A 121,896-nucleotide genomic window follows, 5' to 3' on the forward strand; every position below is an offset into this window, starting at 1 on the left:
TATCAAAAGGATGGCATTTCTCTAAGAGCAGGCTGCAAAACTCAAATGAAATGATAAGCACAATGAGTGGACAGTCATAATTCTTTCTCTGATGATATTTGGAAATGAGAAATTATAACATCCTATTTCAGTGGAACAGGGGGTTGGGACTTATTTAAAAATGGAAAGAAAAAAAAGTTCCCCTTTCCAGGAAGAGCACTTAACAATATGCAAGCAAAGTGGATAAAAGCAGCTCAGTAACAACCCCAATTGCACAGAGATTGTCTCCTGCATTCCTGCACATCTTTGCCTTTTTGACATTTAACTTTAATTTATAGCAATTTAGCTTGCTCTTAGAGGCTGCACTGAACATTTGGGAAAGCAAAGTGATCTGTTAAATGTTTGTCTGAAATTCAAATCAGGCACAAAGTACCTTTGTCTTTTCCTTAAAAAGGAAGAAAGAGAGTCCCCCCACCCCCCATCTGAATATACTTATTTTGACATAGAGAGACAAATTATTCTCCTATTATAAATTCATTCATAGATAAGAGGACAACTACAAATTAGTTTGGCCTATTGGTCAAGAGTTACAAAATTAGTTAGATTCCTAAATTCGCAGTCAGGTGGGCAGTTAAGGTCCCCAATCAAGGAAAAAACACTTAGGCATATGGTGCAACTCATGTCCTGACCCCACGGCACGTGCCAGTCCCCGAGCTAGTGCCTCACCACAACTCACGTTGCAAATTGGGTCCAAAGGGGAGTGATTCTGAGCTCAGTCAAATTCCTGAGATTCTTGGGAGTGGTTAAGAGCTCTTCTGAACAGACCAGCCATGCTCATGATCATTGGCCGTGCTGGGACCCCACTGCCCCAAAGGTGTCATTTCTCTTTGTGTGTCTTCTCCAGCTCCACGTGCCTGGAATAACACAAGGACCATGATGCCACATACTTGGCTTCATTGCACACCCTGATAGCACCCTGATAGCACGCCTCAGGGAGGCAAAGCTTTCAGGGATGGTGCTGGAGGACTGTGTAGGTTGGAAGAAGCCATCCTATACGAGGTGCTTGATGGAGTGAACCCTACACTGAACTCTATCCAGGCATCTCCCCACTGGCCAAAACTAAACCTGGACAGCAACAGTGATGGGACACGGTGTTTGCTCCATAGCATCCTTTTATTTAACAATGGAAATGTAATGTCTGAAAGCCAATTAAGTTCACTAATCCTGCCTGAGATCAAAAAAGGGCTAATTTTCTGCTATGCTGCGAAGCCAAATCAGATCACAGAAGAGTCCATGAGCACCACAGTCAGAGCAGAAGGACCACGTGGCCATGAACAAGTGCGGGGAGAAGAAATAAGACAACACTTCTTTGGCAGCAGCAAAACACTTAGTCGGTATGATTGCTCACAGAGCCACAGCTTTCTACAGGTGTCCGGTATTCAAAATTGTTGGCTACTGAGATTTTTCTCTGCTGTCCATGAACGTTAATTCATTGTTTGAAAATATAATTCCCTTGTGTTCATTTGACAAAAGCAGTGATAGATGTCTGAGAAAGAAATAATTCTGACTTTTTTTTTTTTTTGCCTCTTCCTGCTCACGAATTCTCTGCAAGCGACCTGTGATTTTTCCCAGGGTTGCCAATTATTCAAAATTATTCACTGATGACCTTGTGAATATTCTTGGCCTTTCTGTTACTTGTAAGGAGTCTGTGAGCAGGATGATGTCTGAAAGCAGGGACAGCTCTGAGGTTCAGGAATTGGTCTGGCCTCCAGGAGAGTTACGTGGGACAATGCATCTCCAGCTGACCTTAGTCACATCACTTAATGCCTCTGGGCTACCAACTCCACATCTGAGCTGAACCTTCCTTTCCATGGCAAGGACTGCTTTGATGATAATGGTGAAATTATTCATGCCTGCAAGGTACTTCTGTGCTGATGTCAGTGTAGGGCCAAGGTGGAAATATCCTGAGCCATTAACTCAGAGAGGTGACGTAATAAAGGTTGTGCTTCTGGTCGGATGAGAAACTTAAAATCAGGTTTCTGGGGCAATTTCAAAATTTGAACGCAAGTTCCTAGAAATTGTGCGCTAACTAAATATGAGCAATTGCTCTCAGTGTGGGAGCAAGTGAGTGAAATCCAATAGCCATTTACATACAGGGCCTCTTTTAGCCTCATAAATCAATTCAAAATTCCATCCCCGTGACCATTCTTTGATGCCGGCTGGGGGTAGCCATTTCTGTAGCTGTTGCCTCAACAATCTCAGTGCCAGGACTATTTGCAGAAAATGCACACTCGAAAAAGAGTCACTGACACATTTGAAGAGGTTTGTTTAAAATTGCCAGCAAACACTGATGGAAAAGCCCTTCTCAGCTCTTACTGCAGCACTTGTTAGAAGTGGTGCAAAAATCCATCCTCAGGAGATCAACCCCCCTTGAATTCCTTCTTTCGTGGTAATCTGACAACAGGATGAAAATCTTTCTTGCAGTCCCCTGCTTTTACATCGCTGGCCTCCTGCGCTGTGTTTTCCAGTGGACACCTACAAAGTTTCTATACAAAGCCTCTGCTGCCGTTGGATGGAGGGGAGAGCAAAGAAAGTGCGACAACTTCAGCAGTGACATTTAAGGGAGATAAAAGCCCACGGTAGATTTGAACGCTGATTTTGCCCGCTTGCTCACATCTCTCCTTGGATCTCCTGACAGCCGGCCACGCTGGGTGTAGCCAGCTGTGCGCTGGGACCGTGCCCATTGCGATGTGCGAGTCCCAGCTTCCCAGAGGCTAAAGGTAACTGGAAGATGTGGGTCTTGGCCAGGACAATCATCATTAACACATGGCTTCACATCATGTGCGCATCACTGTTTGCTTATTGCCATGGTATGTACTTTGTTGCCTCAAAGGAGATAATGTGGATATTAAGGACATCTGAGAGTCTCCTCTTCTGCATAATATCCCTCTTCCCTCGTAACTCCTGCTGGGAGAATTATTCTTCCATAGCACAGACATGACAGCATTGAGCCCATAAAGTCGGAGCTGAACTGCAGCACATCTTTTAGAAAAAAGTCCTATCTCACTTTAAAACCTGGAGTGATAAGGTATTTACCACTGGTTTTGCAAAGCTCTTGCAGTCATTGCTTCTCTGCGCAGTTAAAAAAAAAAAAAATCACCTTTCATTTCCCATGTGAAGTTTTCCAAGTTCAGTGTCCAAACATGTTAGATCAGCATGTAGGGAAAAAATATCTAATGTGAGCTACAGGTCCCCTAACACCAGAGGTAAATGAAATCTTGCCGACTCAGGCATTTATTCCACGTTCATCATCGCTGTCTGAGCACGTGTGAACTATGCAGGAAACTGGAGCTGTTATCATTATTTTGATAGACCCAGCTTGCCTCCAAATGGCCTTGATTTTCCTCTGCCCCATCCCTTTTGCCACATGGGGCATACTGGTAAACTTCCTTTTTTTTTTTCTTAAATGTTTTTTTTTTTTTCATAAACTGCCTGTTTTTCTGACATGTTCTGGTTTGACATCACTTCAGAGCATAAACCCGTTGCTGTTCAGTTGAGTTTCCTTTCCCCTTTACTCCTTAAATGTTGCTGTTATAAATAATCAGAAAAACGATGGAGAGGGCTTCTGAGCAGAAGCATGACAGTGCCTTTGATCGATGGGTCAGGTGTCCTCTGAACTCCCACCCTTCCTTCCAAAAAACGTAGTTTCCATCGCTGCAGCAAAGAGTCGCTGGCTGGTCGCATTAGCAGGTTCAGCTGCCGAGGACAGGCAGCGAGCATCCTTGGTCCATATAGCGAGATGGGGAGAGATGAGAACGCGTGGCCCTTCCACCAGGTTGCTTGCACCCTGTGGTGATGCCTTGCAGACCCCTTTGTGCCTTGGACAGCTGTGAAGACATGGATTTCCCCAATCAGGTCTCACAACAAAGAGGCAGAAATATTTTAACTCTACAAGGCCCAAGAATCTGGCCACCCACGCACACCAAAGAGGTAAGAAATAGTAAAATCCATTTAATTTTAAAGCCTCCCCTAGATTGTTAGATTGTCCCAGTGTGGATATGAGTTACTGGTGCCTGAGGAAAACTACATGACACCTCATCTAACAAATTAAATGTTTCCATGCAATTAAAATGAAGCACTCAGCCTTAGTGTAATAAACTTGAGGCTATTAGTATTCCTAGCACTGTTGCCTTCATTGTGCTTTACAGTGCCATAAATATAGGCTCAGCATGATGGCTCAGCAGGCACTAGGCATGGAGAAAAATATCTTGTAATATTTGTTATTAAAACATTAAAAAGTCCTTTACTTGAGCACACACATTTTAAAAACCTCTCTGACTTGGAGCCTCTGCTTTTAATCTCTCCATGTGCCTCGTGGCACTCCATCACGGCTTCTTGCTGGAGTGACAGGGAGAGCTGCTGTGAAGTCCTGCATCCCCCCAGCTGCTCTGGGGCAGGGAAAAGCTCCTAAAGAAACCCAACACTGGTTTGAGGTGAAGACCAGGTCCAAAGGTGGTAGAAACCCTTATGAGTTTTTCCAGGGACTTGGATGCTGGGTATGGAGAAGACCATCCAGAGAAGGAAATGCTCACATCTGGAGTGTCGTAGCACCTGAGTATAGTCTGGTACCTCCAGATCAAAACTCCTGTAAGGGGAGGATCCATCTTCCCCAGCATTAGCTGTGGGATTCAGCTTGTAGATGGTGACACTGAAGTTCTGGTGCCTACATATGAGGTGTCCAGGTCCCTATTCTATCTTGAAGGAGAGCGAGGCATCTAGAGAGAAATTAGCAGACTTTGGGTTCAGTTGCCCATGTAAAGGTGTCTGGTGCTGTCTGAGAAGCCCTGGGGTATTTGAGACGTGTGTGCAGTTCTGGCCGACAGGACACAGGACTCATGGGAGACCCAGGCTCTTTTGATGGCCAAGTGGCATTACCTGGAGGATCCAACCCAGCCCATAGGGTAAGACATCACAAAATAAAACAGCAAAAGATGTAGGTGTCTCCATGTTCTCTAGGTGTGCAAACTCTCCATGGAAATGTTTTCCTGAAGTCAGTGCAGATCATGGTGCGATCCATCTGGCTGAATGAAGGCATCTTCTTTAGCATGGGATAAGTCATATCCTAGAGTCCACCAGCTACACCAGCAAGCTCTCCCCAGGCTGATGTGCTCAGACAGAAATGTCTTCCCTGAAGACAACCAGGTGTAAGCAGACAAAGCTCATCTAAAGGCACTTGAGCACATTTTGGAGGAGACACGTAAAAGTTCATAACATCCCACTCTGTAGCCTTGTGGTCTGACTGGGAAGTAGCGCGGAGGGCAGAGCTAGAGGATTCCTGCTCCAAAGCAATGGAGAGCTTGGTCATGGATTTGCTTGAGTTAAATCACAAAAATGTGACTCTGCACTGAGAAAGGTAAAGCTGAAAACGTGATTAGGAGTGGAGAGCTGTGCTGAAGGAAAGCAAGACTTGACTTGAAGGTTCGAGAAGAAACAGTAGTGTCTCAGGTACTCTAACAGGAGTTACCCAAAAGAACTGGAGCAGCTCTCAGTTCCTAATTACGTTTTCAGCTTTACCTTTCTCAGTGCAGAGTCACATTTTCATGATTTAACTCAAGGAAATCCTAGCAGCCTGGAAGATCTTCCTGTGAGGACCTACTCTTTTTCTGAAATCCAGCTGAGTTATCTTTGCCATATTTCCACCCATGCTCTCCTATTTACACCCTCTTTAGTATCCCAGAGCAGAATTCTGCCTCTGCGAGTCTCCATAGATGGTTAATACATTTCACACCCCAGTTTCCCTCCATTGCAGCCTGGCTAAGCAACGTGTATTTGAATTCATTCGGAGAGCAGGGTTGCAAGAGTTTTAATAAAATCCAAACAGAAACTCTTTATCCACTAATAGTTTCAGCTAAAAATAGGCAACAAATTTCTCTGCTGAGATATACTCTATATACTCGGGCATATGCTTGTGGGTTTGAGCTTTTTTCCCTTTCCTTATCCGCTGTGGAGGTACTGATTTCGCTCAGTACTTGTTCTATCAGTTACAGTTACAATTGCCAGAATCACTCTTCTTTTTCAGTGACTGCATTTTTTTTTGACATTTGCTTTTGCATTTTTATTTTTGCTTTAGAATTTCTTTTCCTCCCTTCATTTTCATCAGCCTGTAAGGGGGTGCTACTCATGCGATCATACTAAATTCCAAAGCTCAGCTGGGGCTGTTCCCGTAGACGCCTGGATCCATGATACCATATCTCTTCCCACGGCTGCTGAAAAAGCATGAAGCATCTTTCTAAATCACCTGAGCTGGCCAAAGCAAAAGCAGTGAGAAGTGAACCACTTTCCTCAGTCTTAGATCCTTCCTAGCACTGTCCCTTTCTTTTTAGAAAGGGACACATTATTGACCCCACATTATTTCATAAATTCTGCAATTTCCTGTTTAAAAATCTGTTAATGAATTTTCTTAGCATCCTCTGTAGCACAAAACTGGGGGGTTGATTTGTGCTGTGTCTCTTCACTGTTTCTGAGAATCCCCTTATTGCCTTTTTATCAATAGCCATCCTGCTTTTCCAGGCAGCTTCACAATTTGTCTTTGCTGTTACAGATGGATTTAAAACAAGGAGATTTATCTCTCGGCTGTTTCTGGCTCAGTATCCCTATCACCTCTGCCATCATTCCCCCTCCTACTGAGATTCAACCACCAGAGAACAAAATGCATTTCGGAAATGTCTTGTTTATGTCACATAAAGGATGAACTACCTAGCTTGGGTGCTGCCCCTTTAGCATCCTCATGCAGACATCCTCAGCGAATCTTGAGCTTATTTCTTAAACAAAATATTAGAAAGTTTGAAATCCAATGTATGAAAGCATCACCCATGTGAAACCTGGCAATCGGGGGTGCATGAAGGTTACCTACTGGGAGAGTTTTGAACACAACAACTTGAAAGTTCTTATTAGCTCCCTGAATGCCCTTAAACTTTACAGACCGTCACAACATGGCCATCTGGATCCTGGGCACATGATCGAAAGAACAAAGCACTTACCATTTACAGTACATAAATCTGGGGAGATTTCAATGTAGGTGATCATAAAAATGTAGAAACACTAGAGGTCAGAACACTTGTCTAATGGCAATAAAAATACCAACAACGCACAAAGCAAGTCCTTTTCACTCAAATTTCTAATATCCTTCACCATTAGAAGTGAAATGACACTCACATATAAGACAGCAGGAGAAGACAAACCAGGGCTATCATAAATGCTGGAGGGGAGAAATCTAGTCATATGAGATTGTGGGACCGATAAAAACACATGTTATTTAATCTAAGAGATTCTCACTTATGTTCGGCACTCCAAAGGTTTTCTTGTTGCTCCATGGGAAATGCAAGTGCGAGGCATCAATCCAGACCTCTGTCTCCTCTGACCATGGGTACTTCGCTCAGCGTCTCATCAGGGGAATTTGGTATTTACCGTTTGAATAAAGGCTCCATCCTGAGAAAACGTCCTGCTGGAACTCAGATGGAAATACATTCATCATATAGCTTTCTGCATTTTCAAGCAAAAGAAGAAAGAAACCTACTAAGCCTTACAGTCCCTCTCCTTCCTCCCCCACTATGTGCACTCACCCTAGCACCGTCCAATTAGCGCTAATTGATGCTTTCAGCAGTGGGAGCTGAGGATGTCCAATTCCATCTGTGTTTCTGGAGAAGGTCACTCCTGGTCCCAGGCTGAGAGGGAGGTGTGGAGGGATGTGCTTGCACGGGCATGGGGGAGTGTGCCGGAGAGAGGGACTGGGAGAGCACCAGGTCTTTCAGCAGAGATGCGGCTCCATCCTTCTCATTACCTGTCACGGGGCGTTTTAATTACCATTTCTCTCCCTCTCTGACAATCAGAATTGCAGCTCCTCCAGGACTCATTTGCTGGAGGTGGGCAATGGCATTATTAAAGTCTGCCATGTACCAAATGTCAGGGACCGGAGCTATCACATCCCCAGCATTTGTGTGCCCGGCATCAAATCCTCGCCGCCCACTGCTCCCAGTATGGATCCTTCTGGGGAAAACTTTCCATCTGGGCCAGTGTGTGACACATATCATTCAGTGCTGGCTGGGAGAAGGTGGGAAAAGAAAACAAGAGGCCAAGGACTTCATCAGAAATATGCAGACGTAGTAAATTACCCATGTGGGCACATCCTCTGCCTGCCAGCACTCACCGGCGCTTCCCGAGCTCCCCAGCATCGCGCCGGCATCGTGCAGCAACACGACCTTGCAGGAACTATAATTCTGCATTAGTGTCTGATCGCTTCAGCATCCTCTTTCCTCTCCACGGCTTTTTACACCTGGATCAATAAGATTACACTGGTAAAGACAGAGAGGGGAAAGCTGTGTATCTGATACACGTGCTGTATCTCACGAGCACACTTCCCATCCAGTGCAGGATCAGACCTCGAATCCCTCCAGAGTCCCTCTCTCCTGATGAAGAAAATACAGGCTGCTGTGTCTGCGGGGTTTTTTTTTTTTAGTCAAGGATAAATGAAAATATTCAGAAGTTTCTTTGCTCTCCCAAAGACAGACTTTAGGTGTTTTTCAAGAGCTTTATTTCGTAGTTATCTGAGTAGCCACCATTTTTTGACAAAAGTGTTATGAGGAAAAATGAGATGTGAAACAGGAAGATGAGGGGAAAATTGAAGGGGAGAAGAGAGAAAACACCACAAGGGTGAGAAAGAAAAAGAAGGAAGACAGGAGTAGAGGGAGAGGATGAGAAGAGGTGTGAAGCAGAGATCAAACACAGGATCACATGGCATTTGAGGACTGTGGGGATCATCCTGGAGGGGTGAGGTGGTCAGGTAGGAAGCAATGGACACTCCCTCAACGGGAATAATGGGGATTTGGGGCTTTTTCTTGGTTTTTCAGCTCTGTACTGTGCTCCCAGGCAGCAGCCCCTGCATGCTGTGCTGAGGGGGTCGTGAGGGGCCATGTCGTGCTACTGTGCACCATGGCTCACATTGGTTTGGGTGCTCTATGCTTCGGGTGCGCATTTGCTGTGTCATCCCAGCTGCGAAACACTTTTACTCAACCCAGAGTTGTCAAGGATGGGCACAGTAAAGGTTGGTAGAAAGGCACTGAACAGCAATGCGGCGAAGACGACTCCTCTACTAGAGTGTCCATATCACACCATACAGCATGACGGAGAGGCCATAAGCTAGAAGAGGATGTTCCCCAGTGTCCCCTGAGGAGCCATCCCATGGGAAGGGCACACTCCTGGGCTTTACATGCAGCTTCTGCACTTGCATGGTCAGTCAGTACCAGAGTCAGTGGGTACCACTCAATGGCATCTCCAGTGTAGGGGCACAACAAGGATGTGGGGACAAGTCCTCCTGGGATGAATCAACAAGGAAAGAAATGGTTGGTGAAGATTTAATCCCTGAATCTGGAATAAAAACTTGTCAGCAAAGCAAGCTGTGAAGTGACTAATCTGAGCTATTCTAAAATAACAGCCTGTGAGCATGCTTTAACTCTCCAGTACATGTAACTTATCCAAATACTGGTCTACATGCCCCGAAACTACTTCTCTTTCCAGCCTTGAAGCAATACTGATGTGTCTGGAGGAAAAGTGCGACAGTGCCTACTCTGATAATGATATGAGGGAGTCTGGGGGAGCTTTTAATAAAACTCAGTCACAGGCACAAATTGCACCTTTCATCCTGGCTTTGGAGGCAGAATCATTTTCACCGGGGGACAGGTGCTTTTGGGGCTGTCTTTATTTAAACAAATCTGTCTGTTTTCCTGAGATGGCAGATTGCAATTACGGCACAGCATGCTGGTCAGAGCAGGCAGGGCTGGGTGTCCAAATTTCCATCCTCCAGCCCAGCCGGGAAGGGAGGTGTCTCCCCGGACAGAAGCAGCTGTTGGAAAGTGCAAAGCCACGGCAGGAATAAGAGGCAACACACAGCAGTGAGACTAATGAGTCTGCTGCTCGACTCTTGGCTTATTTAAAATCATTTTGGACTTAGGGAACTTTTCCTGCATTTTTTTTAATGTTCCTGTGTGGTTGAAGGACATTTGTGCTGAAGGTAATTGGGTGGATTTAAAGCCCAATGCTTGCCTGTTTGAGATGCTCAGGAAGGAATTTTTCCTTTCCAAACAAAGCAAATTGTCTCTGGGTCAGATCCTCAGCTGCTGCAAAGTGACAGACATCCTGTGACCTCTGCTGAGGATTGGACACAGTGTGCTTTAAAATGCCACGTTTGTCTCCCCGTTGTTATTAATTTGTTAAAGGCCCCGATCTTACCGAAATGCAGCCAGCTTATATGAATTTCTCCAGGGTACCTAATTCCCACAGCGCTCTTGGAACAATCCTGGCCTTCGGGCTGGTGATACGATCAGCACTGTAACACACAAACAACATGGTGCCTTCTGCACCATGCTCCTCACCAAGGTGGTGGCTGCGCCCAAGGAGATCAACAGATTAAAATAAAGAGGTCCAAACAGGTCCTCTTCAAAGGTTTAGAAATGCCCTATCCTCATCCCAACCTGGTGGGACTCATGACTAGGATGGGGGCTTCATGGGATCCATCATGGCCTGGCAGAGGTTTCATTCTTGCCTCAGTGTAGGGTTGTCCCAGCCTTCCCCTCCAAGGCAAAAGAGAGAGTAAATCAGCCCTGGCCAGATTGCCTGTGGGCTGCTTCAACTGAGAGGGACACACATGTGGGAGCCACCGATGGTTTTCTGACTTGGGATATCTAGAAGGCTAGGCTGGCCATCCATGTATGATCCCTTCTGGCTTACATATCTGTGAGCCTACCCTGGACGTCTAGAGGCCTCCAAAGCATTGGAGCAAGGGTGCCTACTGGCAGTTTGTTTAAGAAGTGTAATTGCAGGCAGGAGGGAGGCCCAGGGGATTCCCACCCCAAGTAGGAAGGTGTTTTTAGGTTTGATGAGTGAAACACATTGTGAGTTCTCATGGGTATGCCCATGCCCTAGCACAGAAGGTGAAAGATCTTCCTCTTTGTTAGGTCAACCTCTCTCCCAGGTAAACCATTCATAGCAAGACAGCGGTAGAGCCATCTTTAAGCCCCATTGGACCCAGGCCATCTAATAAGGGCTCTTTAAATGGATGGAGACAGCCACCTCCTCAAGGGAAGGCATTTCTGAAGATAAGGACCAACAGCCTTGTTGCACAGTGCATCCCATTCTTGCCCCACAGAGCTACCCAAGGATCCCCATTGCTAGGTATGTCAGCCTTCCACTTCAGGCATGCTTCAGGGCCACGTGAAGACCAGGGATGGTTTCCATCAGGCAGTGGAGACAAGGCTGGTCTAGTCTGAGGGGAGGGGGCAATCTTATGCATATGGATGGAAGCTGGGCTGAGGGAGACAGGGCTTAAGGGATGCTTGAGGTTTGCAAGGCCAAGATACCCTAAGTCTCTGAGCTGGTACCTCTCCCCTCTTCAGATGGGGAGCGTGAAGTCCTTGCTCACCTGACTTTGGTTGCTGTGCTTCAGGATCCCTCTAGTTGGGAGTAAAGTTGTAAAGAGCAGCTGCTAGCAGGTTGGGTTTGATTTGCTTGAGGTACGATGAAGGTCAGCAGTCATCAAATGCATCGTCCTGGGATGGGGATGTAACCCTGGGATTTCCTGGCCCAGAACTGAAGGGAAGGCATAAGCTGCTGGAACTCAAGCAGGACTCCTTGAGAGCATGGTGGAACCCCTGTGATGAGGAATGGCCGGACTGAGACCTTTCCAAGAGCAAACAAAGAGCTGGGATGAGGTCCCAAGTGACGTGCATGGGGTCACACAGTGTCTGAGCAGCAGAGACTGCTGCCTTCCAGAACAGGCTGGCATTCAATGTGCAACCTGCTGTCTTCCTTGTTAAGTGATTGCCCTGTTTTAAAAAGCAAAGAGGATTGATTTGCTGAAGTGTCCCTCTGCATGTGCAGCTTTCAGCTCGCAGCTGCTGCTCTAACTGTGATACAGAAATTTCTCCTGAGACAGGAAAGAATGTCAGCTTAAGCTAAAAAAAAATTTAAAAAAGAAAATGATCCTCCAAACTTAAGCAAAGAAATTAGTGTGATTCCGGAGCTTAGCAACAAGAATCACTCCTGAAACATTTCGGTAATAATTGTTTTAGTCTAGTTTCAAGGAACAAGCTGTGTCCTGATGTTGGATTCATGCTACCCTGGGATTAAAGAACTGAACTAGATTTGCAATATGTCATTTCCTTCACATACAAGAGGTGTAAGGTGGAAATTTATGTTCACATTGGGCTGTGACCTCATCAGCTCTTCCCAGCAAAGCAAGGGGGTGACTAGAACAGCTTTGGGGAGGAAGCCAGAATGGAAAGTTAATTAACAAGGATTTAAAAATGGGAAGTTTCACCTTCTGAAAAATTTCCCTGGTTTTCACATTTGTTCTTCTCTTGAACTGAACCAAGAAAAGCAATACATTGAAAAATATTCGGGTAGAACAAGAGACAAAATTGTCTCCAAGATGGTAAGATTTAGCTCAGGAAAAGGAAGGGAATGACAGATACCCTGTGAGCTACTGTCCAGGCAAAGAGAGGAGATCATAAAGCAAACCTGGGGCTAACAGCACTGAGAACTAATACTTCTGTGAGGAACTGGCAAACCCAGAGATGAGTGCCAGTGCAAAATGAGAAGGCTTGTTTGTATTATTCTCCATCAAAATGCTGTTAAAATCAATTTTGTCATCAATTTTTTCTTAATTCTGAATCATTGTGATTCCCAATGAGATGTAAAAGCTGCTTTTGGCCATTTGGGGTCACCGAACATATAAGATCTGTGCAGATTTAAAGCGTTACAATTTGAAAATGCACACAGTCAATTTTTTTCGCATTGTAATTTCACTAAAGTGGTCCAATATCATGAACAACCCTTACAGAATAAATATAAAAATGTTTGCAATACCACACAAGAAACATGGAAAATCTGACCAGGTTTGCACTGCTCCAAGCCCGTTTCCACTTGGATAAATCAGAGGAGAGAAGCCTTTGCTCTTTTGACTTTGCACTTGTTTTTTGTGAAAATCTCTCTCACAAGGGAGTAAAGGTACAAAATTCCCTCTCCAAAAAAATCTGCAATTATATTCACCCACAAAGTAAATCTACAATTTTGGGATCCTCATTCCAACTTCTTTGCATGCTTCCAGCTATACTGATTTTGCTAGTGAAAAAAAAAAGCAACCCCAATCAGCTTTTCCCACCAAACTACTGTTCTGCAAAATTCATCCTCAGCTCCCTTAGCCCGGAAGCCGATGGACCTGCGAAGACTTCATGTTTTGGCTCAATATACCTTCAACAGAGCAAATAAAGCAGGCAAAGGCTCCTCCACCTTCTAATTATAGTTGTGGTTTGGGTCAGAGATGCAAAAGGAGCCACATGGGAAAGCATTAAGCCCCTGCAGATTGGTTTGACTTCCCTTTGGTCCTGGTAACACTGCTGCGGACAGTCACCCTGTCTTTCAGAGATCCACACCACTGAGAAGGTTGGGTTGGTGGATCAGCCATGTCCGTGAGGCTGTAAGACGCAACGGAGATGTTCTTGTTCATGTGTTTAGCCCAAAGGGTCACAGGTTCATTTGGACTGGAAGGGACCTCAGGACTTTTCCAGTCCAACATTCTGCCCAAAGCAGGGTCAGGTACAAGATCAGATCAGGTTAGTCAGGGCTTTGTCCAGTCTGGTCTTGAAAACCTCCAAGGATGGAGACTGTGGACTGTCTTAGCCCTTTCCAGTCCTGGAAGATTATTTCCTTGCTACTAGCTTCACATGTATATTGGGTGTGAAGGAATTTCAAGGAATCTGTCCTAGGGAATAGTCGACTGTTATCTGCCACCTATGAAAAAATGCAGAAATCCTCAAATTATCAGTCTGGGGCTATGATTACAGGTCCATAGAATAACATAATGCTGCATTTCTCCCCTCATGTGTTTGGCTGTAAAAGTCTCCGCTGTTACAAAAAAATGTCGGCTTCACCTAAGTCCACAGTGAAAAAAAGACCTCAAAACCTTGGATCACAGGCAAGGAAGAACTGTCCTACAGCTTAGCCCATTATCCTGCTTCTAAGAGCAGCCAGACCAGAAGCTGTGAGCGGAATACGAACAGGAGGACATACACGACACTACCACGTAATATTCCCCCAACCCGCAGTAATTCATGGCTCTGTGTAATTAATAGTCCTGACTGGCTTTCCCACCGTGAATTCATCCAATTGACTTTCCAACCGCTGTAAGTTTTCAGTGCGCACCGTATACTGCAGCAAGGACCACCACCGCTAACGCTGCGTGTGAAGAAGCACCTCCTTTTCTTCCTTTCGATCCTGCCTCCTGCTGCTTTCCTTTGATGTCCTGGCACCCCTGAGCAGGGAGAAGCAGTGCCAAGCTGGCTAGGCACCCAAGGCTGGATCCTGGCTCATGCTGGGAATAGTGCCTGGAGGCAGAGAGGTGCTGCTCTTCCCTGCTCCAAAGCAAGCGTGGACAGTGGAGGGTGTATCGCTAATGACCTGTGTTGTTGGCCAACTACCAACCGCGTTTGCACTCCAGAGCCAGGGGCAAGTATATTTGGGTGCTGGTGAGTCCCTCCAAGGCTGCCATTCTTATCATCTAGAGAATTACCCCAGGGATGAGAGCGAGGGCTTGGATTCCACAAAAACGATTTACCCACCTGTGTCTCAGCTTCTTTGTTTATAAGTTGGGCCTAGCTTTGCTTCAAAGAAGCCTGGGGATGCAATTTGGCTTCTATAACACCTTTATCCTCAGGTGTATAACCCATGTTTTATAGAAATTATGTAACTGGGTGAAACTCACCACCAGGAAAAAACATTTCTGCTAGCAAATGAAACACTTCTCCAAGTCCTTTCTAGGTGTAAAGAGACATCAGAGCTGTGGTTTAATGCTCAGAGAGTAAGAAGCTCCTTCTGCCATCTGATGGTGAATGGAGGGAAGGAGTCACAGCACTACATCTGCTCAATGCTTAGCCAGAATTACCGAGGACCAGACCGTCCAGACAGGGGATTGCTTTTTGCCCTTCAACTATTGGCAAGGACTGAGAAACATGGCCACAGGGAGAGCTTCAGTTTCAGATGTCCACCCTGAACCTCCTCCAGTGACACTTGCAGTAGTCACTAGAACAGAAGGCAAACTGAGAGTACTTCATGGGGTGCAAGCTGAAAACACTCAGGAGGAAAAGACGTGAGGGTGTGTTTGGACATGTGGGAGGGAGGTGTGGGAGTGACCTTTTGAAGGTCCTCTACATGACTGGAAGTTTCTCAGGGAATATTCTTCTTTCACTGAGAGGACTATGAGAAGCTACTTGTAGGCATGTTCCCATCTAACCAGCCCATAAACTAAAGTGACCCATAGCAAGGGGAAACAGCTTGGATTTCACGGAAAGGAAGACTTGGAATTGACTCAGGAACAGCATTACTGGTGCAACCTTCCTTCTGGCTCTTGGAGACTCTGTTCCTTCCCACAACAACTGCCCCACAACCTGACCAAATTCATCATCATTGCTGTGCCAACCCTGCTCTTCCACCTGTCCCAAACATGGAGCTAATGGTCCCTCTCCTCTGTCTTTCAGACTCCCTACCTGCACCCAATCTCTTCAGTCCCTGCAAAAACCAGTCTTCCCAAGCACGGTGGTGCATGCTTTCCCTGGCGTGCTGTGACCCTGTTTTTTGAAAGTCCAAATTCCTGCAGCCCTGCAAGGTCCCAAGGGTCCTGACAAGGCAGCAAGGTCTCTGTCACTGTAGTTAGAGGGTGACTAGTGACTGCGTAAGTCCCAAGTCTGCAGAGTGAAAGGTAAATCATGCCTCATGTCAGTGGTGTTGACTTGATGGAGGTCTGAGAGGGAAACAAACCCCAGCCTGCGCAAGAATGGTAGTCTTTCAAACTGATAACAAGGGCTTGATTTTACAGAGGGTGACATTCCTCACATTTTTCCTTGTGATTAATGCTTTCCTTGTATGTCCTTGCCACACCACAAACTCCTTGGTTGCACAGTAACCCTTTGTGTGCTGCAGGACACATCCAGCAAACAGCAATAAGGTCTCAGAACTAGACCCATCAGAGTGAAGAGTTGGGGGACAGTCTGGGCTCCCATGATCAAGAGTGTGAGCTGTATTGGGTAGAGTAACAGTCCTTAAGCCCTAGCAAACAAGGTGCTAGTGGGATCTGGTAAAATCACTCTGATGGTGGAAAGATGCCTCACCTATAGTACTGCTCACTTTGAGGCTCTTTGCATGATTGTTGTGATGTAAATCACGCTTTTGAAATGGGTGAGCTGGCAACAGTGATGCATACCAGAGCTTTGAACTTTCTCAGGGCTGTTATTGGGAGCTTCTGCAGGGCTGTGATTGGGAAACAGGTCTTGTAGAAGGTAGTGTTTTCCTGCAGGATCCTCTGTTGCTCCAGTAGTGGGACTGTGTCTGGGCAAGGGCCACCTAGGAGCGGCCCAAGTCAAAGGCAGAGAAGATTTGGACAGAGCCCAGAAAGCCTGGGAAGACATTCAGCATGGAAACAGAGAAAAATAACCAAGGACCATCCTCCTTTGCAGTCTGCTGTGGTTTGGGGTCATGCTGCAGAGTCCTAGCCCCTGTGGATACCTTGGGAAGAGCACACAACTACATTATCATTGCTTGGCTGCCCAGTGCAAACTCAGGTTGATTTCCAAAGCTGAGTCATGAAGTAGAATGGTATGAAAAGGGCAGCATCTCTTACTCATGCATGAGATATAAGTGTGTGGGAGGAACAGCAGACCTTTTGGGTTCCCAAGGCCTTTTGTAGGTCTGAAACAAAAGCAGTAAACTTCAAATCAAGGTCAGGATGGAGAGGATTATTCCATGTTTTACTTGCTGATCAGTGAAACAACTGGAGTTGGTACCACTGGAGCAGAGATGTTAGCGAAGTGAGAGGTGGTATGGTTATTAGTTCTCCTTATGTGTCTTGTTTGTGTTCACAGAGTGTGGTGGCAGCAGCAACGTTACTCATCTGAGACCTGAGTCCTTCATGGATGTCAGACTTTCACAAGTAATGAGGTACGAGCTGCTCTTTCCAGGTGAGGGAACAAATCCTGAGAGTGTATTGTCACAGAATAGACCTGTGAAAGCAATGGACAGCACTTTCCACCATGGGTCCAGTGCATTTTATTCAGGTCCCTGTGTCCAGATGCATTCAAAAGTGAGTAGCTGCGTTCAAAAGACAATATATCTCTTTCCAATTACTTTTGGTCACCCTATCTGGGTGCTGAACAGGACCCTCAGCATTTCTAACAGGTTCATTTTCATTGGTTCTCAGCTCAGCTCATTTCTTTCCCTTGCCTTTCCATCATCTTGGGCTTTAAAGCCGCATCCCTTCCTCCACAGTGAGCTTACAGCAGTGGCTTCGGTGCTTCTGTTCCCTGCAAAGCTGCATGAAAAGGAAGCCAAGAAACCAATGCTAATTGCAACAGTAATTAAAAGCCAAGCGTGAATACTCCATCAAGGGTCAGCTTGGGTGAAGTCCCAGGCACAGTAGCAGAGTGGCTGTTTCAGGAGTGGGAACGTGCCTCATGCCTGAGCTCTCAGCACTGCAGCGCTAATTGCCCCTGGAGCAGTGCTGAGCTGGGAGGGCTGCCCAGCTTTCAAGACCTGAGCCAGACTCTTTACCTGGAGCCATGTGGTAGCAACAGCTTGTCCACATCTTGAACCCAGAGGCTGCATGGCACCATGGCAGGAGCTCAGGGACCAAGAAGCAGCCAAAGCTTCCTTCCTGAGATGTTTCTGTCCTTGGGAAGGCGAGTTGGGAACTGTGACAAGAGGGTGGATGATCCAGGATGAGGTCAGCCTGCAGAAGATGTACCTTCCTTCTGTTGGGACATATGTGATGGGCACAGTTACACAGCACAGCTTTGTAGAATCTGGGCCCGATCTTTCTGCTGCAGGCTGCAAATCAGGAGTAGCTTCACAGATGTCATGGAGGTATCCCATAGGCTTTTTGGAAGCTCCCGAGGGGTTCCTTGATTATATCTATTTTATTAGTCTGATTAGTATATATTTTATCAGGGTTGTCACCTGGAGGTCATTTCCAGGGGCCCAGCTATTCTGGAGTTTGGTGCTTAAGACACCCTGAATACTGGGCTCAGCTCCCCCTTTCTTTCCTTCACCCCCTTCATTTTATTACCAGACCTTTTCAAAATGTCTGAATCCACCCGTGTGAAACCGGTGTGAAATCAGAACAGGGTGCAGTGACATTTAACTGCCTTTTTAGCTATCCTCCATCCTGATGTTATACACCAGACGTATCTTCTCTTTGAACCCTCCCAGAGGTGCTCTCCCACTGGCTTCCCCTGGAGCAGTGTTTACTCCACTCTCCCTAGAGAACAGATCCATGCTGTCCAGTCACCAGTTAATCAAAAGCTCTTCTGAGTAGCTTGACTGTTTGGCAGCAATACATTTGAATGGATGGTTTGAAAAATACTCCTGCAGGAAACCTTCCTTTCCTCCATCCCACTGTGGTGGCATGGTCCATGTGCCTTTATAGCCCATTGTATGGCAACAAAAATGTCTCTCCTTTCCTTTATTTAGATGAACAAGGATTTACCAAAAATGCTCATTTTCTAAGAGGCAACAGGAGAAGTGTTTCAATAAGATGGAATTACTATAACTTGGCAAGAAAACTTTACATTGCTTGAGGCTACCGATGAGATCAGTCTCAACTGAAGCAGACATTTGGAGGAATATTTTCTTCAATTGCTACTACTGGGTCATGGGGATGAACTGTGGTCCTAATTTCTTGAGGTAATTGTAGCTCTTGGGGCTCTTTTGGAAGAGGTAGAGGATTCGTCTGCATTTTTTGGCCAGTTTTGAATGAGGTGATCACATTTTACCTCCCAGGAAGGACAGCCCTTCCAATAACTTCAGAGCACCTGTCCCCAAGTCAACATCTGTGCATTTACGTTATGATACAACATAAAAAATGCACATTGCCAAGTTTTCATATAATTTCCACAGAAGAGAGGAAGATGTAGTTTCTCTCTATTAAAGAGAGTGCAAAAATATGTGGTTTAGTAATAAAGTCTCTGGGTCCAGCTCTAGTGGATAGCTACACACAAAGCAGTTGGGAAAGTGCCTGCCCAGAAATGCAGCCAACAGGTGTCAAAGATTTCAGTATCCTGCAAGGGAAACAAGATGATTTTGTGAACCAAGATGAGATGGATTCAACTAGCAAAGTCAAAGTAGCCACCACTGGAAAGTCAGGTTTTCCCTGCATGTAACCAAGTCATTTCCTGCTGGTCAAGCAAGAAAGATCAGTATCTCAGATACCACCTTGATGGTTAATACAATGTTATCCGCGTAATTTTGGGGCATCAGATGCTGGATATAGACAATGCCACAGGCTATTGTAAATCTGCATAATTGGTACTTAACAAGTAATAGTGGAGTCAGTTACAGCCTTAATTAAGAGTGTGAAATTTCAGTGTTTATTACATCGGTGCCATGAGGACTGATCCTCTCTCAGTTTCAAATGGAGTAACTCTGCCATCAGCAACCACCAGAAGGTCTCCAATCTGCACAAAGTGGCAGAGCTTCTTGGATGATGATAGCATTTCTGCGGCGGTGAGACGCTGACTTGCCACCAGCTGAGGATCAGACCTTCCGCTCTGTGCTCCAACTCAGGCAGAGCAGAGCTCAGAAAAGCCATGTAGGAGCAAAGAAAACATCTTTTCTCCTGTTCTCACACTCCGGAGCCTCTTCCAGGAAAAGACCAGGCAGTAGACGATAACAGCTCTTTGGGCTGACCTGGGGAGGGCGGGCCTATGATTGAGATATAGGTCTCAGGGGACGGTAACAGTTGAAGTCTTTCCAATTAGCACGTTGGATTGGAGTCAAGAGCTGTCAGGGCTTTAATTTACTAACCTGTGTCCCTCTCCCTATATATCCATGTGACAGCTCATTCGTTTAAGGTTGATAGAGTGCATGGCTGGCCTCTAACTGTTCTCCCATCCATCTCCCTCCCCAATCTGCTTCCTCAAGAACGTTTTCCAAAGGGGAATTTCCATGGCTTGTGGACACCCAGGTCAATTTATGCCAAATAGTTATTCCTGCTGAAAAACAAAAGCTCAAGTCTCTCTGAGTCCTTTTTATGCCCTGGAGCAAGCTTTTATTGAGCTGGTTGGACACCAGCAGAACATGGGAGCTCTGTTGATGCTGTTTGTCCAAGGTCAAAATAAGGGTTAACAAAATTGCATCCTGGTGAAAGTGTTCCCTGAGAGGGCCTGACACTTTGGCCCAGAGGATAGACTTCCTTGGAAGACAGGTGTATTGCATGTTCACCATCCACATGTTTTGTTTAGGGTAGGGTCTCACCTGCCTCCCATTAGCCAGCATCTCCCAGCCCAGCGTCAACACTGCATCACTGTTGGGATGAATGTGGACACCTTTCCTTTTTTTTTTTTCCAGCATGTATTAAATGTCACCAACTTCTGAGCCTGGCATGAGCAGTAAATATGGCCCAGGGTTCAAGAATACACCCAAGTACGAGTCCCTCCAGTAACTTCCTGAGATTCTTTGGCAACTGCAGGTGAACAGCCAAAACCAGCGAACCATTAGCAGATATGCCATAGAAACCCTTCTCTTTGCCCTGACATATCCTTCCATGTACAACCCACCCTACATCCTCATTAAATACCTCATGGTTTCCTACCCAGAGCTGTCTCTGTGCCTTTCTCTTTAGAGGGCAGCAAATTTCCCAATGACATTAGGCAAGAATATAGCTGTAAGGGTCTTATATCCAGAAAGGATCACTATCACTGTTGTTAAAGCACCCATAATCCAGACTAGCAGGCCTTATCTGACCTAGTGTCCATCCCAGAAACTCTGGTTCCACTTGAATCTTCCCTAATATTAAACATCCTCAGTCTACATGCCCACTCTTGAACCAGATGTCTACAGTTGGGTTCCTCTGGCCAAGTAGGCAGGTCTGCAATGTAGATGTCTCTGCTGGAGCTCGTGCTCTGGGCTCCCTTTGTAGCCAATGGGATGAAATAGGATACAAGCCATCTGGTCTATTTTCGAAATTTACTTAGGAGGCGATGAGTCATTCCTAGAAGTACCCATTTTGCTCCCTTGATTAGAAATGGAGGGTGGGCAGCTAATTCGGATGGAGATGTGTACGCTAATTTAAAGTCTTAGAGATTTAAAGTTTAAAAACTTCAAATGATGTGAATCCAAATGACCATAATTACAGAGTAAATAGGAAGGAAAGACACTCCAGCATCATTATGATGTTCGTGAAATAAGAAACAAGAATAAAAAAACAGAGCCGAGACCACATGTTCTGCTATTAAATAGGCATCATAGGTCGGCTTCCCAGCTGGTGGGAACCTGCTACCTCTTTTAACTTCCATACTACTTGACCAATGAACCTGAGTACCAAAAGGAAGCTGGGAGGAGGTAGAACAAGAGGAATGTGAGGATTAATTTGAAGATCAGTGTAAGATCCTACAGTTTCTCAGTGTTGGTGAGATTTCAAGGGCACAAAGACACCTGTGCTTCCACGGAGACTGATGGGAGGCAAATCCCTCATGGTCCTTTGTGCCTTTGAATCTTTCCTATTCAGCTGTATTACAATAAAAACTACTGTAAACTGAGAGCTGGGAGGGGGAGCAGGGATCAGAAAGCAGTGAGCAAGATCAGTCTTGTTAGTTGTTAGACTGACAAGAATAATGGAAAGGAGGAGGAGAGGGCATGAGAGAATGCAAAAGCATTAGGCAGAAATTCTGTGAAGCTTATGCAACCTAAAATAAAATGTGATTTGCACGCAGTGCCGTTTAACCTCACGCCCCTGTGACTAATGAATTTTCAATGCTGGGGGATAGAGAAAAAACAAAACACAACAACAACAACAACAACAAAAGCCGCAGCAACCCACAATTAGCTGGCAAGCAGCAAAAGGACAGTGTTTTCCCCAGTTTACTTTGCAAAGCTTTTTCAACAGTGTATCTTAGGGGGCATCAGTGGGAGACGGACAGGCTCAGCACAGGACTTTAATTCTCAGGCATTGTCTGACTGATAAAGATTTTAATTGGAGTGTTTATGTTTCCAGTCCTCCAGCAACACAGATCTGCTCTGATTATGTGTTTTAAGGGACCAGAGGTAACATTTGGAAGATAAATGTGGTGTCAGCTGCCCACTGGGTTACACAGACATTATGGCCCACTGAGGATTCATTATCCATTGTATTTTGAGGGCTTTTAATGAGTTTTCCAGGCATCCACCTCTGGTTTTATGGAACTTTGACTCTTCCTTCTGCTTTTAGACACCAGACTGGATTATCACCTGATATAAATGAAGCCACTTTCCTTGACTGGCTTAGATGAGCTATGAGGTAGGATCCAGAACAGCAGAGTCAGTTACACTGAAGACAGGACACTAGAGCTGCTGTCTTATTACAGCCTGAGTCCAGCAGCTTTCATAGACAGGGGTGCCAAGAGGGTAAGGGTCTAGGAAGAGAAGCAGCCTTTCATTCTCAGCTACAGGAGACAGACCATATCTACAAAGAGAAGGGAGTCACTCTTTGCCTGATCTAATAGCCCATGTGGATATCAATATCTCTGAAATCATGGATCAGAGGAGGGCAGATGGAAGGAATTCATGGTTGTACTTCCAACACCCAATGGTGAGATCAAGTTTCAGTCCCTAACCAGCACCGGTTCTTGTTTGAGGATAGGATTGCCTGGGCAGTGACCTGCGGTTGTTTTAAACACAGTCCTGGAGTACCCAGCAGTATTAATGCAGGGAAGGCTGCAGGCACTGTGCTATGGATCTGGTCTTGGCAAGGAGCAGGAGTGTCATTCCCTCCCTGGTAAGCACGGGCAGTGTCCCACACCATTTGTCATCACTGTCTCCAGTGACTTGATTAGCATGAGAAAGTTGGTCCGACACAGATTTATTTCTTTTAAGTCAATGTGGGACACGTTCCAAAGTGCCACATTGACAGCCTGGGAAAGCATGGTCCTGCATTTACCCTCAAAGGAGGGACAGGAGAGAAAACAGCCATACAGGCTCAATATTCTCTGCCCACCATCTTTAATGAGGAGCTACCAGTTAGGAAGATGCACCTCCAGGTAGAAGAATATTATCCCCCACCTCTTAAAGCCAATTTGCAGCTGCTTCAGAGCAGCTTGCTGGGATATCTCCTCTCCAGACTGAAATCATTTCAGATGAGTGAGAAGCTCCTTTGGGTCTTTACAGCTGGATTTCAACACCAACCTAACAACAAACAGCGCTGGAGCGCTCCAGTTTGTCCCCTTGCAAGTCCACATTCATCTAAAAAAGGAAGAAAATGAAAAGGAATATTTTCCCTTCAGAGGTGAAGGGAGGTGAATATTTTTTCCAAGATTTCTGGTCTGTTCTGGTTGTTTCCTTACAGCTTACCAAAGCCGTCAGACTCATTTGAGCTTGGAACATGGAGACATGAAATATTTAGAATTGGCACTGGTTTTATTTTCAGACTTCCAAAGGCAGTCCAAAAGGAAAAATCAGACTCTGAAGATTTATATGCTCTTTGAATAAGCAGTGAGCAGAGCTTTTAATTGATCACAGTTCATTTAAACTGAGAGCTGAGCAAAGCTGGGGCTGTTGCAGGGTCAGGACTAATGAAGATACACTTCCACATGCCCTTGAAAATATCAGTATTATTGGCAAGATCCTCTGCTCCTGGAAAATTCTTCCTCCTAGCAATATACCTTAACCTAAAATCCCTTGGAGAGGACTGTGCTGGGGCATGGCACACGTGGGCGTGCTCATGGGGCAGATGCCGTGTATCACAAGACAATGTCTTCTTGATCTCTTTGTGGCTGTTTCTAATGAATGCGCTGCCCTCTCTCTTCAATGCAATTATGGAGAGACGTGTGGAAGGAGCAGGAAAACCAGCAGAATAATGTCCGGTTTGCAACAAGAGGAAGATTTACTTTAACCCAGATGATTATCCAATTTAAACGGCAGTCTGTGAAAGGGCTGGCTGAAGAGGGATGCTAAAAAGAGGATTTTCACAAAGAAACAAAGAGGCTCTCCCTTACAACCTACTCCTGAGACAGCCCTTGGGAAAATTCACTGTCCTCTTCTTTCTCACAGTCGGTCTAATAGCTGGAGTGGCCAGTGATGGTTCTCCGCCTGCATCTGGGTGCTGGTCTGCTCCCACACCCGGCTGCTCTGGTGTGCCTGGTCCTGATGGGTCAAACGTACCTCTGAGGATGGGTTGAGCTCTGCAGTCCTTCTGGGGTCACTGCCTAGGGGTTTTGCTGAGGAAAGGCTTTTATGTCATTTCTCCCCTCTTTTCCCCCCTTTTCCCACACAGAAAGGGAGTGATCTTGTCTCTTCTCCCTCTCATTTAGGGCTGTAATCACCAATCATGACTGTCCTCATCGTTGCTGGATGATCAACAAACTCCAAAGGAAGAGAGCAGAAATTTAAAGTTGTTGACTGGCTTGGACCAAATGTTGTGTAGAGTCCAGTGAGTCATTTTTCAGAAAGAATTAATTCAATTAAAAGTGGAGGGTTGGGGGCAGTGTGTTATTTGTGAATATGGGTTGAGTGTAGCCGATGGCTTCAGCTGAAAAGAAAAGTATGGGGATGATGGAAGGGAAATGTCAAAATGCTTCTTTTCAACCTGTCTTATGTTTCACATCAGAAACACCAGAGCAATTTCAAAGCAAAACCTTTCAGCTTCTATTTGTCATTTCAAAGTGGAATTTCTCTCATAGTGGACCTGTTTATTTTTAATAACTTAGAAATGAAGCAAAAAATGTAATTAGGTGGTCAAGGGAAATATTTTGAGTTGACCCTAAATGATCTTTTTTTTCAGGTTTTTTTCATTTCTCTGAAAATGAGAAGGGAAATAGTTGGGCTTGACTTACATCAGTTGTTTTTTATTGATTTTCCAGTAAAACCAGGGACCTGAAAAAGAATGATTCCAAAGCTCTGAACCTTGCTCTGAACTATGCTGTATCTCCTGGTAGTGTGGGTGGAGTACCTTCTCCTTATTATAAATAGTCTGTGCTTATAGACAGTAATTGAAAATATAAAGATTTGAGAAAAAAACAGAGAAGAAGAAAAGCTTCCTGAACTTCTCACCAGCTTCCTGCATGTTGGCAGTCCTCGACTCTGCTGAGGTTTCAGCTGGAAGCACATCAGTCCTTAGAAGATGGGCAGAGCTGGAGACAGCGCTGGGACAAGGTGCTGGACATGGAAAGAGTAAGGCAACGAGCAGGGAGCCTTGGGGTCACTTTAATGAGTGTGACACCATGTCACTGCCAGCTTACTCTCTTCCTGCAGCAGGAGAGAAAAGAGTTCAGCTCACATTAGCTCCCTGAGGAGAGCACCTCTGCCCATAGTGCTTCATCTGATCCCATTCTCCTGTTTTTCTCTCCTGGGAATGGGGCAGTGAACACAGAAAAGGAACAGAATTTGCTCCCTTGAGATCTCTTGTGCTAACACAGTGCCCAGTGCCTCCCAGGGCTTGCAGTCTCTATTTAAATAGGTTTATAAGAGCATGCTGATTTTATCTATGCTTCCTACTGAGACCTGCAAGATGACCTGCATGGTCTGGCCCAGAATCTGATGGGCAGATGACATCCAAAAATTGCTACCCATGTCAACTGTGAATGTAGGTCATCTTCCTTACAGATTTCCTGCTGCAGTGACTCCACGTTGTCCACTCCAGACTGCAGCAGCCAGATATACCCCCAGCCTTTTTCTTAAAGAACTGGGATTATTTCTGTCTGTTTCCAGGTCTTTCATTCCCTCTTCCTCTCTGTCCTCCTCCCAACAACTGAATCTATCTATCAGTTTCAACCAATTTCAAAGCAGACGGAGAGTTCTCAGAGCTAACGAAGTTTGGGAAAAGAAGCAGCAAGATGGGAGAGAGAGACCCATAAGCTCAGAAGAGACGGGTGAAACACTAACTCCTGTATTAGACACCAGAGAATCCACAGCAGGCAAGAGACTTTAAATATATTCCAAAGGTAGAAAAAAAAATCAATCAGCCGTGAGAAAGAGGCTGGGCAATGCCCATGGACAAAAGTGCTGGTCTTCATAGTTGTAAACAAAGACAGAAAGTGGGTTTTGTTCTCAAGCACAGGGATTTGTTTGTGGAGGGATGTGGTTGACCGAGGAAAGGTGTTCACATCTCATGACCTTGAGCCTCCGTACTTTTCTGCTTCTACAGTTCAAGAACATAACCCAGTCTAGTTTTCAGGCACTTAGGACATGTTTTAGGTTCATCACCAAAGAACAAGACTGTATTGGCTTTTCTGGCCCTGGACTTTGCCTCATCCTTGCTCAGTATATTGCAGCACAGGACATACTTCAGTGCTGAGCTCTACAGGACCTCACTTAGTCTATTGTCAGGACTCAAGGAGCTTGAGGACGTCTGACATGTCCTGCTGACATCAGATGTGATTTTTTGTGATCGTTTTCTAGAGGTGGGCCAGGTCCAAAGCAGGATCTGGCATGCTGCCGTTGAGAGACGATGGTGTAAATGCTTCCCCCATCACACGAATGGGGAGCTGGTGGCTCTCAGCAGTGATAATGGGAAGGTGGAAAGAGAAGACTTCCGGCCACCCCAATGCAAACCTCCTCTGTAAACCTCCCTTGAGGACTTAGACATATGTTGGGGCTGTTAGCACTGAAATTCAAACAGTCTGGGATTTCCTTTCCCGACACATCTATATTCTCCTGAGAGAGGGCTCTGTTCTGTGTCCTGTCAACTCAGCATTGAATCTATACTCAAGACCTCTCGCTCTCTACATACACCATTTTTATATATATAAAAAGAAAGACAGAAAAGGAAAAAAAAAAAAGAAAACCAAAAAACCAAACCAAGAAATACCATTAAGAAAACAGTTGCTTCTCAATCCCAAGAGGGAAAACACAGAAAAAGATCTTTGGAGGCAAAAGACCAGCTAAGCAGGCAGAAATTCTTTGCTCTGAGGCTGTGAGCTGCAGTTTCCCACCCTTGCTCTCAGCCTGATTTCTGGGCAGCTGCACCACAAAAAAAAAAGCTTGCAAACTAATCAAGCCATACTATATGCTGCTTCTAGAGAACACTTTGGGGAAATTGCTCCTCTGTAATGTCTGTTGGGGAAGAAGAGCAAAAGAAAGACATCTTTTTACATGTGCATTTTATTTTACAGCATTACAGAGAGGACGAAAAATGGACCAAGGGAAAGGGGGTTGTTGCTTACCCTGAGTGCATATTGACTCCAGTGGAGCTGGTGGATATACATTTATTTACGCCAGCTAAGAAACAGGGCCTGGGTTTCTCATTATACAGACAACACTGAATCCTGATTTATGGTTCCCCAGGAATGGAGGGAGATGGAGGGTCAGACAGCATAAAATCCAGATAAATAGGAGAAGGGAGTCATTTGAAGTCAACTCGTGCTGCTAAAGCTTCAGGACAAGCAACTTGTTTACTGTAGCACATCCTCTTCCTTCAGCACCATCACGGAGTAAAGGAGTCCACCCTTTTCGGGATCATGTAACGGGACGATGGAGCCTGTGGTGGGGGTAAAGCCAGGTTTGCAGAGTTGATGGAGACTGCCTCCACCCCATCCCCACGGAGCAAGATGAGGAGATCAGTATGGCTGATGGGACTGTGAGAAGGCCCTCCAAGCTCTGGAAATTGGATGAGGGTGATGGTGGGGAAAGATCACACTAAAACCCACACAGACATGAGTGGGACATGTATTTGCAAGAGGGCCTGGCTTAGAGATTCACAGGGCCCCCGCTATTATGTCTGCACCTCTTCGAAGAAACAGAAAGGGTGGCTTTGAGATGAAATGCACCCAGAGCTTCTCTGGACTCTCCTCTTGAATCACAGGAACTCTTGAACATGGCCTAGCTGTCTCTTGGCACAGCTGTGGACTGTGCTCAACGCTGGCCTCTGGGGTGGAAAAGGACTGGCAAAACTGTGTGTGCCAATAGAACTATGAAACCTGCAAGCTCTGGCTTCCTAGGAAAATTTAGGCGAGTTTGCCATTTTCTAGATAAAAGAGAGTATAAGACAAAGAGGTCCTGCTGTATTCCAGGATAGTAAAAAAATGCAACAAACCCCAGAAATTTTAGTGCAACTATCTTCTTAGACAGCAATATCAGTTGACCATGAAATACCACCCCATGGGGAACCAGACACTTCGGTCATGCAGCAAAGCTTGGAAAATGCACGTTGACACACAACTCCAGGTGGGATCCTTAGGAAATGCTGTCCTGGAACATGTGGGAATCGTAAACCATCTCACAGAAGGGAGTTGTCCTCACCGTTGACTCAGGAATTTCCCATTTCAGAAAGAAAACCAAAGCCTGTAGACCACATGGTTTAGTCTGGCCAGGCATTATGGGTTGTGTCTGGGAAACGCTGGATTGAACAGCTGGGTTATACAGGGCATGGGGGTATCCCATAGATATAAAGCTATCTCCTGGCTTTTCCATCTGAGCACACATCTTGACAAGGCTGGAAAACCAATGGCAGAATTAAGCCAAAGGAAGACCCTTATCATGGGATCTTGAAGAAAACCACAATTAGTCCAGAGTACAGTGCTGGAGAATCAGTCTCTCTGATAATGCGTGCCATGCGTCGATCAGGGAGAGGATCGAGCACCTTTCCCTTTGAACCACAGAAGGATCTTTAGGAGTACAAGGGAGGAAAAATAACTCTGCAGATCTCCTGCTGACATCCTTCCCTGCTTCTGTTCGTCTTCCTGGAGTAGGCAGAAAATTATCATGGCTGATGAAACTCTGGGGTAAGAAGCTGTGCTTCTGCGCTCCTATCCTCCAGCCCAGGGGGGAGATGAACTACAAGGGGATATATTATAATTGTGATTGGAAGCAAAGAATATCCTAAAATGCTTCCCTGGAGAAAAGTCATAATAGCACCTAATTTTAAAAGCTGTGAGAGAAGATGTGGGAGAATACAGGCCTTTAAAATAATGCTTTCCCTCACTATTGGAGTGGTTATTGGAAACACTAATTGGAGAGCACAGGGTAAGATCTAGGATGCTATGATGCTTAAAAAAACCAAACACAACAAACTTCCTGGTTAATGAAATGGAAGATTCCCATCTCATAAACTGGGAAGCACTCTCTGAAGTAGTAATTCAATGAGTCATCCTCCGGGAGGAGTTACAGGGCAGAAGTATTTGGCCCAGCAGTCAGATGGGAAGCCAGCAAAGCAGTGTGCTCAGGTGGCCAAGAAGGCCAACGGCATCCTGGCCTGTATTAGGAATAGTGTGGCCAGCAGGAGCAGGGAGGTGATCGTGCCCCTGTACTCGGCACTGGTGAGGCCGCACCTCGAATACTGTGTTCAGTTTTGGGCCCCTCACGACAAGAAGGACATGGAGGTGCTGGAGCGTGTCCAGAGGAGGGCAACGAAGCTGGTGAAGGGCCTGGAGCACAAGTCTGATGGGGAGCGGCTGAGGGAACTGGGGTTGTTTAGCCTGGAGAAGAGGAGGCTGAGGGGAGACCTCATCGCGCTCTACAACTACCTGAAAGGAGGTTGTAGCGAGGTGGGGGTTGGTCTCTTCTCCCAAGTAACAGCGACAGGACGAGAGGAAATGGCCTCAAGTTGCGCCAAGGGAGGTTTAGATTGGACATTAGGAGAAATTTCTTTACTGAAAGAGTGGTCAGGCCTTGGAACAGGCTGCCCAGGGAAGTGGTGGAGTCCCCATCCCTGGAGGTATTTAAAAGACGTGTAGATGAGGCCCTTAGGGACATGGTTTAGTGGACATGGTGTGTTGGGTTGACGGTTGATCTTAGAGGTCTTTTCCAACCTTAATGATTCTATGATTCTATGATTCTATGAATTATCGGGGCATTGGCTTTGCAGAAAGTATGAAGTGCCAAAGGGAGCGATCATGGTGTGTGATGCTGTGAGCTACCTAAGTGTGAACGGAAGCAGCTATGACATCCATCAATCACTTGGTTCAGGATGAAAAAGTCTGGACAGTAAGGATTTAAGAAAAGCAGAGTTTGGCAGGATTCCTCCTAGAAGGTGATTCAATACGTTAAAAAGTGGCATTGCATCCAGGGGGCAGCTATTAAAATGTTTACAATTACACCATTTTTAAGAGTGATTTGAGGGGAATGAAACAATTTCATTTTATTTGTTTTTTGTGTGTGGAAAGTGTCTGCTTCCTTTGAAAATGCTCACATTTCTCATCGAAATCTGAACTCGGGGAAGTTTTTGCCAAAACCTCACAAAACACTGGGTTCAGTGAAAGGTTGATTTTTTTTATCCTTGAAAGAACAGAAGCTTTTCTGCTTTGATTTTATCTCTGTTTTCAGGAAAGAACAAAACATTTGCCAGCCACATTCACCTTAAAGGCTGGTAAGGTCAAAGTGTTGGAATATCTTAGAAAACTTGGAAGGGGGTCTCAAAAGTTTCAGTTCAAATCTGCCTCTGGGCTGTACTTACATCATTTGAGATAATGAATCAATGGATGATACTAACATCAAGGCCTGAAAAAGTCATGAGAAAAAGCTTTGAAATCAGTGCCAATTTCTGGCTCTGAGTTCTCCAAATTGTGGAGACAGCTGCCAAGGGCAGATTCAAATTCCTTCTAATCCAAGACAAGATCTGAGCACTTTGAAATGTAACTCGATTCGAAGCCTGGATCTGAATTCTGCTGGAAACACGTCCCTCCTATCCAGCAATGCCTTCAAAAAGCATCAGAGGCACCAGAACATCCAATCAGGACAAATCCAACTTGGGCAGCAGAATACTTTTGAAAAAATTTTATTTTTCATTGCTGGCTAGCAAAAGGGAGGACAAGATGCGTGAGAAGGGTACGTACACAAGAAGGTTGTCTGCTCTGTGATGGTCTTGTTGATTTGCTTTAGCATCTCCCTGCCACAGTCACTAGGACAATCAAACTGCAATGACTGGAGGCCAGATTGAGGCCAGGCAGGGACCTCACCCTAGCAAGCCCTCAGGTGATGGAGATGATGCCTCCCAAATCCAAATGAGAATGGAGGTTGGTTCCCTGCTGTTTTGTATCATCCCAAGACTTTGTCAAAGAGTAGATTAATCTCTCCCAAGCACAGAGATGTGGTTTCAATGTTCCTCACCTCGATGTTGGAGAAATGTGACCGTGGGCAATGGTGCAAACAGGAGGACAGCCAAGTTTCAAACTTCCATTGCATGGAGCTCTCTGTGACATGTTCTCATGTCAGCATGACATGTTTCAGGCCTAATGGGTTACAATTGTCCCCTGTAAAGGACCCATTTGGGGCTGATGTCCTCCAGGGTTTTAGGGATCTTGGGTTCCAGCTTGAGAACCTGCTCATCCAGCTACCCATCTCAAGGACTGGACGTGGAAGGGTGAATTTGTTCTTGCACAATACCTGTAAGAGATCACCAGGGAAAAACCCAAGACCTCCTTGGGCAGGGGCATTGGTGAAGAAACCCATGAGAAATATTGTCTTCTTGGGGTCCCTGGAGGTATTTAAAAGATGTGTAGACGTGGCACTTAGGGACATGGTTTAGTGGTGGACTTGGCAGTGTTAGGTTTATGATTAGACTCGATGATCTTAAGGGTCTTTTCCAACCTAAATGATTCTATGATTCTTGGAGTCAGGACTTTTCTGACAGACTGGTGACCCTCCCACATCTTTCCCCCACCCCAGATAAGTATATAGCCACCTTTTCAGCTTTGAATAAGAATACCCAAGGAAGTGGTCACTCCAGCTCACCCCTCCCAGCTCTTTTCTAACCCAAGGATAATGGTCATCTTAGATCCCGTGGCATGTTTCTCCATGGTCAGGCACAAGAGATGAAGGGTGTCACCAAACAATGGTTAGTGCCTGGTGCCTGGAGCAGACGAATACAATGGACTGTCTCCTTGCACAAAAAAAAAACCCACTTGCCTGGAGATTTGCTTGCCCGGCGAGGATGCTCCTGAACACAGGGAAGGGATGGGATTGTCATTGGATCAAACTTATACCGGGCTCCAAAATAGCCCCAGCCAGACACATCCAAATGCAGCAACTTGGCCTCATCCCTGCACAACCCAACTGATGCTTTCCAGAGGACGAATACTCACCTCCTGTAGCTGTGTGCACCATCAGCCGAGCCTGTTCACGGATTTATATGTGGCATTTCTGCTCGATGTGAACCCAGCTACAGTCCCACAGGCAGATTGCTGTCTGTGAGGTGAAGCTGGCCGGCTCCTTCCCCACGCTTGCACAGCGCTGCATGCCCAACTCCTCCGTCAGCAATAAGGCCAGCTCTTTGCTGGCCACTGAGTGCATTTCTAGCAATTGCCTGGCCCCAGGATTAGATGAAAGGAAAGCGGTCGCGGGAGAGCTCTGGAGATTTGCACTTCCTTTGCCAGCATCCTGAAAGACTGGTGCATTCGCAGACACAACACTCCATTATTCATGCCTGAAAGATGGAAAATAGGGCACATTATGATATCAAAACCCAGCACCTAAAATCACTCACTTTGTAGTCTGCAATTGAAAGCATATATCTAGTCGTATTAGGATGGAGAAGTTTCTTTTCCCAGGGAAATCTCTCCTTCCCCGCTGCCTCGTGGGGCACAGCTTACTGGCTGCGGCTGCTAACTCTGCAGGCAGAACATCTGCCCGTGTGCTCGGGGCGGCAAACTCCATCACAAGCCAAGCCAGTCTTGATTTACATTGTGGCAACTGAGACAGCAATCTGGTCTGCTGTTTTTTGGAAGGGGGGTGTCTGTATATATGTAAATGCATGCTAAAAATCAGCACCCGTGGAGCTGTGGCTTTGCAAATTCCTGTTCCTGTTGAAGCTACTATTTTTTCCTAGTCCTGCATGGACAGGACACACCACGGCCTCGATCACTTTTGCAGTGTCCTGGTGTTTTGAGGCTGAGACCAGACCAAGTGTCACACCTCAGAAACAACTTTTGCAGTGGGACTTGCCTGGCAGGATGGGACGAACAGTCCTGAACATCAAATATACGTGCTGCTGCTGTCTTGTTATGTGTCCTCTAGAAGTGGCCTTCATTTGTTATGGAGATTAGCTGCCATTATAGACCCAGAGGATGAGATTCATCCCATCAACCTTCAGATGTTTGCAGTGCAGGTACCTATTCACCCCATTTGCTCTTCAGAGTCAGTGGAGTTAAGAAGACATGGTTCATGTGAGCAGATGTAGACATGTACCTTGGGACAAGAAGAGTTGCACCCTAAAAACACCAGTTTCTCCCCTCTGACTCTAAAGAAAATCTCGGTGACTGTCTCCAGCAATCAGCCTGCCACATATTTCGAGTTCCAGCCTTGTCTTCCATGTTTACCAGGTAAGACATACCACCATTCTGAGACAAGTCAGGGCAAGACCGAGGTATGTCAGGAAGGAAGAGGCACTTTGCTGCTCATTGTCTGCAGAGACTGCCAACATCTGCCTCTTTCGCAAACATCTGTATGTGCTGACAGCAATGACATGTGAAAGGAAGATCTCCGATGAATCCTGGGAAGAAAAAGGGTTCAAAACCAACAGGACAGTTATACAGGGTATGTGTTTGTCTTCCTGCAAAAGCACGTTTTCATCTAATGGCTTCTTACCCTCAAATAAATCTTAAGTCCCTGGCACCTGTCCTAAACACTACTGATTTTTTATAATTGGGGAAACTGAGGCAGGTTGTGGTAGCAGAGTAGTGGTTCCAAGGATGTTAAGCACTGGATGGCACAGCAAAGGCATGAGCCCGTATATCTGAATGCTTAGGCCAGTGCTTTGAGCATTAGAAAATGTATTTCCTGGATGTGATATTGCTCCCCCTCCAACTTGGGAGGGAGAATATTGGCTCCAGGTGACCTGCCAGCAGCAGTTGTAAGAGGAAAGGGAAAAGGAGGAAGATTAAAGGACAGAACCAAAAGTTTGTCCCTCGTGGCATCTTTTACACAAGCATTTCCTTTTACAAGGTCCCAAACATCCATTAAGGAAGCTTTTAGGATCAGCCCTTTTTTGTCTTACAAATGAAACCAGATGCCAAAACCCCAGAAGTGGCAGCAGCAGTAAAACAAACTAAACCAGCAGATTCACCTCCTGAACCTGGCAGCAGCGTGAGGCCACCTTAGCAAAGTCATCACAGGACCATCCATCATCTCACAAAATTGCTGCTGCTCTAATTAAAGGGTGACATAAAGATTTGGATTTTTTTATCAAATATTGGAAAGCAAAGGCAATCACTGCCAAAGTGATTAAGGTCTTTGTTGCTATTCATAAGAAGGAGTTTCACTCAATAAGCACCTATGATGGATGATGGAGGGTTGCTTCTGCTCAGGAGCAAAGGGGCCTGATTCTGCAGGAGCATGGAAAGGGTTTTATTTTGGTATTTTTGTGGGAGGGGATGCTCACTTTTCATCTAACTGTGATGTGAAACAGAGCCTAAATGTGTCCTTTCGCATGAAAAAAGGGATCAGGGGTGTATTTATTTGCTACATTTTCCTTTAAACATCTCCATTTGCTCAATCCCCATTCCTGCTGCAGCAACTTTGGGAGTGTGTTTCTCAAAACCAAAAACCTGAATGAGGTCTCAGGCAATCCCATTGCGAAGTCAGGCATGTCAGGGTTTGGGGTGAGCAATCATCTCCTTTCCAATGCCTCCTCTCTCCTGAAAAAGCACCTATTTAGGTTCTGTTTTATGGAGGTTTTGGATCATGGAGGAAATCATAGAATTAGGAATGAGAAATGTGGGTTATTTTTTTCTTTTTACTGAGCAGGTTTTCACCAGGAAAAAATGACTGTAGGAAAAGTGTTCACGTTTCATCATCAAAACTGAAAACATCCTTCACTCTCCAGCGGCAACCTTTGTCGGCTTTCAACAAATCTTTTGAGGTGTGGAGGGGGTTTGATACTTCCAACGATGTCAAGAAAAGATAGTCCTTTCCCCTTTTATTCCACCTTCTAATCACATCCTCCCCTGCCTGCCCCTCATCTCCCCAGAGCTGCCTGCACCCTCCTGCTTTCTCCATGCCAGCTCCCGTTTTCCTGCCCTGCTGGCATTTTTGCAGTTTGCTTTTTTTTTTTTCCCCCCCTGTCTTTTAGGAGTTTTGGTAACTCCTTTCCAGAGAATTTTTCATTTTGGCAAATGTGCAAAGCTGGCTCCTTGGGGAGAAGTCAGCGGAGCATTTCCATTTCACTGCTAGGGACCAAAAGTTACCGAGTGCCGATGCCCTTGAAGTCGTGTGCCTTCCTCTGATTTAATGTAGAGCCTTTATGTGAGGTTAAGGACAAATACCTTCCCTTACAGAACCACTCCCTGTGACAGCCTCGCTAATTAGTTGTTATTAACAGTGATAAGAGAGCTATCAGATTTAATAGGCAGCAGATTATGGCAATTACAGTGAATTCACGGGAAGCCGGAGGTTTGGCTCCGGGGAGAAACGGGGCAGATTTTGTCAGGCAGCACATGCAGGGCAGAGCTGCTGGGCGGAATGGTGCTCCCAGGGCACGGGATCTGGCTGGGAAGATGTAGCAGCCCGTGGGACTGGGGGGCGAGGGAGGGTAGGTATCATCAATGTACGGGCAAGTTGGAAAGGGTAGATTTAGAAATGCCTTTCTTTTGTTTCTTTTTCTCTTGCACTTTTGCTCTGTCTCTCGCTTTGCCTTTGCTCCTCTCTCTACTCCCCTCCTCCAGGAGAAAACAGTGGGAAAAAGAAAGATGAGAAAATCACAGAAAACACCAACATGTTATGGCTTCTCACTGTCCCTGGCCGAGTGTCTCTGATGTGGGTGAGCTGTTTTCACTCGCTGCCCTGCGTGGTGATGGAGAGCAAGGCCACCGCTTTCTGCAAGGTGCTGAGGGCTAACCTGAGGCCAAATTTTTCTATAAAAAGTAGTGAAAAGGGGTCTGCGGTCCAAAGGCCACCTGGCTGGAGGGGTGGTGGTGCGGAAGGAACCTCAGAGGTCCCCACAGCTCAGCTCATCACTGATTTTATCCACCTGGACCTGTCCAATTAAGCAGAAATGTGGAAACACTTCTGAGGACCACCCCGTCCTCCCTCCCTGCCGTGCTCGCAGCCCCGCCAGCGGCAGAGGCATTTCCCTCCGTGTGTGCAATTCCTTTTTCCCTGCTGAATTTTTCTTCATTAAATTAGCCTTTGGGAACAAAACCAAATACAACATACTGACACGGCAGCCCATCACTCCTTGGGAACACATTTACCAGAGGCAGCCCCGGCCACTCTGTTTTCCCCATTATCATCGATGCTGACAAAAACATCCTCCTCCGATTTCTGTAACACGCAGATCCCCGGCCCCCACCGCCCCCTCCGCTTCACTCACACCTCAAGCAAACAGCTTGGCTGGAAAGACGATCCACCACGCGGAGACCCTGGAGTTGTGGTTGCAGTGATAGCCCCCGAGGGACTTCTCCTCTGCTCCTGGAGCTGGACCCCCGTGCCCCGCGCAGCACCCTGGGGAAGGCACCCCGCACAAGAGATGGAGGAAAGGCAAGAGGTGAGGGGATGCAGATGTGAATCACCCCACGCTTCCACTTTGCACTTGCTTTCTTAATCGAATTCCAGGAGTGTCTAGAGACCACCACTGAGATCAAAGCCTTTTTAGGCACATCATTGAAATAATAGGTAGAGCCTACCCCAAAGAACTGCTGATCGGAGCTGGGAAAAGAGTAAGGGAAGGGGGGCTTCAGAGACAAATTGTCTTGCCCTGGGTCCAAAGGCGGGGGTACAGTCAGGATTACATCTCCCATCCTTTCTTCTGAATTATCTCCCGTGGTTTCTACTGAGGCATGAGTGAATTTTACTGGCAAACGTAGGAGATGTCAGAAAGAGTTTTACAAGATATGGTATGGGGAAACCATATCTATTGCTCTGTATCTGCTGCACGCCTTTTGATGAGACGTCGCTGGATGGCTTGCAGGACTTGGGCTTGAATACATGGACTGCTGCGGCTGGAGCTGCGAAAGTTGATGTGTCAGGCAGTGCTATAAAGAATGCATCAGCTGCTGGCACAGTCACCGTGAAGGGTGATGGAGCTCTGTTGAAAAGGTGACCTCCCCAGACCTGAAGCAGGCTAGAAGGCAGGTCTCATGGAAGCACAGACCTCCCAAAGACTATTTGGTACAGCATCCTGTGTTGTAACAGGATTCTGCTAAGATTTTATGTCTCCCCCATAGATTTACAGAGTCCATTTTCTAGTCCTCTTTCTCCCACGTAGAAGTTACCTTCTCCACACAACCCAACTGAGAACCCAGAGGGAAACAGCTCCACTAATTTGCCATGGGTTGGCTAACTCTGAGGCGAAAAAAAAGCCTTTTTGGTATATCCAGAGCTGATATCCATGAGGGATTTTGGTTCAACGTGGTTAGAATAAAAGAGGTGCAAATACTGATAAATGATCCTCTTCATTTTTTTTTATCTCTCACAAAGCAGAAAAAAATGGCACAGACTCAATTTCTGTAATGTTCTGTTTTCATCTGTAAGAAGAAAATTTTCAAGCTTAGGTGCCAAAAGCAGGAAAATTAAATCTGTATTTAGACAGTTAAATAAAAGGCTCAATTTTCAAAGGCACCAATACCCTGTATTCCTAATTGCTACCAGAACAGACTGAAATCTTACTTTACTTTTAAAAGGGTATTTTCCAACTCCATAAAGAAAATTTTTTTATTTGCAAAACATTTCCACAGAAAATGTCCATCAGGGAATGAGGGACAGAAGTCCACTGAAAAACAACACACGTGTCTTTTTCTTTTAGAGTTCAACTCCTGGCAATAGGCAACTTAGATGGATTCAGTAGCAATGGAGTTACAGTGATCAAAGGTCCCATGCTCGGCTGTTCTTCCATTCCCCTGTACTGAAGGGTTGAACCCAAGCTACTGTCAGCGGAAATTAGGGAATTATGGGAATTATGGGACTCTCCATGCTTATGTTTGCTCTCAAACCTATTTCTTCACTTTGCTTTATGGTGTGAGATCCTGGCTCTGGGCAGCTGTCCTTACTCCCAGTCTTAACCCACCCTCTGACAATAATTCAACCCTACACATACTGGTCCAATTCCATTTATCACTCCATCCAAAACAGGAGGCACTGTGTGCAAGACTGGACACCATGGGGAAAATGCGGTGTCTGCGAGGGGATAAAGTTATGCCCCACGCTGGGCCAGCAAGAACATTGTGTCCCAAGGAGAAGCTTTCATGGCAGATGCTCCCAAATCCCAGTGAAAGGATAAGAAAACCTTAGCTTAAACTTGCTTTCAAATTCATTCTTCCCTGCATACAACCTATCTTCTGCTGGCATCTAGTCCTCTTCCTGAGCTTAGTTAATCCTTACCTGCCCCATGTGTTGGAAGTATAAATCCATTATTATATAGCCCTTATTATAATGGTGATCTCTTTAGTCCTCAGCACAGATCAGGAGCTTTCTAAGCAGATGGGAGTTTCATTGGAGTGTGAGCTTCAGGATTTGACCTTGACTGGACCAAATCATGAGAGATGTTGCATTAAGTCTAGTGTGAAGAACTTCCCATCATTTCCCCTCAAATGCCAAGATTGACATTGATGGAAGATCAGATGCTCTTAGATAACTTAATGCATGGTGGAATGGCTATCAGTGTCAGAAAACAAACGAAAATACAACCCAAAACTCTGAGGGAAAAAGGAGCTTTGTCATGAGCCACTGAAAACCAGCCTGGTGCTGGAATGAAGAATAACACTGTTTAGAGAAGAGCTGTCATCTAAAGATGGGTGAACTTCGTCCTCTTGTCCTTCTGAGAAAGCTCTGAGACATGCTAGCAAAACCGTGTGGGAAATATTTCCAGTGTCAACCCTCCACGCCAGTCGATAACAGAGGACTTTGGTCCCCAAGGGCTGTCCATCAGCTTTGAGGCCATCCCACCAGCCCTATGATTTACTAAAAGAAAAACAAGTTTGGAAAGCAAATGCACAGACTTTCCAAGAGGGCCCCCAACCACAGGGATGATGATTCTTTGCCCCAGGTTATATTTTGTGCTGTGTTTATTCTCATGCCGACTCCTAGAGTGCCTCAATATGCGCGATATTGTGCAAACACTGAACAAGAGAAATTTCTTTCTCAGAAAAGGTGGACAGCTGGATCAGGGGCACCAAACCCACTTTGCAGGATGAAAGTTATTCAGGCAGCTGCTGTTTCTGGAAATGCAAACGAATTGGCACTGGCATATAGCTGTTTCTATAGCATCGTGGTTGTGCTCTAGTATTTGGTACCTCTAATAACTTCATGGGATGAACCATGGGTCATTCGGCGTGTTGAACATTAAAGGGACTAAGGTGGCATTCAGGACATCTGAATGAGGTTGTTTGCCCTCGAAGATCCTCTTGCATTACACAAGTCAATGATAGCGTAGCTCAGTTATAAAACATGGTCACCTTGATTACGCAGCAGGACACAGGCTGCTCTCCTTGTTGTTAGAAAAAGTTTAGAAATGAACACAATATCACCATGTTATTAAGAAAAGGAGGAGGGAAGGAAAGCGTTTCAGCAATAAAAATGTCAATCTCTGGTTTATTTAAAAAATACTAAAACAATGAGCTGAAAATGGGAAATCTAGAAAACTCCTTTGATAAATGTCAGGACTTTGAAATTAGGACAAAGGAATTAGAAAAATGGAGGCTTATGTTTAATTCACTTGAAAGCAAATTAAAGGGTTCGGCTTATGGATGAAAGAGAAAATTAGGTTATTTTTTTCCCTGAGAGTTACCAAGGCTACTGCAGCCCAGAGAAAGCCACAGTTCAGCACACAGCTTGGCGAGCTGCTATTGACAGGGCTGTTTGCACATCTTAAGTGGATTTAGAAGTGGCTCCATCTCAGGAGTCGGAAGCTGGACCAGACATTGTGTCACATCCTGGCAGGGACAGCACTCGGTTAGGTCTATCTAATCCAGGGATTTTTCCCAAAATAATCCTTCCTCCCCCACCCCTTGCAAGGGAGGTATGATGAGTATGAGGCCCCCAGCAGCAGGTTGTTTGATTTTTGAGGTACTCATGCGCTAGTTAAAGTCACCTTCTGCACCTTGGCGTGGTACCTCCAGCATTTTCACCTGGGCTAAATGCCTGGTTTTAGTCAGGCACCCAGAAATGTTGCCCCTCAGTCTATGTGTGTATGTCCATTACCAGTTTATACCAGTTTATGGCTCAAGCTGGGAATGATTTCCAACAGCGACATGACTTATCAAGTGCCCTGCTTAAGGAAACCTTTACTTTCAGGTTCATGACTTTACATTTTGTGCTATTTCATCCTGATTCTGCTCCTTCTCGAGGTCTTCTCTGTGATATGCAGCTCCTCCTACATTTCACGGAGGTTTCTCAGCTTTGTTCCATCAACAGACTTCATTAGGACTTCATTTCCACCTTAGGGGCCAAAATTGTTATTGCAAACCTCAAACAAATCAATTGCAAGACAGACCCAAGAGAAACTCCACTAATTGATGGGCTCCCCCATCCAGCACTGTTCAATATCGTTTCCCCGTTAGCCGCTTCCTTACTTTTGACATGGTTCCCTCATCAAACTCCGTCTTCTCCTGCTGGAGTAACAAGGTTACCCTAGGGCATGGCATCAATTTCTCATTTAAAATCCAAAGAAAGGAGATTTTTAACATGCCCATTTTTTTCCCTACAAAAATTTATTTTATCCAAGAAAATACCAGGTTTGCATGCTACGATCTCTTAGCCATTCCCTCGGTCTTTAATGCCCCCTTCCCTCCATATTATAAAGCCCAGCAAAATTCTGAGCAACAACAAGCATCTCTGATGTCTCTTGTATTACTTCTCTCTTTCAGACGTAAGCCCTGTCTTTGCTGGTCCCCAGCCCAGAGGCTGCACCTTGACTGGATAGTTTTCTTTCGCATCCTTGCCTCCAGATCCAAAGTTGTGCATGCCGATCCTTGGAGATCTGGTGATGGAGAGTAGCCGGTCCTTCTCATATGGTGCATTTTGGGATAGAGCTTCCCTGTAGTTCTCATTTCTCAGTGCATTTCCATGACCGACTTTGCTTTTGCCACCCTCTTCAATGGTTCATCTTAACTGAAAGCTTAACTGAAAGGTGATTTTTTTTTTTTTTCCAAGGGATCTTAGCCACATTATGGCAAAACATATAGCTGGATATCAGCCGCAATCTCTTCCCTCATTTCACTGTATAATGTCTGCCCATCTTCTGTGTTTTCTTTTCAATGTATCCCGTGAATGGCCATATGAAGAGTACAGAGGGATTGGGGTCATTACATCACTCAGATTCCTTTTTCCCTTTGTTCACCTCAAAATAATTGTAAACTGGGGACATTAATCCTGCTGTGTCCCATCCAAGGGTTGGCTGCAGTCCAGCGAGGCGAGAAGTGTGATTTGCTGTGTTTATTGATGGTGTAACTCCGCAAGGTAGTGTGGTCCCTCAGTTGACCTGGCTGGGAGCTCAGGCTTCCCAGGATCTCACCAAAAGAGCAGAGTTTGCAAAACACACAAAGGTTCCCAATTCCTTGCATTCTCCTGGAAAGTGAAACCTGCTTGGCAATGAGTTTAAACACCCTACAGGTGCTGAGACACTCTGGAGTCCTTGGAAGAATGAAGACCTTCCTAGAAAGGTTTGACAGCAGCCACAGTTATTGGTTTTTTGTTTTGGTTTGGTTTTGGTTTTTATTTACTCCTAAATGGTAGCGAGTAACTCCTCTACTCTCCTGCCAGCCCAATTTAATAGGTTTGTGTGACATTATCCCAGGAGTTCAGCAACCAGAGAGTCCCATTAACAACACATCTGCAAGCAGTGGAGAGGAGCAAGGGGAACACTTCCCAAACTTGCAAAACCCACCCAGATTTCCAATTCACAGCTCTCACACTCTCACAAACAGCTGATTAGGCAGAGCCAAGCCCCTCCTCCTGCCCTCTCCTTCTTAAAACCAGCTGAGACAACACTTGGTTGGAGAGGTGATGCAGGTATGCAAGCTGGTGCCCAAGCGCAGCAGACAAGGATGAACATCACAGCAGCTTTTCTAGGTCGGGAAAAGGTTCATGTGTTTCTGACAGTGGCCAGTAATGGATATCTAAGGAAGAGGAGAAGAATGGGGACAGCATGGAGCAAAACCTTTTCAAAATAATCCCCTAATCTCCAACCTTGCAGCTCTGGGAGTTCCTGAGTCACAGATGGGGTCTCTGTACTTAACTTACCCTTGCTGGAGTGCTCTTCTATGAAATTTTCCAGTTTATTTTTTTGGAACAATGTTATCTTTTAACAGTGGTATGGGATGAGGCAAAAGACAGGTGATCTCCATCCACCTTGCCCAAATAGACCTTGGTCCTCTCTGCCTGCTCCTGCGTCTTGTCCAGGCTGAAGAGACAATGTAGTCAGGCTAAAGTCACCCCATCTACAGAAGCTGATGCACATCTGGGATCATATGGTATAGATGAAGTGAGTGAGAACAACCTCTCACCTGACTCTGCAGGTGGAAATGGTTTTTGAAGGAAGTTGTTCAGAAAAGGTCTAGCAGCATCAAAATCCTAGTGGCAAGTATGCTACCGACTTTCATTGGAAACTGCTACTCCTGCTCCATGTTGTGGCCCCGAAGAGCATCAAAAGAGGGTCCTACAGGTGTATGTGCATAGGGAGGGGTGTCATCTGAGAACCTGTCCAGTAACCATCCTACTGCAGAGCATCCCATGCCAGCTGACGCAGAAACATCCTCCTGTGCCTGCAGGCAAGGTGCCAGCCATCCCTTGGGCTCTGAGTTTATCCTCCTCACTCCCTGAGCTTTAACACCCCCAGCAAAACCCTCCTGGCCCTGTTCTACCTCCTTAGGGTGACCTCCTCATTTTCGCTCGTATAGAATGTAGTTTCCTCCCTCCCTAAGGCTGACCAACTGGATTTGCCTCCACTGGATTTTCTTCCTGGGATAGACTGCCAAATATTTCTGTTGAAGGAGAGACAGTTCATCCTTTTTCCTCCTGTTCCTGAACATCCTCGGCACAGCAGGTAGTGTATTCCTGCTTGTTCTGCAGGTTGCTTTGGTAAATATTTCTCTTTGCACACAAACTTTTGCTTAGGGCCCATATGTTTTGACCCCAAGAGGCAAACCAGAATCCAGTTTGGAAATTCAGCTCATTGCTAAAGTGAAGAAGGACTGGGTTTCTGGGTTTCTGCAGTCATTGGGTTTATACAGAGCCGATATGAGGCTGGATGGGTTTCAAGAAGCTTTGAGCAATTGTAATACAAGCCTATCAATCATATCAACAAGGTCAGCTCATCAGCAGGTTTTTTTGAAGCCACATCGAGGACGTTTGCAGAGCTGACCTAAAAGTGTGTTGTCTTTTTTGGGGGGCCTATCTTAGTCCAAATTTTGAGATTTTCCAAACGGTACCAAACAGTGAGATCTAGAAACATTTGAGGCAGGAATTACTCTGGTCTTCCCAGTTTTGGAGATCAAGATAGTCAGTGCATGGAGCTTCTACGCTGCCTCATACTGCTTGGTGCATCCTCCCCACGTCTGCCTGGCTTTTTCTGCCACCCCAGCTGGTTTCACAGATTCTCACATTTCCCACCACGCTTTTCTAGACAGTTTTTTTCTTAGTCTAAACCTCCCCATGTCTCCTGGCCAGCAGTGGTTTTTCTTGTCCCCTGTGTGTCATGAGCCAAGGGGCTGCCACGGTTTCCCAGAGAGTCATTTTGAAGCAAGAAACATTTGTGCATGGATGCTGTCCTGGGATGGATGGGTGGGTGGGTGGATGGATGGATGGATGAATGGATGTTCTGGAATGGTTCCGGCTGTTTTCTAACTTTCCTGAGTTGCATGAATCCCTTAATCTCTCAGTTATCCCTTCACCATTCATAAAAAGAGCAGCTAAAGTTTTCTTGCCTTGTTTCTATGGCTATTTTTGGATTAGGGACCATCTATTGTCATGCGAATGTGCATGGTAGCGTCCTCCACAGCAATCTTACTTGGGTAAGACAGACAAAAGTTCTCTTCCAGTTTCCATTGTAACCGGTTTCACTCCCACAAGTGCATTTCTTTTAATCAGCATATGTGCCTTCCCTGCCCGGTGATTTCTTCACGGACCTACCCAAACAATTCTTTCTTTGCTAAATCTGTTGTCCGGAGCTCTGGGGAGCAGCTTTTCAGGATAGGTCTAAAATGAGTAACAATGGGGTTTTTTTACACTTGATGGATCAATACCTTGATTCATTTGTAAGGAAAGGTAGCAGGTAATCTTAGGAGGGGTGTGTGTATGTGCGTAGAAAGAGTGTTTTTTACTTAACTCTATTCATCTCAGCATTCACCCAGCAATTAGGAGAAAGCCCAGATCTGACAAATAAGGCAGCAAGGAACAATGATCCCTCTCTCTTCACAGTATTTGCAGCATGTCTCTTCTGGGTGGCTTTTCCCAGCGCATGGGGTCCCCCCCGCAAGTAATTACAGAAAAGGCAGGAAATGCCTCCCTGTTGGGACGAACTGTAGGGGTGGTCTATGCCTGGATTTTTCCCGTCCCTGAAACCCCCTGCTACTTTTTTTTTCTTCAAACTTAGGAAGAAATGTTGCTTTCATCACACTGATTCCTGGACAGCTTCCCCTTGTCTAGAGGGGGAGGTTGTATCCTGCCCTTACCCCAAGAGGGGACAGCAAGGCTGCCTGCGCGTTGCCTCCTCCAGCTCCAGCTGTGCAGATGGAGAAGGTTGATGCAGCTTCACTGATTTGACCGAAAAGAAGATTTTCCTGCAGCTCAGACCTCAACAAGGGGACATGACACAGTGCCAGGGAAAGCAAGTCCCCACGTCCCTGCTCTCACTTTGTGTGAGGTGGGACACTGAGCCAAACCCATATTTTCTTTAATGCATGGGGTGATGAGGCTCAGGTCACCTCTTTTGGTCCAAGGGCATCAGAATATCTCATTCCTGAGGGGAGGGCAGACGTTTTCCAAGGAAAACCTTTTTTCATTTGTTAAAAAAGCCAGAAGAACTCACATATGTTCCAGTGATATTATTTTTCCTGGGCAAATACCTACTTCAAGAATAGAACACTAAAAAAGAATCTGCAAAATAATTAAAAATAATAATAAGCAGAAAAATCCAATCATTTCCCCAGTTTCCCAGCTAGATGTTTCAATTGCATCTCATTGCAATTTCATTTTGAAATTTGCTTAAACGTAATCATACTCTTCTTTAAGAAGTCAAAAAAAAACCAGCTCAAGAGTAATGCTTTTTTACTCCGAATGAGGTTTTATTAACACTTTCTTTTTCCCCACTGAGTAGCTCAGGAAATGCTCATTTTGGATGTGAAATACAGTTATTAAAGACATTCATTTATTTACAATGTTTCAATTCTGACAGAGGACTAGAAAACTCGCTAAATGAACAGCTCCAGACTGGAACACGGTAGGAACTTTCAAAAGGAGGGGAAGGCCAGGGATCACACTTTCCTTTTGATTTGCCAAGAGGGGAAAAAAAAAAAAAAAGAAAAAGAAGTATTTTCTCGACTTCTTTATGCTTTATATATAACATCTAATGCCTGTATGAATTATTTCCCTTCGCTGTTTTGCTCATGAAAAATAAAAATGTGCAATTCCTCTGGTTTTCTAGGAGAACTTGCTGGAGGATTAATGAGGTGATGCCACGAGGAAATGCAAGTTAAGAACCCTGAACAGCTCCAGCGAAAAAAACCTTCCCAGAGCGTTTAAATACCTGTTTAGCTAAAATACCTGACCCAGCAGTCGAGAAAAGCTCTTGCTGCAAATGTTCAAAAGCACTGCTTGAGCTTTCAGTGTGGAAAAAGTGCCCCGGTGCTTCTCTGAATCATCAGAGGAGCCTCTGTGTTAAGAAGAGAGACAGGGAAGGAGAGGAGAGGAGAGGAGAGGAGAGGAGAGGAGAGGAGAGGAGAGGAGAGGAGAGGAGAGGAGAGGAGAGGAGAGGAGAGGAGAGGGAAAAAAGGAAGGAAAAAGAGAAGAAAGAAAAAGAAGGGATATAAATGGAAAAGAAAGGAAAAGCAAGAAAAAGGACAAAGAAGAGAAGAGAGAAAAGGGAAAGGAAAGACAAGACAAGAAAAGACAAGAAAAGAAGAGAAAAGAGAAGAGAAGAAAAAAAAGAAAAGAAAAAGAAGAGAAAAGAAAAAGAAGAGAAAAGAAAAAGAAGAGAAAAGAAAAAGAAGAGAAAAGAAAAGGAGAAGAGAAGAGAAATGAGACCGGACCTTCGGAGGGGCAAGCCTGCAGGAGGAGGAACAGAGGTGGCCATGTTTACAGGTTACTGACTGGGGAATGAGGCTTCTTACTCTGTTGGTCCGTTAATTACTGGGTGCACCTGAAGATGTCACGTCACATTTTGTCCCAGCTACTCCATGCATGAAATGGAGATGGTGGAAAACGATGCTCACTCATCATCCTAAAGATTAAGGAGCCAGGCTCTGCTGCTTGGCTTCCTAAAAGAGGGTCACTGGCTGGGACACGGGGATTAAAGGTGGGGGAGGCTGGGGGGGTGGTGAGGGACCTCTTGCAGGGGCTGAATGGGTTCAGTGCACCATGGGGAAGGAAGCGTGGGGACCTGGATGGAGCGTTATGGAAGCACATAACCTGAATTTACAGAGGTGTTTTTTGGAGGAGATTCAGAAGGTGATCATGTTGCAGGAGATTAATGGAAGGTATCATGGCTGGGAGGGGTGGTAGGATGTGGCCCAAGACTTCAGGGTTGTGTCTCTGCTAGCAAACAGTCAGGACCAGGACACAGGTCCCAAGGGGATGGTCATCCTGAGCGAGTGCCCTGTCTGAGGCTGCAAAGAGGGTTTGGGGGTGTGGGGGATGCCGGGACCCTCCAGGAGGGCAGCGGGGGAGAAAGAAGACATCCTGGGGCTGGAAGGGGTGAAAGGGGCCATGCCCGGGGTTGCTTCGGACTCGCCCAAGACACAAATCCACAAGCTGCTCCGCGTTGGGGGGGAGCCCCCCTCCCGGGGACAGGGATCCGGGGCCGGGGAGGCGGGGAGGAGCGGGGCCGGGCCGCCAAGCCCCTCCCCGCGGGGCCGCGGCCGCGGAGGGGCGGGGGCGACGACGGAGGCAGCCCGGGGAAGGCGGCGAGGGCTGCCCCGCCGCTCGGGTACGGCGGAACCTGCGCCCCGCGGACAGAAGTTTGCTGCTGAAAGAAAAGGGAAAAAAAAAGAGGGGGGGAAAAAAAAAGGAGGGAAAAAAAAGAAAGGAAAAAAAAAGGGGGAAAAAAAAAGGGGGAAAAAAAAAGGAATAAAATAATAATAACAGCAGGAAGCGCCCCTCCGCAGCTGCCCCGGAGGGATGAGGCGAAGAGCGGCCGGCGGGAGCCCGCGCTGCCCGGCCCGGCTGCGGGCATGACCCGGGGCCGGAGCGGGGCTGAGCCCGCAGCCGTGTGAGCGCTCGCCCCGGGAGGGCCGGGCCGGGGCGGCGGGGACGCCTCCCGCCCTGCCCAGCCTCCGCGCATCCTCCGGCACCGCCTGCGCGGGCCGTACCGAACCGTGCCGAGCCGTGCCGGGCCGGTCGGGCCGAGCCGTGCCGAGTCGGTGTGATCCGAGCCGTGCCGAGCGGTAGGATGAGGGGCATCCTCTACTTCTGCACGCTGATCCTCCTGGGTGAGTAGCGCGGCGGCACGGGGAAGGGGACACACACACACACATAACTTTCTGCTGGGGTTTGCTTGCGGGGGCATTTCGGCCACTCCCGGGCACGGGAGGTCTCCCCCTCCCCAGCACCACAGGAGCAAGGGCAAGCCGTGGGGTAGCATCCCCCAGCTTTCTGTTGTCTCCTTTGCTCTGGACCCGAGCGCTGCTTTCCTACTGTCACTCCGGCTAGTCCTATTTGCCGCGGAAATGGATAAATTTACCCAGGGAATTAAGGCACTTCTTGCTGGGGAAGAGGAGCTTGGAGGGCTGTGTTGGGGGGGGTAGGGGGTGGGAGGCAGATTTTGCACAGCACCAGGAGCCCCACAGTGATGGTGAAGCTGGAAAATGTCGGGATTTTGGGGCCGGTGGGAGTGGGCTGGTAGCCCCAGCACCGTGCACCGTGTCCTGCGCGCCGACCTGACCCGAGCATGTGTGTGTGTGCACACGCAGGGGTTCCCACTGCAGATTTCTACACACCCCCCAAAAACTGAGCTGTCCTCAGGGCTTTTTTTTTTTTTGCACCAGGAGCAGGGAGCTAAGGACCCCAGGTATCTCCCCCATCCCTATGTGATGGGTGCTCTAAAGGGACTGTCGTGGTTGGGAGGTGCTGTCCCCCGTGGGATGCCGCCGTATCCGTGGGGATGTGATCTGCAGCACCCGCGCTTTGAGCAACCCGCTCGCATCCTGCTTCTCCCCAGCTTGGAGCGGACGGTTCTCCTGCGCGCAATTCCTGGGGCTCCTCACGTCCCTGGGAAGAACCATGCGTGAAGGGGCTGCAGCCCGGGGGCTGGCAGCACCCGGCAGCAGGCAGCCACGTCTGGGAGCCGCTTCGCTGCCTGGTTTTGCCTGGCTGCAACTCTGCCAGCTCCCCTTAGGATATTTTTTTTTCCTCCCTATACTTCTTTGAGATAGCAAACCCAAGAATGAGTCTGTGTTTAACTAAACCAAGAAAGGCTGTGGGGAGGCAAGGGGTAGGATTCGCTGGTCCTCTTTGGGTAGCCACTGGGGGAGAAAAAGGTCTTGGGATGTATCGAAGTGGCTGGGACATCCTGGCCCGCCTGGCACTCCGCACCCCGAGCATCCCTGCTGTGAGCCCACCTCCTGGCGAAGACCCCGAGTAGTTTTTTCCCCTTGGTGGGGAAGGCTTTGTAAGAGCTCCAGGTATCTCCTCTTGCCGGCTCTCCCTGTCACTAGATGTCAGCAGCAGCAACTTTTGCAAGTCCCAAAGGCGGGGGCGGGGGGGGATTTCGACCCCCCAAGAGGGGCCACCTCCAGCCAGGGAGTGCTTTGCTCCAGGGGTTTGGAGGAGCACCGGGACCTAGACATGCGCCAGGTTGGGACAGCTCCTGTCTTGCAGGGGCTGGAGCTGTGCCCTGGGCTGGGGAAGGTCTCAGCCTCCTTCAGAGCTGGAGATTTTTCCTGCAAGGCTCACAGGGCCTCCGGGTGAGAGTCTGGGTCTCTGCAGGATCCATTTTCCAAGTGGTTCAGATTGACTGACTCGCTGATTGACTGCCTGATTGACTGACTGGTGGACTGATTGATTTTCTCTAGAGAAAGTGGACTTAAAGAAAAGAGTAAATGGCCAGCTCTCCATTGTCAGCAATGCAACTGGGAATAGTGGGCAGGTTTTAAGGGTACACTCATCACCTCCGGTCCAAGCCAGAGCAAAGCCATCAGCTAGTATTCACCTTTTGGCCTTTTGATCTTCGGGTCTCCAGAAGGGCCTTTTCATCTCTGAACTGGTATTTGACCCCTGCAGGCTCAGCACCATCCCAGCAGATGCCATTCAATGCCTACAGCCTGCTCTCTAAATATTTTCTAGATGTTTGTGTTATGGATGGATGGGGGCTGCTCATTTAGATGTGCCTGGGGAGTTGTCCTGCAGGGATTGGGAGTGCCAAGGTACCGGGCTGGAGGCTGCGACCTCTGCAACTGCAAGCATGGCAGCTTCATTCCCGCTTCATCCATGCTGGCTGCAAACCACATGGGATGCAGTGTGAGCACCTTGCTTTTTGTGTTTGTGTCCCCCTGCCATTTTTGGGATGACCCTGGGTGGAGGAGGCAGGGCTTGGAGAAGTTGTGGCTCTCTGAGGTGGGACTAGGCAGCGTCACCATCATCCAGCCTGGATGGAGAGCTCCTGCTGTCACTTCAAACCCAGCTCCCTGGTGGCACAGGCAGACAGGGTGACCCATACCAGGCAACTCATATAGTTGAACACAATTTTTCCCCCCCCTCAACCACTTTTCAGCCAGATCAGCTCCCTGATCTGTCTCACCAGCAGCCACATGAATGCCAGCGGCAAGGACAGAACAGGAGCACAGAGCTGGGGACAGGGACATGGCTTTGGAGAAGTTCATTGCTGTCTCGGTGTCCCCTGATATTTACTTGCACCTGTGGTATTGGCTAGAAATCCCATCCACAAGGCAGTGGTGAGGCATTCAGGAAGACTTTATGGTAAATCAATGCTCTAGAAAGCATTGATATAATTAAATATAAAGGATATAATTAGTTTTAGAAGGACACTGGATTACACCTGTAACCAGCCCCCAAAGCATTGCCTATCCCTTGTGTACCTTTCAGAGGTCACATCAGTCCCTGCGCTAACAAAATAATAATTAAAGAATGAGAATGAAAATTTGGGCTAGAGTTGAAAGCAGTAGTTTGTTGTGAAGTCCCCATGGGACAAAGAGTAATTTCTGGACCATTGCGATGGAGGGCAGGATCTTGAAATGGCATCTGGGCTGTCTTCTGCTGACAACTGCCGTGTTTACCTGGCGAGTTTTACTGTGCTTAGTCGTTAGCATAATTTCTTGCATATGTTTCCCACAGGCTTTTCACAGATGCAATCAAACACGAGATCATCTGGTGGATTTTCACCTGGTTTGGGAACTCAGATCCCAGGGGGAGAGCAAAAATCTCTTTAAAAATGTGTTTCTGTGTATGAGAGAAGGAAACGTTCCTTAAATTAGTGCCTTTGTCAGTTCTGACAGGAGCAATCCGTTATTTGCATCAATAAGAATGTGATATTTATGTCTCTCGGTATTGGTGCGGAGGAGAAATAAAACTTCTCCCTCAACAGGCTCTCCTCAAACATTGTGCAAATTCCTCTGCAAGGATCTCACCACACCCAGAAAGTATTTTTTCCAGAGCTCTGCAGCCTTAAATAGTAATTACTGCTGGGTAAAAATTAGTACTACTTAAGTCTAATAATTAGTATTAATTGCTGTGAATAGTGCTTTATTTTGCTTTTGGAGACAGACGATCTTCTCTGCTCTCCTGGCAATTTTCACAGAAGACTTATATTGTGCCTGAAATTCCCTTCATTTTCACACAAGACTTGTTCATTTTTATAACTTTCCACTTGGTCATTTTTAAGCAGACTTTTAATGTTGCTGAAGTTTGCTACCTTTCAATAAAAATACCCTGCTACCAAGATATCCATGATTTTTTTTTTCCCTCCAGTGGACTTTATATTCCTTTTGCTTCCTTAAAAAAAAAAAAAAAAGACCTCTTTCTTCTCAACCGAAAAGTGGAAGAGTACAAATTCAAAGGAAGTTCTCCTTTAGAGATTTTTTAGAAGGACACATTTCACTGAAAAAAATGAAAAGGAACAAAACTATGAGAAGCTTGTTCCTGTCAATCTTCAGTCCAGTGCAGTTCCCTTGTTTCAAATGCATCTGTCAAAATTCCCTCCGGTAACACCTCCTGGCAGTGGACTTCAAGCCTGAATGGACTGATGGTGGCAGCTGTGTGATAGTGGGTGGGAGAAAAGGGCTGGGAAGGCATTTCCACCACCCCATGTGGACTGCCTTCATCTTTTTTGGCCATCACAGCTTTAAAGATTCAAATATGGGTGTATTAGGCTGGTGAAATCAGAGTGGAAAATCAGGGTTGAGTGGATGAGTTTGAAGGGGTGGATGGGAAGTAGAGCCATGGATGGGCATTAGGTCTTGGAGATGGACAAGGAGGAAAACCAAGTTTGGTGTGACTCGGCAGGAGTGTGTCCAGGTGTGTACAGGAGGGAGTTGTGGTGATCACGGTGATGGAGGACAAGGACTCAGGGGTGTTGTATGGAGAGCAGGAAGGATTTCCAGAAGGGGAAGCCACTATTTTTCCTGGGTAAGGAGATCGTGGGACTGCCACAGGGAAGAAAAATGAGTGTGCAGGAAGGATAGGTACTTTCTAAGGTCACATCACATTTAAATCACCTGTGACTCCTCCTAGATTTTGGTCTAATGACAAGTGATGCCACAGCTGGCTGCTGCTGAGCTGTAGTGAGCTTGATAGGTGTTAAGAAAGGTTGTTATCCTCATGAATATTTCCAAGCATCTCCCTGCATCTTACAGGAACTGAGCCGGTAAGAAGCCCTACCCCAGCTGCAGATCTGCCTTGGGGGGTCCTTCAGTCGCCCAGCAAGTGACACATCTCTCCCTGCCGCTGGGAATGGCAACCATGCAAGGTGCAGGGCATGGCCAGACCTCCAGTGTGTTCTCAGAGCCTGATCATCTCCTGCACTCTCTGGTCCATCTAACTGGACCTGTTGGGGGGACTGGGATTTAGCTGCCGGCAGCAGGTGGCTTGAAGGAATGAATGACCCCAGAGATGAAGACTGAATAAACCTCTCTGGGCCCCTGGTCCACTGCTTGACTGTCCTCATGGGGAAAAAGTGTTTCCCTGTATCCCATCACGCTAGATATATATTCCCCAGTTCAAAACTGCCTTGGCCATATCCTGTCACTCTTGAGTCTCATCTCTTTTCACCTCCCTTCATGCAAATCCCTTTTCTTCCTCCACAAGCAGCTCCTCAGTGCACATGTTCCTCTTTCTGTCCAAAACCATCTGGGAAGCAGTTTGCATGAAAGATGCAGTAAAAATAGTTGTGCTATGGTTTTGATTTATTGAATCCAACCGGAAAATCCTGTCTGTGATACCTGCTCTCGCCGAGTGCTTTGACAGAGTTATTAGCAGCACTCCCCACGCTACTGCTGACGTATGGGTTAGGGGGTCGTTTTGACACACAAGTGCAGGCAGTTGGTTTCAAGTTCATGGGTCCAGTTTATTGAGGAGAAAGGAATGGGGCAGGTTTTCTGGTGCTTCTTCCAAAAGCAGGATCAAATCGCTCATCTTTCATACATCGCCAGGCTAAGCCATCTATTCTTTGCCCCCAAGGGGATGGCAGTCCACTTCGGGATGGGATTTTAAACAGGTCCAGATGCTAAAGGATTGCGAGTTAAGACCTGAGAAACTGGTGGGTTTTGCTTTCCTCCTCTCTTCTTGTTACTTGTACACATAATTCGAGTCAAGACTCAACGTTAATGCAGGTCTTTAACTGTAAGCGGTCCGTGCTGCAGACTGCCTTGCAGGACACATCGCACACGTGTTTCAGATCTCTTCTGCCTCGAGGGAGTTTAGCTGCTAAAACGGCTGCAAAACCCAGGGGGAGCGGAGGTGCCTGTGGGAAGTGGGCTTTCTTCAGATAGGCAGTGACGGGAGCGCCTTTGGGAGTCCCTGACTGCGTGATTTGAGGTCTCTGGAGGCTCAGAGTTGAACTGGACCCAGCAAATGCTCAGGACAGGTCTTGGGAGAGCTGCAGGGTGCCTTCAGAGAGGGTGAATTGAACACAATCTCTGCAAAATAATCAGGCTTTGCTTCAAGCTTTGCATCAAACGAGGCTGGCTGATGCCTCTGCAGCAGCCACCTGGGAAATCCCATCATCCTTGATTAATCAGAGCAAAGGAAACACAGGGCAGCTACAGCCTCATGGGAAGGGAACCTTCACTTGGATGATGGCAGTGAATTTTTTGGAGCAAACCTGGTGTCTGGGCCACCACTCGTGCAGGGTTCATGTGGTCTTGTCCGTGAGCGTTTTATGTAAACTGTCAAATCAATCGTAAAGGGTTTAGAATTTCTCAATTCATCTTCTTTTACTGTAGCAGCCTTTATCGAATGCTTCACTTTTTTTTTTTTCCTCCTGCTGCCCATACTGGACCCTCCAAAAGTATCAGCTCCACCATGATTATAACTTGCCTTTTCTTTCTGTCCATTGCTCATCTGCATCACCCTGGACATTTGCAGGTCCAGGACCTGCAAACTGTGTCCCCAAGTGTTGGCTGTAGATGCAATGATTTGGTTTGCAGCCAACCTGGCCCCTTCTTCAGACTTGCCCCAGAGAGAAAAGCCGGGAGGAAAGTCATAGCTTCTCAGAGCTACCTGTCTCTGTGACATTGGATAAGAAAGTCTTAATAACAGGCTAGGTATTTCTTCTGAGATTTTAACTTCCGTGCACGCGAAGAAAAATGCATCTCCCCCTGACAGCCTTCACGGCAATATCTCTCAGATATTATACAGCTGACTCGCTTACCTGCAAGCTGGAAATAGGTAGCAGATGTCTCCTGTAGCACCGCGCATTTTTTCCTTTGTTGCTCTGTGTTTTCCTTTGATGTTCGGTATGTACAGCAGAAGGCACCTTAAAAAGGCACGAGGCGACATAAATCCATGCACACTGAATCTTCTGTAATAAAGGCTGCAGGTTAGGACGATGTGTTTGCCATCTACTAATGGAAAGGAGAGCAAACCAGCATGCTGAATTATTAGACAGGGCTCGGAATGAATCAAAGCCGTTTGACCTGTTTGTGTAAAGCCCCCGACAAGGCTGAGTTTGCCTAAGTGTTTCCTCTGCACGGTGAGGAATTACACTCCTCCTTGCAAGGGTTAGTTGATTTATGCCCCAGATTTGACACATGAGTTATAGCAATTTCACGGTAGGTCTTTTTTTTTGTTTTTCCCCCCAATCTGTTTGTTTTGTTTCTTCCTCTTGGTAAGAGAACATAACCCAGCGAGGCTGCTTGAGAGACAAACCGCACACCTCGGTCTGCCTGTCACAACCACATCACCTTTTGGAGAGGGGGCACGGGCAGAGTCATCTTAGCTGAGCTTTCCTTCCAGTGTGGGAAAAAGTGCTCAGGGGTCATGGTGCTCACAGCCTATAAACACCTTCAAGGTGATGTGAAGGAGTTGTTCTCCACCTCACAAGGAACTGGCGTGAGGAGGAACTCAAGCTGCACATTAGGAATAAAAGCTTTGCTTTCAACCAGGACAACATCTGATTAGTTAAAGGAAGGGAGAAAAGCAGGGTTCCCTTTGGGAAGACGACGGGATCACCTGGGGGTTGTCAGGCTTTGTAGGCATTAGCAAACCTAATTAGCAAAGCTGTAAGTTGTGCTGGCCCAAGGAACTCCTGAAAGGTGGTCGGGTGCCCCGCTCCCAGAGAATTTCCTGCTTTTCCCTATTTGATTGGAAAGCTCGTCTCCTTTTTGTGATGATTTAGGATGTTAATTGCAGAGAAAAACTAAAGGAAATGTCCTGAGACCCAGATGAGAAACCTCCTCTAGGATCCAGCCTGATGGGGCTCTGCTGCTGTTTCGGGAAAAAGATAGGAATTGCGATAAAATTGCAACAAAAGACTTTTCCGTCAGGGCCAGAAGATGTGGGAAGGGAACAGCAGAGAAGGTTCCGAGCTGATTCTGGTCTGGAGGTGGGAAGCAGAAGAGAAAGGGCTCCTGAGAGGTTGGACAGAAGATGCAGATGAACCTTAGTAGGGAATCCAGGAGCTGGGAGGAGGAAAGTGTAGGACCATAAAGGTCTGGGAGCCATTCCGGAGCTGGGGAAGCCGTAGGGGTTGGATTCCCCTGTCTGCAAAAGGTGACGTGAGATGCCGCAGGCGAAGTGCATGTGAAGTGACAGCTCAGGGACCCATCCGTCAGCATGGAGTGTGGAGGCATACGTGCTGGGTAAAGCAGCTTCAGAGTTACCACCCTCCTGGGACTAATGCAAGGAAATTTATCTCCCTCTCCTGATGTTGCTTCATTCTTCCTCCCTGCAGATCCAACCAGGCCAATCCTTAATGTGTGCTGGAAAGCCTGTTAGTAATTAAGTACCTGACTCAAGGGGGTCCAGATCTCTAGTCGAGTTCGTTATATGCTATCGCATTACCAATAAGTATTAATCATAAACAAACAGAGGGGCTGGAGCAAAAAACAAAGTAACAAACAAACAAACAAACAAACACCAAATAGCAAAAAGAAATCCAGTGAACTCCTCAAAAAGTGCCTAATCTGCAGGGAGAATGGTTTCCCACGGGATAAGGAATTATGGCATCTGTTTTGGGGTGTCTCTCTGGTTTTGGAAAATGATGCAAACTTACTGCATCACAGCGTAAACCAAGGATTTTTTAAGGTAGGAGAATTATTGTGAGGCAGAACCAGGTGATGCTGCAGTGTTTGACCTGGGATATTTGTGCTTGTGTGAAGCAGTTAACTACAAGCTGGGATCAAAATTTCTCATCAACGTATCAGGAACAATGTGACTTTTAGCAGCCCCTGCTGTGCACACAATCTACCGAGCTCTTGTTTTGGTACGCAGGCAGGAACTGAATTCAAGTGCAGTAGCTGACTAATCTGCTCTGAAAATCTTCCCATATCCCCTACACGGAGATCAGTGATCCTGCTTTGCTGGGATTGATGTGCACTGCTAAAGAGAAGGGGCTGAATTCAGCGATGTGCCACCGAGACGGGAGCAGCCGTGGGGTGCAAAAAATAAAAGCCTCCGATGATAGAAAAGCAGGCTGGAAAACAGAAACTCATTCCCCCAGAAAAATACTGGGCTTTTGGTACAATTTGGCTTCTGAACAGCAGTGACAAATCAGGAATAGTTAAAATTGCAATAAAAGATAGCGAATGGAAAATAAAATGCTTGTTGAGATTAATTCCAGGGGAAGAAAAATGAGGACTAAAATAAAGCCTCAGATGTCTCTGTTCTGTTTTACCTGCTTTTATTGCAAAACCAGAAATTGGTCTTCCCAGAGGGACAATGGACAGGAAGAGAAATGAACCCTGTTTCTCACTTGTCCCCTGCCTGCTCACCAGACAGGGATGGTCCTAGCAGGCTGCAGGACATGGGTTTCATCCCACCTGGTTTTCACCTGGTCTTCTGAACTTCTCCTTTAAATCAACTGAGAGAGGTTGACAGGTCCAGAGGGACAGTTACCCTCTCTACAGATTAGTGTTATCTCCAAGGTCTACGAAGCGAATCAAGACGACAATTTTAGATCTTTCCCTGACTTTTAGATCTTTCCCTGACTTTTAGGTGCCTTAAATTCAATGAGATGAACCTCACCTAAGCCACCAAGGTTTCTTATCCTCCAAGAGAGCAGCCGGGGATGGAGGGAGCAGTCAAGGAGCTGCCATTTCAATGTACTCAACTCAAAAAAAAAAAAAAAAGAAAAAAGAAAAAAAAAGAAAGAAAGATTAAGAAAGTAATATTAAAATATTTAGCGGTTTGTTTTTCTACTTGCAAACCCCAAATTTTCCCAGGGAACGTATTTCCCCATGGTTGAAAGAGAAAGAAAGAAATGCAATGGGAAATTTCCAATGGTTTCACAGACCTGATGGCTCCAGTCACAGTGATGATCGGAAGTACCTGGAGTTGGCGACTCTGCTGGGGGTCACAGAGGCCCCTCATAAATGACACAGTGCCCAGGAGCCTTTGGAGCCATGGGAATTTGATTGTCAAACCTATTAAAATCCCTGAAGTGGTTTTCGCCATGGCCAACTAGCCATCTCCTGGGCATTGGTCAGGAGCTAGCACAAGCCAAGGGCCATTCCCAGTTGGTTTGCAAGTGGTTGCCCTGTTTTGACAAGGAAGAGAGTTTAATAGCACAGATGAGGCAGTTCTGGGCCATTTGGACCAGCACCTTGAGTTTCCTTAATTAGCTAACCTAGGCGCAGAACGAGAGTCCACCCTTTCCCTCCCAGACACCGTCCATTTCTCAGACAGCCTGCAGATGTTGTTGGAAAAACGTATTTCAGCTTAATCTTTGTCAACCCCCTACATTCATCTTCCTTTCTGCTGCTTCCAGCTCAGAAGGCAGAACACTAACAATGACATGAGATAATATAAAATAAATCATAACGCTGCCTAATTCGCTCGGGAACAGATAAATCCCCGTTTCTAAAGCACGCAGGTGCGTGCGAACCCACATGCATGCAGACCCGGCGAGGGGCTGGGGATGTGCATATGCGGAGCGAGTCCATCAGAAGTTTCTTGCAGAGCCTGTGCAGTGGCTGTATCAGCTCTGAAGTGTCCTCTCCAACAGGCAAAGCCTTTCTTGGCTTGCCATTGCAGTTAGCATGACCTCGTGAAAGATAAGACACGAGAGAAGTCTGAGGAAGCTTGATTTATCCAGAGTTGAAAAGGGAAGAAAGATGCAGGAGAGAACATGATCACACTCTATAAATACCTTCAAGGTAACAGTGCAAGGGAAGGAAGAGGATTAGTCACACTTCTGTAAGACGGGGGGGAGGAGAGAGAGCAACAGCGTGAAGCAGAGAAAGAAAAAGTTTTAAGTTGAGTATTAGGAGCACAAAATGTTTAGGCTATTTTTCTTTCTAATTTTTACTGGAAAAAGAAATTGAAGGGCTTCCGTTTTGGGCTAGGCTTGAGGTGTGATGCAATTTTTTTAGGAGAGCTGTGGGTCATGGGCATGAGGATTAAACGGTGCATCTATGAGTAGGATCTGCAGGTCCTAGGTGCAAGAGGCCTGTGTAGCCTCCAAGACAGCAACAGTGTCACTAGGCACAGGGTCACCCTGCTGCCTGGTACACTTGGAAGTGAGGTTTGGCCAAAGTTCTTCCATGCCCCCTTTTCCCTGCACCCCATATATCCCACACTCGTGTTGAAGGTATCACGGAAAGATGGTGCTGCTCAACCAAGGGTCTTCATGGTCATTTGATGGTAGAGCTGGGAGGGTGGTGGTGGATGATGAGTCTGGGTCAGCCAAGAGGCTTGGCTAGCCCTGGGCTCTGCCTCTTGTTAATGGATGATGAGGTGGCTTCTCCTCCTCTCCAGTAAAACCACCTTGCTCTTGGTGCCTTAGACCTGCTCTCAACCTCTCAACCTCTCCACCTCTCCCAGGCCCTCCCTGCCCCCAGGACACAATGCCTCCTGCCCTCAGACCCGGCCCCATCCTCCCTGGAAATGGAGATGAGGAAGGCAGGAGCTTGGATGCGACCTCCTTGGGGGACTGGCTCCAAGTCAGGCTTGGACAATTATTCTTATTGTCACCTTCAATTTTGCTGGGACTCAAAAGTAAGCATTTTCCAAAAAATGCAGGTAGCTGCTGCCAAGATTTTTCCCTGTCTCCTCAAGCAAGTGCCAAGAACTTTTTCTTCTCATAACAAATCAACTAGCCAAATACAGGAGTCCCTGGAGAAAACCTTTCAGGCTAGTAAGAATTAACGAGTTGATTCAACCAAAGGTAAACAAGCTAATTATGCTGTTCTTCAGCCTGTGGTTTCCTGAGAAAATAAATCTTGTGTATGTGTGTCAGTCTGTCCACCCCGAATAAATTTTGAGCCCCCTGGCCAGGTTAGATAGGTTTGATAGAAGTCTCAGAAGATGTTCAGATCCCGCAGGTTGATGTGAAGTTGCCTGCGGAATGAGCTCCTAGTGTTGCCCACTGGGTGAAAAGTTAGTGACGTTCATAGCAGAAAAGGTGCATGTGAAAGGAGATGTAGAAATCCAGGCTCCTTTCATACTGCTACTTATTTTTTCCCAGCTAAGCAGCAAACTGTCTGATGCAGATCTGCGTAGAGCCAAAGAAACATCTTCCTGGGACCATAAAGGCAGCCCACGCAGGTTGCAAGTCCAGGGAGAAAAGGCAAAGTGAGAACTTTATGTGGGTTCAGGACTTCTCCTTGGAGGTAAAAGAAGCTGAGCAATGTCAAAGGGGAAGTATGGTCCTGTGAATGTTAACCATCACAAAGTAGCATAGTTGTGGATGTTAATGTGATGTGCCGTCTCTCAGGTAATGCCCCGGACCTTGGTCCTGTTGCATCTGCACCTTTTGAGGAGGGCTACATTTTCCAAAGAGAGCATGGAAATTTGCAGGAACTCCTCCGGGTTGGGTTTGCTTGACGTGGTGTCACCTTGAACATGCCAAGGATGCAGGAGAACCGCTCGGGGGGCAGCAGGTAACTGTTGGTGATGAAGGGAATTGGGGAAAGAGTAGGTTGGTCTTCAGAGGGTCCATGGGGTCAGGGTAAAACCTCCCAAGATGAAGTCCACCTTGTCCATGCTCCCAAAACATGGACAACAGGGAACACCTGGTTTTACTAAAATTTTCCAGCAGCTTCACTGCCTGGTTCAGCATGTGCTGCTGCTCTGCTTGCACCTCCCACGTGCTGCTCGGCTCAGATGTGACACACAGCTTTCTGATGTGTTGGGTGGCGAAGGTTAATGGCATGGCATGCAATGGTCGATAGCTGTCGACTGCAATAGATATTGTGACAGCTTGCAGCAAGGAAGGGACAGGGATTAAGTGAATTGGCTGGTGCTTTCTCTGCTTCTGTGCATATGATTTGTGTGCACCCATCTGAATCTCACTGCTCGTTCCCGTCGTCCCATGTCCTCCTGCCCCACAAATTCAGGGGCTGGTCCAGAGACGCAGAGCCTCTGTGTAGTATTTTATACAGAAATCACAAGGTAAAAGATCAGAAGGAAAAAAAAAAGGTGAAAGAGAGGGAGGGAAAAAAATGTTCCTTCATGGTGCTTTTGTTTTCTAACAATGTTGACATTATGTGGAGTAACCGAGTATAAAATCTGCCTATCGTTTGGGAGCTGGTGTGCAGAAAAGATGCTATTATCTGAGCCTTTTATGCCTCTTTACCCTGTCTGGACCAGAGGAGATAAATGCGTAGATAGGAGCTGAGGCTCCTATCTTTACTATCTTTATTTAAGCTGTCAGATACTGCTACTTTATTTTATGCTGATTGTTATAGAAAGCCTCCACAAAGAGATATATGTTTCTATATTCCCCCACATTTCCTATTTTAATCTATAATTTAATAATAAAAGAGATGTATTTCCCTATATTATTTTTATTTGTAGTGTCAGTGCTTCTCTTTCACTCTTATTTTTCAAATAAACATTCACAGACACAAAGCACTTAAAATATGCACATAATCAATCTTCTCTGTTCTCTTTTGGGCTCCCTTTCGACTATTATTGCAGTCATACTTTAATTTACGCATTAATGCAAAAACATTTTTAGTATAAAGCAGGTTCCCCGTGGGGACGGCAGACTCGCAGTGAGCACGTACGCATGAATGCATGGCCATAATTACATTCAAGCACGTTCCCACACCACTCCCACATCCACATGGCTCACACGTCTAACGTTAAGCACATGTACACGCGAAACGAGGCAAAAGCTACATCTGTCGGTGTGAAATAGTCAATAGTGCCAGGCACAGGTTGGTACAGTTTGCCCAGAGAGGTGGTAGATGCCCCATCCCTGGAAACATTCAAGGTCAGGTTGGACGGGGCTCTGAGCAACCTGATCTAGTTGAAGATGTCTCTGTTCATTGGAGGGGGATTGGTCTAGGTGACCTTTAAAGGTCCCTTCCAACCCAAACCATTCGATGATTCTATGATTCTAAGCATCCTTAAGCCCTGTCCTACTGTTGTCCAATCTCGTTATCTATCAGCTCACTGGCATAGTTTTGACTCCTCCTGACCAAACAGTGCCTTGGCACACTTAGGAGGTGTCATAGACCCAGGACACGTGGGTAAAGGTGTCTGTGCTGTTGGGGAAGGTTTAAGCATATGGGCACAGGCAAGCCAGGATGTACCTTTTGACCCCAGAGACAAAGATTTTGTCCAGGCTTGTTTTGTGCGGTAGAACAGATAAAACCCAAAATGCCATCAGAAGCATCTCAATTTCCAAAGAAACGCTTCCCACCGGGAGTTAGCCATTTCTCAGCTATTCCTCAGCTCAATGTGGACGTTGTGAGGCCAAGTTACAACTGGGTCAGCAGCCAACAAATGTGAATAGGAAATATACAGGGCACAGAGCTTTGCTTGGGTAAGTCCATGTTTGACCTTCTGCTTCTTCACAAGCACTGACAAAGTCAGGGACTTTCTCTTCCTTTCTTCTGGCTGAACGTCTATTGGTTTTACCTGTACATACCCCCAGGCAGCCAACTATCCAATAAGGCCAACGCTTGTGAAAGGAGCTGCTGGAAAAGCAAGTGATTGACATCTTGAAGGACAGGGGAGCATTGATGCCCAAGACTGAAACGTGGGGGCCAGGCGGGACAACGGAGATGCCATTCTGAGTAACTAACTGAAAGTGCTCCATTTCTAATCACAAAGCTTTCAGAGGTAAACCAATCACTTTGATGTTACAAGAGATTGTTAACAGATGTGGGGGTTGACTTACCCATCAGGGCTTGGACAATATCTTCCAAAATATTGAGATGTCTTCATCATATTAGGACATTGAGCTTCCCATAGGTTTCTGGGACAGTTAGCTACCTTAGAAGGAGGTAGGTCATGAATGCCTATGGGTCTGGAGCCAGCTATCTAGTGCACCTAGATCTTGGGTGAGTTTGCTTCAGTTGAGCCCATAACCATGATTTCTCTGCAGCTTGGTCTCTCTAAGGTTTGTGACCTTACCTGCTTGAGACATCAGTGTAGACAGCAGTCAAATGGCTCCAGACAGCACTGTAGGAACCACCGATGGCTGAAGCAAGCAAAGGGCTTGTGAGCTGTCTTTCTCTTGAGTTTAACAAAGGTCCTTGAAAACATTTCATGTCACTTCTTCCTCTGAAAATAATATGTCTTTCAATCATCTGAAGCCTCATTTGTCTTTTGGGGGAAAGTATCTGCCTTCTGCTTTGTTTTTATTTTGAGGTTTAAAAAAATGTCAAAATTTTCAACGGGCAGATAGCACAGCAGCACTTGGGAACATCAGTTTGATTGACTTGAGGCTGTAGCTGGGCTGGGCAATGTGACCAGACTATATCTCCTGAGGTGCAGGATGACCGCCTGGTGTGCAAAAGTCCTACTGGGGAGCCTGGCCTTCAGAAGAGGAGGATAACTAAAGCTGTTTGAACAATTCCCAAGCAGCAACTTGGCAGCATTTCAAGTTTAAAATAGTGAGACAATTAGTGGAAGTAGTTTCAGTCTCGATTATTTCCCTCTTATGGCAGAAAAAGGATCTGTGGAAAACTGGGACAGTTTCTTTCCAAGCATGTTGAAATCGTATCCAAAGGGAAAATGAGGGAATCCCAACATTGGCCCAATATCTCTTACTCCTGCACATCTGAACCCCGTGCCATCCAGTGCCCCCCTCTGACCAGCATCTTCTCAAGTCCTGGCTATAGAAACTATAGTAGGAGTTGCAAGGCTTGTTAGCAGCATTTTTGCTCTATCTAGTCTAAACCCAGCCCCTAATATCCAAGCCATAGGAGTCATATTTTTTAGAAAAAAATAGGAAAAGTGAACAGCTATATAAGGGATTCCTTCTGCTCCCATATAAAAACTGCCGAGAGAAAAAATTACATGAAAAAGCAACCAGGAATCACTGAGTCTAATACAGACATGTCTCTATTCTAGTGATTTTTTTTCGTTTCGGTCAATATTACTGTGTTTAAACCTCAGATTGTGCTACTGCTGTCAGGTCAACAGGATGTTTCTCGACCTCTATCACTTCTCATGGCAGCAGTGGGAGGGTTGTTCTTGGAGACGTAGAGGAGTCCAGATTCACGGAGGCACTGAGGGCACAAAGACAACCTGCTGATTCCTCCACCCTGTGTTCAAAGCAAGGAGCAAAGTTTCTCTGCATGGCAGAAAAGCAAAGTTGGAAAGGACCGTTTTGTCTTCTCCCTGCCAGTTCATAACTGGCATTTAGATTGGAAAGATGCACAGACCATCTTTTCCAGCACATTTCCCAAGACCTAGGAAAACTGTAGTGCAAAGTATAGACACATGCTCCCTGCACTCCCTGGCACATGGTGACTATTCCTGCACACACTGCGCGTCCCCTGGGATATGAGCTTGACCACACACACCCAACCATGCACACCAATGCTCTGTGTCCTTCAAGCACACAGCCACAGTGCAAAGAATAGGCTCAAGAATAGACTGAAACATTTTCTTCCCTGGGGACTTTGCACCCACATTGCCCACGTTGCCCTTGCACCCAGCTGGAGCACAGGTCCACAATATGCACATGGTGTTTTGGAAGAGCTTATTTGGAACCGGGAGGTCACCTTTAGTGGTCCTGGTCCATCCAGTCCACCAATGTCTCTGCCTCCCAGAGAGGTCCATGTGGAAGTTGTTGTTGGGACTGACAGCATGGACAATGGGTGTGTAAGGACTCAAGAGTAGTCTTAGTCCTACCAACAACCTGAACCTCTGCTGAATGACACATATCCTTATTCATGTTTTTCTTCCTACACAGACAGGGAAAATACATGCATTGTGGCTTCGTGTAGGAAATGAATCAAAAGCTTATGTGAAGGAACGACCCATCTCAATCCCACTGCAAAGCTTTGTCCTCCTCCAGCCCTGGCCATATCCCTTGGCAGTTCATGACAATCAATTTCTACCTGTGGCTGTGTCACGGGCCCTGAAAGGCTACCTGTTTCTCCAAAGCCTGCTACAGTGAACCTCAGAGATCTGGTCTAATCAGCAGGTTTGCAGAGAAGATGAGATTTTTTTCTTCCTGGCTGACTTCCAGCAGCAGCAGCTCCAGCTCTCCAAGGCACATCTCAATTAATTAATACAGTCAAACCTTATTAGAGACAATCGTTGGCTAGAAATTACCCAGTCCTGAGTTCTCTTTGCTTTTCTCCTTGTTGTTTCTCACTGTTGCTTTCCTCCCCGCTGCCTTTCTCTCCAGCGAAGCATGTCCTGGCAAAGCCTGATGTAGAGTGGGAGCTTCTTAGGTGGAAGTTCAACCCTCCTCCTAGCCCAAAGCCCTGCTGCAGTCGAGGTTCCTGAGCAGATCTCAGCACAGCCTGGCCAGAAACCGTGCAGTCAGCCGAGGCAGCAGCAGGTTACAGGAGTCGGGGTCCCAGGGGCTCTTCTGTTACCTCAAACTTGACATTGGTGGAATAGCAGTGAACTATTTCTGTGAGACAAGTAAGAAAATGACCCAGAAAGCCTCTGTGACGGGGGCCATTGAATCCTGGAAGTGTTGAAAGCCCTCCAGGCAGATTGAGATTTGACCTGAGAGCCTCTGAGGCTCCTAGACAAGGAAGGACAGACAGACGGACGGACAGACAAAACCCAAACCCAGCACACTCAAAACCAAAGCACACATCAGCGAATAGAAACGGTGTTTGGTTTTATATCACCAGCCACAGCTGCTGCAGAATTCTTCACCTGATTTTTTTGATGCTTTGGAAAATACTAAAGTGGAGGCAGGACAGGGTAGTCTTTAGGGACACGTACGTGATGCCAAGGGAGGAAGGGCTGGGGCAATGCCGTGAAGATGGAGGCAGCAAGATCCCCTGCCTGCCCTGCCTGTCGCGAGATGCTGCTTAATTGAGAGCGTGTGCTGGGGCTGGGGTTTGCTCCCCGGCTTAGCAGGAAGGGCCTGGGATACCCCAAGACCAGGAAGGTCCCCTTGCCTCAGCTCCCACCCTACAGCTGCCCCATGCCTGAGCCATGGCCATGAGTTGTTGGTGTAGCGATGTCTGGGCAGGCAGCTTGCCAGAGCCCTGGCTGCCCCTGAGCCTGGGAAATGAGGCTGCAGGTGGCAGAGACACGGGCTGGGAGGTGGTCTGGGGTTCATCCTCAGCAGGGAGCAATCGTGTCCAAAACCAGGCTGATCGCTCTCAAAACAGTGGTGGCACAGCAGGAGCAGAGGCTGCTTTGTGTCTGTGGGTAAATGAGAGGCATTCTCCGGGGCTGTCAGAGCAGCACTTTTCAACAGCCTCAAATTATTATTATTATTTTCTTTTAACACGAATGCAAATATGTCAGCCTTTCAAGGTGGCTTCATTAACTACCCAACACATCACTCAGAGCCTCACAATTCTTGTCAAGTACTGACATCCCCATCCCATGTTCATGTCTGAATTCCTCTAACTCCATCTCGTGATGGAAAACAGGTTCAGGGTAGGATTAAAAAAATATCCAAAAGGTAATAGCAATTGTTCTTCTTCCTTACCGTCACTAAATAACAGGGCAGATACCGGTCAGAGTCACTGAAGGTTAAACCCAGAGTAACTCAGTGTTTTATCATGGTGAGTCCCACCCTGGGTTTTAGTGGGTTTGACTTGAAAAGATAAGTGGGACAATGCCTCATCCCCTCTGTGTGTGGGAAGAAGAAATCCCTGTCTTCTCCATTTTGCTTCTTCTTGATTGAACAGGAGGGAAACAAGAAAAGTGCTGCAGGGTCATTATTAAAGCTGATCAAACTTAGAATAAATTGACTAACAACAGAAAAATCCTTTTATTACATAAAGGTCTTGATTTGTTTGTTTATTTTCATAAATGCATCAGGCTGTTTCTTTAAGCCTCAGTACATGCTATTCCATTTCCTAGGAATTTCACCCACCTTTCCCCCCCAAATATTACCAAACAGGGGGCGTGCATCACTCTGCCATGTATCTCATGGTCAGAGACCACCGCAAGCCTCACCTGTGCCTGCTGTACCGTTTGTTGGGCTGTCCCAGTGTCTCGATGAGTTCCCCCTTCTTAAGCCTGGCCTTGAGACTCAGCATTTCTCCTTGAAAACTTCAGCTCCCAGAATCAGGTGCTTAGAGGAGAATTTCATTTCTTTTCCCTGAGCAGCCATCTGTCATGCACAGGGAGAGATGCTAGAGAGCAAAATGCAGATGATGATTGTTTTGGGATGCAAACAGCCCTTCCCTTGTGCTGATCCCTTTCAAGGTATCTCCAGGCTGGCTTTGCGTCTCCCACTGCATCTCCACTGTCCTATAAGATCCTTCTCCTCTCAGCCGCATGCCATTGAGAAGACCTCCTTCAAAGTCCTCAAAACACAGGACAACTCAATATATGTCCTAAATAAATGAAGCATGGAGAGGTGGTTTCTAGATCTCCTTTGAGGCTGGGGAGGTCAGTTGAGATATTTTTCAATATACTGTAAGAAAATGCAGTTGAAGAGGCAATTTTGAGGAAGGGAAAGTCGTGACCAACCATCCCTGGTCCTGCTGCATTTCAAGACCAGTCAAAAAAAATGTGTTAAGGATTTTAGCAAAAGGTAGAGCACACAGACTGGCTCAAAGATGTTGAGAGAGGATCAAAACCATTGCTTCAGATGTGGATGGAGAAGACCGTGCTGACTGACATGCAGGGAGAGCCAGTTTTAAGTATGTTTTAGCAGCAGTATGTCTAAAATGCCTGAGCCTTGATCTTCAGCTACACAAAAAAGGAGTTGCAGGCTCCCAAGTCTTTCAGATTTTTTATTTTAATGAAGAATAGGTACTCCAAAAATTACAGACTGAACTGGCAAAAGAAATGAAGGAAGTCTGAGGCGCTAATTAAAACACCACAGTCGGTGTTTTGTTACTCATACAGCCACAAAAGCTGTAGAAAGCTCAAACCAAGCTTTACATATGATGATGCAGTGATATTTTATAGCTGACGTAACTTTGGCTGCACTGGCTTATTATCAGCCTTCACAGAACCGTACCTGCCTCCTGGAGGCTGTGAACCCTCCTGGTCCCTGGAGGGACAGAGGGCCATTTCTGGTGACCCTTTTCAAATCAAAGACGCTGTTGCACAGAGGAGGTATCAGGATGTCTGAAAGCAAAGGCATCTTTGGAGAGGTTCAGAGCACATGTTTACAGATGAAATTTTCTTAGTGCACTGGTTGGGAGCGGAGAAATGTGAATGGGATAACAGATTGCCAGCCTTTTAAAAGCAAGGCTGGGAGCTGTAAAACCGGCTGTATATGGAAAAGCAAGCAGAAGTCGTAGAGGAAGAAAGAGCAGTCTCCTGAGGTTAAACTCTTTCAACTTGAACCATTGCAACATTCAATATTTACAACTTTCAATACTTAAAGGGGACTTACAAGAAAGATGGGGACAGACTTTTTAGTAGGGCCTGTAGCAATAGGACAAGGGGGAATGTTTTTAAATTAAAAGAGGGCAGATTCAGACTAGGTATAAGGAAGAAATTTTTTACGCTGAGGGTGATGAGACACTGGCCCAGGTTGCCCAGAGAGGTGGTAGATGCCCCATCCCTGGAAACAGTCAAGGCCAGGTTGGACGGGGCTCTGAGCAACCTGATCTGGTTGGAGATGTCCCTGCCCATGGCAGGGGGGTTGGACTAGGTGGCCTTTAAAAGTCCCTTTCAACCCAAACCATTCGATGATTCTATGATTCTGTAACATCCGTGTGGTTGCACCAGGCTCTGGGGAAAGCAACCCCCTGCCAAGCCCCCGCAGCCAGGCTTGGCGAGGGGACCTGTGACCAGATCCTGGTGGCTGCCACGAGGCTTACGATGGATGAAGACGGCAAAGCGCAGGCTCTGCTCACTAATCACCAGGAGTTTACCCAGGAATAGATGCTGTTTGCTTGTGTCTCAAGCCCTACTTCTGGATTTGAACTGGAGGAGAAATGGGCGTTGGAAGGGCTTGGCCAAACTGCGGTGGACGTGCTTGGGTGCGGAGGTGTTGACAGTGCTGTGGGGAAAAGCAGAGGAGGTTTTTCTGCTCCTCTCCAGTGCTATTGTGGTTTGGTTGGCAATTTTTCAGACCCTCACCCCTTACCATAGCCTGAGCTCTTTACTCATTGTCTTTGGTTTTTGCAACAAAAAATTTGTCTAATTTCCAGAAGTAGCCAGCCGTACGCCTCTTATCACCCCCCAGATGGTCTGCTTCGTGCCCTCCTGCCCCACTCTGCTCCCCACTACCAGCACTCAGCTCCCACCCTGGACCAGTGTCTCCCCATACCCCCCAAACCAGCAGCTCCCTCCTGAACCAACCCAACCATTGCATCCCCCGCACGGAGCTAAGGGCTCAGCCACAGCGTTTGCAGAAGCATTCAGCAAAGGTGATACCAAGGTGGGAGGAGAGGAGGAACACGACTCGGCACAAATTGCGGGTGTTACAGAAAGCCTTTAACTTTCCCCAGCCCACTTGCTACTAAACCCATGTGTTGCTTGGAGAGAACCCACAAAACCTGCTTTGGAACACCAGTGCTCACGCCGTCTGTTTAAGACCCCTCTTTTTCATCAATCTGAAAGAAAACAAAGAATTTTTCCTTTTAGTAGCTTTTTTGTTTTAAGCTTATTAATAGTCAGAAGTGCTATCACAGTAAAGACGAATCAGTCCAAATCAATTAAAATGACCATGTAAATTATCAGCATAAAATTTGATAGAGTCATAAGTTTTACTTTAAAACACACAGCTCCTTCCCACCAAAGCCCCAAATAGCAGAGAAAACCTTGCCCACTCCTGACTCACCTGATACAAATACCCGTGAGTGCTTGTAGGAACTGCACCTCTTAATGCAGGATCCGAGGCAGGTGGCCTCTGGCTTTGTGAGTTTTCTTTGCTTGTATTTAGACCTTAATGTGCAAATATATTATTCTTTGGGTTTGGAATAGTTTGCAATATTCTTTGTATGACGCCAAAATACTTTGAGAAATGCTGCAATGCACAATTCCTTGCAAGCTACTGCTAAAGGAGGTTTTTATCTGCTCTGTAAGCAAAGATAGGAACTTTGGTTAGCAGAGGCAATCCATGCAAAAACCAAGTGCTGCGTGTGCAAACTGAGTTATAATAATGGTTATAGCTATTCCAGGGCTGAAGCAGGAGCAGCTATTCACTCTGGGAGGTTCGGGTTGGGCAGAGGAACAAATGAGTTGAAAGCAGAGATTTTAAGCTCAGCAACTAAACTAAACTGAAAACCCAAGTCGAGCTAGTACAGAGCAGGTAATGGGCAAAAATGGGCACTGGCTGTGTGGACACCTGTGGTTCTTGGGGGACATCTCAGAGAACCCTCATCTTCCATCCATTTCTTAGCATCTGGGAAAACATCACCCCCTTGGTTTAAAAAAATGAACTCTTCAGGCTCCTTTGGTAGCAAGTAACTGCTGGGGAGAAGCCACTGTTTTCAAGGTGATATCCGGAGGGCCTGTCAGAGTGTGTTTAATGCAGATTCTCTCAGCCATCCTGAGACTAGAAACTTAATGATATTTGAAAGGAAAAGGAACATCCCTACTCTCCAGCAAAAGGGAAACCCTTTTTAATACTGCTAGTCCCTCTGCCCTGGGGACCAGTCAGCAGTCACCGGGATTTCTAACCTCGGTGACGGCAGTGATGAGGGGGTGGGATGGGCGAAGGACTCTCACGGTTCCCTGCTTAGGGGTCTGGGTCTGATGTCTCTTGTGCCAGTGCACGAATGTGACTGCTGGCAGTTTTCCTTGGAGGCTTTGAGTTTGGGGTCTTGTTCTCCAGGTTGTTTCTTGTCCGTTTGTCCCCAGGTCTCCACGTCCCCATGGGAAGCAGAGACTGCTCTGGGCCAGTCTCTCCTCAAATCCAAAAGCAAGCAGCTAAAAAACCATTATGTGTTTTACGTATTTGCAATGTATTCCCTTCATATTTGCACTCTCATTTTCACTCGTTCCCCTCGAAGGTCTGATCTTAGGGCAGAGAGAGTGATACTGAAAATTTTACTCATGGTTGCAGTTGTCCTGTGGCCCAGGGCTGTTGTTATATGGTCACTCCAAATATCTCTTGATTTTTTTCCCCTCTAAATTCATTTTTTCCAAAATTTTGCAGGCAATATCCAGTAACCAAAGTCAAGTAGTTAAATCATCCAACTCTTTTTTTCCCCCCCTGTTCCTCTTGATTGCACAGGACAAGTCTGTTGGCATCACAAAACGTTATTTCCTTTTTCATCCTCTCCATATTTTTTTCTTTATTTAAAATCTTTTAAGGAGGCTTTTACAGTCTCCATCACACAGCATTTGTTTTGCACATTGTATCAAACACCCATCAGTATCGTATTTCTATTACTTAAAAAGACAGGGGAACTTTTATCCTCCCGAATAACCTTCCAATAGGGACAGCCCTGCGTTTAATATGAACAGTGTGTTGTGTACCTGAAAGTGGCAGTGGGGTTGATGAGGCTGAGCACGCTTTCTGGTCGTAGCCCTGCTTTATACTTCTGTTTTTCCAGGTCATGCAATGATATTTGTCCTGGCTGGGGACATTTGTCCCACAATCTTCATTGTCTTCTGAAGACCTTGCTTTTAGCTAGAGGTGAAGCACGCTATCAGAAGATATCTCGGATTGCAGATCCCTCTGCAGTATCTATGGAGAGAGGGGCAGAGGCTCTTGCAGTGTTGCTTTTGCACCTGAAAAACCTTTATTTAACCCCTGCCCAGGGAGAAGGTTTGCAGGCTGGTAAGTCATCCCTTTGGGTGCCGGGTGGCATAGGACAGACAGAGGAGGGACACGGTAGCTGAAACCCTGCTGCAATAACAGGACCCCAGGGACCCAGGGTGGAAGCTCTGTGATGTGAATTTCAGTACAAAACACCTGTCAAAAATAAAGTTATAGGGAGGGGATCCCCCTCCTGTGTCTTTAATTGATACTTATCCTCCTTGTTACTCCATGGAGGAACACTTTCTCAATGTTTTAAGGCCCGGTGGGTCTTCTGGGGTGGTACAAGGTGGCATCATGCAGATATCAAGTAGACAACCTGTGGAACTCCTCACGGGCAGAACATTGTGGATGTTTACGTGGGTCTGTGGGGCAACGGGACAGAGAGTCATTTTTTGCTCAGGATGTCCACAGGATGAAAATAGCTGAAGGCTGGAAAGGGATCAGAGGGTTGTATCATGTGCTGGTCCTATTTTTGTAGTCTTCGCCAGGCATCTTCTGTTGGTCACTGCGGCACACAGGCTGCTGGGTGAGATGCACCTTTGAACGGCTGCTGCTATGTAAATCTGGGTCAGAAGAGGTTAAACACCACTTTGTGGGGTCAACGTGTGATTTACGGACTACAGAGCAAAGGTCTGTCCACCTGGGCTCCCAGGTTAACTTTATCAGCAGCTTAAAAACTTCCTTACTCAGGGGTTGTCCCCAGTCCCTCCTGTTTAATAGCCCCAGTGGATGCTGCAGCTTCATCCCACCGGGACAGGCGTCCAATCCAGGACTTCTGCTTTGCTGTTTGCTTTCTGTGCACTTCCAGTCCAAACTCCAAGGGTGGACGGAGTTAAGGCTGCAATTCGGTTACGGGGGAGCTGGAACAGCAAACCCCAAACCCCTGAACAGAAAACATCAGCCTCCCCGGACTCATACCTCCTCTGCGGCCACCGCTCTGACTTTGTAAGAAATGAATTGCAAGCAGCAACGCACCCACGCTCCCCAGAGCAGATGCTGGGGGAAGAGGGGCTCAGTGATGCTGGCAAGATAGGCTCGGCTTGAGGCAGGATAGGATCAGTTTGAGGCAGGATAGGCTCGGTTTGAGGCAGGGTAGGCTCGGTTTGAGGCAGGATAGGATGGGTTTGAGGCAGGATAGGATCGGTTTGAGGCAGGATAGGCTCGAGCACAAGCCCGGTCTCGTGCTGCAACCCTGCAGCGTCTTCCCAGCCCAGCAGGGAGGGAAAACGGACGGACAACAGATGGAGAGACGAACGAACCCAGCAGGAGGAGAAAATGTTTTGAGAAGAAGGAGGAGGAAGGGAGAAGAAAAATGCAAACAAGGAGGAGGGTGTCAGCATATTAGAAGAAGACATGGTTTGTCGGGATTAGTCTTTGGGGGAATTCATGCCCAGGGTGCTTTCTGATGCTAATCAAGCAGGTGAGGGAGGAAGGAAGATATAAGCCTCTCTCCTCGGGTAAGAAGGGATGTGATATCTTCGCTAAGAGAGGAGGGAGAAAAAGCACTGCTACCCGAAGTCCATGGCAGCCGCTCGCAGCACGGAGCCCTGAATCAATAACTCGGGGCAGGAGGGATGGAGGGGCAGGTTTTAAAGAGCTCATTTATACATCTGGAGTCAAAATACTTCTTAGTCACTCTGATCAAATTTAAGGATGAGCTTTTCATGCATTCCTCCAGGGCAAAGCTAATGACTCCTCTCTGAATCCGCCAGCCCCATGCTGTCCCCCTCCCACTCCAGTTCGGCTGCTTAGTCCCCACCGAGGTGGATGGACTGGTCCTTGCTGGGCTGTCTCAGGTCTATGCAAGGATGGATGTCCAGCTCTGTGGACATGCTCAGGGTGGAGAGATGCTGCAGGTCTTCACGGCAGCACCGGGAAGGACTTTTCCCTGCATGTGTGTGCAGGGATGGATGCGATAGTGCTTGAATGGTTGAGACAGGGATAGATTTAAAGGGGCTTTTATAAACTTCTGTAGAATTATTTTGTTAGGACTGGTTTAATTTTGGTCCCAGCTGGGGGAAGATTACTATTTTGTTCCCAAAAAAGCTTTGTCAACTTATCACTGAAGCCTTTGAAATCCAACAGGGAGCAAGTGCATCATGACAAGTTACTCCTGGTTTCTTCTACAGTGTTCAAAAAGATCCTAGGTCTTGCGGGAGATCAAGAGCACCAGCTCCTACCCCCAAAAAACTGATTTTCTAGGGACTGACTCAAACAGGAGAAATTGTAGCAACTTCACAAGACCCTGACTTTGCAAAGCTGCCTCATGTAGTGGTTTGTGTTTGACAAGTTTTCCTTTAATCACTGAATATGCAGGAAAGTAACCCATCTCAGGATGAGACCATGGATCTCAAACAGGCCCCGAGGCTGAGACCCAGTTGTGAGACAACAGAATAAGGAAGGATGAGAGGGAAAGCAGGAAAGGGAGTTGGTCTGGAAAGTGTAACTGAGCACAAACAAGAAAAATAAAGCTTAGCTTTGTGAGTCTGCAGTTTGTGCTTGTGCAAAGAGCAGCAGTGCAGGACCTATGCACACTTGGCAAGGGTGGAAGGAAGGAGTGCTTGCTGTCCTGGGATTAATTTAACTCATAGAAATGTGATCCCAAGCAAACCAGTTGATTTGCAATGTCCAGGGAAAAAGAAAAAAAAAACCCAAACAAAAAAGTACACACCCCAAATACACCCACTAAAGAGAATTACAGTGATATATAAATAAATGTAGGCGTATCCGCACCCAAACCCCCAGATTCCCAGCTCTTCATCCCTGTATTTATGAAGGATCTCTGCTGATTCATGTCTGCTGAAGTTCTGGCTCAACAATTTTAAATGGCCAGCGTTCCTTTAAAAGATAATTGGCACCTCCAAAGGCTTCTCTTCCTCCTATCCACCTTCCCACCAGGATAAAAGATTCCCCCGCATAATAATTGGCCAAAATAGAAATTGCACACGTTTTTCCCTAAGGTATGCACAGCTGAGCATCTGCGGTCTCAGCTGGGAAGTTCGATTTTATTCAGCCATTCAGCCCGGATGCTCAATAAAAAATGCAAGAGCAACAACAACAACAAAAAATCAAAATCAAAGGGCAAAGGAAGGTAATATTGCTGCCAGCTAAACAGCTCCTTTTAATCTGGGCTCTATCCTCCTCCTTCTGAAGGGGAATGGTGTTGTTATTAAAGTCAGATGAGAGGGAGAGATGGGATCCTAGGTGTGCGGAGCTGGAGTGGTTTAAGGAGATAAGATTTAATTTTCAGAGGCAGAAGCTGGAGCTTTGTTGTTGCAGAAGGGGGTGTGTGTGTCTTGGGGGGAGGCTATGGCGAGCAGCAGAGACGTTGAAACTTCGCTCGGTATCAGCGCGGGGCGGTACGGGGCTGGTTCTGTGTGGTCAGCCTGAGGCAGACCCAGCTGGGAACAAAAGAGAACTGTTTCTATGGTTTTTTGGATGGTGATTTGGTCTGAAAGCTTCCTTTCCTTATTGGGAAGAAGTGGGAGCTCCTAACAATATAGCCTCTGCATCCATTATGGCATCCAAAGGGCATGGAGCACCTCTGTGTGGGCGTGTGGATCCTGCCCAGTCTCTCCACTGGTTACAATGGGAGCTGAGACAGCTGCCAGCAACATGTTACTGCCTTACAGATCTGCCCTGTGACACTGAGCTCCATGCTCCAATCCCAAACTGGTTAAAGAAGTCCATTCTTGCTTGTGACACTGGGCTGGGAATGGCTGGAAGGACCTTCTGCTGCTGATGAAATGCTCAAGGACGTTTGGCTGGTTAACCAGTTTTGGAGGAAGGTTGGAGATACACAATGCGGTGCAAGCACCAAAAAAGTCCCATGATCACCTGAGATCCACTTAATGAGTTGCCAGAAAAGCAGCAGTAGAGCCAGCCAAATCTCCACGGCAAGAATTAGGTATGAGTGGTTTGCAACTCTGAACTGTGGCTCAGAATACCCATGTCCTAATCTCAGCTTTCAAATTATCCTTTTTGCTGGGATCAGGGCTTTCTGACTTGGTCTTGAAGACCTCCATGGCAGGGACCATCTCTCCCTATGCTTCAGAGAGAGGTGGTGACATGGAGGGGGACTTCATAGCCTCCTGTGCTACAAAAATCCCAATGCCACCACTGTCAGACCTAGAGTGAAATAACAGAGAAGTGAAGAAACTTGCCCAGGACTGGGCCACCAGTCTGTTTTAGAAGTGGGAACAACCCTGAGGGTTCCCAGTCGTGTTTGATGTTTACCAACATGCCAGCAGGCTTTTCAATGAGAAACTCAACCTTAATCCTCACTGTCTTGATGGGCTTTTTTTTTTTGTGTGTGTGTGTTAACTAGTTGCCAAACACTTGATCAGAAAAGTGTCTCTGAGCTTCGGGGGAGTGAGAAAAAACCCCCGCGCTTTCACAGAAAGGTAGGGCTGTGAGCTCCCAGAGCAGACATCGGTGTGAGACGGTGAGAACCCTCTGGATACCTGAGTGTGTAACGTTCAGACATCCTCCTGCATTCATAAAATTGGGGTCAATAACACCATTACTGACGCTAACTATGGCAGCCCCATTTCCCAGAGCGTCAGCTGTAATAAAATGGCTCCCCAAATGTCAGGCTGAGCATAAAGGATATTAGAAGCCTAATGGAGCACATTCATACTTCTAATTGTGAGTAAAATATCAGCAAACGACTGAATACTTCGACAGGGTTGTTTAATAATTAGGCCAGGATGCAAGAGAGAGGATTCAGCTTGCTGCTGAAGATGAGGCAGGGCTTATGACGAGGGGAATAAAGAGAGCCTTTTGCAAAGGCAATTTGAGACGAAATATTGCTGGAATAGTGCTGTGAAAAATGTCATGGATATGGTCTCAGCGTGCATAGTCAACGGGGGGGGCGAGCTCGCTGCACTGATTGCCCAGGGAGGAGACTGCCAGAACTAGATGTTGGTGAATAAGCTAAGTTTAAAGAGCAACTTTGTCGTGTTTGCTTTCATTTGGGTTTTTACATCAAAGACCTCGTTTATCCTCTCCTCCAAGCAAAAGGCTACAAGAGGCAGAGCCATCCTGCTACCTGAACAGTAAGGAAAACCCAGCGGCTTTGAGCTGGAAACATGAAAGATCATCTTTGTGACCCTGCTTTGACTTTGACAGTCTCTGGAGATCCTCCCCATCCCTTGATTACTGCGCTTCTCTGAGTGATGCCATCCCTTCATGTAACTGCGCTAAACTGGCAGGGAGATGTTTGGCGTTGCAGACATATGGGAAGTCTTCCTTGTCCTACTTGGGGACATGGCACTTTGACCACCTCCTCTCACCTCTGTGTAGGAGAGACCGGTACCTTCGGTGACTCCATCCCAGACAACGTCCATCAATGCCACCGTGATGGGAAGACTGTGGCCAGAAATGGCACAGTGGATCTGCACAGGGCAAAGAGGGTGTTGTGAAGATAGATATGGGGAGTAAAATAAGGTGGTCGGACACTGCTGTGGTAGAGGTTGATGAACACCTGTGACAGATAGACAGGAGATGTTTGAGAAGATCCCAGTGAATTTTAGGGTAGAAGTTTCCCACCAGTGTGGTGCTGGTTGGATTTTGGGACAGGAGAACAGGTGAAATGATCTGCTCTTGCCTCCATCGGTTGTGCTTACAACAACTCCCATGGCACTTACAGCAAGATCAGCAGAGTGTGATGGCTGGCATCCTGGCCCTGTTCCAGCAGTAATAATTATATCCTGCCTCCCCAAATTCCTCCCGTACTCTCAATTAGAAACAATTTTCTTCTTCACTTCATGACCCAAACAGTTGCCTCAATTAGTTGTGCAATGTTGATTAAACAAGCCAGTTCCTATAGATGGTTGGGAAGGAGTCCGTGGGGATTCGAGCACTGATGGAAAGCACAATATTAATAGAAATCAGTAGAATTAATGGGTTAATTCTGTGCTAATACATAGTGCTGGAGAAGTTAGGCTAATGAAAATGCATGTAGTCCCTAAACTATTCCATTTGCATCAGATAATTCATCCACCACTGCTTCTTTCAAACAACATTAATGAGATTAAAAGCACATTTACTAAGTGTACATGACCAAGGGGGGAAGGGAGCACAAAGCTGCTTTCAGCAAGCTCTGCCTTACCGAATTCTCTACGTAAGGTGCTCTCTCTGTACCTGGTTTTTTGCAGGTTAGCTGGGGAGCAGAGGAGAATCGGGGATGTGTTCTGAAAAGGGGGATTTTCCTTTGAAGGCAAGCAACCCTTTGCTAGTGATTGCAGGATTACTTGTCTAGATTGGACCCTTCCCTAGATCTGCCCTGGGCTAGCTAAAATGCTGGTGAAAACTGAGAAGCTGTAGCTATTCTGATGCCGTGCTAAACCTTGCCTTGCATCGGCTTTGTTTTTCTTATAGTGGATAGACCCACCAAAAAACAAAGTTACAGCTCCTGGGTTTTCCTTCTTCTGGTGCTGATTTGTGATTGGAAATGGGTCTCAGTGGCACCAGTAAGATGGGGTAATAATTGCAAATATCTGGGGCTGCATGAAGAAATGCACATTTTCAATACGCTTGGACATCCCTGGCTATCATCGGGCCCCATCCCTTGTCAAAGGCCAAGAGGAAATATTGGTGAAGTGGGGTTCATTTAGCCTGGAGAGGAGGTGCAGGGGGATACAGCCTTGTGCAGCAGAGGAGAGAATCCATCCCTTGCATAAAGGGCAAGAAGTCATGGGCTTAACATGAGGCAAGATCAGGAGTTAGGAAACACTTTCTGAGCACCGGGAAAGGGAAACGCTGGAGCCATAGACATCATGGAGGTGTGTAAAGTGCAAGTTAGATGCACATCTGTCAGGGATGAGTGCGACTGCAAGTGAAAACCCTTGTTTTTGACTCGGGTGTCAGAGAAGCCCAGGTACGAGGTTTCAAAACTGCCCAGACTCCAGTAAATTTTTCAACCTTCTCTTGCCCTTGCAAAACCAAAAGGTCCCTGCACCTGGATCTCGGTGACCACAAAACCAAGTTTTCCTGCATAAGAAAGGATTGAAAGACATATTCTTCCAACATACCAGGGATTTGATAAACAAATGGCATCTGGGTAGAGCCTGTGACCAGCCACTGCAGCCACTGAACACACCAAGGGTATTGCATATACCATATTGCATACGCTGTATTGCCTGCGTTGTATTGCATATGGGTATTGCATACATCGTATTGCATATGCTGTATAATGCATTTGCATTATTGCATATGCATGACCAAAGAGCATTTCGGCTGTGGCCCTGTGTGGTCAGTCTGACAAAAGAGCCCTTTGTAGGCTGCATCCAAAGGCCACCCGGGCAGCTTGTGACTTACTTCAAAAAGGAGGCAAGAGCTTGCTGGGGGGCAGTCCGGCCCCCGGCCCCGGGGCAACCTCAGCCTTAAAACGAAACCCACTGAGCAGGCGGTTATTCTAACCGAGCAGAGCAGGTTGCAAAACCTTTGGAGTTTGTTTCCCCCTCTGTGGGAAATATTGACAAAAGCAGAGGCAAGAAAGACAGCCCCGGCAGCCTGCTGAATTTTTGGCAAAAGAGAAAATATTTTTGGCCGAAAAGGAGGTGATTTGGATCCTGAGCTGCATCTGTAGTGCATGCTGGGAGATGAACTCCAGCTGCGAAACTCAGAGCAGAATGAGCCAGATTGCAGGACTTGCTATGGCCACAGTTCAGAGGCCATGGCCCCCACATTTGGGGACATTCAGGTTTTTGATTTAAAGGCAAAAATATCTGTCAACTTCTGTTTGTCTGTGCATCTCCATTTGCTCTGTGCAAGACCAGAGCTTTGGGTGGGTAAAAAGAAATGCTCGATCCCACAACACTGCTTGCAGAGATTATTTTTGCACCAGTTTTACTCCTTCATGTCTCTCCCCAAAACTGGAAAAGGAACCAGTTTAAATCACCCGGACAAAAAGCTGTGTTGCAAACAAGCAGCAACAGCCACTGAGTTTCCCACGTGCCATAGCAAGGCTGACGTGGAGCCGGAGGTTGATGCGTGTCCCACTGCTGCTTCTGCATCCCCCGAGCTCAGGAACCGCCTCTGCCCAAATCCCACTGCTGCCCTTGGGTTTGAGTTTGTGCGATGAGGCTGGGCTGGCGAAAGGGGACACCTTTTAAGTGACAGGCAGCCCTCGCTCCCCCGGAATGCTACAGCTGGCGTCCCACTACCTCCAGTTTTCCTTAAATCACCGCCTGAATGAGTCCCGTTATCTCCAGAGTACCTCCGCTAAAAGATGTCTTTTTTTTGACCCTAGACTATCCCAATTCATGCTTAGGAATGAATTTAGTGATCAGAGTTGCTGTTAATATGCGGATTAATTTGTTATTAATGATAACAGATTTTCTTTAAAAAAATTGCCATTGGGGACAACTTTTTCCCCTCAAAATAGGCCTTGCCTGAAGTAAAATGTAGGGAAGAGGTTGCTTCATTCGGGGGAGGGAAAGGTTGGTTAGATAATTTGAGGAAAACCCCTCCTTTTGGTCTAACTGAGGTTTCTAGGCAGTTCTGCTTTGTAGAGTGACTCCGCAGCTGGATTTGGGCCTAAATCCCCCAAACTCACCGCTCTCTCCATGGCACAAGCAACAACCTTTCTCCTGCTCACAGGGGGTGTCTTATCCTCTCCATGGGTAGCCGTGAGACAGTGCCTTCACCCAACCATGCACGTACAATGTCAATACAGTATTTTCTTTAATTTACTAAAAGTGACATTGATTTCCCGTTTGACCTATTGTTCTTATGGACCTGAGCACCACTGTGTTTTTCACATAATGAGCTCCGTATTCAGAACCACTTATGCTCGTTTCCAGAAGCGTTTTACAATTTTAGGAGCATGTGTCCCAGGCTACAGGATCAGGAGAAATCTCTCATTCCTGTGCCCATTGGTGTGCACCCAACACTTCATCAAGGGTTCAGCACACACCATGCTCTACTTTGACCTACGCTTTGGTGTCCGTAAGAAGGAAACCTGGATGCACAGCCTGGAAGAACCCAGGGAGCATGCAGGCCAGGACTGGTCATTTCTGTGACTCTCCTCTCCTCTCTTGATGAAGTATGAGTTAGTCAGCAGTTTAGAGGTGTATGAGTCTGTCTTCACTGGGGCTACCTTGAGTGGCGGCTGCTGGGACTAGTCATGGGTGTGAGCAACCACGGTACGAAGTCACTGCTGGTGTGTGTGCACATCTGTGTATCATTAGGACTCCAACAAGAGGCAAAATGGGCATGGGGTGTCCTTACATTATCACCCAGAGATGAGCAGGGCAGATCAAGCTCAAGCTGCTGTTTCCTCTACTCCCAAGCCACAATACATGATCCCACATGCAACCTGGTGGCCTTACTGTGGTGACACCAGGGAAGAGTCTGGCTTGCAGAGTGTGAGTCCCACGTAACGTGCACGTGTGCTGGTTCTGGAAATTGTGCCACAAGACAAGGGATGTAACAGACACATTCATCACATGATTTTCTGTTGTTGAACGTGGCTTGGAGGGCTTCGCTCTGCTCTCAGAGCAGCCAAATACCTGTAGTGCTCAGCAGGAGGTCAGTCCATGGTGCTCCGTTGGATACAGTCCTACGTAAACAAGTGGCAGATGAAAACCGAGTGTCCTGATTTTCATTTTCACATCTTTTACTCCTGATTTGCACCAAAAAGAGGACACCAGTGAATATTCACAGCAGATACTTTGCAACAACCTTGCTGACCACTGGCAAGGCCAGAGCCTCCCCAGTATAGATATTTGTGTCCAGAAGAGGAAGCGGAGATGACCAGTCACACCAGCAAATCATCCAGCCCATGAAACTTACCTTTAATCTCATACTTTTATACGTCACTGACTTCACTGCAGAACTGACACCATCAAAAATAAGACCAAGGTCTGTTCCTTGTGCACTAGAGGCATCTGTGATATTAGCAAAAATCCAGAGTCACCAGACTCAGCGCCGTGGAATTAGCGTGGCTTTAAAGTTCTGTAACTGTGATTAAAACCTTGTCCTCACATTAATTCATATTTCACGGGCCTTTTTTTTGGATGTTTCACATTGTGAATCCGCTGGGGAAATTTCAGCTGCGTGTTCTAGATTCATGATCTGTTTTATTTTGTCATCTATTCAGTCTCTTGTCACCGTAGCTACTCAGTCAAAGGAGAGGAAAATTGCTGCGGCTTTCCCCCAGTCTGGTGTAAATCACCATAGCTTCAGTACAGTTGGCTGAGTCAGCCATGTCTTCACTCGGTTGTGCCAACTTCTAATGTCATGAAATTGGGGATTTCTCCATAGAGAATGGCATTGCAACGAGCTGGGAATATGCAGCAGAAGTGTAGTACAAAATTCCCAGCCTGCAGAAGAGGGACTGTCTGAAGGGGGGTGGATGGAGAGGAGCAGTGGCTAAGTCTACGACTTAGAGCCAGTAGACAACTAAGTTTGCAACCTGCATCACTAGCAAGAGGATCTTCTAGTTCAATACTTGGCCCCCAACCGTCAGCCTAGACTTGTAGGAGATATAGGAGGCTTGAGGGCACAATGCTTGCTGAACCCAGGTGAGCTTCACAGGCCAGAGAGAAGTTCAACCCACCTCAAATCTGTCCCCATTAAGTCTGTCCCTGAAAAGTGCCCCACAAAAGCTGCAAGAAAACTGGAATTAGGTAAAGTATGAAATGAGCACTTCAGGGGGGATGGCTGTGACACAGAGGTACCTTGAAAGAAAGTGGATTCAGCTCCAGAAATCAGTCAAAACCAGGCTGAAATAATCAAAACCGTCTCAAGAATTTAGGAGCTTCATCCTTATTTAATCAGACACTTCTGTATTGAGTCTGTCTTCAACGCCGGAAGCTCTCTGTGCCCCAGTGAGCATTGAGTGCCATCAATGGCACTGCCCTTTGGGATTTGCTCCTGGGCACAGTCAGGCCATATGAACAAATCACCTTGGCCAGGTAAACCAGCCATGCATAGACACCTCTGTACTGTGCCTGGACCTAGGTCTGGAGTGCTCCAGGTTCACTCCAAAACCACTCGAAAGAAACACCCCATGGCTATCACTTACCTGACAGTAAACCTGGGGTCTCAAATCTCCAGCATCTCCAAATCCACCTCCCAGCTGGGGAAACCAAGGCATGGATATGTTGATGGACTTCCAGTGTCATTGCTAGGAATAGATCAGGAGACCTAATCTGAGGCTCCTGCGTTGCGTGCAGACCACACCATCCCACCAGGTGTATGTGCCAGCTCTCCAAAACAGGCTACGTGTCCTCTCATGAGACATAAAGCATACAACGTGGTGTTCACTGATCCCATGTATGTTCTTTAGATGTAGAGGATTTGGGGAAGGAGAGGGTTCAGCAATGCCTGGCGATGAGATACCTGTGCTCCTCTATAGGGTAGTTTGCAAAGCTGTGAAGCATTTATTTTGGAGATGTTGAGGACAGAGGGAGGTCAGCACAGGTACATTATACCCGCTAATATCTTGTGGGGGAGGAGAGGGAGAATGGTCTGATCTTATTAGAGAAGGTTGAGGTAAAAAAGCCAAGCAGTCAAAAGACAGGCGATGACAGATCCAAGGCTGTCTGTGCAATTTAATTCCCTTCCCCTGGTGCATATCCATTCTGATATGGTCTTTAATTGCATGATTAAAAATATTGATACTGTTCTTGGACAAGATAACAATCTATAGTGTGGAAGTATTGAGTAACTGAAGACACAAATCCTCATCACTGGTACACAAGCAAGGCAGATGCAACGAGCTTTTTCTTTAGCTGAATGCAGGGTCCAGGCTTCTAGGATGGGAGGAAAACCACAATCCCTTGTGACAGAACAATGGTATTTTGGCAGAGAGAGAAGGAGTTAGGGGCCATGGTGGACATGATTTGCTGAGAAGATATTGTATGCAAGACCCAAGCTCTTCATGGATACAGAAATGAAAACTCCACCAGCTGGAGCAGACCAGCACTGCTGGGGTGGGTGCCAAAAAAGTGGGGACAGCCCCTCTCCCCATGCCTGGGAGGGCAGATTTTGAACTATCGGATCAGTGGAGTAAAGAGCTGCAGAAATTATTTGTAACTCTGCAAAGACCTTCCAGGGACAGAGGTTTTAAGGAATGAAGTTGTTGCAGAAGGGAGATGCGTGGTGCAGTGATTCTGTTATCAAAGTGTTTTCAATAGGAGGGGAAAAAAAAAATTAAACCTCACAGGGAAAGCAGTAACAAGAGGTGGGGGAAAAGTTGGGCCAGATACAACTCAAGGAGCCAAAACAAGCACATTATGGCAAGAAGGGTGATTAACCATTGGAACAAACTACCCAGGATGATAACAGATTTCTCTCTCTCTTGAAGTCTTCTCATCAATGGGGGCTCTTCTCTGGGTAATACACTTGAGCCAAAGACAAATTATAGGGGCCATTACCACTGTAAGTGGATGCAATCCTTTGGGCTGTGTAAGGGAGGTCACCTCTGACCTTCTGGCCTCTGAACTTGTGAATCATGTAGTCCTTTTGCTTTCTGAAGGGCCCCTGCCTCGCTCACGCAGGCAGCACCGAGGGATTTAATCAACTACTTGCTGACCACAGCAGAACGGCGATGCTCGCGCATCTTGGCTGTAATGCAGGTCCTGATAGGGGAGCAGCCAAGCTCTTCAGACCTTTCCCCTCTTCCACCCGTGGGTGTTTTTTACTCCAAATAACCTTACACTTCTAGACTATGTGTATTAGCTCTGTTCTGATCCACAATCACAACCACCCTCTGTTCATCCGACACAGATCCTTGATTCCTACAATCCCAACACCTACCCTAATTTGCTGCCTCTCCTTAGCCTCGTTTGCTCCATAACAGCTGCTGACAACTCAATGTGAGACCACACAAGCAAGGGAGCTTGCACTCACACCAACATCCTAAACATGCCCATCTTCTGCATTTCCAGCAGGATCCTCCTCTGAGATTGTACCAGTTCTTCATGGGTGGGTCTGGTCTGGAGACAGGCTCATGCCCGTTCCCTCCTGGCTGTCATCTCTCCCTCGTGGTTTCTGTGGTTTTAAATGGGTGTAGCAATCAGCCTTTCCCAAAGGCGCTGCAGTCGCTACCTTCTTTGGTGATTCCCAATCTTCTTCTGCATCGGGACCTTTCTGCTATTGAGCAGGGCACTGTGGGGAAACACTGTAGGAGCTTAATACTTCCTTGGGCACTGGGAACCTCGAGTTCACCCACAGCTGAAAAAACACTTTGAAGATGAAAAGCAGCTGCTGCAGCCCTTTGCCTTATTGTTTATCCCTGCACACAGCCAGGAACGCTGGCCCCTGACTGCAATAGCACTTGCGAACAGAAGTATGACTCTATAAGGTGAAAGGCAGCAGAGGAACTGGACCTGACTGGTAGTATTGTCCCTGGCCAGGTCCCAAACAGCTCTGAATTACTTTTCATCGTGTGATGGAGGAAGGGGGTCCTCACAGTCAGGTGCTGGCACAATTTTGTGTTGTCTTCAGCGGTGCAGCACGGGGCTGAGAGCAGCTTCAATGTGCCATGTGGGGGAAAGAAAAGGTTATTGAAATAACAAATACCATTCAAGGAGAGCTATGATTAGCTGGACTTTATACAGACATGTGGTTTAACTCCAGCCAGCAACTAAGCCCCACCCAGCTGCTCGCTCACTCCCCCCCCGGCGGGATGGGGGAGAAAATCGGAAGGGTAAAAGTGAGGAAACTCATGGGTTGAGATAAAGACAGTTTAATAGGGAAAGCAAAAGCCACGCACACAAGCAAAGCAAAACAAGGAATTCATTCACTGCTTCCCATCGGCAGGCAGGTGTTCCACCATCTCCAGGAAAGCAGGGCTCCGTCACGCGTAACGGTGACTTGGGAAGACAAACGCCATCACTCCGAACATCCCCCCCTTCCTTCTTCTTCCCCCAGGTTTATGTGCTGAGCATGACGTCATATGGTATGGAATACCCCTTTTGGTCAGCTGTCCCAGCTGTGTCCCCTCCCAAATTCTTGTGCCCCCCCAGCCTCCTCGCTGGTGCGGTGGGGTGAGAGCAGAAAAGGCCTTGACTGTGTGTAAGCCCTGCTCAGCAGTAACGAAAACATCCCTGTGTTATCAACACTGTTTCCAGCACAAATCCAAACCATAACCCCATACTAGCTACTGTGAAGAAAATAACTCTATCCCAGCCAAAACCAGCACAAGACAGTTAGGAGGGAAGCTGAACTGTATTGTTTCTGGCTTTTTCAGCTACCTCTGGTCTATTCAAAATTCATGACACTTAATGTCAGATTAAACATTAAACTTTTTTAAACTGGCCAATTGAAGTCAACAGAGAACAGGGAAGAGAGGCCAAATACACTGCTACCTATGTTGATTAGGCAATAGAAAATGTGATTTCCCTTTAAAGGTCCTGTCAATTTAAGGGTCTGAAATTCACTGATGTGCAATAGAGTTTTTAATAGTCCTCATGTTCCTGGTAAACCTTCACAATCAATTTCCCTTATGCTCTTCTCTTGTGTTATCCATCATAATCATCTTCCCCCAGCTCTCCTCAGCAAGCAATTCTGAATTTCAGGCTTGTTTGCAACCTGGTGACCTTCCCTACCCCCCACCCCAATATGAAACCTATGAATAATCATTGAAAGTGTGATATAAATAATTGCATGTGTACTGCATCCAGTAATTAAATTTTAGGATTCTGCTCCTGTTCTTGGGTGGACTCTTGCTTTGCAAGGGTAAGAGAAGCCTTCGAGCAAGTTACTAGACCTTTGTATGGATCAAGTTGTCTTGGATTACAAGATCATTTCTTACAGCAAAATTCTTTGGTTATTTGAGCTGAGACTGAAAACAGATTTCCAGGACATAAATAGGGAGGGCATAAGGAGAAAGTTCAGCAGGAAGGTTCAAACCTTGCTTAATAACTTATTATTATTTAATTTCTTTCCATCCCCTGGGATCTCTAGGATGGAAGGAACATGTAATTGCCATAAATGCAGATCTAACTCAGGTGAAGACATCGTGACTTTAGGATGCTCTTTGCTTCCTCGGTGTTTCAGAAGTGTTGCTTTCCAGGGGACCCAGTGTTTATAGCAGATGACACTGCTGGCACTTTGCTGCTGTGTTACATTATGAAAGCCCATCCCACCTTAAGCAAGCTCTGATTCTAGCTGGCTGGCTCCAGATGCTTTATTTAACTCCTGACACAAGCTAAAGGTCTTCTCTTTAATCAGCTTGCTACTTCCCCCGACAATGAAGTTAATGATCCCTGCTTTGGCCACATTTGACACCTGGGACTTACATTTTCCGTGCCATCTCTCTTTGTTTCAGTGCACCTCCAGCGAACATCCTGTTCCTATGTGACCAGGATTAAGCTCCAAGGGTCGTATCCCTGTAATTTCATATAAATGTCTACCTACAGCTGAGTTGGTTGCCCTGCCTAATGCTCTGCTTGGTTTGCAGTTGCTGCTCCAGAAACGTGCAGACTTCCCATGGGACTGGGTCACATCTGCAGTCCCATTCATGTCAGATACCCTAGAGCACCTGGGATGGCACTAAGAGCCCACATGTGAGCAATCAGCTCCTCTAGCAATATAGAAGCCTAGCTCAGATGGGAGAGATTAAATGAATGCCAGACAATTCCCATCGTTCTTCCTCTGTACAAGCCCTCCTATGACAAATAATTAAATATTTGCCTTTTATTCTATATTTTCTATTTTATTTTTTTAACACACCGCCCCCATGGTTCATTATCTGCCCATTTCTGCCTACCTCCTGCCCAGTGCCTCAACTCAGCATCTGTAGGGGAAGCCAATCTGTCATCTTGGTTTTGGAACAACCCCAAGACATGGTCAGTTTTTCTTCTCTCTTTCTCTCTCTCTCTCATATTCTGTCCACTGTGTTTCCCTGTTCTGTGGCTTCCACATTGGTTTTATGACTTTTATTACTAACAGTTAGCTGGATGAAATATCTCTTTCTTTCTCCTTTCTATGAGATGTATTTGAAAAGACTTGCCAAAGCTGCTTAGATCTTGCAATGCTGCTTCTTACTGCCCTGCGCAGCACTCTAAATATTACACGAGGTACAAATACGATGCTTGCACTGCTTCTAAAGGTAGATTTTTAACCCAAGTTTGATGATTAAAATAGCACCTCTCGGTCTAACTTGCAGTCAGCCCCTGATGTTCTGGGCATCGTAGATATACATAATAAGAAACACTCCTGTGTGTAAAATTGTATTAATGCATAGACTGGAGTTATTATGTGACTGTGTTGGTATAGACTATACCATCATGCTGGTTTGGGATGAGAAGGGTGGATTTCAGCTCCTTCTGGATTACTCATGGCACGTCCCAGCTTATGAATCCTTGCATTTACAGCCTCAATGTCCTTTTAATGTGGAGTTTTGTTTATTTCAGTGGAAGTTCTCATGGTTTTGTCTTTTTGCTCTTCCCACACAGCCTGCCTTTTCCCTCCCATGACCTCCCACCCCTTGTTAGTCGTCTGTCTCCCCCCATCAGCCTCGCTTGCTCTGGGGGTGATCACAGCTAAGTGAGGCTCCCTAGTCCCTCCTGTAATTGAGGAAGACATGGAAGTGTTTCTAGAGAAGAACTACAAGCACGTAATTTAAGTTCCTCTATGGATTGCCTAACTTCCAATGAGCTCTGTGTTGACTGCCTCTCTGCAGTGATACTGTAATATATATTATCTACCTATATACATATTTACATTTAAATATATACTTATATATATGTAAATACATATATATAGATGCATACCTAAATTCCAGCTGTCTTGTATCAGTGCCTATTTCTCACTGCCTTTTCTCTTCCTCTCTTCTTCAACAAGAAGCTTCTCCAGTTTTTCCAACTTGGCTTCCTCCTCTAATCTCAGTTTCTGCCTTATTCGTCCTCACTTACGCTTTGGGCTAGCAAACTCCAGCCTTCGTATTTAATATCTAGTGTCAGAAGCAAAAAAAGGTTGGCATGAGAAGAAGGGATGATAGATAGACGCAATGACCTGGGCTGGTACAGACATGTACACAGTTTTGTCTTTGAACCCAAGGTTGCCTGGAAAAGTGCCACTGGAGAGCATATATTGGAACCCTGTGGTTTTGTAAAGTCAGGGGAACGATCTCTGTTCTTTGATTTTAATCATCATTCATCTTCATAAAACTTCAGGGGGGTTTAGCTTTTGTTTGAATGAATTTTGTGACTTCCAGAGAAAACAGAGGCGGGGGAGTATAATTGAGAGCTTGTTTAGTGCCAAATTCATCTTAAAGCAGGGAATGCAAATCGCATAGCAAGTGTTGAATTATATATGATTAAAACTGCTTCAGTCCTTGCAAAGAAAAATAAAAAAGAGCCTTTTTATTCACCAGTTAATCATGTACAAAAAAAGTGGATGGAACAAAAATGAACTTAATCACAGAAAAAGGGGTCATAGTTCCTGCTTGACATATGGCTGGGTTCTCTATCATAACAGTGCAGTGCAGAATGCACTGTCATTTAAATGTTTTAAAGAGGTACATTAAGAAGAGAGTTCACTGATAAATGACCCTTTAAAAATGGGTGAGATTCTCTCCTTACCAATGAATGCTCAAGGGCTGCACAGTTGTCTTGGCCCGTCTTGGATGCTCTTGTGTTTTGCAAGCCAGGCGGAGCTGGAAGGTGTTTCAGTGTTTAGTTATATGTAATGATATATAGGATAGATAAGAGTGTGTTGAAACCACTGAAGGCATGATCCAAATACTGTCTATTTTTGCTAACAATTGTTAGTCGGGCACTAGTTCAAACTCAATACCCGTGAACTTTCCTGATCCAGAAAACGCCAGGGATCAAATAAAGAAAATGTAATTTTCTCCTTGCTTCTTTACAGTGAGAATGGTAACTTGAAAATGAGTCCTGGCCCCTGCTGAACCAACAATGTTGACGTGCTCTTAGGACTGTTTGATGCAGTGGGCATCACGGCTCCCTCAGAGAACTTGCTGAACTTCATGTACCGAGCCCTCTGTCTTTGAAGGCACTGCGCTTATTTTGCTATTGGCAGGAGTGGACAAGGGAATGCTACGTGCTCTGCCTTAAGATCAAGCCTGCAGAGATGGTGTTGAGCTGCAGGAGGGTACGGAGTGAACAAATGGGCTCAGCTTGCCCTTGATCAGCAGTTCCCTCAGCTCTCTGTAAAGGACGGCAAAGGAGGACACAGACCTCCAGCGGGCGCTGAAATGCGCTTTAAAAAAACCAGCCACGTTTCTGCTGCTTTGGTGGCAGTGTCACCGTTTGGTGGTAGCCAATGGATAGCTACAGAGCTTCAGTAGCTATATTAGAGCCTGGTGAAGCAGGGAAGAGCTACTCTCTTCATTACACAGATGGGCAGCTGATACCTAGGGAGTGTTGGCTAGACCTATTTGCTGAAGAAGGCAGAGGCACTCATGGATCTGAAAGTCAAATACAAATGGGAAAACATCCTACCATCTCTCCTGGGACCTGGATGTTCTCTAGGGCTTGGTCAACTTGCCCAACTCTGGGCTTTCCACCATCCCCAGCAGAGCCCTGTGCTGAGCCAGTAGGCACCTACTTTCTCTATATTTCATTTCCAAGATAACCCAAATGGCTAAATTTCCCCGTTGCCATGCTCAGCACATGCCCAAGCCTGCATTCAGTCTCAAACAGCTTGTCTTTCGTGGGTTAGTGTGGTGGTTGCAGCTCTTCCCCGATGGGAAGGCTTCCGAACCCATTTCCTTTGCTTCCCAAGAGAGTCCCTAACCGTCAGCCTGCGTAACAATCCTCAGAGAAGGAAATGCTGCTTCTTTTTTTCACAACAGTCTTACCAGGTTTCCTTCTTCTCAGCTTTGGTTTTACACACCTTCATCTTGAATACTTCAATGAAGTCACTGCTGATTAACACCAGCTTAATTGCGAGAAGAGAGAGATGCCTTGTTCTGGGAGAGCGAGACTTCACATGGACTTTATTCACCTTTCGTTTGGGTCTGACTCCAGCGTGGTTTTCTTTGATTTCAAGGCGGTTGTTCTCACTTTACAAGTCCACACCAGCCACAAGGTCTTCAGTAATCGCAGCTGGACAGTGTCGTAGGGACGGAGAGCGGGAAGGGACCGCACGTACACAGCCTGCTGCTCCAGCAGGGAAGGGAGGATGCAAGAACCGTTTCTGACAGATGCTTCTGTATATGATTCCACTGCTGGGGATTAAGCAGACCCTCCGTAATCTGTTCCACTTTTTAACTTCCTATATAACATTTTTCTTAATATCTAACTAAATCTCCCTTGCTGCACATTTACTCAAAATTACTTCTCATCTTACATCCCACGACAGTGGAGGGCTCTCTATCACTGTCTGCTTTTGAACCGTCTTGTTTACATATTCGAGTGCTCTGATTTTGTTTCTTCGCAGCCTTCGTCCTAAACTAAATAAACCCTGTTCTTTCAGTCTTTCCTCAGCCTGCAAAACCACTTACAATTTTAATAAAATTCCTCTGGGATCTTGTCATCTTCCTTAGCATGTGTTGTCCTGCCAGAAAGGTGAACCCAAACTCCAGCTAAAGCCTCACTGGAGTTGAGAAGTGCAGGATAATTGCTTCCTGTGACAAATATGCACCACTCGTGTCCCAGACCTCGTGTTTTCTGGTTTGGATCCTGTTGCTTTTCCTTGTTCAGCCTGTGACCACCTCCCACCCCATGATCATGTCTCCCATACTGCTGGCAAGCCACCCATTTCCTAGGTTTACTCCTCCCTCCTGTCCTCTTGCACTCACATCGCCTAGTGCCACTTTTGCTTCTGTTCAGTGTCATCCTCCTGATTTCAGACACTGCCTTTAACAGATCGAGATAATTTTGAATTCCAGTCTTGTCCTGCACATTGCTTGTGACCCCCTCCTCATCTGCTGTCAGCCACAAATTACATAAATCTATTCTCTATTCCATCATCAGAGTCATTATGAGAATATTGAACAGTACCAGACTCAGGACAGGCCCTTGGAGACCTTCTTAGTCTGAAATGTGCCATTGCTACTCTTCTTGGAGGACTGTATTCATGAGCACCCACTTTACTGTGGTTGCTCAGAGGCCATTCTTATGGGTGCATCATATGGACCTGTGCCAAACAGCTTGCAGAAGTCAAATCATACCAGGTCACCCCCTTACTTTCCTGGCCAGTCTTATCCACATGATTGGCCTATAATTCATCTGGGTTCTTTTGCTGCTTCTTTAAAAAGGGCATTTCTTTGTCTTTGTCCACTCCTTTGGGATCTCATTCTTGGTGAGGATTGGGAAGATAAAGATGTTACTTTTCTGCCATTTCTTGTAGTTGATATACACAGATTCTCTGACAGGTACCAGCAACCCCTGGGAGCACATATGTCTGTATAAGCAGCTGTGTGGCATGGGGGGATTTTAAAACAGTATTTGAAAGGAAAATCTCTTGTTGTATGGAGAGTGGGACATGACAGGAGGCAGCCTGGATGTCATTCTGAAGGTCTTGCCCAAAAGGGTCCTCAAAGTGCTTTATCTCCTTGGAACTGCTGCCCATCTCATCACTCACCACATGTCCTGGCTTGGGCAACAGCAGAAGTTCAGGGTCTTGCACTTCATTTTCTCAGAGAAGGAGAAGCCCATGACATTCATGCCAGATACATTTCTGTTCCCAGTTTATGAGTAGGTACCTGTTCATCAATGATCACCAGCACAAACATCTCTCTCCGCACCCTCAGCCACACTCCATCAACTGCTTCCCAATTAACAACTCTTCCATAGAATTGACTGCAGTCAGAGACCAAGACAGATGGAAAGCTTTTTTACTGTTTTCATTTTTTCCCCAGTGTAAATCCTCTTTCAGGTTTACATCTTTAAAGAATCTGAAACACCAGATGGTATCAGGAGCAGGAAAGGGATACGCTGCAAACAAGTGTAGACCAGGAAAGAGGAGCGCTGGGATGAAGGGGGGTTAAGTTAAGCTAAAACTTTAATAAACTGAAAAATAAAATACATCAGCAGTGCGGGTGCATCACAGTCAAGAGATAGATGAAGTTCTGACTTTTAAGTAAGGTCATTAAAAGAAGGGATCTGGTTTAAAAAAAAGAGAAAAGGAAAAATAAAACAGTATTAAGATGTCTTTAATGGCATTGGTGAACAAGGCATAGAAATCTGTGCTGTCAGATTTTAAGCGCTCAGTGCTTCAGCCTCCAGAAATGCTCCTCTGTTCATGAGGCAGAAATTAAGGGAAGGGTTCAGACTATCTACTAACACTGAAAATAATTTTTAAAAATAGAAGCCACTGCAATGTGCCTGCCCCCGGGAACAGCAGGAAAGAAGGAGAAGTCCCTCGGACTGAGATTAGATCCCAGAGAACTCAATAGGAAGATTCAGAGAAAATATTTTCCTTTGCCCGCCAAGGGAGATGTTTTCAAGACAATGGCTAGAGATGTGTTTTCTTTTATGCTGTTAGTGGCCCCTCTTGGGTCCTTGCAAATTGCCCTGACCAAGATGACTTTGAGAGTCTGCATCTTCAATGCCCCTGATGGGAGATGTTGCTTGTACAAATTTCCCTCTGGGTTTTAACTTGCTCCTGAGACTTTTGACAGGAAAGTGCAAGAATTATTTGAAGGAAATGAGGGCATTGCAATACACGTAGGTGATATCCTGAAAGATTGCGGGGGGGACAGCAAAAGGGGAAGACAACAAAAGACTGCAGAAATGGGTCAGGAAATGGGGCATGGCAAGAGAAATCTAATTTAAAATCAGAAACATGAGATATTTGGGAGAAAGTGCAAGTGAATCAACATACACACAGACTCTGGCCAAAGCCAGACAATTACAGAAATGCTGCTTTGACAGATAAGAAAGATTTGCAGAGTTTGGTTCCTGAAATAAAATGAGATGACAATTCTTCTTTCTGGGATGTTATGCAGAAGGACTCAAAATGAAACAGGACTGCCAACCTGGACGGGGAGTTTTAGAAGTCAAAGAGAGAAGAGAGAAAGCACCTGAGTTTTGGCAAGCTGTGTCACCCAAAGATGAACCACCCAGCCATTAAATCCCTCTGTAAATGACTCAGGACTGTGACAATACTCTTGCGCACTTTGTAGACTGGTGGCATTGGTTTTCAGAAATACTCTGGGAACAGCATCTTAATGCATAGAGGGATATCTTTGCTGCAGAAGACATTAAAGAAAAATATGCAGGTAGGGAAGATGGATCCCAACAAAAAATGGACCCCAAATTCATTGTTCTCAAAGCAAAAAGCTCATTCACCTGCCAGAAGGCAGAAGGGCGTTTATCTTTCATTTTCCAGCTGCACCCATGCAGTTTGTGCAGAGCAGGAAAACAAGAGCTGAGAGCAGGCACAGTCCTGAGAGCGTTTGAGGAGTCTGTTCTTGAAGACTATGTAGAGAAGAGCATAACGCATACAAATCTGTTGGAAGAGATTTCTCTCGTCTCAAACACAGTAGGGAATAAACTTCTGGAGGCCATGGCAAAAGACAAGACATTGCAGAAAGCTATTAACGCTGTCACTGAAAGAAGGCTTGGGAATTACATATCAATTCAAATCAGAGCTTTCTGTAATTGATAGTATAGCGTACAGATGCAAAAATTAGTAGTGCCAAAAATACCACAGCCCTGAGGTATTCTATAGATTCTGTGAGATCTTGAAAAATGTATTGCAGTGGTCACAAATGAACACAGGGATGAAGAAAGTGGATAAATGGATATGCGTGAAATGTGTCAATGATTTCTACCTTAGAGAGAAAAAATGATGATGGGTCAGATATGGTAGACGTGTTGGATTATCCAGGGTACTCTGAAACTGCATTATTAGAGACTCTTCTATTAAAGTATCTTGTAGGAAACAGTAAACCTTTATTTGGCAGATATGGGCTTCCAGAAATGGTCATATTTTACAATGGTCCTTATTTAATTGACAGGACTTTGCAAGATTTTGAAGAGTTGGAGAATGCCAGAATTTTTCAGTCAAATGATTTGAAGCGAAGTGGAGTTAAGAGAGTTAAAAAATTATATGTATATATTTATATACATGTATAAAACCATTACAGGCTCTGAAAAAGATCTGTATCTCACTGCTGGACTTAAGACAACTGCCTTTAAGGCACTGATCATTGCTAGCTGGAATTTTGCTCAGAAAGCTGAGAATCAGACTGCCTTGTTTATTCAAATCTGGGCTGGGAAGCTGAGCTGATCTTGAGGCACAGATAAATAGATAAATGTATAAAAATACATGGATTAAATGAAAAGATAGCTGAGGAGCTCAGTTACTACAGGCTCTGTGGCTGATGACCCCTGAATGCTGTTTTAGTGGCAGTTGAGCATAAGCTGCAATGCAAGAAGAATTTCTGTTTGCAAAAGGGGGAGATGTAAAGGGCTTATGCTCAGGTTAATCTAGAAAATAGAGACCAAGAGAACATGTTGACAGCACGTTCGCCAATCTCCAAACTCAATATAGGCCTGTGAAATATTTCTTTTAAATATAAATCTTGCTACAGGTCTGGACAGTTGAGGAACCCCAAATACCACGGTACTAAGCTCTTTGGGGATCTCACAGCTCAGTGACTGTAGTTAAGGAGTATAGCTTATCACTGCTCTGCCTTGGGAAGAGTAAATGTAGCTATTAGAAGCACCAGAGAAATTCCTGTACTAATAGTTGGAGCACGTAGCACTTTCTTTCCTCTAAAGACTGGAAAATCAGCCCCATGGCAATTACTGATAATAAACTTGAGCATGTAATCCAAGTTGGGGAGACTGTTGTAAATGTCTAGCACGTTGCTGATGTCATCAACACTGCTTTGATTAAATTATTCTTTAGTTCTCTCAATCGCCCCACATATAGACCTCCATTTGTCTTTGCATGTCTCTGCATAGGATTGTGCCACCCTTGCCCCACGCTTCCTGCATCTGCTTGCAGAACGCTCTGCTTGTTCCTCTCCTTAGACTTATATCTGGGACAGGGACTTTTTATTTCCTTTTTATGTGTCAAACCCAGCTGATGACTTGGGTCATTGGCTTCTTGATGGTGGTACAAAGCAAGTCATCAACACTGCAATTGTAATTGGTTGCCCATTACAATTGAGAGGTGGTAGATGCCCCATCCCTGGAAACATTCAAGGTCAGCCCTGGACGGGGCTCTGAGCAACCTGATCTAGTTGAAGAAGTCCCTGTCCATGGCAGGGGGGTTGGACTAGATGACCTAGTCCAACCCAAACCATTCTGTGATTCTATGATTCTATGGTTCTGTGATTCTATGATTCTATGATTTTTTTGAGGTCTCCAGCTTCCCATCTAAAATTGCCCCTTTTTTGCCACAATTCAGGGTGGCAACATGCTTAAATACATCCTCCCCCCCTCCAATGGGGGATGGATTTCTATCTTTGGGGCTGCTGTAGCCAGATCTTGCTTAGAAAAAGACCTCATCAGGACTGTTGCTCTCACTGTTGCAGTGGAGAGCTCTGACAGTCACACACTCTTCTCAAGGACATCGAAGAGGAAGAGAAAATGTTACAGCGCTGGACAGGGCAAATGCGCGTCGAGCATTACCGACGATTGCTATCCTTTTTAGATCGCTCTCAGTTCATCCAAATGCAATGCCAATTGAAGTGATAATGACTCCTCTTTCAATGGCAGCTTTCATTCGAAGTATTTTGATATGCCAGTAAGAGTTACTTTAAAATGCCAGCAATAAATGCACATTCAAAGCAATACACTTAGTGCCTCGGCTGTAAAGCCCATATACGTTCCCATCAGCTGTATTTTTGACTGGATAAATGCTAGGCATGAACAACAGTCACTGCATTTTCCACAACCGTCCCTCCACACACACACACATGCTCTTGCACATGCACGTGCACGCGTATGTTCTCTTTTCCCTGCTTTCTGAAATCATAGAATCATAGAATCATTAGGTTGGAAAAGACCTCTAAGATCGTCGAGTCCAACCGTCAACCCAACACCACCATGCCCACTGAACCATGTCCCTAAGCACCTCATCTACACGTCTTTTAAATACCTCCAGGGATGGTGACTCCACCACCAGAGAGCTCTGGATTCTCTTCCAAATCAAAAGTTTGCAAACACAATCCAACAAATAATGCCCCAGCCCATGATGGTTGTTTTTTTTTTTTCCAGCCAGCTTCTAGTCACTTGACTTGGTGGGGGACAAATAAATTGCTTCATCTTTTCAGGCTTTATCAAAGAAAGAGTGACGCTTGCCTCCTTGGCAAATGGCTCAGAGAGCTACAGAGGAGAAGGGCTTCAAAGACAAATTGGGGATTATTGAGTTCATCTCAGCAGATGTCTAAAACCTGAGTCACCGAGCCCTCTTTGGCTTTCATTTAACACTTATGGCTATCACATTTCACTCTCACTTTGTGTTGTAAGTCCTCACAGGGCAGAGAATAACCCACTAGAAACGTTTGTGCATCATCTGGCTTGCGCAGATCCATCATGCCAAAGGACAGGTGGGATGGCTTGCTTAATAAAATTCCTGCCACAGCAGGGGTCTTGATCTGTAGGACATCTCAATTTTTCAGGCTTCTCTGAACGTATCTAGGTGTCATGTATTCGTCTATGATAAGCAAGAAGACAGATCAGAGGAATGTGGTTTCTTCTGGTTTTGATTCCATGCAATGAGTAAATTATCTTTTACGTGGATCAGCTATTAGAGGAGAAGGAAACACTTAGTGAATGTTATTGTATTTATTTGTATTTCCTCAGTGCCTGTAAAGTCCTGCCTGAAGGCACTGAGAAAATACAGACAAAAGATTGCTTATAACCTGAAAGTAAGGGGAGAAAGGTCAGAGCTGTAGGTACAAAGAGTCAGGCAGCGTATTTTTAATGCCTGCCTGAGACATGCAGCATGTTGTTGGCCTGAACTTTCCGGCATTGCTTTGACACCCTCAGACATTATATTCCTGATTTGTTCTCAGCAAATTCCACCACCCCAGTGCTGACTGGGAAGACTCACTATCAAAAGAAGATCAGTTTGCACTGTGGGATTTCATTATGTGTGTGTTATGTTTGTAAACCCATCTAAATCCACAGAGGACTGATAGCAATGAATGGTGTCATCCTCCTCGCATGAGCTGCTCTGATCTAATCCAACAAAAGAGTGAGCCAGCCCTCAGAGTGTTCATGGTGTTGGAGCACTGAGCATGCACTAAGCCCAGGGCAAGACAGACGGAAGGGAAGGAAACTTGCCCTTGCCTGGGGAAGAGCATCCCGAAGGGGATTGCTGGGCACTAGGAAATCTGGATGACAGCTATGAGTTCTGGACGAGGTGTGTGGGATCTTGTCCTGGTTTTGGCTGGGATAGAGTTGGTTTTCTTCCTAAAAGAGTCCTGTGTTTTGGATTTAGCATGAGAATAATGTTGATAACACACTGATGTTTTAGCTGTTGCCAAATAGTGTTTACCCTGGTCAAGGACTTTTCAGCTTCCCATGCTCTGCCAGATGCACAAGAAGCTGGGAGGGGGCACAGCCAGGACAGCTGACCCAACTGGCCAATAGAATATTCCATACCATATGACGTCATGCTCAGTATATAAAGCTGGGAGAAGGAGAAGGAAGGGGGAGATGTTCGGAGTGATGGTGTTTGACTTCCCAAGTCACCGTTACGTGTGATGAAGCCCTGCTTTCCTGGAGATGGCTGAACACCTGCCTGCCGGTGGGAAGTAATGAATGAATTCCTTGTTTTGCTTTGCTTGCGTGCACGGCTTTTGCTTTACCTGTTAAACTGTTTTTATCTCAACCCACGAGTTTTCTCACTTTTACTCTTCCGATTTTCTCCCCCATCCCACCGGGGGGGAGTGAGCGAGCGCCTGGGTAGGACTGAGCTGCTGGCTGGGGTTAAATCATGACAGATCTCCTGAGAGGGTTGTTCTCAGGCAGGTTTGGGGAAGGACCATCAGTATGGCAGAGGTGTTTACTGGCAAAGCTCTGTTATGCTTTGTATGCTTCTCCCCAGATCAGGCAGGGTGCAGGGTTTTTGTCCAATGACATGAACCCATGTGAGTACGTGTTAGTGCAATGCAGACAATGAATTCCCAGTGTAGGATCGCCACTCTTGCATGCCTCAAGCACTCTTTAGTGCCTCAACCCCTCTGCAAATGAGACCCCTGAAAAGGGGGACACCTGTGAGCCACAACTTCTTACATTTCTGGAAAAAAGTCCAAGGTATGCAGGTGGAGGCATATCCAAAATATGCACTTGGAGGAAAGGCAGTCCACTGCACACTCTGCAGCTATTTCAACAGTAAATGGGAAATGAAGTTTGAGCTGTATACATGGGCTTGTTCCTTAGGTGATCCTGAGCACTTGACTGTAAATTCATGATGTGAAAATGTAGTCTAAACAAGGTTTGGCAGTGGCCCCCTGCATTAGCCACCTGGGCCCATTCATGCATCGTTATTGGTTTATGCATATTTGGGAAATACTGGGAATATTTCTTCCAGACTCCCTTTCCCATCATTTTTCACTCCAGGAAAACTGTGTGTAACAACTTACTTCTGACAGTTCTGGGTGAGTTGAAAGTTTCTGGATATCAGGCAGTTGCCTATTAGCAAGCACTAACATCTGTGCCGCAGATTTAATTTGACCCAGCCTATTAGGATTGCTCAATGATGGCCATTTCTCCCAGCTGAACTCAAAGGGATGGTCTGGTGCCCACCTCAGGTTTAGACCCCGGTTCTGCAGGTGTCTGTCACGTTAGCACAGGATGCAAGTACGCTTTGCAATGTCCTCTCCCAGCCATTTACACGGTTCGTGTGCTGGCTGGCAGACTGACTCTGGCGTGAGGAGACCCATCCAGCTTTGCAAGCAAACCAAGGCTTGTAGACGGACAGCCTCTCACACACCGTGCCATGTTGCATGTGATGTGTATGGTCAGCAGAAGACCTCTGAAGGCACATGAGGTGGCAGAGCAGAAGGGATCCCACAGCATGGAGGATGCATGAGCGCAGGAGATCCAGCCTGAGCACAAGGGGAGTGAGAAGCAGGAGCCTTCTGCATCATACTTAGAATCACAGAATCACAGAATCATTAAGGTTGGAAAAGACCTCTAAGATCATCGAGTCCAACCATCACCCCAACACCACCATGCCCACTACACCATGTCCCATACTTGTACTCATTGTGCAAGATTTGGCAGGCCTGACTTAGGAAGAATTATGTAAAAGATGTCCAACTAACCTAAAGGGGTAATAAACCACTCCTGTTGCTTTGTGGGAGATTTTGGATAGCTATCCTTTTAGCAGCAAATATTGTAAAAGCAAACACCAAACATTTTGGACTCAACAGCTTGTCATAGAAATAACAACAGTGTTCATCACTCCCTAGGACTGGGCGTGGATCAGGGGTGTAAAAGGATTCACACCTAATACATACAAAAATCCCAAAGCCCCAGGTTGAACAGCACCATGAGAAACGGTGTGGTTCCTCCTAAAACATCCGAAGCCCATGTGTTGGTTGGATCAGAAAGGCAGAGTGGCAGGGCCCCGCGTTGGTGCTCTCCAGGCATTTTGTTCACCGTTTCCCAACTGGCACATGGGGTCACCTTCACACTTCTCTACCCCAGACACAGCTGCATTTCCTTGGTGAAGGACATGGTCTCCTTGGAGGAGAGTCAGACCTCCTTGTTCAACAAAATGCGCTGTGAGATACCCGTATAAGAAGAACCAAGGGTCTGTTAAGGCAATGGGAAGAGCCAGATTTTTCTCTGACTCCTGCACACTAGGAGTAACTTTATGTAAATGTCACCGAGGTAAGCAAGAGCAGAAACAGATGTGCCGCATAGCTACAAACAGGATGTGAAAATAAACTCATTACTCCATCTGCCCACCGTAAACAGCGTGAAATTAGCAGCAAGCGAGGAATAAAAATCCAGACAAACGGCCTTTTAAAGAGAGCAGAGGGAGCTGGAAGGTCTGCTATTAGAAAAGCAGAGGCACGGAAAGCCCAAGCCACGCACAACCCAGTGCATATCCCGAGCCCCCTGTCAGTCAGGGGCAGAGGCGGAGGAAAATCCCGTGGTGGAGAGTCCGCAAGGTGCTATTTTTTGAAGGCAAAACCAGAAAGGCCACTCCATCTTTGGGAGAGAAGACCTGATCTTGCTTTTGTCCCTGCCTGTTAGGAAACACCATCTATTTTATAAGTCACAGAGATTTTTTTTCCCCCCTAAGAGGCTCTCTCTTAATGTTGCATAAAATTACTCTCTCAGGGGTAGTATGAGGAGGAAAACGTGGTGTTATGTTGTCTCAGTTGCAAAGACATCGCTAACAATAAAAGCCCCTGAATGATTTGGTTTTTAAGTGACATGATTATGGAACGGGTCATTCGTGACGCTCCGCTTCAAGTTGCTTCAAGCACCTCTGTCATAAAGTCTGAATGGGGGTGTTTTATGCTTTGGGCTTGGGCTGTAAATATTCACCCCTGGCCTTTGTTCTATGAAGCAAGTCTCAGCTTGAGGATATATTTACTTAAAATTTTGCAGGAAAATTTCTCAAATGGTCAATCTGTTTGATTTATTTAAAGTGGGATCCCAAAGTGTTTTACGGCTTTTGCAGGCTGGCTGTGTTTATAACCATCCTGGGGAGTATCTTCTGCAATTCATGTAGCGGAGAGGGGGAAGGAGGGTCATAATTTCTATTTTAACCTACTTTTCTAGCAGCTGACATGACACTGACAAAGTCATCTCTTCTAGAATAAAACCTGCCATGCTTTATCCTTATCCAGAGGAGATCCTTTGGAGAAAGCCAGGGCAAAATAAGTCAAGCACTTTTTTTTTTTACCCCTATGGATTCTGCTCAGATATGTGCTTGGAAAATTCAGTGGTGTCTGAAAGCAGAGACTCTGAGCAGCTCTGGCTCATTTTATAGATCTCCGTGAAATTGCAGACCAAATGATATTTCAAGGAAACTGGTTCCTTGTGTTCGGAGTTCTTCAAGATATGACAGCCCAAGGCAGAGTTTCCTACATGTTGGAAATAATTTCTCTCTCCACATTTGGCAGATCCAAACAAGATTTAAGTGCTAAATAAACTAGGTCTATGAATAAATCAGGGGTAGGACAACTCGAATTCGAGGTGTTGTGAGATTTGAGATAACTGAAAGCTTGACGTTGGCCATGAGGCACTTCGAAATAGTCTGGAGTTTGATGAAAGGTTTTACATTTGAGATGCCATTGGGATATTTCAGGAGGAAACCTCCTGGTGGGTTCACCCAAAGTTTGTAATAAACATAATTGAAATATCTGAACTCCAGCTGCTACCTTCTACTCTAATCAAGAGCAACAGAAGCAGCTCTGTCTTAGCAAACACCCTGCGACTGCTAAGGGAAGAGAAATGGATATACTGGGCTCAAGCGGTGAACTGGGAGGGCAGCAGAGGCAGATGCAGAAATTCAGGGCAGGAGAGGTAGCAGGTGAAAGGAGGAAAAAAAGGACTTTATGGAGAGATCAATAGACTCTTGGAGAGAGGGCAGATCTCATGAAGCCCTCAGAGATAGAAATCAGGGCTCTGCAATTTTCCCAGGAGAGAGGATTTTCTAATGTTGTCCAAGTTGGGTCTCACCAGGAGCAGACCCTGGAGGGGCTCAAAAACCAGAAGGTGCCCCCGCCTTTACCCCGTGAAGGGTAAAGTATCCTTCCCCTTCTGGTTCCTATCCAAAGGGAAGACAAGTTAAGTTCTGCTAGGGACAAGGAGTTCTCTTGGGAAGCATTTGAGAAGTCCTCCTTCAAGGTCATGACAGCAGTTTCTGTTTTCATAGTACAGCAGGATCCGAAATTACGTTATAGGCATGGGAGCTGATTCTCCCTTTCCATAAACCACGTTTCCCTCTTCATCACTCCCCCAAGCCATGGTGCAGTCATGCCTGACCTATGTCAACACGCTCCAGAGCATCACACCAAGGGGAGAGCATGCAATTTGCCTTGTTCTAGACCCCTGTCTCCTCTCTACCACCTGGGTGCCACCATGCCCCGCTGAACACGGTTGAGCCTCTGGCCCTGCCATTGCCGAGGTGCAGCCATGCAGCCGTGAGCCTTGGAGCCAGGACCCATCCCCAGGAGTCAGTGTGCATGTGGCCAGCCGGCTTTAGAGAGGAAGAGCATTTCATAGCATGGAAACGGTCTGCTCCAGGCCATGGGCGTACAGCACCACCGAGCCCTGCTGAGCATGTTTAATTTATTGGTGTACACATAGCAATAATGTTTTCCTCCCATGTTTTCCTTTATCCTCTCAGCGTGGGGAACAGAGCATTTTGTATTTTTTTCAAGTAACTCTGAGGAGAATTTACAGAAGCTTGGAAAAAGCCAAGACAAAATGGTGGGTGAACAAGGGCCAACTCCTGGGACACATGTGGGCTGACTCTTTGTCAAAACACCCCACGCAGAGCCATTCATAGCTTCAGGGAGGTGTAGGCAGGGTTAAATTGCATGCAAGGAGGAGAAGCTGAGGTCTCCATAACATTGGGCTGCTGTTGACTTTGGGGGGCAGAAATGAGATAGAGAGCTGGGGGAGCAAAGTGCTTGGAGAGCTTTTTGGGCTCCAAGCAGGAAAGAGCAAGCACCAGGAGCTCGTCAGGTTTCTGCCACATATAATCCTGCTTCCAGGCTGACCCCATAGTGTCACTCTCTCAAATTAGGAAGAACCTGGTCTCCAGGAGAGATGTGACCTCTTCTTCTGGCTCCTCAGCTGGAGGTCACATGTATCTATCTCACTGCTGCTGGTGGCCCAGCAATATGGGAGAGAGGGCTGGGTTGAGGTGTTGAATCTCAGGTTGTGTCTTGTCTCCTTAACATCCCTCCAACTTCCTTTCAACCTCTGTTCCTCTGCGACACTGCTGAGCAGAGCTGCAGCACACTCGAGCAGCCAGTGTGTTTCAGCCCCATCATGGGGACAATCCATGAGTAGGAGTGGCAAACCCCGGCATTTAAATCCTCCAGTTGACCTTTTGGAGAGGGATCTGCCCGCTTAAAGACTTCAGAAGCAGAGTTATTGCTTGTAGAGTGGATGGTGATGAGAGGGATTTCCATCTCTGCATGTGAAGATGGACATCCAGCCTGGTCCAGATCATGGGAGATACAATTCCTTTCCCACCTGGGGTTGCTCCATCACCCTCACACCCCTTCTCTGGTTTTCTTGCAGAAGGTATGGCAGAAGCTGTCAGCTCGAGCAGGGACTGCCTTCAAGCAGGCGAGTCCTGCACCAACGACCCCATCTGCAGCGCCAAATTCAGAACCCTCCGGCAATGCATCGCAGGCAATGGAGCCAACAAGCTGGGCCCCGACGCCAAGAACCAGTGCCGGAGCACCGTGACAGCCCTGCTCTCCAGCCAGCTGTACGGCTGCAAGTGCAAGCGAGGCATGAAAAAGGAGAAACACTGCTTGAGTGTCTACTGGAGCATCCACCACACGTTGATGGAAGGTCAGTCGAGCAGGGTACTCATTTCTGATGATCTTCCTAAAAAGGAATTACAACTGGGGCTTTCTACAGAGCTCCCCAGTACCAAAGTGGCTGCAAAAGAGATCACCCCTGTAGTATCCCGTTCTCTCTCAAGACCTACTGACCCCCACAGTAATGAAATTTTGGGGAAAGAGATCCTGAAAACCTGAGACACCTCCTTTTTTTTAACCTGGCCTCTTTTTTATGACATTCCCAGTATACCTCATCATCTTTTGCTGGAGAAATGCGTGGTATGTTTTGCATCTAAGTATGCTAACCAAGACCACGAAAGCCATGGATTTTAGAGAAACACTATACAAAGCATGGGCATTGAGGAAAAAACACCATGAACTTAAAAAAAATCACTGTCTTGGAGGCTCGCAAATGCAGCAGTGTCTTTGGGTTTGTGAAGATTTGGGGCTGGTGACATCAAGTTGGAATTTAAAGTGTTCCCAGAGCCAGTATTTAGTAAGTTTGGATTTTGACGTTTTTTAAGAGTCATCATAAAAATGCACCTCAGTGGCCATAACTCTTCCTTGTCAGGCTGGTGAGTATTTTATGCACCATGAAAATTAAAATGGGGAATAAAACAGAACCTTCCAGCCATGGGCTGTGAAATAGATTAATAAAACACCGCTGGCTGAAAACCGAAAGGAAAGGTGCAGGGGTGATAACACAGGCCAAAAGGCCAAGCAAAACAAAGAGGATGGAGACCATAATGCACAGACTTGTCAGAAAAGGAAGCATTTGATCAAATTCCTGGAAAGCTTTCGGGTGCCACAGCTTGCAGGGTGCAGAGCACGGTGATATGAACTGACTGGGGAAATAAGAGACCTCAGCACCCTCCAGGATCCAATCTTTCCCGTAATTACTTGCCAGGTGAACTTGTTCGTGTTGAAGTGAAGCCTGGGCAAGAGGTGGCAATCCAGCCTCTCCATTCATCTTAACAGGCTACGTCGCAACCTCTTCCTTGCTGACCTTCGTGGCCTGAAGCTTTGGACACAGTTCACCTGTGACGTGGCTGTGCAGGACAGTGGTGTCAGGGGGACTTCCAGCTCCGGGACCGCTGCTGGAAGAGCAGGAAGAGGATGGCGGGGAGCACTGGGAGCAGGCAGGGGCCAGGCGTGGGTCTCCAGATGCAGAGTAGGAGATGGGTGCTGGATGGCCAGGCTGGATGGGCTTCCCGCCCAGCGGCTTGGGACCTCCGTCTCGGGGATGACTGTGAGAGGGCTGTTTTTGGAGACTGCCAAGGCTCTGCCCTACTTCTCCTCTGCTGTCGTGTTCTGAGCCCCGCATTTTTTCAAGCACCAAGTTCACTTGCAATGCAGATTCACACTCCCAAACCTTTGATTTCCTTGCCTTAATTTCCCTGGGGAAATATATTTCATAATAGTCACATGTTTCAGAGTCCTTACACATGTTTAATTGACTGAGAAAGGAAGCCAATCCACATGCTCCGTGTAGGGCTTCGTCGCTCAGTCATACGTACCCAGGAGGCTGTAAAAAGCTTCCTAGAAGCTCTCTTATAAAATCAATTGTGGAAGTGTGTGCTCAGGGAATTTACAAAGCATACTATTTACTCAGCTTCTCTTGAGCACGCCTGTGTTTAGCCACCTTCCCATTTGGAGACACAATAACATGATGACAACCCGATAACAATTCTCTGATAAGGTGCTATATCATCAGGACATAAAACTGCTACACTGGAACATACAAATGGGCCCCTCTCCAGTCAGTAACGATGCAAGATATTTCAATGAAGGTGTAAAGCTGCCTTGTAATGCACCTGTGGTAATTGCACAGGGCTGTGTACCCTGGGAGCCATTTCTTCCTGACCGCAGCTGGTGATCAGCATATGCCCGGAGCAGGAGGTTTGATAGTCCTTTTATCCCAGCCAGTACATCTGCTGCTGCTGTCCATATCCATCTAAATGTCTAATAAAAAAAAATGATACTGAGCTGTTTGCTTCAATAATATTCTGTGGTATCCATCAGGATGACGGGGCATTACAGACCATTGAGCGGATGAAAGGGAAGCACCGATTGAATAAAATTAGCTTCCCAGCAACTTAAAAATGAAGGGGGAAAGTTTCTGCGGGAGCTGTGGGTCATTAGCTCCGTGCCAAGTAAGAAAGGGCTGTTGGCAAGGAGAAGGGCAGAGGTGTTAATAAATACGAACCTTGTGCACAGCCCTGGCTGTGTCCTAGAAACAGGTGAGGACCACTGACCCGGGAAGGGACATATAGAAAATAGCAAGAATGGTGATGGAAACCCCATGTATCTAGGGAGCTGGTGGTTTGAACCCTGCCCATGAGCAAGAGCCTGTGTTAGTGTCTGGTGTCCTCAGCAGCATTCCCTGTAAAGGGGCCCAAGACTTGAGCGTTAGAGGGTTGCAAATCAATAGTTTTCTGAGAGGCTGTCCTACGCCAAAGTTGTGATATATTTTTAAAAGCCAGTTACATCCTATTCCCTTCTCTAAGGATATGGCCACACACCAGTTCCTGTGTCTCTGCATATCAGTTTACTTCTGGCCTTTAGAGCACACGTCCTCTTGGACCTACCAAGCAAACCTGCACTGCAGCTGTTGAACCTTGGTCTCGGACATCCCTTAGGAGCCTCAGCTGCCTTCTCACTAACTTTTCTTTTCACCCTTCTCACCAACTTCTCTTTTCACCCCAGGCATGAATGTACTGGAGAGTTCCCCTTACGAGCCGTTCATCAGGGGCTTTGATTACGTCCGGCTGGCATCCATCACTGCAGGTAGGTGGGTGGGAAGATGCTCTTACACTTACTGGTTCAAACTGGGGGGAACTGGCTGTGGGATCAAGTGCTATGGACAAGGCAGTCCTTTGTGGACTCTTGTGGCCTCTTCACAAAGCATTGCTCAGATCTTGCAATCAATTTACCATGATTCCTGTGCTAAACTGTTGGTAGAGGAACATGTCATAGGAAGAAGCACTTGTGATTTTCATTCTTTGGCTTTTTCATGTCTTTACTGTGAAGGGCTGGGACTGAGGGACATGGTAGGAAGACCTCTTCCAATGAGCTATCACAGGTGGGCTGATTCTCCATAGCAGGTGGATGACCTGTGCCATGCAGACACCCTGCCGAGCAGGGGCTGCTTGGGTATCGTTAGGTATGAGAAGGTGCTTCCACATCAGTCACAGGGTCAAACTCTGCAGGCAAAAATGTCAATAACCTGACCTACCGGTTGATCCCAGCCGCAGCCTTTTAACCCCATGCCCTGAGGGCAACCTCAGGACCCAGACCCGTGTTCTGCTCTGCATCATGTAATCCACTTAATAACGTGAGCAGAGCTGCCCAACACCTTTTAACCCCCTCGAGGGCATGAACCCACGGCTCAGCAGTTAAAAGGTCAGTGTGGTAGCTATTAAGCCATCCATCATCAACATCACAGCTGCCACCACAACCAGCGTTTGGCTCTGCTTATGCACCACAGCCATGGGGAAGTTTTACTGACAGTGATTTTTGTTACTAAACTACCCGTCTGGGAGCAGGTAATGTACTCCTTGGGTGTCTCTGGCAGATGTGCCAAAACAGCAGTCCTGTTGCAGCTCTTCCCAAATGTGCACCTGACTCTGGGATGGCATCCACAGCTGGAGCACACCCAAGTGCGTAAGGAGCAGCACGTCCCAGGAGCCGACGGATGTCTGCAGTCCCCGCGATGGCGAGGCACTTGTTAGGTGAAAATGTCCAGGAGCAAATTAACCCATCAGCCCTGGACAATCTGAGCAGCGAGGGGAAGGGGGTTGCTCCCTGACCTCACATCTTCTTATTGACTCCACTTGACTGATTTGAGCATGGAAAGTGAAGCATGCACAAAGCTGTTTGCCGGGTCATGGCCTTCTTTACTAGAGTTTTTCCCCTTTTGCTGGAAGTCCTACAGGGCTCTTCAGAGCACGGCGAAATCTAGGGATGGGGATTTTTATGCATGGTTAACGCATTGTCAGGTTTTTAAAGCAGACTGAAACCGATTGAGCAGCAAAGCGAATGGGCCCAGGGCAGCAGGGATATGTACCAAAGGACTCGGCATCCATCTAGGGACAAGAAGTTTCTTGATTTAACCTTTTTTTCCCTATTTATACTCATCAACACCTTCTGTAACATAACTTATGACCTGCTGCCCTGTGCCTATCCGGTGCCCAGGATCATACGGTCAGCATTGCCAACGCACCCTCTTTCAAATCTATCAAAAATAAAAATTCCCAAGCACTTGTTGAAACATAAGACATCCCCATGACCGTATGCCAAGTCAGAGCAACAGATATTTTTAACCCAATTTTACATAAACAATATATGGCCACTATTAAAACTGTACAAACAGAATTATATCCCTCCACTCTAATTGTAGTGGTGATTTAAAAAAGCACATCCTCTGTTGTTGCGTGGGAAGAGGAGAAAAGCTAGCGTGTTCCCTGTGATTCATTAGCTGCATGGGTAATGAAACCCTTCCAAGGAACTGTTTCCTGCACGTCTGCTGACAGTAAACCGATGCTCTAGCAATATTATCTCTGGGCATTTTTAAAGGGAAGTCCCTACGTGGTGGGAACACACCAGACAAAAGTTTCACCCATCATAAAATAACTGCAAAACTTGGAATTTGACTTCCAGCTTACCATAAGCAGCGGGGACAACAAGAAGGGAAAAAGAAATGCTCGGAGAAGGAGTATCTGATAACGTCAGTGACAACGAAGGAGGGCAGCCAGTTTTGAAGTGCTCAGAGAGACTGTCAATGTTTTAACACTTGTCAGCAGTGACTGGCTGGTTTTAACTCCCAGCCAAAGATAGGGCTTGACTCTGCGTTGGAAATTTATCATTCTGGGGATTTTTCCTCTGTGAAAAAATCCTTCTCTGCTGGGGAGAAAGTCCTTCTCTTGTGCTTCAGGTCATGGGCTTAATTCAGAGAGGTGAAAAATGGCTTCAAATTCATTTTCTCTCTCACGCGTGGAGGACCCTCATCTTAGCTGTCCAATCAGACAGAGCCTAATGTCTCGACCGACTCCTACCAGGGACCCTGCGGCATTTCCCCCCTCTATAAAACAAAGCCCCATCCATCTTTGAAGGAGCCCTAAAACCAGTGTTATACAAATACCTTTCCCTCTCACCTATTCCCCACATTTGCAGAGGAGGTCGTTGGCACATAAACTGGTGAGACCCCTATTTGCCTCCCGAAGACAGTGTGTTTCTCATCCGTCACCCCAGTTTTTGCTTTATTTTCCTGATTGTTTGCCCTGTTGCAAGTTTTCCTCCATTTTCCCTGCATCCCCACAGCACAGCCCTACTCTCCCACCCAGACTGCTAATCTGGGGCTTTCTTTCCCCTCTTTTTTAAGAGGGTGGAAATGCAGAGCGATTTCACGGAAGCCAGCTAAGGGGTGACCTTGCGAAGGGGTGACCTTGCAAAGGGTGTGGGGAGAGACCCGCACATGCTCACACACAGGCAGCATCAAGGTCCCAGGGGCATCAGGTTGGATGGTAGCTCTGATGCCCATCCCTTGAAGACACTGTCGCTGCTTAGGACATGGGCATACTGGGCAGGACTGGTCTGGATGGGGGAAGCCAGAGCACTGTTGTGGTGCTTTGAGACCCAGACAGCTCTCACTTAGCTGGGCAGGTCCTGGGATGAACATAGCACAGCTGCTGCCAAAGCCAGACTTGACCTTCTGGAGGCCTGGGGAAACTCATTGCACAGGGTAGAGAGTCTGGGGTGCAAGGGTTAGTGCAGACCACCCATGTGTCAGGAGACCCAGCTTTGCCACTGACTCAGTGTTTGATCTTGAGCAATGTTCTGGAAAAAGAAGGTCCTCTAGAAGAGATCCCATCACACTGGTGGATTCAGTCATGGCCATAAGTAGATGCACTTTCTAATGACTGCTGTCTTCCCAGGTCTCAGGTTGGTTAATTCACGGTAAAGTGTGATGAGATGCCCATTTTATTAAATGTAGGAGCTTGGTGGAGCAGGCTCTGGGGTGTGAGGTGGGAAAGGTGAGTAGGGAAAGGGGATTTGGACCTGCCAGGACACAGAGAGCAAATGTGGACTTCACCCTGGCCACTGCCATCATGAAGCGGGTGGTGGTCTCACCAAGGTGGCCATGGATGGGAGCAGTATGGGGATGAAAATCTCAGCATAGGGTGGTGCTGCTGGTGGGGTGGTCGGTGCAAAACCCCATCACCATCTCTCACCACTCCACAGGGTCTGAGAACGAAGTGACCCAGGTGAATCGGTGTCTGGACGCTGCCAAAGCCTGCAACGTGGACGAGATGTGCCAGCGGCTGCGGACGGAGTACGTCTCCTTCTGCATCCGGCGTCTGGCCCGGGCCGACACCTGCAACCGCTCCAAGTGCCACAAGGCTCTGCGCAAGTTCTTTGACCGCGTGCCACCCGAGTACACCCACGAGCTGCTCTTCTGCCCCTGCGATGACACAGCCTGTGCCGAACGCCGGAGGCAGACCATCGTTCCTGCCTGCTCCTATGAGTCCAAGGAGAAGCCCAACTGCCTGGCGCCTCTGGACTCCTGCCGGGAGAACTACGTCTGCAGGTAACATTTGCACACCGGGGTGGTCAACATGGAAAGCTGTCCCTTGGACAAGCCTAGGGTTCATCCACCGGTGACAGCCCGGTGACCAGAGCCAACACACCCGCCTGAAGAATCCTGTCTGCAGGCACCCATCCCACCACAACCCATAGGCTGTTGCCTGAGTGGCTCCTTCCCATGACCCATGTCCTTGTCTCATACTCTATACAGAAGGCATTAACAGACAGGAGAAGATTTGAGAAGTTCGTGCTGGAGATATTTTAGACCTTTTCTATGGGTTTTTGGCTTTGGTCCTAAAGAAAGACCTGCTATGGAAATAGTTCCAGGAAAGTGCAAGCTAAGCAGGGATGTGGCGTGGGGAGCTTGCAGCCACTTTCACCAATCTGTCTCCTCACTGTCTATCTCCCCTAGCCCAGGAGCACCCAAACTATCCTAACAGTCACAGGCACTTGCAGATACCTTAAAACCATGTCTTTCTTTTTTTTTTATTAAAAAAATTAATCGTATCTATAAAAAATATACCCTTCTGTGCAAGGCTGGATGTTCTAGTGGTTGCAGTAGGAGCCTCAGAGTCACAGTTCTCACTCCAGATCCACCATGTAGAATGTGGCCAGGGTGGTTTGCTCCTCTGTTTCCATTTAAGCCCCATGCATGCACACTCACAGGCATACCCCTTAAGTGCTCTTCCCTCAGCTGTACTATTTTCACCCCTCTATTTCTCAAAAAGTCTTTGATATTCCAGAAGGTTAATCCACATACAGCTCTCAGGAGTGGAGCCCATCTGTCAGTAAGAGATGTAAGACCGTAACAGCAGCCGTACTGCACCAAACGTGGTGGTCCCAGCCCGGTGTCCTGTGTGCAGCTGTGGCCATGAGCAGACACCTGGAGAAGAGCACAAGAGCAAGTGTAGGACGCATCTCCCAGTCTTGTCCCAGTCTCTAATTATTGTGGGCTTTGGGACTTCCTGAGCTGAACTTCCAGCAGCCATCCCCTACCAGCACGCCATCTTTAAATTACAATTAAAAAATTATGTCTTTTCACAAAGGGAGGTGAGAGCAGAAGCATCCTCTTGGAAGGATGGACTGGTACTAATACCCTCACCCCTCTGTCCCCCAGAAACGCGGATGAGGGACAGCACCTGAGCTATACATCTGAAGCTGACTCTGAAAGATGCAAAGCCCCCAAGCCACACCAGCTCTTGCTCAGATTTCCCCCGGCTGCCCAGGGAATCTGAAATGGACGGGTACTGCCCTCTCCCTAACAAGAGAAGTGGGCCCAGCAGGAAAGAAGGGGTGCAAAGGGGAGAGTGTTGCTTCCCAGGAGGCTGGAAACAGTTTCCTGCAAGCAGCACAGCTGCTAATTATCTGGTTCCTTGGTCTCGGAATATTTAATATAAAACATCCTCTAGAGACACGGTGGGAGCAAGGGGTTGACATGTGACCTGGTCAAAGCTAGCAGTGCAGAAACCATAAGGAGAGCCAGGAACAAATCATGGCACTTTAAAGAAATAGAGTAAAATACTCCAGGGCTGACCCTGCCTGCGCTGCTTGGTCCTCCTGTAGCTTCTTCACAGCTGTAACCCCGTGAATTTCCCAGCTTGGAGGGGTGGGCTCCACTAACATGAATAATACAAAGCCTGCAATCGGTACCTCCCTCGCCTAAACCATGCAGCAAAAATTTGGGCAAGAGGAGTTTTCCTGGCCATGGCACAGAAGAAAGGGATTGGTATGGGGCAAACATGGGAACAAAGAAGAGAAAAAAAGGAGAGGACTGGGGAGGAGGAGAGAAGAGGGCAGGAAAGTGCAAGACGGAGTGCTGACACTGACCAGGAGCACCAACAAAATGTCTGGAAGAGATAAGCTGTCCGGGAGGAGCAACATGCTCAGTTTTTCTGAGGTTGCTCAGGCAGAGCAAACATTTGAGGTACCCAGTGCACGTGGTTCAGACATTGCAGGTTGTCATCTAAAGGGCCCTACCTTCAAGTGTCGACACTTGAGTTTCCTAAGCAACTCAAATGCCATGAGATGCCTTCTTACCTGGCCACGGGATGCCTGTTTAGATTGATCTGAATCTCCAGTAGGCTCTGTGTCCTACCTGAAAGCCCCATGTGGATGTCTTAGATATCCTACGATATCCAAACACCACTAGATGCCTATGTGCCAACAACCTGACTCATCCCTAAAGAATTAGGTGGCAAATATCTGCTCGGCAGCATGATTCACAGAGTTTATCCACCCAAGGTAGCAGGGGAGCCACATGCAAAGAGCAATCAGGCAATCCATCTGAACGATGCACCTACTTCCCTGCATGGTCCAGACAGTCCCAACAAGCCCAGTGTGTGACTCAAAGCTGCTTCGTGCTAAGTGGTTTGGTTTGGTGCTTTGACCTAGACAATGTGAAAACTGAGGCACAGTGGTCTGTGGTCAGAGCTGTACATCACACACCTCTCGCTCCGCAGGCTCCGGAGAGTCCAACCTTCTCCTGAGAAGCAGAGGATGTGGCAGCAGCCCTGATGACGGGTAGAGCATTTCATACCTGAGCCTTTGGGCATTTCCCTTAATCTGAGGATGACCTTAGCTACATTTAGAGCACAGTCTTTGAAGAGAGAGAAACTGGACCAGGGTGATTCTCTTTTTCAGCAAATCAGCCTAAATATGAAGGCTTAGGTCTCTAGGGGAAGTTATTACCCAAGAGTCAGTTAATGGCAATATAGAATGAATTCCCTCGCTGCCTGCAACAGCTCTTCCCTCAAAAACCAACTTCACATATCAGAAAACAAACATTTCTTCCAAGACTGGACCTTGCTTGCAGTCCCAGAGGAAGCCTGTAAAACATTAATTACAGCACCTATCCATGTCTCATCTCAAAGGGATAAAACCCACTTCTGGGTCTGTTGGGGAGGCAGGAGAGTATAAAACCATGTTCATTCAAACTGGTTTGGCAACACGTACGGCAGCAAAGGATTTCGCAAATGTGTTCCCTTCCGTAAACACCACCAGTGCTATCATGTCCCTTTCTGCCCCGAATATCTGTGCTAATATGTCCCGTTTTGTGCTCTCGCTCCATCAGGTCACGCTATGCGGAGTTCCAGTTTAATTGCCAGCCGTCCCTGCAGGCTGCGAGCGGCTGCCGGAGGGACAGCTACGCTGCCTGTCTGCTGGCGTATACAGGGATCATAGGTAAGAGGCTGCGTCCTTTGGCTGGTCTCTTTCCCACTCTCTGGGTGGCAAACATCTCCTCTGGGTGGGAAACATCTCCTCTTACTCTGGCCAGCTGAAAGCTATGAGGACAGTAGGGTGGAGAGCTGAGACTGGGATGTCAGGGAGATGCTGGGCTTTCTCTCTGCGGTGACTAGAGAAGGAGCCTAAGCCATGAGCACAGGGTAACTTTAGGATAGCTGCGGCGGAGGGAGGAAAACCATGCACCATGGGCTGCTGCAAGATCCCAGCTTCTCCCTCGGATGGAAATAGATGGGCTGTCCCAGGGCATCTGCTCTGTCAGGGGTTCCCTGATGCCATCACCAGTGATGCCACTGGAAATCACCATCCATTGCCATCCTGCTGACTTCAGAGGATGTCAAACTGGGTTTTCAGACGCTGCAGAGACCCAGCTGGCAGCAGTTAGCACAAGCACAGCCAGAGTCCAAAGAGAAGCGCCAGTGGCCATTGGACTTGGTCCATCCTGACGGATGGGATAGATTGACAGCTTTTTGGGTCAAGATTTCATTCTGGTTTAATCCTTCCTTTGTTGTCTCTGGCTATTCTGGAGATTGAGTTTGGCTTTTTCAAAGACAGCGTGGAAACCTTTACGCACATTCACGTACAGTGTTTGAATGTTATTAGGGAACCTGAGTTCCCAGGAGCTGCCCGTTCCTTGGACTGACAGCACGTTTTAATTGACTGAAGGCTTTGCTGGCAGCAGGGTGAACAAAAGGGTTGCCCCTCTCTCTTCTCCTCCCTGGGAGTAAAAGAGACCTCTGACACCAGCACTTGAAGGGTTTTCTCGTGCTGCCATCACGGAGGGGCTCAGCTGAGGCTGTAAGCAGAGCAACCCAAGAGAACAGGGAAATCATTGTCCCTTCTTGAAGTACCAGCCTTGCAGCAACACTTCTCCATCCTTCCCGGCAGGCAGCCCCATCACACCCAACTACATTGACAACTCAACTTCCAGCATAGCTCCCTGGTGCACGTGCAATGCCAGCGGCAATCGGCAGGAAGAGTGTGAGAGCTTTCTGCATCTCTTCACCGACAACATCTGCCTCCGTAAGTATCGCCCGGCACGTTGCTGCTCCGGCAGCATCACCTGCCGGCTGGTGAGGCTTCTTGTGAATGAGGGTATGAAGATGCCCTGGTCTTCAAGAGTCTATAGGTGTCCAGCTCCCTGTGCTTTCAACAAAGGAGCTCTGAAGACCCTTGGGCGTGCATTTGGGTGATGCAGTCAAAGGAGGCTGGAGAAGGGATGCATGTGCTTTCCCTTGGAAACGTTGCCCTAACAATGCTTTTCTCCATCTCTTTCCCACACAAAGAAAATGCCATTCTGGCCTTTGGCAATGGGACCTACCTGAATGCAGCTGTGGCCCCATCCATCCCCCCCACCACACAGATGTACAAGCAGGAGCAAAATGCCAACAGAGCCGTGGCGACCCTCAGAGAGAACATCTTCGAGCACCTCCAGCCCACCAAGGTAGGAGAGGGCTGACCTGGCCCTAAGAGATGCTTGGCCATGTCTATACCTCCTCCATGCCCTCCAGCCCTCCTCACCTCAGCTCCATCTTCCATCTGTGTCATTTCAGCTGTGTGCAGACATCCAACCTCCCCTCCACCTCCTGGAGTCCCCGATTCACCCTCTTCTTCATGCCCTGACATATTCGTCCCCAACATCAAGCACAGGGCTACATGCTCCTGTCCTTTTGCGCCAAGGGAGGTTTAGATTGGACATTAGGAAAAATTTCTTTACTGAAAGAGTGGTCAGGCTTTGGAACAGGCTGCCCAGGGAAGTGGTGGAGTCACCATCCCTGGAGGTATTTAAAAGATGTGTAGATGAGGCCCTTAGGAACATGGTTTAGTGGGCATGGGGGGGTTGGGTTGGTGGTTGGACTCGATGATCTTGGAGGTCTTTTCCAACCTTCATGATTCTATGATTCTATGATCCCTGACTCTGCCCTCCTGCCTGTTGGTCACCTTCTCTTTTCTTTCGTGGGTGCTACAGAGAGATACGGGTTTTTTTAAGAAGTACTGGGAAATCTATGGGCTTTTCAGGAGCGTAGAAGGGGAGCCAGGACCACTGGTTTGGCTCCTCACCCTCCTGCAAGGCAGCCGCATGGTTGCAGACAAGCATTTCAGCTGCCTGGGACACAGGTTCCTCCCTTGTTAGATGAGGAACCTGGAGGTCATAATGTTGAGACTTAACTGACTAAGGTTTGCTAAGCATTGGAACATTTCAGATGAAAGGTTCTAGTCATCAGCAAATTGTTAGTATCAAAATAATATTAAATTGAAGTTATTTTAAAACAAAAACCAGATTAATTTACTGGTGATGGCAGTAGTAGGTATTAAATATTTTATTTTTAAATAAAAAGCAATGACCTTGATTTGCCACCCACCAGAGTAATTTTCAGATTGAATTATTTTACTATTGAATAATTAACAGTGACCCTGATTTGCTGAACATTCAGGTAACAGAAGTTGTCAGTTAACTAGACTCCAAGGACTGAGCGTGGGCTTTGCACTGGGCTAGCCGATACCTTCAGAGAGCTTCCACACATGGGTATTTTTAAGTCTCTTCCCTGTTTCTTTTGCTGGAAAACCAAGAAATTCACCTCCCTCCACTCTGTTTTCACAGAGCAGCAGGTTGGGAGGTGCAGAGATGTGGCCTCAGCTTCCCTCACTGCTTTTCAGGGCATCGGTGGCTTTCATCAGGCCATAAACTTTGCACCCAGGAGATTTGGAGGATTTGCTTCTAGCGGGTGCTGTTAGTGCAATCCAAGTAGTGGCCTGAGGTGCAGACCTTGCACAGAGAACTTTACCCTGGAAGTGATGGAGAAGCTGTGAACCTCCCTCATCACTGACAGTCCAGTGCAGATAGCCAACTGCTGCTGCCACCAGCAAGTGGGAAGCTGGAGAAAGCAACTGCACTAAGGGATGGCCCTACCACATCGCCAACCTCCACGTGACAGCAGCACATCCCTCTGCTGAGGTGTGAGCACTGCTGGAGCATGGTCCCTGCTGACACTGCGAGAGAAACCGGGGACTTGGGTCTTGACTTTGGACTCATCCCTGGAAACATTCAAGGTCAGGTTGGACGGGGCTCTGAGCAGCCTGATCTAGTTGAAGATGTCCCTGCCTGTGACAGGGGCGTTGGACTAAATGACCTTTAAAGGTCCCTTCCAATCCAAACTATTCTATTCTATTCTATTCTATTCTATTCTATTCTATTCTATTCTATTCTATTCTATTCAATTCAACTTCAAATCCAGATCCTGTTCAATGTTTAATGAGTTTGGTGCCCCTGGATCTGAGGAGGAAAGCTACGATGGACCAATTAGTCCATCTGCTTCCCATCTTCATAGCAGTGCAGAACCTTGGCTCTAACTTATCTCAGTTATCAACTAATGCAAATAGAGGTCTCTAGTAAAGCAAATTTTTGGCCACAGATGTCAATGCACTGTATAAGGAGAAGGGTGCAGGGGGTAGGCACCCAGGGTGCGAGTCAGTCACATAAACTCATGCACTGTATTTTGGAATAAGCCACCTGGCTCCCAGGTGCTGCTTGGTGAAATGCCTACCAGCCCCGTGGAGGTGTACTCAACACCTGGGGGACATCTCCACCTGAAGAGGCCACCAGGGCAAGACGCTGACCAGCAGCGGCTCCGTAAGCTGCATGGATCTCCATTGACCAGAGTGGGCATCCAGGCACCCACCTCACACAAAGATACCTCCAACCAGTGTCCAAACCTGTGGGCTGCACAGCCAGCGCTGTGCCCACAAGGTGAGCCTGCTGTATGCCACAGTGCTACCACCACCTTCACCACCATCCCCAACAGAGCTGAGCCGACCTCCAGACTAGACCCGGGATGTTGAGACTAGCCCTGGCTCCCTCTGCACGTGCACACACATAGGAAGGCTGCACAGTCCCCAAGCCCTAAATCCTCGGAGGGACCAAGGTGGGGAACAACCACACTGCTCACCCCATGCCGCCTCCTTTTTCTTGCAGGTGGCCGGGGAGGAGAGGCTCCTGCGGGGCTCCACTCGTCTGTCATCAGGGACCTCCAGCCCAGCAGTTCCCTCCTGCTGGGCAGGCTCTCCACTGCAGATGTGGCTTCTCCCCGCTCTTGCTGTGCTGAACCTCTTCGTGATGTGAAGCAGGGTGGGCACACGCCAGGCAGAGACTCTCTTTGTGTTGGTTTCTTTACAAAACAACCAGACCAGTAACTTTTTGGGGGGGCTGGAGGGGGAGGAGGGAGGGGATGGGAAGGAGAGGTGAGCGTGTGGGCATCCCTTCCTCCTCCTCATCCGTCTGCCAATTTATTTGATTTTATACAATCCACATCGTTGACAACCAGCTCATTCTTGGTCCTGGCCAGCTTTCCACCCCACAGCTTGGTTGTTGTCTCTCCAGTTCTTTGCGGCTGGGGTCAGAGCCATGGACAAGTCCCTTGGAAAAGGTGAAGGAGACAGTTGAGATAAGAAATGAAAGCTGCAAAGGAAATGCTTTACCTGCCCCAGCCAAAAGGGGACAGACTTTTGATGGATGAGCTGTCGGGAGGTTTCCTGAAGCCCTGACTCAGGTTGGGGGGCTCTTGACAGGACACGTCAAGCGATGTGGAGTTCAGACTGTCTCCAGGGTTGCTCAGGACCTGAAAGGCAGACCACCTCATTCAGACTGAAGAAACCAGAGCACCGGTGAGAAGGTGGTTGGTTTTGATCCTAAAGCACCTCTGGGGTGGACCAAGTAACCACGCTACGAACTGGCTGGCGGGGATTGTCCACCCGCTTGAAACCATGGCCAGCGTGCAACTAGCATGCATCTCCAAGCTGTCACCTACCCCTCGGGCCCTCCTTTTTAGAGAAACATGTGTCATGTATTGATGGTGTTCAGGAAGAAACACGTGTGTTGCGTTTTGTTTACGGCTGGCTTTCGTCGTGTCCCAACCCCAGCACCACTATTCACTGGTCCTGTAAAGTCTTTGGGGTAGGTATTTTTTTGTCACATCCAACCAACCAGAGGCCAATGTTGTCCCACTCCAAGCTAACTTTTCTCCATGAGGGATGAATGTGTGAGCTCACGGGCAGGACTCGATGCGAGCCCAACGCAACCCACTTTCATGTGCTACCTGTGCATCTGCTGGTCTCGCAGAGGCAGAGGGTCTTCAGTCAGGGGATTTCATTAGTTTTCCTAGGAAAAGATAGGATAGGAAGGGTTTGCTAGATACTGCCTTGGGGACATAAATATCCAGCCAATTTGTGGAAAGGCCAAGTCATGAATCATGTAATGGGTAGGGAGTGGATTGCTATGGTTCCCCTCCTTGAAGAGTTGGCAGAGGCAATCGCTTGTGTCCAGGTTAGCACGTGAAGGACATTGCCTCCTGCCAAGTCCTATTTACTCAGCCGAGAGGCCATTTAAGCAAAGGCTGGTGAAGTGACCCATTTACTGAGCTGCAGCCAGAGCCCAGCTGGAGGGTGAGGACAAATGTCTCTCTGGTCTCTTGGGGCACAGGGAGGCAGATGCATGACCTTGGGCTACCTGAGCATTTGGGGGTCTTCCCTCGAGGAGGTGAGCTGAAGACTCCCAGTGCCTTCTTGAGGGGCTGAACCCCTCACTAGATCAAACCAAGAAAGAAGATGGTAAGGAAGGGTGAGAAGGTTTCCCAGGATAAATGCTTACCCAAGTTGACCGCCACAGGAGGCACAGGAATAGCTCCAGATTCTCCCTGAGTATTTAGGCCTGGGCTTTGCAGCAGCCCATTTCTTCCTTGGCTTGTGCTCCTCCGAGGAACATAGTTCCTTAGTGTTTGGATCCACAGAAAGGCTTAGCAGAAGCTGACACAGAAAAGTCCAGCGCTTTTAATTCCCATTCCCTGCAGAACACCGTCCATTGTTTATTGCTTCAGATTCTGCTGAGAAACTGCAGAAACTTTCTTGGGTTTTGGTCCAATATGAAACCACGCTTGTTTTCAGTTGAACACCTGTGGATGTGTAAGACATGCACAGAAATCCTCCTGGCTGCATCCTATCCAAAGTTCTGCTCCTTGAGGTCCTCGGGGCTGTAGCACCCGGTTGTCCTAATCCAGGGCTGTGCAGAGGAACGTGCCAAGATCCAAGTCTTGTGCCAGGTCGCATCCTGAACTGAAACTTGTATGTGAGATGTTCACCGCCAAGAGTCTCACCCAGATGCGAAAAGCGGGCAGGGAGGTAGCGCTACAGGCAGGAAAGTCCCCTCCCTCCCTTCAAAGTGCCATAGCCGTGAGTTTCTGTGAACACCTCCCCTTTATCCAGGACATCGGTGTCCTCTGAGGGACCGTGAAGCCACCTGTGCACCAAGTGACACAACTGCTAGCTGCAACTCTGCAAAACTCGTGTCCTCTGAGCCACAGGTGAGAAAGGGATTAAATCCTGATGCTCAGCCCTTCAAAGGCAAGGAACTACCTCAACATCATGAGGTCATGCTGTGAATTGCCTTCTGCTGCCGCTTTCCTTTCAAGTCCTCTAGTCATGCCCTGCTCTTCTACACATCTGGCCCCAGCAAGCCTGTCTCCACCGGCCTTTAACCTTGCTGGGGCTGAGTCTCTGTGTAGGACGGGCATGGAAGTGTCAGCTGCTTTCCAGGAGTACCCGCTCCTGCAGCCTCTCATGGCTCTTGGCCGTTTCCTTCTCTGATTGGCAGCCAGCAGAGATAGACTTTTTCTAGGTGGTCAGGATGACTGGCAACCCCACCTGAGCTCTCCCTTAGGACTGGTATGCTGTGAAAACTAGATGTGGAGAATCCTACTCAGAGACTAGAGGGGATGGAAGAGACCTCCAGAGGTTACCTAGCCCATCACCGTGTCCCACAGCAGGACCAATGGTCTGTTTACACTTTCTGGCAGATTTATCTTAAACGATTTTTAACAATTTCAATGAGAGACATCACCATGTCCCCTGGATTTATATCTTGCTTTAAAGACTCCTTAGGATGTTAGTTGTCTCTAAGCATCACAGTCCAACGAGACCCTCAATTCCCATTGCGGTGTCTTCTCAAGTCCTCAGTTTTGGAAGGATGGCAGAGCAACAGCTAAAAGTGCCCCGAGGCCGTAGAAGGTGACAGCCGACTACCATAGATCATATCACAGAGGCATTGCATGAGAAGCTCAAAAAACATGGCAACGGTCTGCCGGGATCCCCGCAGAAACTGCGGTGGGTTCATGTAGGTGGGTGTCTGCTGGAGGGGTTTCCTCCCCGTGCCCTGGATTGAGGGACCTCAAAAGCATCTGCGGAGTTGAGGTTGCAGGTCTGAAATTACAGTCCCTGTCCTCAGCCTTTGTCCTGTGCTGTGAGTTTGGATAGAGCGTCCTTCAGACACTGTCCCAGGCCAGGTCCTGCACTCCCGGGGGTTCCCCGCGGCCCGGGGATGCTTCGAAATGGAGTGAGGCACAGAGCAATGAGCAGGAAAGAGCCAGGGGGGGGGGATGGGCAGTCAGATTACACAGAATTTAAACAAAAAAAAAAAATCCCCAAACCTGCATGGCTTTTTCCTGATCGTTTCACCCTTTTTGCCAACGTTTAATGTCCATTCTCCCTCCGAGCCTGTTCACGAATCAAACTTTGCAAAAAAGGATGGCTTTTGAGCAGTCCTTCTGGAGGAAGGAAACCCGACTGCATTCCTCCCCGCCCACAAACACATGCATGCACAGGCCGTTTCTTTTCCCTTGTGAAAAGTCGGTAATTTTTTTCGATGAAATTTCATCTCTCTTGAACTCTGTGAAGTGAACCATGGATCTTCATTTTTAAGTCTCTTGACTAACGACCAAAGTCATAGCAGCTGCTTGAAAAGGCAAAGGACTGAGTGAGCCAAGAGAGAGAATGGGAGACGATTTTTTTAGGAATTACTCCATACCTGGGGACTTTCATAAGCACAAAGAGTCATGGGGAGGGGAAAAAAAAAAAAAGAAAAAAAAAGAAGAAAAGAACCAGCCAAACTTTCTGTAGCCACCAAACTCTATTTTTTTGGCTGCTCAGCACCGTTCCCAGTGGTTTGGCAGTCCTGAAAGCCCTTGAAATATTGTGTATCTACAAATACCACATCGTCGTCAAAGCAAGAGCGTGAGCAGGGAGGGAGACAGCGCGGCGGGGAGCCGCTGCTGGAGCAATAACCCCGAGGGCAGCAGGGTGATGCCAACGGCCTGGGCGCGTGCGTGGGCGCGGGCACGTAGGGGAGGATGCTTGATGTCTGGCTATACTACCGGGGTGTAACCTGTACTTATCTCTTCTGTACATGTCAATATTCAAACATATCCATGAATAAAGCACACATGCATTTTCCTGACCCCCTTTGCTCCCGTCTGCGACGCCAGGCTGTCCGTCCCCGTACGTCCAGGCTCGTGCATCTGCCGAGCTCGCTGGTCCCGCGCCGTAAGGGCAGCTGGAAGAAATGGGGGGATGTTTTGGGGGGGTTGGCGGAGCGGTGGGGCTCAGATGCCTCGTGCTTGGCTGGAAACCCAGCTCTGATCTGCTGCCTACCAGCAAGGAGGGGCAGCAGGTGAAAAACCAACTCTGCTGAGATGGAGAGACATCAATGCCACCCGGGAAGGGGACACGGACCCACGCGAGTCCTGATTGCGCTGCACGCAGGGGTGACGCATGCAAAGCTTTGGGAACAATTTGGGGAAGATTTAGCTCCAAGCTGGTGCCGGCGCAGGAGGAGGGAGGCATTGCAAGATGTAGCAGGGATGGCAATAATTGCACCCGCAATTAGTGGCATGTGGAGCCACTAATGCCGAGATGTCACCGCGTAACCCAGGGAGGGGGGGTGGAAATAACTGGGGGCGGCTGGTGCTGCACCATTCCGCAGGGCACAGGAGGAGGGAGATGGAGGAGGAGGGAGGGTGGCAGTTCATGCCAGCCGGGGAGACTTCTGTTCATGCCACGAACATCTGTGAGTTATTTT

General features: G+C 46.9%; 1 protein-coding gene across 1 annotated transcript; it reads left to right on the plus strand.

Moving 5' to 3' along the window:
• Positions 1-47,509: 47,509 nt before the first annotated feature.
• On the plus strand, positions 47,510-121,248 carry GFRA4 (GDNF family receptor alpha 4). The gene is made up of 8 exons (XM_075148404.1): positions 47,510-47,549; positions 102,904-103,182; positions 105,879-105,959; positions 109,413-109,758; positions 112,825-112,934; positions 113,883-114,017; positions 114,281-114,438; positions 116,968-121,248. Exons 1-8 carry the CDS (start codon positions 47,510-47,512, stop codon positions 117,112-117,114), a joined length of 1,296 nt encoding a protein of 431 aa, XP_075004505.1. The 3' UTR covers positions 117,115-121,248.
• The last annotated feature ends 648 nt before the right edge of the window (positions 121,249-121,896 follow it).

The sequence above is a fragment of the Calonectris borealis genome, chromosome 4 (assembly GCF_964195595.1).
Source record: "Calonectris borealis chromosome 4, bCalBor7.hap1.2, whole genome shotgun sequence".
In the NCBI taxonomy this organism is placed as follows: domain Eukaryota; kingdom Metazoa; phylum Chordata; class Aves; order Procellariiformes; family Procellariidae; genus Calonectris; species Calonectris borealis.

Coding starts and splice junctions, on each gene's coding strand:
- GFRA4 (XM_075148404.1), top strand. CDS start 47,510: ATGAGGGGCATCCTCTACTTCTGCACGCTGATCCTCCTGG. Junction 103,183..105,878: donor CCACCACACGTTGATGGAAG/GTCAGTCGAGCA, acceptor TTTTCACCCCAG/GCATGAATGTACTGGAGAGT. Junction 112,935..113,882: donor GGCGTATACAGGGATCATAG/GTAAGAGGCTGC, acceptor CCTTCCCGGCAG/GCAGCCCCATCACACCCAAC.